The following is a 137,534-nucleotide window of genomic DNA, read 5'->3' on the forward strand; positions in this document are numbered from 1 at the left end:
ATTGTAAATGGAATCGTTTCTCTAATTTCTCTTTCTACAGTTGCGTTGTTAGTGTATAAGAAAGCAACTGATTTCTGTGCATTGATTTTGTATCCTGCCACATTACTGAATTGCTGGATGAGTTCTAGTAATTTGGGGGTGGAGTCTTTTGGGTTTTCCACATAAAGTATCATGCCGTCTGCGAAAAGAAAGAGTTTGACTCCTTCTTTGCTAATTTGAATACTTTTATTTCTTTTTGTTGTCTGATTGCTGTTGCTAGGACTTCTAGTACTATGTTGAACAATAGTGGCGAGAGTGGGCATCCTTGATGTGTTCCTGATCTTAAGGGAAAGGCTTTCAGGTTTTCCCCATTGAGGATGATATTCGCTGTCGGTTTTTCATAGATGGATTTTATGAACTTGAGGAATGTTCCCTCTATCCTTATGCTCTGGAGAGTTTTAATCAGGAAAGGATGTTGTATTTTGTCAAATGCTTTTTCTGCATCAATTGAGAGGACCATATGGTTCTTCTCCCTCCTCGATTGATTTGTGAATGTTGAACCACCCTTGCATCCCGGGGATAAATCCCACTTGGTCGTGGTGGATGATCCTTTTAATGTATTGTTGGATCCTATTGGCTAGGATTTTGTTGAGGATTTTGGAATCCATATTCATCAGGGATATCAGTCTGAAATTCTCCTTTTTGATGGGGTCTTTGTCTGGTTTGGGGATTAAGGTAATGCTGGCCTCATAGAATGAGTTTGGAAGTTTTCCTTCTGTTTCTATTTTTTGAAACAGCTTCAGTAGAATAGGTATTATTTCTTCTTTGAATGTTTGGTAGAATTCTCCAAGGAATCCATCAGGCCCTGGACTCTTGTTTTTTGGGAGGTTTTTGATCACTGCTTCAATCTCGTTACTGGTTATTGGCCTATTCACGTTGTCAGTTTCTTCCTGTTTCAGTCTTGGCAGCTTATAGGTTTCCAGGAAGGCCTCCATTTCATCCAGATTGCTCAGTTTATTGGCATATAGTTGTTGATAATAATTTCTAATAATTGTTTCTATTTCCTTGGTGTTAGTCGTGATCTCTCCCCTTTCATTCATAATTTTATTAATTTGGGTCCTTTCTCTTTTCTTTTGGATAAGTCTGGCCAGTGGTTTATCGATCTTATTAATTCTTTCAAAGAACCAACTTCTAGTTTCGTTGATCTGATCTACTGTGTTTCTGGTTTCTAATTCATTGATTTCTGCTCTAATTTTAATTATTTCTCTTCTAATGTGTGGCTTAGGCATCGTTTGTTGCTTTTTCTCTAGTTCTATAAGGTGTGGAGTTAGTTGGTGAATTCGGGATTTTTCTATTTTTTTGAGTGAGGCTTGGATGGCTATGTATTTCCCCCTTAGGACCGCCTTTGCAGTATCCCATAGGTTTTGGACTGATGTGTTTTCATTCTCATTGATTTCCATGAATTGTTTAAGTTCTTCTTTGATTTCCTGGTTGACCCAAACATTCTTGAGCAGAGTGGTCTTTAGCTTCCAAGTGTTTGAATGTCTGCCAATTTTTTTCTTGTGATTGAGTTCCAGTTTTAAAGCGTTGTGGTCTGAGAATATGCAGGAAATAATCTCAATCTTTTGGTATCGGTTGAGACCTGATTTGTGACCCAGTATGTGGTCTATTCTGGAGAAAGTTCCATGTGCACTCGAGAAGAATGAGTATTCTGTTGTTTTAGGGTGGAATGTTCTGTATATATCTATGAAGTCCATCTGGTCCAGTGTATCATTCAAAGCTCTTGTTTCCTTGTTGATTTTCTGCTTAGATGATCTGTCCATTGCAGAGAGTGGAGTATTGAGGTCTCCTACAATTAACGTATTGTTATCAATATGACTCTTTATTTTGGTTAACAGTTGGCTCATGCAGATGGCTGCTCCCATGTTGGGGGCATAGATATTTACAATTGTTAGATCTTCTTGTTGGATAGACCCTTTAAGAATGATATAATGTCCTTCTGTGTCTCTAATTACAGACTTTAGTTTAAAATCTAATTTGTCTGATATAAGAATTGCTACCCTAGCTTTCTTTTGAGGTCCGCTGGCATGGAAGATGGATCTCCCTCTCTTCACTTTCAGTCTGGACGTATCTTTAGGTTCAAAATGAATCTCTTGTAGGCAGCATATGGATGGGTCCTGTCTTTTTATCCAATCTGCAACCCTGTGCCGTTTTATGGGAGCATTTAGGCCGTTCACGTTGAGAGTGATTATTGAAAGATATGAATTGTCATCATGTTGCCTGTGAAGACATTGTTTTTATAGATTGTCCCTGTAAATTTCTGTTGTATATGACTCTTGGGGTCTTTTTCCTTTTATAGAACCCCCCTTAATATTTCTTGCAGGGCCGGCTTAGTGGTCACATATTCTGGCTGCATGTTCTTCTCATTTAGTACCCTGAATATGTCTTGCCAGGCCTTTCTGGCTTGCCAGGTCTCTGTGGATATGTCTGACGTTATTCTGATGTTCCTCTCTCTGTACGTGAGGAATCTCTTCCCCCTAACTGCCCTTAAGAGGGTTTCCTTGGTTCTAAGATTTGCAAGTTTTACTATTACATGCCAGGGTGTTGGCCTGTTTTCCTTGATTTTGGGAGGGGTCCTCTCTGCCTCTAGGATGTGAATGTTTGTTTCATTCCCCAGATTAGGGAAGTTCTCAGCTACAATTTGCTCAAATACATCTTCTAGTCCTCTCTCTCTCTCCACTCTCTCCAGACATTGGAATGCTTCATGGTGTCACTTATTTCTCTGATTCTATTTTCATGGATTCTGAGTTGTTTTTCCCTGGCCTCCTCTTTTCCCTTTTTATCTATTATATTGTCTTCCAGGTCACTTATTCATTCTTCTGCCTCACTTACCCTAGCTGTTAGATTATCTAGATTGGATTGGATCTCATTGATAGCATTTTTAAGTTCTGCCAATTCAGCTTTCATTTCTGCCCTTAGAGACTCTATGTTGCCATTAATTGATTTCTCCATTCTAGCCATTGTCTTCACAATTGCTACCCTGTATTCCATCTCCGACATCCTGGTTATATCTGCATCCATATGTAAATCTGCAGCATAAGTCATAATCTCTGAGTCTTTTCTATTTTGGGGGTTCCTCCTCCTAGTCATTCTGTTGATGTGTGGTTGAGGGAGTGTATAGAGTCCAAATTATTGACCAGAACCCAAGCAAGATGCACCTGTTTTCTAGGGACCTTAGGGTTGCTGGCCTCTTGTTTTCCCAGCCTGTCTTCTGGGGGAGGGGCCTGCTGTGCTGTTACTAGGGCAACCCTATTTGGGCACAGTTGTCCTGCCCCCAGTGGCAGGTGATGGGCTCAGTAGGAATCAGTTTTGGGGGCTTTTGTTCTCTGGCAGCTTTCCCTAGTGGCTTTCCACATCTCTTCTGCGAGTCAGGGCAGAAGAGACCATTTCCAACCCTCTGCCTCAGAGCAGAGAGATCGCAGTCTGTTCTTCGGTGAGCTCTCCAGGCCACACTGTCTCCATTTCTCTCCGTGCTGTTATAAACTGCAGCGGCCTCGGTTGTGCGCCCCTCCGCAGTGCTCCCAGTCCTGCCTCCAGGTCGGAGCACGTCTCTGTCCTTTGTGCTTCTAAAACCACCAGCCACTCCCAGTTCGAGCAGGCGCAACCCCGCTGCTCTGGGTTTCTGCCCTGGGTGCTGCAGTTCACAGGTGCGATCCCGCCACTCCAGGTTTCCGCCCCGGGGGCTGCCCTAAAGTCCTTTCTCAGCTGCTACCAGTCTGCGAATCTGTGCCCGTCCCCAGTGCATCAGGCTGCCACTCACCGGAGGTGTAGGATCCCCACGGCCAGGCACCCTCCCGCTGCCGTTTATCCTCCGATATCTGCCCACAGAATCATGGCTCCCCACTTTGAACCTCGACACCAACTGCCTGCGATATTCTGTTTGTAGAGATCCAGATCTTACATCTCAGGCTGATTTTGTGGGTGCTCAGAGTGGTCTGGTAGATATCCAGCTCAATTCTGGGGACCAGGTGAAATAGGGTCCCCTACTCCTCTGCCATCTTTCCTTTCCCCTGTCTCTAATCTGTTTTTGAGGCCAGCATTACCCCAATACCAAAACCAAATGAAGACATCACAAGACAAAATAGTCACAAATTAATGTATCTTAGTAATCCCCCTTATTATTATTGTACCATTTAATGATATGGAAAGTATGGCTTAGAGTAACTTGTCCAGGATCATACAGCTTGTAAGTGACAGACTTGGGGCTAGAACTCAGGCAGCCGATTCTTTTAATTACTAAAAAAAAATTCTACCTGAAGCTGAGATTTCTACTTCTTATTAGATTCCAGATCTAACACCCTATAAAATTAGTATCTCTACAAATATCTGGTACCTGATACACTTTGCAGAATAATTGTCTCAATTGGGTAGAGAAGTACATAGGATTCCCTAAAAACCAGAAGTCTTGCCATAAATATATGTATAATTTCCACTATAAATACTAGCATTCTTTATTTTGGTTACTAGTTTTTAGGCAAGGGAAACAAAAGCAAAAATAAACTATTGGGACTTCATCAAAGTAAAAAGCTTCTGCATAGTGAAGGAAACAATCAACAAAACTAAAAGGCAACCTATAGAATGGGAGAAGATATTCACAAATGATATATCTGATAAAGGGTTAGCATCCAAAATATATAAAGAACTTATAAAACTCAACACCCAGGGCACTGGGTGGCTCATTTGGTTATACATCTGCCTTCAGCTCAGGTCATGATCTCAGGGTCCTGGGATCTGGCCCCAAGTCCGGCTCCTTACTGGGAGCCTGCTTCTCCCTCTACCTCTCCCCCTCACTTGTGTGCTCTCTCTGTCTCTCTCAAATAAATAAATAAAATCTTAAAAAAAAAAAAAACCTCAACACCCAAAAAATGAATAATCCAATTTAAAAATGGGCAGAAGACATGAATAGACATTCTTCCAAAAAGACATCCAATGGTCAACAGATACATGAAAAGAAGCTCAAGATCACTCATCATCAGGGAATCAAGGAAATATAAATCAAAACTACAATGAGATATTACCTCACACTTGTCAGAATGGCTAAAGTCAGCAACACAAGAAACAGCAGGTATTGGTGAGGATGAAGAGAAAGGGGAACCTTCTTGAACTGTTGGTGGGAATGCAAACTGGTGCAGCCACTCTGGAAAACAGTATGAAGTTTCTTCAAAAAGTTAAAAATGGAACTATCCTATGATCCAGCAATTACACTACAAGGTTTTTAAATAAAAAATAAAAAAAAATACTAATTCAGAGGGATACATGCACCCTGATGTTTAGAGGAGCATTACCTATAATAGCCAAATTATGGAAACGCCCAATTATCCATAGACTGAAGAATGGATAAAGAAGATGTGGTGTATATATGCAATGGAATATTACTCAGCCATAAGAAAAGAAAAATCTTGCCATTTACAATGACATGGATAGAGCTAGAGAGTATCATGCTAAGTGAAATATGTCAGAGAAAGACAAATATGATATAATTTCACTCATATGTGGAACTTAAGAAACAAAACAAATGAACAAAGGGAGAAAAGAGAGAGAGGGAGGCAAACCAAGAAACAGACTGTTAACTATAGAGAACAAACTGATGGTTACCAGAGGGGAGGTGAGTGGCGGGATGGGTGAAATAGGTGATGGGGATGAAGGAGTGCACTTGTTGTGATGAGCACTGGTGATGTATGGAAGTGCTGAATCACTATACTGTATACCTGAAGCTAATATTACACTGTATGTTAACTAATTGGAATTTAAATAAAAACTTAAAAAAAAACAAAGGAATTGAAAAATCATGACGTTTTAAATGCAAAAACTTTGCCCATTTCTGTAAACCTTTAACAATACTTGGCAAGAACAATAGAAATCAGAGTTGGAAAAAAATTTAAAGAGCAATTAGCTCATCTACTCCATTCAATAAACCCTTCAGCCAATTCTATAACATCATTACAACTGATATTCTTTATAATCCAGGATATACTTATAGCTGTGGCAAACACCTAAGTATTCAGTGAAGGGGTAAATTTCTAGTCACTGCTCTTATATTTAGAAAAAGTCTCATCTAAAATAATGCCTGCTCTCCTGCTGCACTTCTGATTTTTAGGGCTAGGAGCAAATTTTTCAGTTTGAGTTATGAGTAGCAGGTAGGTACTTTCTAAATGCCATGAACACTGAAGGTACAGACGTCTACTTTCGTTGTGTTTGTAAAGACATACGCTAGGTGCATACATGCTGGCAAAGAATTCTCTACTATGTAAGAAGGGTTATAAAATAGAAATAGCTCTGAAATATCCAGGTGCATGCGCAGAATATATTATTTCTATCTTCTACTTGAATTTAAAGCTTCTGACTAGATTACAGAACATTATTTTAAAAAGATAATTTAACAAAAGCTCGCTAGCTGAACTTAGTTTTTTTGATACCCAGTCAAGGGGTTTTTGTTTTTGTTGTTGTTGTTGTTGTTTGTTGTTTTTCCCTAATATCAGTGGAAGCAAGCTAGGAGAACCTACCTAGTTGCAGCTGAATTTGTGAGCATACTCCCTCATAGATAACCAGTCAAGGAAATGGAGTCTTTTTTTGCAAATACAACCTATGCTGTAATGAATATTGACATATGAAACATTGACCACTGTTTTTGCATTCAAATTAGTAATTTGAAAACTATAAAGGTTTATTCAATAACTTGATCTAATTTTTCATTATTTAATTATTAAAACAATAAAGGTATATTCATTTACATAACAAATATATATTCTTATTATTTATTTATTTGACAGAGAGAGCAAGTGAGCACAAGCAGAGGGCAGGCTTTGTAGAGGGAGGGAGTAGCAGGCTCCCCGCTGAGCAGGGAGCCCAGTGAGGGGCTCAATCCCAGGACCCTGAGATCATGACCTGAGCTGAAGGCAGACGCTTAACTATCTGAGCCACCCAGGTGCCCCTGTAATAAATATTTTTGAGGACAGTTATATAGAAGGCCCTGTAAAAGAATCAAAGATGTATAGCACATTTATTCTGGCCCCAAAAGAGTGTATAGAGTAAGAGAGTTGTCAATATATGTCAATTACCATAACCTAAGACAGGATATGATTAGAATCCATGTGCAACAGGGGGAGGGGTTATGACCAATGATGAGCAGGGAGGCTTTGCTGGGAGAAGTGACATTTATGCTGGGTCTTGTAGAATAAGCAGATTTCATTAGGCAACAATCAAAGAGAATCCAGCAAATGGCATTAAAAAAAAAAAAAAAGGATAGAGAGCCTGAAAAAGGTGGACAGCATAAGGTATTTTGGAAGAATGGTTAGCATAATAATGCCTGGACTGATCTTTCTGAGGTAATAAATATACTTGATAATATATGATATAAAATTATATAATGATTTTTTAAATGTATGACATACCTTAAAATGTAATAATATTTTGGCGGGTTTTACTTATTTAAACTAATATGCTGACCCAACATTTTTATGAGCAGGACAATTAAATCTGTACCTGAAAAATATAATTTTAATTACAAAGTTTTACTAAAATATTGTGTAGATCACCATGGAGGCTGTGTGTATAAGCAGTCAGATACATCAAATCACTCTCTTTCTACCAGTGCTGCATTCCTGACAGACATAAAAAGTCATTGCCTATGAAAACTCCCGATTTCTTTATAAATGCACTCAAATTAGAAGTATTTCCAAGAAAGCATCAATTTTATCAAGGATAAATGAATATGAATCAAGGTACATTTTATTTTTAAACTCCACAGAGCAAATATGTATCTTGATTACCAAGAACCAAACTTTGCAGCCATCGTTTATGATGAAAACAAATACTCATATTACACTTTGATATTAAAGGAAAATAAAAAATTATGAGGAACCATGTCTAGGTATTCAAGGGAACGAAAGCAAGTTTAGATGTGAACCCTCTGTGCCATTCCTTTGGTACCTCCTGACCGAGGGCAGCTCTCCGTGTTCAGCAGCACCATGTAGCAGGGGATCCCATCCAGGGCCCCCCTGACTCTAAGACCCTTTTCTTAACATCAAGTTTATGAATCTGGGCTTCCTACCTCAAGATTCAATATCAAAAACCAACAATGTACTATACCTTGGCTAACTGAATTTAAAAAAATAATAAAATAAAATATTCAATATTCCCCCATTCTCTCCTCCCTCCCTTTCCCTACTAGAAGAAAACAGTAATGAGGGTTACTATAGGGCCCTCACTCTCCTGATTTTCTCTATCTAAAAATGCATCAGCCCTCAAGTTCAACTCCTGGACATAGACAAGGGGTCTACCAGGATTTCTCGAATCTCGTTACATGGTCTGATGTAGACCACAACTTTTAGAATTATGCCAGTTATAGTCTAAAGAACATTACTTTTTTTTAATGTTTCCCTAAAATATAGAACCTTATTTATCTCTTGCCTTTGGCAGGAGAGACATAAGACTTATGTATGTATTAAGAGGTCAACTTATCCTTTAAAATGTAAAGCTGCTGTGTTTGTCATTCCACATTCAGTGCATAGTCTAATACCACCACTGTGAAAACGTCTGTGTATTTACCTATGGCAGATTCTCTCATAGGTACTTCTGCCCAGTCTCTGTTTTGGTGAACTTTCAGCACCATGTGTGCATCTCATCCTCTTTCCCTCTTTTCAGTGCTGACCCAGATAGAAAACTTGGTCACTTTTCCATGATCCCTCTCTTTGCTTACCCTCCTCAAAAAAGAGAATCAACAATGTACATATATTTTGTGGGCAGACTTGACTGTGGCTTTACAGCAATGGAAGGCTCCAGATCTGCATGTTGCTTAGCCACCTCCCCTCAGTCCTCTCCTTGCAGCCCTGTTTTGCCAGACACCCTCGGGCTCTGCTAGGAAATTCATTCACTTTCCTGTTATTGGGCTCAGTAATTTAGCTCTTCACCGCCTCTTGTGGGCAGAGTTTACTTTTGTAGATCCAAAGACTCATCAATGTCTCCTTTAACAGCAAAGGAGAACTGTCAGGGGAATTGCTGGTCCCCTTCCTCCACCAGTCTCTGCAGAGGAAAGAGAGCAACAGGAAGATTTATTTTCTCATGGATGCAAATGTTGCCCCCCATCTTAGAAGGTAGTGAGAGGTAGAGTAAGTTTGGGTTTTAAATAACATTCCTCCTTTGCACTTGTATGCTAGTTATTTGGTGGACTGTCCTTTTTTCTCACGGCAGTCCTAGCTCCTTGAAGAGAGAGTGAGGGAATTTGCAACATGCAAGCACTTCACTGCATAACGAGATCCTTTGTATATAGTATTTCTTGAGGGGAAAATGAATGAATGGGTAAATGGATGAATAAGGATAGAGTATATGCAATACTGCATATACTGTGCATATACTTAATGTTTGATTAATGGTCTGTGTGAGCAGTAGTTTGTGGGGTGGACAATGTCCAAGTATGCCAGTAATATGGTCTTATATGAGCTACTCAGTCTCAGTGAGATCACCTCTTAAATTAATATATTTAAATACTAAATATTCATAGAGAGCCATTAGGAGAAATAATGAAGACATAAAATTATACCAAACCCTCATAATACCAAGGATCTAACTAGAGTTCCTTACTTTCTGATGTAGTATAAGAAAGTGACTAAGTATATGGGATTGAGAATAAAGGAAGCCCAGGTGCAAGTCCTGGCCTGTCACATGCAAGCCATATTAATTCTGACAAGTTACTTGACCCCATTTTTCTTACCAGTAAAATAGTTATAATTAAAGAAGAGGTGTCGAGAGAATTAAAAGAGAAATAATAAATAAAAAGCCCCACCTCATTTAATGTAGTGTTTCCTACATGACCAGCAAATATACTAAGTCACTTATAATTGTCATGTCTCTCATTATTTAAAAAGACCAACAATAAATAATCCAACTGACAATAAAGAATATGCTATGCACCCATCTGAGATTTTTTTTCAGCTTCAACTTGCAAATTTATTAATTCTTTGGTAATCTGGGAAGTCAAATGAAATTTTTTAATTGTCCCTCATTCCAATTGTTTTCAGCTGTGTTCAAGAGGTACAAGCTAAGCTCTATGAACATCTGTGGTTCAATGAGATCAAAACAGAAAAAATCAAAATATTCCATTATGTTATTAGCAAAAAAGAAAGTTGTCAGATGAGTCCAAGTGTAATCTAGTCCATGACACACTTATACATATTTTATTCTAAATTGTGAAGAGGAGCTGGTTGTACAGTTCATTGTAACTTGTATTGCCTACCATTGGGAAAATGGGTAGACAAATTATTTCAATGATTCATTTAACTGTCTTAAAATTATATCAAAAAAAGTGGGAACTTTGTGAAGACTATTATATGAAAAAAGACTCAATTCATTGAGTAGTTCGTACTTTGATAATGTGCGGTCCAAAAACTATCACTGGTTTTCAACATTGCTGTGTGAATTTTAACCAGGACTCAGCCATCTTTTCCCTTTCCATGTTTATGGTTGCTAAAGCCATGGTGATTAGTATTTGTGGGCCTGATTGAGGTTTCTCTGGTCCGCAGGGTGCTAACTGCCTCCACTTTGTCCCTTTGTATTGAAGTCTTTATCAACAACTGTGTGGACCTTTTAGCTCCATATAAATCCTAAGTCCTGTAAGAAATACAACTTCATCAAAGGGCAAACAGGATCCCATGCTGTTCTCTCTCCTCACATTTATGGGTAATCAATGTCCATTTAGTTGTGTTCTCTAAGGCATGGGGTCTGCCCCATTACATAAAATGAAGACTGCTTTGTATGAATGTTAATAGTATTTACTAAACTGTTTCTGGTTTCATATAGCTAGAAAGGCAATCTTTAAACACAGAAAGAGAAGAAATAGGTAATTGCCAATACATACAACTCCTTCCATATCACAAATCTATAAAAAGTCTATATTCCTAAATAAATGCAGTCTTAAATGTGTCAAATCCCCAGGAAATCTCTATCAGAGTTGAAGTGTAGAGATGAAAGATAGGAAAGAAGCCTTATTTGGAAGGCAGATGAAAACGTCTCTAAGCAGCCAGCTGCTACCTATTAACAGCGTATCTGCGGAAAGACTTCTATTTTTCTTTTCCTTGTAGAAACAACATTGAATTTGATTCTTTTCTAACCTAATCTATGTCCCTACATCCCATAAACACTTGGTGAAAGAGGAAAAACTTAAGAATAGAGAGATTCAGAACAGGATTTGAAGAAGGGACTATAAAGAATGCAGAAAGAAATCCTCCTAACAACTAAAAGTAGAAGACACTGATCTTCCATCATGGCACATGGACAGATGAGAAAGAAGAGAGTGAGAAGTAATGTGAGTTCACACATCCCTCTACATGCTTTTCCATTAAGTATTCATGTTTCATGTGAATAAGTGAGAGATGGCAAGTGGGAATAGGTGAAACTATGTAGCCTATACATTAACATAGGTTAACTCAGTAGCCAATAGATTTATATTTGATCCTATATTACATATTCATATACATCACAGTGCCATAGTTTGTCGATAGGTATAACTTTTTTTTGAGAGAGAGAGAGAGAAGAGAGAGTGAGCACAAGCATAGGGAGGGGCAGAGGGAGAGGAAGAGAGAGAATCTTCTTTGTAAGTTGGGGACTGAGGTGGGGCTCAATCACAGGACCCTGAGATGGTGACCCTAGCTGAAATCAAGTCAGACTCTCAACCAACTGAGCCACACACGTGCCCCAGTATAAATATTTTTTATAAGAAATTTCAGATCAATTTCACCTGGGTCATGGATGTTTGCTAAAATTAAATCTCCATGGTTGTTGACAGAATTCCTTTCCACCCCATCGCCATACTGCCTGTCTAAAAAATAATGTATTTAAATATTCAAATGAAGTCCTTAGTGGCCAGGGAGTGAGGAGAATTAATGCATTGTAGGGAATAGACTCAAATTTGTTTGAAATAGGCTCAATTTCAAATATTTAATCCTGTATTTGCCCCATGAATTTAAGTTTTATTTGGCAAAATATACAGATAATTCCCAACTTACAAAGTTGTTTTCACTTTACAATGGTGCTAAAGAGATACCTATTCAGTAGAAATGGTACTTCAAATTTTGATCTTTTCCCAGGTGAGAGATAAGAAGTACAATACTCTCATGACGCTGGCCAGTGGCAGCTCCCAGTCATCCATGCAATCACGAAGGTAAACAACGGATACACTTCCAAGCATTCTGCCCCCACACAACCATTCTGTTTTTCAAATTCAGTATAGTATTCAATAAAGTATATGAGATATTTAGCACTTTATTATAAAACAGTCTTTGTGTCAGACCATTTTGCCCAACTATAAGCTAATCTAAGTCTTCTGAGAACACTTAAGCTATGTTCTGTAAGTTCAGTGCATTAAATGTATTTTTGGCTGATGATATTTTCAACTTACAATGGGTTTATTGGGATATAACCCTATCATAAATTGAGGAAGATCTGTAGTATGAGTCAAAATGAATCAAAGACAGAAATGAGCAGAGGTGGGAGTGGATAGAGGCAAGAATAGTCAAACAGCTAACCACTTTTCTTTTCACTTTTCTCTTTGCCACATTCCTCATTTGCTACTCCCACCTCCATCCCCTTCTCAATCTGAGGAACTCCCACTTTATTATCAATGCTCCATGTACATGTTTCCTCCATAGTGAGTCTGACCTGAAAAAACTTACCCTGAAGAGTAATCTGTATTTTTTTCCTTTGTGAGCTCTAATAATTTTTTATATACTATGCACACTTATTATTTGGATAAAATTATTCATTTTTATGACCATCTTCACCTTTACTGGGTCTTTTCATATCTGGTACTTAGCATTGAGTAGTCACTCAATAAACATTTCTTGAATAAAATGGGAAAAAGCAGTGTAAGGAATTGCAGCTAAGCAGCAGAAAATCTGAGACATTCCCCATTTCTTTTCTTCTACTTACCATATTTCTTTTCCATTCCACCCTCCCTTGCCTCCCTTGCCTTCACTTTTCTTCCTTTCTTCTGGTATTTTTTTTCCTTTTTTATCTCCTATCATTTTCTTCTTTTGTCTTTTTCTCTGTTGTTATTAGAGTTTTTCATTTTTATGAGACCTATGAAACCTAAGTTTTAAATTTACTATGGACAAAATTTAACTGGGGTACCTTAGTGGTGCAGTCGGTTAAGTGTCCGACTCTTGGTTTGGGCTCAGGTCATGATCTCAGGGTCGTGAGATCAAGCCCCATGACAAGCTCTGCACTCAGGGCAGAGTCTGCTTAAGATTCTCTCTCCCTCTCTCCCTGCCCCTCCTCCTGCTCACACTCTCTAAAATAAATAAATAAATCTTAAAAAATTTAACTTTCAATTTTTAATTTATGTAGTAGAATTTCTCCTTGATCTTAAAATTTTAAGAAATATAGAGGAATTAATGCTTTATCTTTTTCTCTTTTTAATTACTCCTACTTTCTCTGATCCACCCCATATTCCCAAGATTTACTCACAATAAAGTCTAACTAAAGTTATTTCTATTTTCTTTAAAACATAACCTTTTTTTTTTTTTTTTTTTTTCTTGATTCATGGAAGAGGAATTGCCCATCAAAAGAAAACAGATTTCTTCTGCTTGGTGCTCAAGATTGCTTATTGTTGAAATCTGTATATGCTTTCAATTAATCTGGGGAATCTTCATTTCTCGTAGATTCATGGTATCCCTAAACAGAAGAAGTTACCCGGAGCCAAGAATAATCCTGAATTTTTTTTTTTATCTTTATGGCAGAAGAATAAATCAACACATGAAAGATTATTGATTGCAGTTTAGATTTTTTAGTTCCAGACCTCAAATATGAAATCAGATAGGAGTATTTAAAGAACCCCCCAGTTTTTTTAATCATAGTGTAATTAATTTTGCTCTAATCAGTTCTTACATTCAAGCACATTTCAAAATAATTTCTTTTTTTCTATTTGAAATAGAACATATTCCTTGCCTTCATATAAGTTATTTAATTCTCAAAACACAATATAGAATATCTGCCTGCAGTTTTCTATTATGACAATCCCTTTCCCTGTTTATTTTTTCTTTGAGAAATAGACTTTTGTTTTATGGAGGATGCATTGTTCAAACAAAAGGTAATTTTCATTACTTTTTGACACCATGTACTCTGAAACCCACTTGTCACCACAGTGTCCCAATATGATAGGAAAACTACGTTATTTTCCTTATTTTATAGAAGAGCACACTAACCTTCAGGAAGGTTAAGTGATTTGTCAAAAGGCATGTAGCAGTGAGGAGAATATCGAAATTTATTATTCCTAAACAAGTATTTTATGAAATCTCATTTCCTCTTAACTCTTAAAGGCAATATTAAACTTACAACACTATCATTTTCGGTCCTTTTGTTCCTTCTGGCATGGTTCTTTTTGATCCATACCTATGATAAACATTTAAGGATATCATATTACACCAGTCCAATAGAAGAGGCAACATTAATATACAATACATCTCCTTGGTAGAGGAGAGGGGAATTCCTTGTAGTAGGATACACTGGAAGACATACAAATCCCCTTGGTATCCCTGTTAATGTCTAGCTTGTAAAAACAATATAATTAATTAAAACATGCACTTACAGAGTATTGGAAGAAGTAAAAATTAATGATCATATTACAATATAGTCAAACATGCAAACATCTTTAAAAATGCCTTACTTCTTTGTATTGCTATGTTCTTCGTTTCTGGCAATGGAATCCACCGTAGCTGGTTTAAGCAATGAGGTATTAATGGAGCCATACTGAAAGCTCAAAGAATCATTAGGAATATCAACATCTACTACAGAACTGGCCTGATTGAAGCAGATTGCTTCAGACCCTAATGACACCACAACAACTTTGACTCTGCTATAATTGAAATTTTTAATTTGAGTGCTGTCACATTACCCACTGCCAGCCCCAAAAATACCATGCTGAATTGGCTCAATTAGGAACTTGTCACCACTGTCAACCCCAGAAACAATAATCTGATTCTACTACCAAACCAGCAAAGCACATTTTCCATGTTGAGCCTGTTTGTTCACCTAGCTCAATTACAAACCAAAGTTCAGGGAGGTTTTCTCTCATTGGGGGAACCTAGATCATCTGTCTCACCCTAGTGGGAAGGGAAGCTGAGGAATACAATTTTGTGCATTCTATCTTTGGAAGGTGGCATTCAATAAGACTATCAAAATGTGAAGGGAATGTTTAAAAGACTTTTGACAAATGGTTCTTTACAACTGTACAAAAATATTGCTCTCATTTGTAGATGTATATAGAACAGAAAGAAAAAATTAAATACTAACCATCTACTAAGTTTTTTTCATGTAGATTACCCATAGTTCATTGGCTCTCAGGTATTTCCTTGGCAAGAAGTTCTGAAGCAAGCTTTATTTTAAAATTGTAAAAGGTGTTCACACATTTTAGTTGTAGTTATTTCAAAGACTAATCAAAGGAGACTTCTAAAATTATGTTCTTCAAAGTGTTAAAGTATCTCTGGAATTAGTCGACACAAAACTGTTTAACAGGGATGTGTTTAATGAGGCATATTGCTTTCTATGCTTTTAGAGTTGCACTTCTGTTAGACTCAAGGTACAGTGCTGAACTTTATTTGCTTTCCTTTAATATAGACTTCCAAACTTGCACATTTTTTTGGTAAAACCTTAACAAACACTGTTATTTCCAGGTAGTTTTAGAAGATACTCTTCATCAGTGAAGAGATGCTATTTTGCATTGCTAATTAATCTAATCTGTGATCTATTCTCTTTTCTCTCTCTCCTGCATATTGGTTTGAGCACATAAAGTTAAATAATCAGGTGAAGGGGACAACATTATCATCCAGATAATGTCAACCACGGGATCATACCAGCAAAATCTTGTTTTGCTAGGAGATCTGCCACATCTAACTAGTAGAATATGTTTCTTGACTTGCTCATTTGTACATTTGGAGTCTAGTTTCATTGCATTATTTTGTGAATAACCTTGAACAAATCATTTAAATTTTATATGTTACATTTTTCCAGGGCAGTAAAAGCTAAAGCTGATATATATGACTTTTGCTTCCAAAGAATGTTGGTAAGATGAAATTGATAGCATCTGTACATATTCTGTGTTTCTTTCAAGGAGTTTATGAAGTAAATACTGAACTGTGGTCACCTTTCAGTTGGAGAAGCAGCTCCATTCTTCTGGGTTTCTGTCAACTTGAATCCTCTCTCTTTCCCTGGGTAACAGCATTCTCCTTGTCTTTAAGGATATCATCTTTCACTGCTTCACAGATTTCTGAAAGGGCTACCAAATACAGAATCTCATTCCCCTGGCCAGGAGCGTGAATGCATACCTCAGGCCAACCTTATTAGAGTTTTCTACATCCATGCCTCTAGTCCATCCATCCAAAGGTTTGAGACATAACTAAAGCCAAGTCAATATGAGCCTCTCCCTGAGATTCGTGTATGCTCAAGAGACAGTCTCTTTATTTCAGGGCAATGGCTCTCTCCCAATTTTAGTATACTTCAGGATCACCTGGAGGGTATATTAAGATACAGTTTAAGGATGGGGAGCCCACGTCCAGAGTTTCTGAGTCAGTAGGTCTGTGATGTGACCCTGGCATTTGCATTTCTAACAAGTTCCTAAGTGTTGCTGATGCTGCTGGTCCAGGGGAAACACTTTAAGAACCACTCCTCTGGGATCACTAAGATGACGCAAGCCTAAAACCACCAGGGACCAATTTCCCTGCTATGTGGATAAAGTCTTTCACTTATTTAATGGCATGTGATGAGGCCAAAGCTCATAGAGGTGGAAAAAAAAGAGAGCAAGGAAGACATGAGATAGAGAGAATGGTAAGGTCACCACTTAGGCTCTGGATCCAGCTGACCCTATGCCTGGCTCCATCTGTTTGGTTTTTTTTTGTTGTTGTTGTTGTTGTTGTTTTAATTAACACATAATGTATTATTTATTTCAGGGGTACAGGTCTGTGATTCATCAGTCTTACACAATTCACAGCGCTCACCATAGCACATACCTTCCCCAGTGTCCATCACCCAGCCACACCAACCCTCCCACCCCCCTCCACTCCAGCAACATTCAGTTTGTTTCCTGAGATTAAGAGTCTCTTATGGTTTGTCTCCCTCTCTGGTTTCATTTTCATTTTCCCTCCCTTCTGTTTTTCCCAGTTATATGAATAAATAAATGTCCTGTCTAGCTTATTCTAATTTGAGTTGGCTTCCTAATTTTTTAAAACAAACAAAAATTCATCTTCACTCAGTTTCCAAAAAATAAAGGGAATTTTATTTTGATAGTGATCATTTAATGACCAAAGTTTTGTTTAAGGAAGGCTCCAGAAAAATGTATGGTACTGTGGCCACATTTGAGTATGTGGGAGAAAATGTTCAGGCATCTTTATACATAACAATATTTTGTACCAAAGTTTTTCAAATAGGTTTACCATTTTCATGCGTGATACACTGGAATATATTAGATAGTACAGAAGATCAGTGCATCTCTCATTGGTTTCTTAAGAAACAGATACACATAATTATTTTGAATTACCATTAAAGATGATATTTAATTTCAGCATAGCTTTTTCTCTGCTCATCATTCTCAGTTGGGTTTTGAAATAGTTCATTAACAGAGTTCAAATTATAATATAGGGGTAACATAATATTTTCCTTACTTACAAACATACTTCTAGTGCTCTAGCTTGGAAAATACCCAAAAGGAGGGGAGAATCTGTCATTTTTTGCATATTCGCCCTGTTTTACTAATTCTTTTTTTTTAATATTTTTTAAAAATTTTATTTATTTTTGAGAGAGAGAGAATGACAGAGAGAGAGAGAATGAGAGGGGTGAGGGTCAGAGGGAGAAGCAGACTCCCTGCTAAGCAGGGAGCCCGATGTGGGACTCGATCCCGGGACTCCAGGATCATGACCTGAGCCGAAGGCAGTCGCTTAACCAACTGAGCCACCCAGGCGCCCCTGTTTTACTAATTCTTGTGTGACTCCAATCACAGAATCTATTCAGAAGTTTAAATTCCTTTCCAAAAATAAAAGTAGAAGGGTGTAAGACAGTGGTGCAGGAAAGGTTCAGGAGAAGAATTCTGATGATCCCGCTAGGTAATTAACACAATAAGTAATGCCTTCTTTGCATGAGCTCTCAATCCCCCTACAGAGCCAAAATCTAAGTCTTTTCATCTTTTATTTCACCATTTCTAAGGATCTTTTCTTTACACTTCACTGAAAAGTCCTCCATTTCTCATTAATGCTTTAAGTACAAAGCCAGCTCTGGTGATGATATAATTTTTCCCAAGTCTAAATTAGGTTTCATACAGAGCATTACAAAGTCAAAAGGCAGAACTCATGCTGTTCTGCTATTTTACTTAGTGTTTATTTGAACCAAAAGCATGGAGTTTCAGAAGTTTGTTTTTTTATTTTCTTTTCCTTTTTAAAATCAAATTTTTGTAGTTGACTTAGCATTTATTAGAGTGAAAATAGCACAAGTGGTCAGTTTTAACTATTTCTATCATTAGACTTGTTTTTCCTGCACAGATTACGAAGTATACATAGAGTTTCATTCAATAGAGAATGTTTATGTAGCCAAGGAAAGCCATCTAAATTTTAGTGAAAACCTTCCTTGTATTTGCATCATATGAGACTCTATTAAATTCAACTTCCTGTTGCTATTAATACCCAGTTTTTATTGGTTTCTTGTTGTTCTGGGATTTTGATTAATCAGAACTCTCTCATTCTATAGACACTGTTGATACTAAACTTGGCCATACATCATGCATCAGTTCTTTTATATTGTGCTTTAAAACATTGGCCATTCATTAGTGAACATATATTAAATATATGCTTAAAACAAATATTATATGATAAAGAGTTGAGGGGCACCTGGGTGGCTCTGTCAGTTGAGAGACCGACTCTTAGTTTCAGCTCAGGTCACAATCTCAGTCAGGGTCAGGGGATCAAACCCTGTGTCCAGCTCCTCAACCAGTGGGGAGTCTGTTTGAGATTCCCTCTCTCCCTCCCCCCAACTCTTTCTCTCCTCTCTTTCTCTCAAATAAATAAAAAAAATATTTTTTTAAAATAAAAGAATAAAAGCAGTTGAGGATATAAAAGTTTTCTCTCTCAAGAAAATTCCAATCAACAATGAAAACAATTACATTATACATTCAAACACACACACATGCAACACACATACACATAGAAACATAAAGCACATTTTTAGTACTTTTATGATACTGTTTAATTTCTATTTAATTGCTCATCCAATATTATGGACAAATAATGTAATATTAATCAATTCTTTTCTATTTCAGTCATTTCTATTCAAAATTAATTAACTAAGGATTTTTCTCTTTCCTGATTGCTTTCTGGAAGTATCTAATTCCTAGGACTTACTTGGCTTTAATTAGAGCATTGTGTGGTAAAGGAGTGGGAAGAAAGGTATTTAGACCTCATCATCTGCATCTGTCCATACTGGCATATGCTGACATGATGCTCATGTACTTGTCTGGTCTTGGGCAGGATCATCCCTCAATCCACTGATATGTTCATCTCATTGTCACTCTCCAGTCTATTCTCATTTTGTCCAATTCATCCAAACTTATAGGCCACTCTTGCTATTTCTCTGTCCATGTAAGTGGGACAGAGAATCTTTCATCTCTTCTATGTCACTCCAGGACTGTGGAAGGCTTGTGGTCGTACCAGTGTAACATAATCGAATGTGAATTCTTGGCTTTACGTCATTACCTTCTTTCCCTCACTCTTCCACATCTTTGTGAATGCCACCACTATCAATCCAACTGGTTAAGGAAAAAACCTAGAAGTCTTTCCTAATTACACATCTAAGTCTCTTTCTTTCTACTTCTCCTTATTTACCAGTCCTTAGTTACTGCGCTGATCTGAGCCTTTATTACCTCTCACCTGGACTACTGCAATAGCTTGCTTACTGGTTCTCTTTCCTTGTCTTTAGCTCTCTCCAATCCATTTTCCACAGAGAAGCTAAAGTGGTAATAGTTGCTTCCCACTGCACTGAAAATAACATCCAACCTCCTTACCATGGCCTCCACAGTCACATGAATCGGTCCTCTGTCACTTCTTCAAAATTACATTGGTCCATCCCCATTACATCCCACCCCACTCCACACTCCACACTTCACTTCCCCCAAAAATCTTTCCATACATATGTACACTGTCTGGGTGAATCCTCCTTCCTCTACCTCTGTAACTGTTCCTTATTGAATCCTGTTTTCTTTATGGCCCTTAACTGCTAAGTGTATGTGTTTTTGTTCCTTTGTTTATGTTTTCTCACTAGATGATAGAAACCGTATCCATTTTTTTTTTTTTTTTTTTTTTTTTTTGGTCTCTATGTGACTAGGACCGTTCTCGCTGTAATACAAAGTAGGCACTCAAAAGTATCTGTTGAAGTAGGTAGCAGATGGGCTGATGCAGAAGAATCACACTCAGCAAATTAACATTCTTCTGTCAAAGCAGTATTTCAAGGACAAATTCAAGAAATCCTGGAGCTTCACTCTGAAAATTCCCAAGGTTTAATTTTGTTTAATAACCCAAAACTCTGGAGTCATTCTAGAATCTCCTCTCTCCCTCACTTACCACATTGGTCCTAAATCAAGAACCTTGAACACTTTGTAGACCTGGACATTTCTCTTCTCCACTTCCCTCGTCTATACCATTGTCAACTTAAACCCCAAGCTTCACAAGCTGCTGACCAGTATCCTTGTCTCTAGTCTTGCCCTCCTCAAATCTGCCCTCCAAACAGCAGTCAGAGTGACTTTTCTAATCCTTTAACATCCCCACCCCACATTGCTTTGGGATTAAAGACAAAACTCCTTAACGTAATTTCTACAGCCTTTACAATCTGTTTGTTGTCTACATTTCTGGCATCTTCTCTGCCAATCTCTCTCATTCACTTACAAAGAAACTTTACTTGGCTTCTTTGAGATAACTCCTCCCTCCAGACCTCCCTAAAACATAATTATTTGCCATTTAGGCCTACTTTCTCTGGCCAACTCCTACTTTTCCTTCAGGTATCAACCTAAACATTCCTCTTGAAGACACCTTCACCAACACTCTAAACTATACCAGTTTCTCCAGCTATAGCTCCTAGTCATGTGGAATTTTCCATCAAAATATCCCTCAGAATTTATTGTAATTATTTGTTTAATGTCTATTTCTTTCATGCCAGACTGAAATCTACGTGAAATTATGGCCTAAGTCTGACTTTTTGCCCCAAATATCCCCAGTATCTAGCAGAGAGTCTAACACAGAGCAGGCCCTCGATAAATTTCTATCTAAATAATAAACTTCCAAACTTGGACATGAAAGAGACTCCTACTACCAAAGTTCCAAAAAGACTGTGTATGCGCATGTGTATATGTGTGGGAACATGTGTGTGCCCTCACCATAGAAGACATCACAATATTAAAACCACTGGCAACAAATGAATGCTGAGGCCATCCTCCCTACAGCAAGGAGCCCTCAGAATCCTGGAAAATGGATATTTACATTTCCATCTCCTGAAATAAGACTATATGTATTTACTTCCAGACCCTATCTGGCAATTGGAAAGCCTCCTCTCCTCACCATACACACACATCTTCCACCTCTCAACCCTCCCCCTCCCCCTGGCAGTCCTTGAAGTGTCTCTAGTAGAATCTCTAGTAGAGATTCGATTCTGTCTTTTTAGAGGCTTACATACAGAGTACCCATGGGTCCTAGATTTTCTGGAGCAGTCATAAGATCTAATAGACTATTTCACTACCTCCCTAAGTGCACTTGTAGATACTTGATTGGGCATCCTGATGATTGGTTTAGAAAATATGGACACTGGACTTACAAAGAACTACTCTGAGGTCAAGCTGCCTACTCTTAGCCAGGACTTGATCTTCAGGAGTAAGAAAATAGCTTCAACGATTTGGAAAGATCTGTGTTTTCTTCCCTCTGCCTTCCCTGCACCTGGCAACATGTTAGGATAGAAAGACAGACACTCTGTCTTCAAAGGAGCTGTTGCCTATGCCCCCCTTTAAATTATATTTTCTTGAGCTGCATGGACCACCTACTCAATTAAGTGAGAGAAGGTATGAACAGCACTTATTATATCACTCAGCCCATAGCAAAAGCTCAAATGAATGTTAGTAGGATTCATGTTAATTTGGTTGAACATGAACAAATAAAACAATAGAGGTTTGTAACTTCCCAAAGGCCTTAAAGCTACTTTATCTGATAATATTGAAAAAGAGGACTGAGGCCAAGTTTTACTGTATTTCTCAGGTGCCTTTCAACACTATATTAAGATAGGAAAAATGCTATTCTTATTACTTCAACTATGTCATCATCTTAATCATTGCATAATCCTTTTAAGTACTGTTCATATGCATGTCAATATGTAAAATACTCTGACAAGGGCGCCTGGGTGGCTCAGACGGTTAAGCGCCTGCCTTCGGCTCAGGTCATGATCCCAGGGTCCTGGGATCGAGTCCCGCATCGGGCTCTCTGCTCCTTGGGAGACTGCTTCTCCCTCTGCCTCTCTCTCTTTCTGTCTCTCATGAATAAATAAATAAAATCTTAAAAAAAATAAATAAATAAATAAAATAATACTCTGACAAATAATCAAAATGGATTTTTTTTGACTATGGAGTGATTTCAATTTTAAATTAATATTTATTTCCAAGGAAAGATATCTCATGCCATATTAATTCATGAATCAAAAGCATAATTTAGAGTTGGTTAAATGCTAAAGAGATTATAAATGGCAACTATCAAAGGTAATTTCATTGATAAGAATAAAGTTTACTTCCTTTGAGCAAATACCTCTTTTCTTTACTATGAACTTACCTGGGAATTCAACATACCAAATAAAAAAAAATAAAATACCTTAAAGAGAGATATAACACACTACAAAATCTGAAACATTTTTTACAGCCAAAGTCATTTACATCTTGGCTGGCTTTCTTGCTACCTTATTTTCTTTGTTGTTGGAAAATAGTGGGCTAAGGAAGGAATGATCTACAGCTTGTACTTCTTGAAAAAGAGAAAGTTATCACCCTGAAATTAGAGAACTAACATATAACAGCCTGGCTGGCCAAAGATAGTGGTTCTCCCTTGGAACATGGCTTTCATGGGTAAATGCATCTGTGAACTAGCCTGTTGTGAATTTTCTAGTTTCAAATATATATTAGAACCTAAATGACTAAAACATGTTTCTTGAAACACAAAGTACAGTGCAGCTAGTTATCAAATCGTGGTGTTCATATTATGCTATTCAATTACTCCTGTATTGTATTTATAAACTCATTGAGTAGAGATGATCTAAGATGGTACATGAGAAATAAAAAAATAACTGGCATTGATGCAATTTTTCTCTAGGTTTGACTATTTAGAAAATGTGTTTTCTTTAAAACAAGTAATTACAAAGAGCTAAAGGAAGCAATGATTATACTGAGAGGCATCATTTAGAAAGCACTGTACATAAATGCTTAAATTAGAACACAAGAAAAGCTCAAAATTAATAAGCTAAGAATCCAATTTAAGAAGATAGAAAAAATATGTTTTATAAAAAACTTATAAATGCAAATAAATTAGGAAGAAGATAATAAAGATGAGATAAAAAAATAAAAAATAAAAAATAAAAAAATAAAGATGAGATCAGTCATTAATTAAACAGAAAACAAAGATACAGAAGAGAGTACAATTAAACCAAAATTTGTTCCTTTGAAAAAGAAAATGAAATAGACAAATCTCTGACAAACTTGTTTAAGAAAGTAAGAAAAAGAATGCATAAATTAAAGAATGAATAATACTAGGAAGGAATAGTAAGAAATAAATGCATATTCAGAAAGATTTAAATGATATTAATAATATGAATAATATAAACTTATATATTCCAATAATACAAAACATATGAAAGGGATATATATATTTATTGTTTATGTTTGCTACAAATATTTTTTTCTCATTTGTCTTGTCTAAATATATTTCTTTTTGAGTCACTTTGTTATAATATTAGACCTATTTTCATATAGTCATATTTATATTCATATTATATTTATCATATATAATATATAAATGTTATTTATACAAATATGTCATATAATTATATAAATTACATGATATATAATTACATATAAATATATTGTATATAAATATATATAAACAGTGACTCAAGAAAATATAGATAGTAAGACATAGAAAGCATTAACCATGAAATGAATAATTTTGCTACATGAAATTTAGAACATTGCTCACCAAAAGGCAGGATAAGGAAAGTGACCAGACAAGGCGAATAATTCAGTAAACTGAGTACATAAGGAACTAAATTTCACTGAATTCAGAAAGTTTTCTATATTTAATGAGTCTAGTAAATCATTTACAGTTTACCAAAAGAAAGCTATATACTTTCTAATGAGAAAAATTTTAATAATTTTTGTAATTAAAAACAAAGCTTCCTCAAAGTTTGTCAATAGAAATTATTTATGTCAGATCCCATGCTAGGACTGGTCATTACGTAAGCACGCTCCATGCTCTCTAGGAAATGATATTGTAGTGGGGGAGACAAGGAAGTAAAGTAGTAATGACACACTAGTATGACAAGTCAAAAGCAGATTTGCCCCAGAATGATGTTTTTGATGTTCATTCACTTAATAATTCATTTAGCAAATATTTATTGTACATAAACTGTGTTTGCTACTGCTCATAGGAACACCGAAAAATAAGAAATAGTCTTTACCTTAGAGCAGCTTACAGTTTCCTGGATATCATCTTACCAAGCCCTTATGATTATCAACTTAGAATATAGAAAATATGCTCTAGAAATTGGAAGATTTAACACTTAAGGTTTTGTTATTCAAAAGAAAATTGTAGGTCAAGGACTTGCACAGACTTAATATCTCTGATGCAAGGATTTAAGCACTGTAAACTATGGCCCAGTTGTGAGGGTAATTGTAACATATAATGAAAGAAAGCCACCTACTAATGCTGACCTATAAAATGGGGGTGACCAAGGGAGGGAATCTAGCTTTGTGAGATTTGACTGACCTGAAGAAAAAGTGAGCAGTCTAGAAAGATAAATTCTATGTAACTAGACACTTGTTCCCCTTATAATCTCAGAAGAAAGATAGAAAGTCTTAGTCATTAATCAGAAGTCATCTATAACTTACACAGCAGAGGGCTGGAATTATTGGTAGCCTAGACCCATGGGAAGATTCCTTCCACCATAACGATCATAAAAGTAATGATGGTGATTGGTGATGATAATAGCTGATATCTATTAACAACTTACTCCATGACAAGAATCATGCAAAATATTTAGCATATACTTTCAATTACTACTCATCATAGCAAGGGTTATAACTATTTATTACTCCACTTATCAGATTCAGAAACTGAGTCTCAATAACTATAATTTGCTGACATGGGGCTTCCAGCAACTAGCTTGCTGCCCTGCAGAGAAAATTTACCTAGGAAGAAGCCTTATGGAGTCAAAGCTGAGACCTAGAGAGAAAGGCAGAGTATGAATGGAATCATTTAAACACCTGGAACCAACCATGTGTAAAGCTAGATCCCCCTCTTAATCATCCCTATTTTATAATAGGTCAATGTCATTCCTTTCTGGCTTAAGCTAGTTTGACTCAGTGTTCTGCACCCGATTATCAAATGAGGTCTAGTACAAATGGTTGGACATTCACAACCTCCTTGTGGTGCATCCCATACAGATGATAATTTTTGTCCTTCACCGGTTAAGTTTAGGAAATCTTTGATATAAGGATCACTGGAATCTTGGGCTGTCCTTAAAACATAATTCAATGAAGCACAGTTCTCTCACATACTTTAATGGTACTAATAACCCACAATCTTTGATTCTGTATACCAGTGCACTATCATAAGACACTTCAGACTAGCTCAGACCTAAGGTACATCCAGCCCAAGGCTGCATTCTGAGAGTGGCACCAAAGCTGATTTGTAGGCAAAGGTAAATGTTCCCACTATATTAATACTCAGAGGTTAGGGTATACCAACTTCTCACTAAAAGCTGATTATGGAACTTACTATTCAAAACTGTATCTAGGCCAGTGTCTGTCAAAATTCATTTTATAAAAGAGTAATTTGTGAGATAAGACAGGGCAGGGACTGTCTATCTTGTGAGTCTTCCTGTATCTACTTAGTCCCTAGCGTAGTAGCCAGCACCTTGCAGGCATATAATAAATACTGAATGGACAATGTGTGATTTCACAGGGATTTTTAGGAGAAAAGAGTCTGTGGTCATATATGGAACCACTGTAAATACTTGTTGGTCACCCCAGAAGAGTGCCTGGCCAAGGTGAGTGAGGACTGAATCTGAGTAGTGCTTTGTCAGTGGCCTGACTATGAACTGTGAATCTCTAAAATGATTGATATAATACAAGATATATCTTAAATTCTATGCAACTAGACACTTGTTCCCCTTATAATCTCAGAAGAAACATAGAATCAAACAGCTTGTTTATAAGGGGTGACAGTTACAGAGAGGAGACAGATAATAGAGGGAAGAGTATTGCCAGCCACTCTTTTTCTAAATAATGAGACTCTTACTGGAGGTATCTAAGGAGAGATTCCACTCCATTGGATTTACCTGTCAATGACTTTTTAATTATTTCTATAAGATATGGTAGCAAAATGACATACAATACTGTTCATGGCTGAAGATGGAGAATATTTTCCCCTTCATTCAATTACCCATTCTTGACAGTGTTAGATGGATTTTCTTTTCTTCCTTCATTGACTTTTCTAGGGCAGGGATGTCTGTGAGTCCTGTAGAAGTCCCATTTCTCATACAGTGGCACCTGACAGATTGATGCCTTTCTCTCTTGAAACATTTCATAAAACAGCAGTTTGGGAGATAATATTCACTTTTCCCTCCTTTTTTTTCTTTTGAAAATGGGATCAACTTCTACCCAAAGAAAAATAAATGTCTTGAGATCAGATTATCATAATCCTTTTGATAGGCAATGATGTTAAAACAACATACAAAGTCCCCAGAAACTACTGTGAAGAAAATGGGAAAAGATTTTTCCCTACATAGACTAGAATATATTCCCTAGATGTCCCCTGAGTTTAACAACAAGACATGTAACAAGACATGTTTACAAGACATGTAACAACAAGCATTGTAGTACTTAAGACCCATGCATTAACCAAGGAATTGAGTTCATGAGCTAATCAATCACTGAGAAATTGTTCCTTTACATAATCTTAATTCCCAGTATCTATATGGGATGAACCAAAAATGCATGTTCCATATTTATCTTCTTATTTATCCCCTGCCCTTACTCTATTCTCCTCTGCATCTGGTAAAGGGTGAGCACTCACCCTGACAGCTTAATGTCATAACCTCCCATATCAGTCATCTTTCATCAGGGTCAGTCAGTGAGAGGCCCTGATGACAGTTTGGAAGGCATGAGGGAGGGATACACCTTAGTGTTCATGTCCCTTTCTTTCTGCCTCAAGTGGTAAACTGGCAACACCATGTTTTTTCATGACCCCCCCTTCCATCATACAGGCTAGTCATGGTCCTAGGTACCCCCAGGAAAATACCAGCCCCTAGATTCCAGTAGTGCACCTCTTCACTTTGTTCCTTCAGGGGATGATGGCAACTTCCTACTGTTGCTCATCCTGGACTGCTTCACCATCCTGTTGCCTTCTCTGCTCCTCCATCACCCATGTAACCAATTCCTTTCACTATATTCTTTCTGTTGGAGATGCTTAAAGAGGTTTCCTTTCTTTTCAGTTGAATACCAACTAACAAATTTAATTCCATTTTATGCATTTTTAAGACAATTTGTGAATATCCATTTTAGAAACCTAGGGAAGCCTTTTCATTGTTTACAACAGAATGAGATAAAACTCAAACACTGTAAAGCAGGATAAGGCATGAGATCTATCTTCAAAGTCTTTCCCACTTCTTTCTGAAGTACATTTCCTAATGACACATCAAGAAAAAAGAATTATTCAACTGAGTAGAGTGGGAAAACTTTAATTCAATGTGCTACATTGGGACTATCTCCTCTTCTTCCAAGGAAAAACTATACACAGTAAACAGTTTAGACTGGAACCCATGAAAAGTATGTAAATGGCACAAACTTCTGATTGGACAGTAAGAAAACCAGGTTGTGGTGCTCACAGTATTATCCAATCTGAGATACATTGTCCTGGATGCATTATGAACAATGTTTTTCTCATAGCTCTGGTATACTCTTTTTTTTTTTTTAAGATTTATTTTATTTATTTTAGAGAGAAAGAGAGAGAAGAGAGGGGCAAAGGGAGGGGGAGAGAACCTCAAGCAGACTCCACCTGAGCATGGAGCCCAACATGGGGCTCGATCTCATGACCCTGAGATCATGAACTGACCCGAAAACACAAGTCAGACACTTGACCAACTGAGCCATCCAGGTGCTCCTTCCCTTGTATATTCTTAACACAAAGTTATAAGACCCTATATATGCAAATAGAGACTAGAACTCTAAAGACATATGCACCAAATGTGCGGTCTTTCTCATTGCTTAGTCCTAGCTGAGGTGAGTAGGGCATACCTGCAGGCCAAGAAAGCCACAGTGCAGGAGGAACCATCCAGTCATCAATCCAATCAATTCTACAAATATTCCCTAGAGTTGGTGAAATGATATGCCAATCACTATTTTCTAAACGTTGATTCAGGACCTTTGGATAATAAAGAGAGCCAAACATGCTCTTTAAAGTTGTAAAAATGAGAAGCAACATCAAAGAAAGACACTGACTCAACAAACCTCAGGAATAGTATTTTCCTTGTCTCATTAGTATACTTCTGTCCCAACTAGCCTTGGTCTCTTCTTTAGGTCTTAGTCTTACTACTGGACAAATATATCTCATGTCTTCCCATGGGGCTTACGAATGTGATATTTTCCTTCTTTTTTTCTTCAAATCTCTGCGGTTAGGTTCCTTACCAGTTCGGATCCTTAGAAAGGTAGTAAATTTTAAAACAACATAATCTAGGCCCACATTCTAGACTCACAGACCACAATGTAAAAATCAATTCCACCAAGTTTTATCCATTTACATAACAAGGACAAGAGGGTATCAACTCAATTCCATATGTGTTTTTCTTTTTTTCTTTTTTTTTTTCTGTTTTATTTAAATTCAATTTAGCTAACATATGCTATAATATTAGTTTCAGGAGTAGAATTTAGTGATTCATCAGGTGCATATACACCCAGTGCTCATTACTTCAAGTGCCCTCCTTAATGCACATCACCCAATTACCCCATCCCCCCCTTACCTCCCCTCCAGCAACCCTCAGTTTGTTTCCTAGAGTTAAGAGTCTCTTATGGTTTGCCTCCCTCTCTGTTTTTATTTAATTTTTCTTCCCTTCCCCTATGTTCATCTGTTTTGTTTCTTAAATTCCACATAGGAGTGAAATCATATATTTGTCTTTCTCTGACTGACTTATTTCACTTAGCTTAATACCTTCTAGTTCCATCCACATTGTTGCAAATGGCAAGATTTCATTTTTTTTTTTTTTTTTGATGGCGGCTGAGTAATATTCATACATACACACACACACACACACACACACCCCACATCTTCTTTATCCATTCATCTGTCAATGGACATCTATACTCTTTCCATATTTTGGCTATTGTGGATGTTGTTGCTATAAACATTGGGGTGCATGTGCCCCTTTGAACCACTTGAACATGGATGCAAAAGTCTCACCAAGATACTAGCTAATAGGATCCAACAGTACATTAGAAAGTACATTATTCACCTGGGCTGCAGGGGTAGTTCAAAATCCAGAAACCAATCAATGTGATACACCACACTAATAGAAGAAAGGACAAGAACCATATGATCCTCTCAACAGATGCAGAAAAAGCATTTGACAAAACATAGCATCCTGTCTTGATAAAAACTCTCAACAAAGTAGGGATAGATGGAACATACTTCAACATCATAAAGGCTATATATGAAAGATCCACACTGAATATCATCCTCAGTGGGGAAAAACTGAGAGCTTTTCCTCTACAGTGAGGAACATGACAGGGATGTCTACTCTCACCGCTATTGTCCAACGTAGTACTGGAAGACCTAGCCTCAGCAATCAGACAACAACAACAAAAAAATAAGAGGCATCCAAATTGGCAAAGAAGAAGTCAAACTTTTACTCTTCACAGAGTCCATGATACTCTATGTAGAAAACCCAAGAGACTCCACCAAAAAATTGCTAGAACTAATACAGGAACTCAGTAAAATGGGAGGATATAAAAATCAATGCACAGAAGTCAGTTGCATTTCTATACACTAACATTGAAGCAGAAGAAAGAGAAATCAAGGAATTTATCCCATTTACAACTGCACCAAAAACCATAAGCTACCTAGGAATAAACCTAACCACAGAGGTTAAGGATCTGTACTCTGAAAACTAAAGAACGCTTAAGAAAGAAATTGAGGAAGACACAAAGAAATGGAAAAACATCCCATGCTCATGGACTGGAAGAATAAATATTGTTAAAATGTCTATTCTACCCAAAGCAATCTACACATTCAATGCAATCCCTATCAAAATATCATCAGCATTTTTCACAGAGCTGGAACAAACAATCCTAAAATTTCTATAGAACCAGAAAAGACCCAAATAGCCAAAACAATGTCGAAAAATAAAACTAAAGCTGGAGGCATTATAATTCCAGACTTCAAGCTGTTTTACAAAGCTGTAATCATCAAGATCATATGGTACTAGCACAAAAACAGACACACAGATCAACAGAACAGAATAGAGAGCCCAGAAATGGACCCTCAACTCTGATCAACTAATCTTTGACAAAGGAGGAAAGACTATCCAATGGGAAAAAGACCATTTCCTCAACAAAGGTGTTGGGAAAATTAGACAGCAACATGCAGAAGAATGAAACTGGACCACTTTCTTACACCTACACAAAAATAAACTAAAAATGAATGAAAGACCTAAATGTGAGACAGGAATCCATCAAAATTATAGCAGATAACATAGACAGCAATTATGTGTTTTTAAAAGTGAGGTTAATCATCTGTCATTTTAGTGCATTATCATTTATTATTTCCTCAGCTTTTAGCATCTAAGGAATGTTTTAAAAATATTTTAACACCTATGACAGAGACACATCACCTCACCTGTGCCATTTCAGTGGACATCAGCCTGATATCCAACTCCCAGAACCTGCTTTTCTTTGCCTGTGGGCTTTTTTCTTGACACTACAACCTGCCAGACCAGACCAACCAAGAAATTCATGGCCCTCTGGAGCAGTCCTGAACCAACACACATCCTTCATGGGTGACATTTATCTGAGGAATATATGAACTGCCCCTAGTGGGATAAGAATGCATTGCCTGTGGTACCACTTTGCTTGGTAACGCAGCCTTTGTTGTCTGCCTTCAATGACCCTACATCCTACTCATGCTCTTCAGTGTTCTCGTCACTGCTCAAACTATGTGCACGCAAACCTTTGTTTCAGGGGCTGTTTGTGGGCAATCCAAATTGGAACAAAACTAAATTATTTCTCAGTCCACTGGGGGAACTTTGGCCAAGGTGAATCAGCCTTGTGGGCATAATCTAGGGCAGAACCAAGTCAGTAGATGCTGCTTCTGATGAAGCTGCAGTGATTAATGGAGAAAGTAACTGCAGCTACACTCACTTTCTGTGCTCAATTTCCTTACATTTTCAGCTTGTCTGGCTTATCTAATCAGGGCACAAAAGCATAGAAAAGTTCCAAAATGAAAATTCCGATCACAGAGTGCCCAGAAATTGGAGGCCACGGATATTCCACCATTGTAATTATAATTGGCCATGCTCACTTACTGATCAGCTTTGCTTTTTCATTTGTTAGTTTGCCATTTAAGATGCCAGTGAATTATTAAAAGATTATATCCTTTCCCAACCATTATGATGATGCTATTTTTGTTTCTCTGACTATAGAGAACTAAAATAAAAATTAGATGCAAACTAATGCCAATTTAGCTTACTTTTTAGAATCTCAAGTACTAAACTGTGACATGGTTGTGATAAAAGTCTATTTATTCTTTCTGACTCATGGTATCAGGTTGCTGTTTTCAGGAGTAAATATGTTATCTTTCCAAATACAGCTTTGCACCTGGTTTTAATAGACTTTACACAAAGTGTACTGGATTCCAAAAAATAGGGGTATGTGTACGTGTGTGTAAAGACTGTACTTCTATTGTTAGCCTCTAAGCTTTTCCATTACTTACCAGTGATGGGGTTCAGGGCAGCCTGCCCCAGAATATGCCACTTTGACATATTGACTACTTTGAATTAAAGTTACTCGAGAATAGCCAGTACAATGATTCTCTGACACTCTTCTCTGTCCCCCTGAAAAAAGGAAATTTCCTGTGTGAAATGTACCCCCCCAGAACCAGAAGAAAGAGAGACATCCTTAGCACCAGAGATAGGGTATTCAGGGCTGAGAAAGCTATGTAAGCAAACTCTGCTTAGTTTCTTCACCTATTAGTACCCAAACCTGGGTTTCTTTGTCTTGTCATTTCTTCACAAATCTATTGTTTCTTTGTCTAGGAGGTATAAAATATGCCTGCTTCGGTCCCTTGTTTGAGACTCATATTTTTATGGGGCACCTGTACATACAATAATTAAATATTTGTTTTTATCCTGTGAATCTGTTAATATAGTTATTAGACTGGGCAAAAGAACCAAGAGAGGTGGTGAGAAATTTTCCCTCCCAGACACCATCTTCTTTACAGCACAGGCCATTACACAGTATAAAGAGTAAACTACCATAACGAATAGTTATTTCCTGTGGAGAGTTACTTTCCTTTTGAGCTCAGATTGCAAGTTAGGTTAAGACAATGAAAAGAAACAAATGTTAGCTTATTGAGAGAAACAATTAATAATCTATTTCCATTGTTTTTGGAAAATCATAAGCAAGACATGAATTAAGACAACATTGAAAAAAAACCATGAAGATAGTAAATTGGTGTTTTCATTGTTCTGGGTTTTTGTTGTTGTTGTTGCTTGCTTGCTTTTGTTTTTCATCTGAAATCCTCACTGGTTAAAGACAGAAACTACTCCATTTCTACAAAGGAATGCCATGAACTTTTATGACAAGTACTGTCACACTTTTGTGAACTATCAAAGTCAAAAAGGACATTATTATGAGAGAAAAAGAAAGACAACCAGAGAACTTTAAAGGCACTTAGCTACTCTGCTGTCCTCTATTAGTGTTTTTATATGTCCAGTGATATAAAGGAAGCAGAAGCATGGAGCCTGGGGTGAAACAGGAAAACAAGCACATTATAATAACAAGGTGAAGAGACAAAGAGTCCACTGTCACAGAGAACCTCACATTGCTTAATTTCAATTTACGGGGTTACTTAAATGCATGGCCTTATGAAAATTTAATGATATGTTATGGTTCATCTGAACTTGTCAGATGGCCCCAAGCTGCAATAATCAACTTTTCAATGTCAGATTCATTTACTCCTCGAAGAATCCTGAAATAGCCATTCTCTCCCCATAACTTTCCCCAGGAATTGGCAGCAATCTGTAGAAAAAAAAAAAATTTGAAAAGCTGAGTATCATAGTTGGATATTTAATCCTGACTGTAAAAACACAAGGAACTCATACGTAGCTTGAAATGCTTTTAACTTATTAAAGATCATAAATATTAAGAGCCTAAATATTTTCTAAATAAGAATAAAACAGTTATATTATTTATCAATTACAATAAAATGCATGCATACTCAAGTTCACAATAACCAGAACTGGTATATATAAAACCTTTCAGTTCCCAAGCATACCATGGTAATATATGTATGAGAGTTTGAAATACCACATCAAAAGATGATACACAAGCTGCAATTATAGTGTCTCCTACATGACTGGCTCTGTGCTAGGCACCAGAGGAACACAGATAAATAATATATTATCCACTGTTCAGGGAGTTAACGGTCTAATGAAGGACAACAAACATAAGCCAAGGACTAAGGTAAAACTATGCACAGGGAGCTACTGAAGACAGCTGAGGGGCATCTCATGGTTCAGGAAAGTTGTCATGGAAGAGGTGCCACGTGGGGTGCATATTAAAGCCTGGGAATAAATTAACCAGATAAAAACAGGAAGAAAGGAAGTCAGGTAAAGGAAAACAGTAAAAGCATAAACAGTGTGAAACACTGAAATGAAGCAATGAAATTATTATAATTAGATCATAGAACAGAGGCAGGTTGGTAGGTTATGAGGCTGAAAGGAAGTTAAGGAAATACATACTGAGAAAATAATGGTGAAAATGATGACAAGTTGTTGAGTTTCTTCCAGCAGGAGAGCAGGGTGGACAAATTTATATTTTGATTACATTACTCTGTGTGAAACAAGAAGGATGGATTTAAGAGGGTAAACACAAGAGGCAGGGAGACTAGCTAGTAAACTTGTAATAATCAAGTCAGATGTCTTAACCGGTGCAGGGAAACTAGGAAGAGAAATAGGAAAAGTATTTGAGAAATATTCAGCATAAATTCAGTAAGAATGAAACATTTTCTTTCTACTTTTATTTTTAATTTTAAAATATGAGTATGATTAGAAAGTTAGACTAGGTTCAAAATGTCCCCTGAGGTTTAGAACTTGAGTGAATAAGTCTTTGGGGGGGGGGGGGGGGCAAAAACATTAATGGAGTACATAAGAATATCATGAAGGCCAGAAGGGAGCTATTTGACCACAACTAAACATAACAGAAACAGCCCTGAAGAATATATACCCAGAAATGGAATTGTTGAATCAATGGTAGTTCTATTTTTAATTTTCTGAGGAATCCCCATACTGTTTTCCACAGTGAGTGCACCAGTTTGTATTCCCACCAGCAGTGCACTAGGCTTCCCTTTTCTCTACATCCATGTCAATACTTGTTTTCTCCTGTCTTTTTGATACTAGCCATTCTAACAGGCATGAAGTAATATTTCACTGTGGTTTTGATTTACATTTCCCTGATGGTTAATAATATTGAGTACATTTTCATGTAACTATTGGCCATTTGTATTATTTTCAGGGGGAGGGGAAATGTCTATTCATGGCGTTTGCCCATTTTTTAATTGGATTATGTGTGGTTTTTGCTATTGAGCTACATGAGTTCCTTATATATTTTGCACATTAAACCCTTATCTGATAGATTGTAAATATTTTCTCCCACGCTGGTGGTTGCCTTTTTATTTTGCTGATTGTTTTGCTAGGCAGAAGCCTTTTAGTGTGGTGTAGTTCCACTTGTTGATTTTTGCTTTTGTCTTTGCATCTTTGGTGTCATACCCAAACAATATTTGCAAAGATCAATATCAGAGAGATTTTGCCCAGTGTTTTCTTCCTGTATCTTAGCAATTTCTGGGCTTATATTTAAGTCTTTAATCCATTTTGAGTTAATTTTTTGTGAATGGTGTAAGATAGGATACCAATTCCATTCTGCATGTGGTTGAACAGTTTTCTCAACAACAGTTATTGAAAAGACTATCCTTTCTCCATTGCTTCTTCTTGGCTCCTTTGTCAAATATTAGTTGATTATATATATGTGGGTTTACTTCAGGGCTCTCAATCCTGTTCTATTGGTCTGTGTGTCTATCTTTATGCCAGTTACACTGTTCTATTATAACTTTGTAATAAAATTTGAAATCAGGAATTGTGATGCCTCCAGCTTTGTTCTTTCTCAGGATTACTTTGGCTGTTCAGGGTCTCTTGTGTTTCTATACAAATTCTACGATATTTTTCACTTTTGTGAAAATTGTCATTGGAATTTTGATAGGAATTTTATTGAATTTATAGATGGTTTTGGGTAGTATGGACATTTTAACAATATTAATTTTTCTGATCCATGAACATGGGATATCACTCCATTTATTTGTATCTTCTTCAATTTATCAATTTCTTATAATTTTTATTATACAGATCTTTCATATCCTTGGTTAAATTTATGCTAAGTATACATTTTTTATTGTATTATAAATGAATTATTTTTTTTTTCAAATGGTTTACTGTTCGTGTATAGAAATGCAACTGATCAGGACACCTGGGTGGCTCAGTCCGTTAAGTGTCTGACTCTTGATTTCAGTTCAGGTCATGATCTCAGCTCAGTTCAGGTTGTGAGATCAAGCTCCACACTGGGCATGGAGCCTGCTTAGAATTCTCTCTCTCTCCCTCTCCCTCTGCCCCTCCTCTCCCCCTCCCCCTGCTCATGCACACACTCTCTCTCAAGAAAGAAAGAGAGAGAGAGAGAGAGAAAGAAAGAAAGAAAGAGATACAACTGATTTTTGTTTGTTGATTTTGTATCTTGCCACTTTGTTATTAGTTCTAATAGATTTTTGGTGGAGTGTTAAGGTTTATATATATATAATCACATAATCTGCAGAGACAATTTACTTCTTCCATTCTGATTTGGATGCCTTTTATGTATTTCTCTTGTCTAATTGCTCTTTCTAGGACTTCCAGTACTATGAGGAGGCACTCTTATTTTATTCCTGATCTTAGAGGGAAATCTTTTAATCTTTCACTATTGAATATGATGTTTACTCTGTTTGTCATATAAGGCCTTTATTATGCTAAGGTATACTCCTTCTAAACTCAATTTTTGAGAGTTTTTAACCACTAAAAGATGATGAATTTTGTCAAATGCTTTGTCTATATCTAGTGATATGATCATATAATTTTTATATTTCATTGTATCACACTTGATTTGCTTATGTTGCCAAGCATAAATCCCTTTGATCATGATTATGATCATTTTAATGTACTGTTGAATTCAGTTTGCTAGTATTTTTTGGAAATTTTTGAATATTTATTCATTAGGGATTATCTTCTTTTCTCCTAGTGTCCTTTTCTGGTTTTGATATCAGGGTAATGCCAGCCTTGTGAAATGCATTTGGGAGTGTTCCCTCCTCTTCAAATTTTTGGAAAAGTTTCAGAAGGATTTCGTGTTAATTTTTTAATGTTTTTATTTAAATTCCAGTTATTTAACATACAGTGTAATATTAGCTTCAGGTACAAAATATCATGATTCAACAATTCCATAAAACACCTGGTGCTCATCACAACAGGTGCACTCCTTCATCCCCATCAACTATTTCATCCATCCTCCCACCCACATCCCTTCTGGTAACATAGTTAAGAGTCTGTTTCTTGGTTTGCCTCACTCTTTTTATTTCCTCTTTGCTCATTTGTTTTGTTTCTTAAATTTCAGACATGAATGAAATGGTATTTGTCTTTTTCTGACTGACTTATTTCACTTAGCATAATACTCTCTAGCTCCATCCATATCATTGCAAATGGCAAGATTTTCTTTTTTATGGCTGAGTAATAATCTATCGTATACATATACACCATGTCTTCTTTATCCACCCATCAGTCTATGGACACTTGGGCTGTTTCCATAATTTTGCAATTGTAGGTAATGCTGCTATAAACACTGAGCTGCATGTATCCCTCTGAATTAGTATTTTTTGTATTCTTTGGGTAAATACTTAGTAGTCCAATTGCTGAATCATAGGGTAGTTCTATTTTAACTTTTTGAGGAACCTCCATACTGTTTTCCAGAGTGGCAGGACAAGTTTGCATTTCCACCAACAGTGCAAGAGGGTTCCCCTTTCTCCACAATCTCACCAACACCTGTTGTTTCTTGTGTTGCTGATTTTAGCCATTCTGACAAGTGTGAGGTGATATCTCATTGTAGTTTTGATTTGTATTTCCCTGATGATGAGTGAGGTTCAGCATCTTTTCATGTATCTGTTGGCCATCTGCATGTCTTCTTTGGAAGAATGTCTATTCACATCTTCTGCCCATTTTTAATAGGATTATTATTCATTTTTGGGGTGTTGAGTTTTCAAGTTCTTTATATATTTTGGACACTAACCCTTTATCAGATATGTCATTTGCAAATATCTTCTCCCATTCCATAGGTTGTCTTTTAGATTTGATGATTGGTTTCCTTTGTTATGCAGAAGCTTTTTTATTTTGATGAAGTCCCAATAGTTTATTTTTACTTTTGTTTCCTTTGCCTTCCCTTCCCTTCTAACCCATATCTAGAAAGAATTTGCTACAGTTGATGTAGAGATTACTGCCTGTGTTCTCCTCTAGGTGTTTTATGGTTTCAATCTCACATTTAGGTCTTTCATCCATTTTGAATTTATTTTTGTGTATGGTGTAAGAAACTGGTCCAGTTTCATTCTTCTGCATGTTGCTGTGCAGTTTTAGCAACACCATTTGTTGAAGAGACTGTCTTTTTCCCATTGGATATTCTTTCCTCCTTTGTTGAAGATTAGTTTACCACACAGTTGTGGGTTCATTTCTGGGTTTTCTATTCTGTTCCATTTATCTATGTGTCTATTTTTGTGCCAGTGCCATACTGTTTTGATCCCTATCACTTAGTAGTATAACTTGAAGTTCAGAATTGTTATATCTCCAGCTTTGCTTTTCTTTTTCAAGGTTGCTGTGGCTATTCAGGGTCTTTTGTGGTTCCATACAAATTTGGAAATTGTTTATTCTAGCTCTGTGAAAAATGCGGGTGGTATTTTGATAGGGATTGCATTAAATGTGTAGATTGTTTCGGGTAGTATAAACATTTTAACAATATTTACTCTTGTAACCCATGAGCAGGGAATATTTTTCCATTTCTTTGTGTGATCTTCAATTACTTTCATCAGTGTTTTATAGTTTTCAGAGTACAGGTCTTTCACCTCTTTGGATAGTTTTATTCCTAGGTATCTTATTATTTTTAGTGCAATTGTAAATTGATTCCTTAATTTATCTTTCTGCTGCTTCACTATTGGTGTATAGAAATACAACAGATTTGCATACATTGATTTCGTATCCTGAAACTTACTGAATTTGTTTATCAGTTCTAGCAGTTTTTTGGTGAGTCTTTCATATAAACTACCAAAACTGAAATCAGAAGAAATAGAAAATTTGAACAGACCAATAACAAGCAAAGAAATTGAAGCAGTAATCAAATAACTCTCAACAAATAAAGTCCAGGGCCAGATGGCTTCAAAGGCAAATTCTACCAAACATTTAAAGAAGCGTTAATACCTATTCTTCTCAAACTATTCCAAGAAGAAAAAAAAAAATAGAAAAGGAGGAAAACTTCCCAATTCATTCTATGAAGCCAACATTACCCTGATACCAAAACCAGATAAAGATTCTACTAAAAAAGAACTATAGGCCAATATCCCTGTTGAACATGGATGCAAAAATTCTCAATAAAATACTGGCAAACTGTATCCAACAACACATTAAAAAAAAAAATCATTCAACATGATAAGTGAGATTTATTCCTATGTTGCAAGGGTGGTTCAATATTTGCAAATCAATGTGATATACTACATTAATAAAGAAAGGATAAGAACCATATCATCCTCTCAATAGTTGCAGAAAAAGCATTTGACAAAGTACAATAATATTTATTCTTGATAACAACCCTCAACAAAACAGGAATAGAGAGAATATAACTCAACATCAAAAGGCCATATATGAAAAACCCACAGCTAATATCATCCCTAATGGGGAAAAATTGAGAGCTTTTCCTCTACAATCAGGAACAAGACAGGAATGTCCACTCTTACCCCTGTCATGTAACATAGTACTGGAAGTCCTGGCTTCAGCAATCAGACTACAAAAAGAAATAAAAGGCATCCAAATAAGCAAGGAAAAAGTAACACTTTTACTATTTGCAGATGACATGGTACTCTATACAGAGAACCCAAAAGATTCCACCGAAAAACTGCTAGAACTGATGTTAATTTTATTTAAGTATTAGGTAGAATTCACCAGTAAAACCATCTGGTCCTGTGCTTCTCTTTGTTGGAAGGTTTTTAATTACTGATACAATCTTTTTACTCCTTATTGGTCTGTTCCCTATTTCTTAATAATTCAGTTTTAGTAGGTTGTATGCTTCCAAGAATTTACCCATTTTTTCTAGGTTACCCAGTTTGTTGGTATACAGGTGTTCATAGCAGTCTATTATGATCCTTTATATTCGTTGTGATGTCTCCTCTTCTATTTTTGATTTTTACTTATTTCAGTCTTATCTCCTGTTTCTTAGCCTACCTAAGGATTTGTCAATTCTGCTTGTTTCAAAAAAAAAAAAACAGCTCTTAGTTTTGTTGATATTTTATATTGACTTTCTGGCCTCTTTTTCATTTACTATTACTCTGATGTATATTATTTTCTTCCTTCTACTAACTTTAGGTTTAGTCTGTTCTTTTGCTAGTTAATTGAGGTATAAAATTATTTATTTGTGATCACTCCTCTTTCTTAATGTAGGCATTTAATGCTGTAATGTTTCTTCTTATAACTGTTTTTGCTGCATTCTATAGGTTTTAATATGTTGTTTTTCCATTTTTGTTTATTTCAAGATCCTTATTAATTTCTCTTTTGAGTGCTTCTTTGATCCATTGATTTTTCACAAACATGTTTTTTTCAGGAATAATTTCCACACATCTCTGAATTTTCCAATTTTTTTCTTGTTATTGATTTCTAGTTCCATATAATTGTGGTCAGAAAAAAATACTTGGTATGATTTCAATCTTTCATTTGCTAGGACTTGTTTTGTGACTTAATATATGAACCACCCTAGAAAATGTTCTGTGTGGGCTTGAGAAGAACGTGTTTTATGCTGCTCTGGGGTGGAATGTTCAGTATATGTTAGGTCCATTGGTCTAATGTATAGTTAAAATCCAGGGTTTCCTTATTGAATTTCTGTCTGAGTAATCTGTCCATTGTTCATAGTGGAGTATTGAAGTCTTCTACTGTTACTGTATTGTCTATTTCTCTCTTCAGATCTGTAAATATTTGCTTAATTTATTTGGGTGTTCCAATGTTGGGTGCATAGCTTATATACACTTGATGAATTGATCCCCTTTTCATTATAAAAACCTACTTTTCTCTACAATTTTTTACTTAAAATGTTTTGTCTGATATAAGTATAGCTACCCCGGCTCTCCTATGTTTTCCATTTGTATGCAATATCTCTCTCCTCCTTTCACTTTGAGCCTATGTGTTTCCTTAAAGCTGAAATGAGTCTCTTGTAGGCAGCATACAGCTGGGTCTTGTTTTTTAATCCATTCACGCACTCTATGCCTTTTGATTAGAGAATTTAGTCATTTACATTTAAATTATTGATAAGTAAAAACTTAATGCTATCTTAGTATTTTCTGGCTGTTTTGTAGTTCCCTGTTTCTTTGTCATCTTTTGCTATCTTTCTTATGGGTGATGATTTTCCATAGTGGTATGCTTTAATTCCTTTCCTTTTAACCTCTGTGAATCTACTGAAGGTTTTCGTTTTGTGGTTACCACAACACTTATATAAAATATCTCATACATATAACAGTCTATTTTATATTGATAACAACTTAACTTTGATCACATGCAAAACTCTATGCTTTTACTCCATACATAATTTATGTATTTGATGTCATAATTTACTTCTTTTTATATTGACTCTTTGCCTTCTTAATCAGTCCTGACATCATAAAGGAGCACTTTCAAAACTGTGTCTAAAATTATGACTTCAATTTACCACTTCAAGGATGGAATGGCCTTAAATTAGCTAGAAATGAGACAGCAACAAAATGTGTGGGAGTTTTAGCAACAATGAACTAAACTGAATTCTGATTTCTAAACTTTTTATTCAGTTCCAATATGTATACTTCCAAAGATAAGAAGTTAAATAATATTAGTCATAACTTAAGGTGAACTGTCAAAGATAATATTTTTAAATTCTTGTAACTATGATATGTAGCACTGTACCTATTCTCATTTAGATGTCTGAAAATTATTACTACCCACATTTCATCATTAGATCTTTGGTAAAGTCAGAAGATTATGTGATGTTTTTATAAGCAAATGCAAATTTATGTACTAATGAGAGCTAACCCTATAGGTTTGCAAAAAAATACATTATAAATTATAAAGAGCAGTACTTAGTAAATCAGCACTAATAAAAGGCACCTCAGAATATGTGTTTTGTTTATTAATCTTATTCTTCCTACTGTTATTTCTTCCATTCCCTCACCAATTTTTTGTTGTTTCTTCCAAATGCCTGAATTTTTAAAAATCTAATTATAAAGGAATGGGTAAAAATGTAGGGAAGAAATTTTCTAATGATTTAAATTTCTGAAGATTTTTAAATCTTTTTTTGAGATATATAGTACAGTCACATGTATAAACTATATTAATAATAAGTGCACAGTTTAGTGAGTTTATACACGTTTATGAGGTTCATGCCTATGTAACCTCCATGTAGATCAAGATAAAAACCATTTCTAGAATTCCAGAAGGTCTACCATGTTCCCTCCCTGTCAATATGTACTTTCCTACCATCAGTTCTTCCTGGAATTGATGCTTTTAATAATACAGTAATGCATTCTTTTATTCAATAAATAAATATATGTGTTATAGCATATATAACTAATTTATTATGTTTAATTGCTGTGTATTTTTTATTATATATCTGTACCACAATTTTTTTATCCATTCTCCTGTGGATAAACACAATGAACATAAGTAGTTGTACCATCTACACATTTAACAGTAGAATGAAAGTTCTGTTACTCCATGTTCTTACCCATACTTGGTAATATCAATCCTTTTAATTCAAGCCAATCTACTGAATGTGTGATATCTCACTGTGGTTTTAATTGGCATTTGCTGGACAGCTAATCATGTTGAACACCTTTTCATATATTGGCTTGCCATTTGGATTTCTTCATTTGTGAAGTTCAAATCTGTTGTCCAGTATTGTTACTGAGCTATTGTTATTTATTTTTTCTTTCTTCCGGTATATCTGTAAGAATTTTATATATTCTACATGTGAGTCCTTGCCACGTAGATAGATGATAGGTAGATAGATAGATGATAGATAGCTAGAGAGATGATAGATGATAGATAGATAGATAGATAGATGATAGACAGATGATAGATAATCTTCTCTCAGTTTGTTTTATCTTTTCTATCACATAATGCTGTCTTCTGATAGTTTTTATTTTAATGTAGTCTGATCATTTTTTCTTACAAAATTTATCCATTTTCTGTGCAGTTTAAGAAAGCTTTCCCTAATTGATATTAACATATTTGTCTAAGTTTTCTTCTACAGGTTTTATTATTTTGCAATCACACTTCAGTCTGCTCCACTTCAAATTAGTTTTGCATGTATTTTGTGAGTTAGGTGTCAAGGTTCAGTTTTTTTTTCCATACGAAAAGAAAGTTGCTGTAGCTAAGGCATTGATAAACTATGGATCATGGACAAATCTGGTCAGTAACATTTGGTACAGATCATGAGTTGAGTGTTTTGTTTTGATTTTTTTCCCTTAAAGAGTTGTAAAACAACTAAAATAGAATATATAACAGAGACTTGTTGTGACCCCAAAAATGTAAAATATTTGCTACCTGGCCATTTATAGAAAAAAAACAAAACAAAATAAAACAAAAAACCCTGCTAACCTTGGTCTAGAAGTGTTTATTATAGTCTCCTTTCTCAATTGAAATTCAGTGGTTTCTTTATTGTAAAACAAGTGACCATATCCTGTGCTTTAAATCCAGATTATTTGTTTTCTGCTATCAGCCCATTCTTCTATTCTTTTGTTAATAAAATTTATTTTCCAGTTGTATTGATATATAACTGACATGCATCAGTGTATATAAGTTTAAGGTGTAATAATGGTTTGACTTACATATATTTTGAAATGATTACTACAATAAGTTTAGTTAACATCTATCACCTTATATAGGTGAAATAAAGAGAAAAAGCAAAAAAAAAGACAAAAAATTTCCTGATGAGAATGCTTAGGATTTACTGTCTTAACAACTTTCACACATATCATACAGCATTATTAATTACAGTTATTATGCTATATATTATATCCTTAGTACTTATTTATCTTATAACTGGGAGTTTGTACCTTTGACCACCTTTCTCCTACTCTTACTGCCCTCAACCCCTACCTCTATTAATCACAAATCTGATCTCTTTTTCTATGATTTTGAGGGTTGGTTTGTTTTAGTTAATACATATAAGTGAGATCCTATAATATCTGTCTTTGTCTGACTTTATTTCACTTAGCATAATGCCCTCAAGTTTCATCCATGTTGTTGCAAATGGCAAGATTTCCTCCTTTCTGGCTGAATAGTATCCCATTGCACATATATACCACCATTTTTTTTTTAATCCATTGATTGGTTTATAGACACTTAGTTCCATATCTTAGCTATTATAAATAATGCTGCTATGAACATGAGGGTGCAAATATGTTTTCAAGTTAGTGGTTTCATTTCCTTCGAATATATTCCCAGAAATGGAATTGCTGGCTCACACGGTAGTTCTATTTTTAATGTTTTGAGGATCCTTCATAACGTCTTCTATAGTGGCTGTACCACTATATAATTCTGCCAGCAATGCACCAGGGTTTCCTTTCCTCCATATCCGTCCCAGCATTTATTATCTTTTGTCTTTTTGATGATGACCATTCTAACAGGCGTGGGGTGATACCTCCTGGTGGCTTTGACTTACATTTCCCTAACGACTAGTGCTGCTGAGCATCTTTTCATGTACCTGTTGGCCATTTTTATGTCTTCCTTGGAGCTAAGTCTATTCAGATTCTTTGCTCATTTGTTATTCTCATTATTTGTTTCCTTGCTACTGAATTGTAGGAGTTCCTTAAATATTTTGGATATTAAACCCTATTCAGAAATATGACTTACAAATATTTTCTCCATTCCATAGGTTGACTTTCATTTGTTGCTTTTGTTTTTATTTTTGCTTTGTTATGTGGAAGCTTTTTAGTTTGATGTAGTCCCACTTGTTTATTTTTTTGTCACTTGTGCCTTTGGTGACATATCCCAGAAGTGATTGCAAAGATCAATATTAGGGAGTGTTTTCCCTGTTTTCTTCTAGGCGCTTTATAGTTTCAGGTCTTACATTTAAATCTGTAATCCATTTTGAGTTAATTTTTGCAAGTGGTGTGAAATAGAGGTCCAATTTTATCCTTTTGCATGTGAATATCCAGTATTCTCAACATCATTTATTAAAGACTACCTTTCCCTAGCCAGCCATTAGTTAATGCTACTTTTTTCTGAGAGAAACTTACCCTTTTAAAAACTCTGGCTGCTTTAAAATTTCTTTCTTTATCTTTTATATTAAACTATTTAATTATGAAATTCCTGGGTGTGGTTTTCTTGATTTCTCTTTCATGGAGTTTATTGAGCTTTCTGAATCTTTGGGTTGATGTCCTTCAGTTTTGGAAAACTATTGGCCATCATGTTTTTAAATATTGATTCTGGCTCATTTTCTCTCTCTCTCTCTTCCTCCCTTAATCCTTCTGAGAATACAATTACATATATGTTAAATCATTTGATTGTGTTCTACCATTTGATTGTATTTACACTGTTCTGTATTTGCTTTTGTTTTTTCATTATGTTTTTCTCTGTGTACTACAAGTTGGATATATTTTATTGAATTTTATTTAAGACCACTAATTCTGTTTGCTATTTAACACATACAGTGAGTTCTTAATTTCAAATGTTGCACTCACAAATTCAATGATTCATATTTTAAATATATTTAAGTCCTTTGTTAAAATTCTCCATCTTTCATGCTTTTTAAAATGTTTTTTACGATGATTATTTTAAAGCCTACATCTGCAGTATTATCTATTGCTTCTATTGACAGTTTTTCCCCTTAGTTATTGGTCACATTTTTCTGCTTCACATGTCTCATAATTTTTAAATGTATGCTGGATATGTTGCCCTAATAAATAGAGATTGACCTTGGTATTATTTTCCTAAGAAGGTTAGCCCTTTCTTCTGCTAAAGAAATATGGTAAGGGACTAATCACCTCAATTTGTGCAGAAACTAAGTTGGGTCAGGGCTGGAGATAAGGTTTTGTTAAGCTCAGTACACACCTGATTTAAAATGGGCGGGGTGGGCCTATGCCTATTATGTTTGTGTTTCAGGCTCTCTTCCAATGGAACTTCTCCTGTAGGTTCTTCAAGACTGCAGACTTCACTGCCTTTCATCGCTCTCCTCAGCTACTCACCCCTGTTTAAGCACTCAGTAAATATTCCATAGGAAGAAATGGCTGTGTGTTTCAGGTTCCTCTAAATTCGAATCCAGCTGGATTCTCTTTCTCTTAGAGGTCTCTCTCTCTCTGCATATTTCAAATGTAATCAGCTTGTGCCCAGCCCTACCGAATGCTCACAGACAGAAGATCTTCTCCAGATTCAGGTTTCTCATTTCTTTAAAAATATGAGTTTGGAAAATTAATTCTGATGTTATTTTCAACTTATTTAGTGGAATATATGGCTTATTTTTATGTATTACATTTTACTTAGTAATGGAAGTCATCCATTTTTATTATAATTTACTATATTGTAGGCCTACTTGCAAATATTTTAAAACATTCATATATAATTGTGAGCAGATAAAACTTCTCTGAACTTTTCAGTGCTCTTGCAAAAAAAATTTAATCCCCTGACACACAAAAAGTGTATATGATATAGAGATAGAGAATATTTGCTTTCACATCTGCCAGAAATATTTTATCTTCACATTCAATGAGAATTAGATCTGTAGCCATTTGTCTAGTTAATTGATTTGATCCAAAAGGATAATAAAACTTCTCTTATCTCCCCAAGAGGGCCAAAGAGTCAGAGACCAGACAAGGTCTAAATTAAGCCCATGGTGCCAGGAGTACTAGAACATTATCTCCCTTGGTATTTATATGTTAAAAAGGATGAAGTTCGGCATTTACAGACATTATCTGTGTTTATCTGGCCCTCAGAAAGACATACTTATATTCCCAAGGGTAAGGGTAAGAACACAAGACCCTTTCTATCCCATCTTAATGGATTTTTTTTCTCTCCTTGCAAGAAAGGAGGAGGCTGCCTGTCTCTTATATAGATAGATGGAGAAAATCCCCTGTTCTCTGTCCCTCATTTATGAGGTTTCAGGTGCTACCTGTATGGAAAAACGTTGTTGCCTCTTATCACTGCCAGACTAAAGTGTGAGGACCCATGTGGTGACATGTGGCTGTTGATCTGGATGTGAGCATCAGTTAAGTACTCTTTTCTTCTGACCCAAGTTCTTTAATTCAAATAGGATAACATCTCAGACCCTTCATACTTCTTGGCAAAACAGTAGTACTAGTTAAGGATTTCATATTTTAATTAAACCAAACATTAATTTTTATGTAAAATGAAAACTATTTTAGTTACTTGACTAAATTTTTCCTGAATGCACACATTAATGTTATTCATTCACTCATTCAACAAGTATTGTGCATATTCCCAATATGTACCAGGCACTTTGCTTTGTCCTTTGGACAGAGTGGTAAATAAGGCCGATATGATACTGGCCCAAGATGATGATACAGTTAAGTGGAGAAAAAGATCAACCAAAATGTGCAACTTAATAAAATATGGTAATTTTTAGTCTGATTCTCATCCTTACCACTGACATTAAACAATTATCTAAAAGAGTCACAACAGAAAGAAATCCTGCCTGTATGCCCATGAAATATAGTTTTCTTTGAAATTTTTTGACAAGTAGTAAGTTCAGAATTGATAGTAATTGCAACAAAAATAATTTAAAAGGATAGTATAGTATACATATATGTGTTGGATATATAAGAGTGAGTAAGTTAGTGTATGTGCCTGTGTGTATATGTCTGTGTGTACACTACCCATGAGGCTCCAGGGGGGAAATGATGAGGTTGAAGGTGAGAGGGTCACAGAAAGTTCTCTTGTACACTTTCATTCATGGTTACTCCACAAACAGCTATGAGGTGTTATATGCTACAAACTGTTGTGAATTCAGCATCTTAATCAAAGAATTTGTTTTTGCCTCTAAATATTATATTATGAAATTGAATAACTGTTTAAACTCATTTAGTAGAAATCCCATACAGAAACTTAACTGTAGGCATTCAAAAAACATATCCCCTCCATAAATTATGAATTTTAACTATTGAGCTTTAATGTTAATTACTGGCTACTGCAAGCTTCATCCTTATGAAGATAATGATATTTAAGAAAGCTCAGTTCAAATACAAAGAAGCATCCTTCTATTTAAAAGCAAAATACCTCCATGTATCAACAAGATAGATATGAGGGGTAACCGCATATTTGGGTGATTGATTTTTGTGAGTGCCTTGTGAAGAAATCTAATTATCATGAGTCACCCTGATGAGTTTCACTCCTAATAGTTAATGTTTTATAAGTTATAATATGCTCTCTACTGCATATATTCAAATTCAAATTTCATAATGAATATCATTACCTATTCATTCTATTTCTGCTTTTTTGCAGAAATTAAAACTAAAATTAAAATATACATAATATAAGGACCTGGGACAATTCACCGAAGTTCATTGTAATTAATGAATATTTGAGGTAATATGTTCCAGTCTTCTTTAAACTTTTTCTTACATTTAACTTTCTATAATTTTTTAGACTAGACATTGTTTCTTTCTCAGTGAAGAATCATGTATGTCATAATTGGCAAAAACAAAAATAAAACACTTTACCAGTAGGAAATATTATGTATACATATATAATATCAATATGTATAATTGATTATAACATTACAAAGCCATCATCCATAGCAAAAAAAAAAAAAATGGAAGAACACAAAACTGACATATGAGAGAAGTCTAACCATTAATACAGCTGATAACAAAACGTTTTCCTGGTGATTCTCACTTTGAAAAAAAATACTGATTCTTCATTTATAATTTGAAATAAGAGGAGTAGAGAAAAACTATTACTATAATATAAATGATATAAAAATATAATGATTTTTCTGCTGGAGGAAATACCATTATTACAAACAATATTACAGTAACTTAGGAAAGGACTAACACAAATCAGGAAGTAGAGGCTCAAATGATTCTAAAATACTCACTTCACAGTAGAAAGTCAGTTGGAAAGAGTTACATACCCAGAATTTTTCTTTCTGCCCTTGTGCTCCTTTCAGTGTTCCCCATCTACAAATAATAATAAAAAACATTGGCATGGTTAAAAATGATTGATTTGAATCTTGATAAAATGTAAATTATTGCCAGAATTTTATCTTTTCTATTTTCCTTATGGCCTCATCCTGGTTTACTATGGAATTGTCATCATAGCCCTACAAAAATGTGCCTGTGCAGTTTTCTTTTTGACCATAATGTTATTTACTTGCTCAGAATATACTCATTTATGTCCAAATTGATTAAAGTCAAATTCATTTATCAAAGAAGATAAATTCTAGGACAACTGAGGTATGGAGGTTTTAAAGTACTTAAAGATGCCTCCCCTCTTTACATCTAGCCCTCTGAAACTCTACCCTACATGGTGTAAACTAAAAATCTCCAAGACTACTGATAACCATAATATAAATACAGATAACAGTTGTAGATAAAAGAATTTATGTGAAAATATGTATATGTGTATATTATTTCAAAAAATAGCTATGTGCCTAATGTGAGATTTCTGTTTACACATGTATGGAAATCAAATCTTTTACTCCTATAACTGGTCCATTTTCAATGTAGCATATAACAATCCAAAAAGAATCCAAACTTACAATAGCTCATGTTTTCTCTTGACTAAACCCAGCGAGGGAGATGTTAGTAACATATTCTATTTACTAATAAAATAACAAGACTTGTCTAAGAACATAGAGTGGGAGATGTTGGGCCCGGACTCCAAATCCTATATTCTTCTTCATCTTATATTTCTCTCTTGTAAATATCCAGTCCCCAATTGCAGTGTGTCCTGAACAGCAACAGTTTTATGTGGCGAAAGCATACGGACTACCACTTTCATGTGCTGTGATGGATTGTGAGAATACAATTCTGCCCACATATCGCCCCACCAATCCCAGTATCCCTCTCTATAACAAACATTCCTTGGAGCGGGGCGGGGGAAATTCTTGAAAGAAATGCAAATTCACTCAAATATTTTCAACATGACCATTTGGTAGAAAGCTGTTCTTAGTAGGTACAGAATAAAATGATAGCACCATAGCACAGAGATATTGTCTAAAGAAGGCGGGTTTGTGGTAGAGATCTTGGGGGCACTCAAGAAAATATTTTAATGCATATAGATCCTTTGGCACAAAGGGAGGGAAGAAAAAAATGATGTGGAAAATGGGATAATCCTGAAAAAAACAACTTTTCTTTCTCTTATTCCCGGTAGAGGCTAGGAGTGGTGATTGCAAGGCTTCCCATCTCTCTCTTGGTTTTCTGCTACACACAGGAATAGGAGACTGGAATACTTTAAGGTTTCAAATATTCTGGGCAGCTTAATGTGTAAGTTCAAGCAAGTTTAATTTTGAAAACCATTCTGCAGTTTTATAATTATATTCACATCCTTGTAACTTTTCTACAAAAAGCTATTATCACCATTGACAAAAATTACCATTCACAATAAGTGCTCCCAAATCTTCAAAGGTCATTATGTACTTCAGGTAGTAGGTCATATCTGAAACTTTGAGTTGCTCATTTTCTACTCATTTATCATGACTCTCATAACAATTTCAAAAAGCCTTTCCCGCAATCAAATTTCCTTTTAGTTGGTCCAGCTACTAGTTACTTTAGCTATTTACATAAAATACAAGAGTAAATCAGAAGTATCTAAGGAAACATTCAACTCCAAAATAAAGCAGGCAGGAGAGGAATCCCATATCTGAGATTCCACCAAATACATGAGAAGTTCAGGGCAGTTTTGCTTGAGGCACTAATGAACCTCCTAAGAAAGAATGCCTAATCAAAAAAGAATTATCCAACAGGACAAGCTTGATCCAGCAACTAAGCCGAGATCAAAAGACAGGAGGAGCAACTGAGAGGATAATTCTCTCATTCACATCTATCCACACTGGACTTAACTAAGTTTAGAGCTGGGGGGAAGGGCCAGACTTGTTATAAAAACCTGATAGAGCTATTTCACTAAGAACTATATATTGTATAAAACCCACTAATGACACTCAAATAGAGAGCAATACCAAGTTTCTTTCCCCTTCTGTAAGATCTTTCTGACTTCCTGGGCTCCAATGCACTGAGGATGGTGCATGGGAAGACAAAGGAGTATTCAACAGAGGGAATGGAAAAGACATACAAGAAAAATGCACCAGGAGTTGAGTACTGCATTTACTGTTAAGTCCTTTTCAGATACCCCTAGGCACTCTCAAAAATATTGAGACACTGGGGGCATGAAGATCCACAATCGCATATGGGGTCCAGATTTAGCAAAACAATGACTATACATAATTCCATTACTAACAGATCAGAGACTAAATTTAAGGAAACAGAACATTTTCTCACAAAGGAGAAGAGACTTCAGAATGTAGTCATTTGTCTTATTCCCGTATTAACAAATAAATTAAAAGTGAAATAAACTATTTAATTTAAAGACATCTAAAAAATACGAACTATCATTTTTACCACTGTTCAATCACCTATTTTTTCATATGTTCCTGTACATTTTGTTAAGATTACTTAAGTAATATTTTCAATGATATAATAGACAGCAATAATTCTTATTCTGCAAGTCAACTTTTTGGAGTCGCTATAAGTTTCAGGAAACACTACTGTTCATTATAACTTTAACCTTTATGGAAACACATTTCTAACCTAGACAGAATGCCAGCATTCAGATTATTACAAACATTCTCAAAATGGACAGAAAAACAAATCAAGTCTTTAAATAGAGGTGAGAGAGGAAGAAGAAAAGAAGTCCACTGAGGTTGAGAGTTTCAGAGACTAGAATGCTTGTGAAAGAGAATTATAAACAAAGGATACTAACCTTGACACAAAACTCAGATAAAAAGGAGATAGCACACCTCACCAACGAAGCTATTGTGCCGTTCCCTATGTTATACAGCCTCTATGTCAAATGACAGGCAAGGTCCATCCATCACAGGATCTAATGTTTGCACTGCAAATTTCCGTTATCTTTTCTCACCTGTATCATTTTAGACAGTTGCTAAGATGGTAATCAGCCCATAAAGTCACAGTGGGGTATTGCAGAGAAATAAACCTGTGGGTTGTTTTCTAAATATCCCATGCTTTATGAAAGACGGGGAAAAATCACTTTGCCCTAGGTGATTTCCCACTGGTATCATTGCAAATTCATGTAACTAAAACCTTTAACTGGTACAAAAAAGGAAGACTACCTATATCGCTTGCTTATGGGAGAGAGTTCTTCTTTTCTTGATCTATGAAGGGCATTTTCATATATATAGGTATATATATATATATATATATATATATATATATATATATTCCTGAATTATGGTACTAGACTTTGACTTGCCTTTATACCAGTAGGCTGAATATTCTAGAAACAGGTATATATTTTCACAAATATCCTCTTGTAAGTCAATGGCTGTCTTTGGGGACATAAGGAACTTCATTACATTCATATATATTCTAAACGTAACTATTTACACTCTTTCTTCCTCCACTTATACATCTTCATTTTAAGGACTATTCATAAACATTTCTTTAGAAAGACCAGGACCATAACCTTACTCTGCTGAGATTGTTTCCTTAACCCTGCTAATTTGAAACCAATTATACAATAGGATCACAAGTTTGAAAGACCTTGATAGTGGCTATCTTGCTTCAAGAAATTCTACTTCATATGAACTTTATACTGTTCTTTTGAATTTTTTTCTAACTCATTAAGTTAAATTGTTTCAATTATTTAAGACCTATTAATACTTATTTTAATCTCAAAATTTCATGACACCTGGGAAAATGCTGGTATTGAAAAAATCTGGGCAGCTCTCATACCACATTCCCTGAGGATGCCTGAGAACTGAGGGTTCCCGATGCTGAGTCTATGTTTACAGCTCTCACTTCAAACGTGATCATTTAAGCTCTTCCTTCTGGATGGGCCTCATATGCCTACTTTTAGGTAGTTCTGGAAATACTACTCTTTTGCAGAACATCAAGAGTCTTTCCGGAGAGACCATCAATTCTGCAGGGTAAAGCATCAAAACCCATTCAAGGATGTTGTAAGGTTTTGTATTACTAAGGTTATGAATATCTTTATGCATGTCCTTTTTTTTTTTTTTTTAGATTTTTATTTATTTATTTGACAGAAATCCCAGGACCCTGGGATCATGACCCGGGCCGAAGGCAGATGCTTAACAACTGAGCCACCCAGGCGCCCCATGCATGTGCTCTTTAAAAAGGATGCTGTTCTTTTCAGATAACAGTGCTAATCAATACTAGAATTATGAAAAGCATACCTTAATCTATTTCTAGATACCAAAATTAATTGGAACTGAGTAACTACTTTGCACAGGATCATAAGTGCTGTTGTTTCTTCCTTGGTTTTGGTTGATTTTGTGCTTCAGGTGTGTATATTCAGTAGTGGTCACATTAGATATGGTAAATAAGAGAGAACTGAAGATATGACTTTCTTAAGGTAATATTTATATTCCCATAAATATCTCTTTCAAAAGAAAAAAAAAAAGCACAGAATCTCTGTGTACTTCATCCACTTATTTCAGCCTTTATCCAGAAAACTTGTTTAGTACAAAAAAGATATATCTTTTGCCTTCAAGAAGCCGACAATTTAATGAGAGTGATTAAATTGTTTAAATTATTTAATTTAATTACTTAATTTAGTCTTAAATTATTTAAGAATCATTAATACTTCTTTCCTCTCAAAATTCAGTGACACCTGAGAAAATGCTGTATTGGAAAATTTGGGAAGCCACTGTACCACATTCCCTGAGGATGCCTGAGAATGGATGGTTCCCTATAGTGAGTGACAAATATATCTAATGGGAGTGAAATGAAAAACAAACAGGTATAAAAATAATTTGAAGCTGCCCAAGAAATAATTTGAATCCATAATTGCTACTTTTGTAAAAGCATGTTTTAAAATTTTCTATGGGTTACAGACAAAGAAATTAACTATCTGTAGAGGGCAAAGGTGACTGACTCCCTTCCCAGAATTGAGTAGAAATTCTTCAGGTACAAATGAAAGCATAGAATTTTAGGCACAATAAGTGCAAAGTCACAAGAGAGCTGGTAAATCTTCATCTTATGGGCGCCTGGGTGGTTCAGTTGGTTAAGCGACTGCCTTCGGCTCAGGTCATGATCCTGGAGTCCCGGGATCGAGTCCCACATCGGGCTCCCTGCTCAGCGGGGAGTCTGCTTCTCCCTCTGACCCTCCTCCCTCTCATGCTCTCTGTCTCTCATTCTCTCCCTCACAAATAAATAAAATCTTAAAAAAAAAAAAAAATTAAAAAAAAAAAAAACTTCATCTTATTCTAAGCCTATTCTAAGAGCAGCACCTGGTCTTGTGGGACTGGAGAAGAGTGAAGGGAGTAGCAGGAAAAAAAAAAAAAGAAAGAAAGAAAGAAAAGAAAAGCAGATTGGGCTCAGGCCATAAAGAGCATCCATAGCCACCAACCTTGGCACTTAGAAAGTTGGTGATAAAGAGTCATTCAAATATGGTAATGCCGTGATCCAGACAGTCTTTCAGAGAGACAACTCTGGTGTTTGCGTGAGGGAGAGATTCCAGGGGAAGGAGACTGAAAGCATGAGATAAATGTAGGTCATTAAAGCAAGAAATAATGAAATTCTGAAGAAGAATGTAAGACCCAAAAAAGAAATCTTGTTTATTCTTTTAATGCCTGTATCTCCAACACCTAGAATAGTGACTAAGACATTCATAGTCAACCCTAAATATATATTTGTTGAGCAAGTGAATTGAACTATACTGGCAGCAAGTGAATTAAATGAACAGGAGGACACAGATTTGAGAGCTATTTTGGAGGTAAAAATGATGGAGGGTATTATGCTAAGCGAATAAGTCAGTCAGAGAAAGACAAATACCATATGATTTCACTCATATGTGGAATTTAAGAATCAAAACAAATGACCATAGGGGAAAAAAGAGACAGGAAAACCAAGAAACAGACTCTTAACCATGGAGAACAAACTGAGGGTTACCAGAAGGGAGGTGTGTGGGGGGATGGGTGAAACAGATGATGGGGATGAAAGAGTACACTTGTCATGATGAGCACCAGGTGATGTATGAAGTGTTGAATCTCTAAATTGTACACCTGAAAATATTACACCATATGTTAACCAACTGGAATTTTAATAAAAACTTTTTTTTTAAAAAAGTGATGGAATTTGTTGGCCAAGTAGAAAGGGAGAAGAAAGAGTCAAGGTTAACTCTAGGATTTTTTGAATGAATAGGTGCCTCCAAAGTGGTGGTATTTGTAGTGCACTTCACATTACATAGCGATATGTTCCCGACGATCAGGTTGATGTGTTATTGCCTAAGACTGTAATTACAGAGTGGCTTCATCTACTTTTGAGTTCTCTCTACTGATAATGGTTCTGCGTATTAACCTTTAAATTCATTACTTTTCAGGGTTTCTAACAGGTAAAATACTGTAAGAACCAAGAAAAGCTGATTATTAAAAGAAATTGTGAAAGAGCCTTTCTACAGATTGAGGAATTGCTCTGTGATGAGAATAATTATCTCCTAACTCACATGTCAAGATCACATTTGCTTAAGAATCAAGTTCTTTAAAGCAGATCTCACATTATCTAAGAATCTGGAGTTACAAGGAGAAAAAAAAAAAAGTTTTATTTTATATTGATGGTAGGTGTAATACACTAGCAGAATCATCTAGACCACAATGTTTCAGTGGGCCTGACAATTTACCACTTCTGGGATCCCAGCGTGTGCCCAATAGACTAACAATAGGAATTCAAACCCATGTTTTCTGGGCAGACCAATTCTGTATTAGTGAATATAGATCCACACAGATAAAAAATAAAGTTTCTCAACAGTGGACATGTAAAGAAATCTTACAGCCTAATAGAACAGGAAATTTAGGAGGAAAACAAAGAACAAATATATAAGAGAGCCTGATATGGAACTCCAACTCTTATTAAAGAAATGAAAGTCAGATAGGATACAGGTATAAAGAAACCACCAGATGAGCCTCAAGCCAATAACAATGATATGACTACTCTGGATATACGATTTTGCTTTTAAAGGTGAGATTGCAGATAGACTCTCAGCTCCCCTTACACAAAATTTGAAAGATTAGTGCAGCAAGAATGAGGCAAAGATAAGCAGGGTCTTGTTGCCTTATGAATGTTCTCCCAGAGACAGTAACTTCATTCAAAAAATGCTCAGGCCTAGTGAGTGTGGCAGTGTTGAATAGGATAGAGAGCTCTAGAAGGTGCTAATTAATGCTAGATCAAAGATGAAAGAAAATAGACTGGGGGGAAGTAAAATAAAATGAGGGCATTCCCCATCTCCCTTCATTTTCCACTGAAGCAAAATGTAAATCAAGTCAGGGTTTACTCAACTTAAGATCAGGTATTTTTATTGATATGTTCTGCCAAGGGGTTACCAATTTTGTCATAGTTTGGAGAAGCATATGGTGATTTGTGAAAGATCAATTTTTTTGTGTATGAAAATGTCAAGAGATGAGTGTGTCCTCCTAATATTAATTACGCATCCAATCAACACTATTTACTGAGCTGCTGATATATTCCTTATCCTACCCCACCCTAATATTTCAGGAAACAAAAATATTATAACTATAATATCACATATAATTTGACCTATAAAAAGGAGTATGGAAGAAAATGACAAGACAGTTGTGCCCAGGTATGCTCTGGTCAGAATGATCTGCTGTGGAACTGAGAAAATGAACCCTCTGCATTTGCTATATTGACAGAATATATGTTAAAATATTCACAATCATGTGAAATGTACTTGGCAGAGGGAGTACAAGATCAAAAATTTCCATCATCATCACCAATGGCAATTAACTAGGGTAGTATCTTATGAAGACATACTGTGAGGGAAAACTTCAGTCCTTTGATGTTAGGAATAGAAATGGCTTACCTTCTCATAAAATCTCAGCACTCAAAGGAGACTCAAAGATTACAGTATACTCCAGGTTATGGCTCACGGACTAAATCTGGCCCACTGTCTGTTTTTATAAATAAACTTTTATGGAAAAATTAAGCTCACTTGTTTACATATTATCTGTGACAGCTAATGGCAGAGTTGAGTTTTCAAGACCATTGGCACTAAGTGTTAATCTGACTCTACTCCAATTTCCTTGCTTCATAGATAAAGTAACTAAGGCCCAAAGAGGTTAAGTAATGTTTCAAAATTGTATGGTAAGTGGCTAAGCTGGTACTAGTGTCTAAGGCACAATTAATAACACAAGCAATAAAAAATAGGACTAGCAGAAGACAGAAAGGTGTGGGATCATTTATAGTTGAGATGGAGAAGGCATTATGGGCCCCCAGTAATTTGTAGCAGATGCCAAGAGGAAATGAGGGCATACCTGAGAGAAGAGCATTTAATGCCAAGAATGACTCTGTGTGCATTCCTAGAGACACCATGAAAGGTTTGGAAGGAGGATTGTAGACAGCCATAAAAAGATAAAGCTGGTGATGGTGAGCAAAGACTAAAAGGGAAAAGAACAGGGTTGGAGGCAGGAAGAACAGTTTGATCATTATAACAATATTCCAATCAAGGATGCATTCATCACACCCAACAATCTCACTTGTATCCAGAAATTTAATGAATATAATCATTACAATGATGGGAATGGAAAAGAATAATATTTAATACATTTATTTGAGGATCAAAATAAATCAAAGTTGTCAGTATCACATATTCACATTAATATCACTTAATATCAATTCATCACCTGTAAAATTTATATTTCTGCAATCTTTCCCTTTTTATTGTAATGTAGACTCGGTCTGGCCTTCTCTTTCGTCTTACTAAAGTAGTCAGTAAAATCCTCCATGTTTCTGCTTAGAGAAGACATTGGAAATTGCCATAGCAACCCATGCACTTTAACAAAATCTCCCAGTTCGTTCATTCATCAGGATTGTCATATATATCATATTCCTGGAACACAGGATAGAATCCTGATCTTAGATTCTGAAAAGGTAAGCTTGTGAAATACGCCTTCTAAAAATGTATAGTGATTACCCTGAAAGTGCTCTATCTTTTAAGAAATAGCCAATACATACTCCAGCTGACAGAAAGAAGTCAGAAGCCACTGTACTTCCTACTCCTGATGTCCCCTTGCCCCACCGCACATCTCTGGAAATTCACATTTACTTTTCTTTACCTCATGTAAATTCTATAACTCTTGGAATTTTGAGGGCAACACCTACCTCAGAAGATACGAATTTATAGGACAAAATCACAAAAAGAATTTAAGCTAAATCTGGAAGGTGGCACTCACCAGGGACTAATAAAATCCCATCACACAGGCCCCCCAAATCTGAAGTATCCACAGACATTAACACTCATTCAACAAGAAGGTAAAGTGTATTTTCCCAATTACTGAAAGGCATTTTCAGCCTTGGCATAACCCATTGCCCCCGTTCTTAATGAATCTAAGAAATTGCCTATAATCATCTTTTTCAACTGACCATTTGTTCATGTACCATGTCTTTCCCTGATGTCTACCACCTAGAAAATTGTTATTTCCAACCATGCTGATTTTACACGATCCAGTAGAATTAAAGTGTCTGTGACCAAACTCTTACTATTTACATGGCTTTCTTGGTACAAATAGAATCATATTATCTAAGGCCATGAAACTTTTATCACATTTACCAAAGAAGTTATTCATTTATTCCTACAGTCACATGTGTAAAGATGTATATCATAGATAAGTACTCATTAATGCCATAATTAGAATCAGCTCCAAATTATAATCTCTAAAAATAATTCTGAAAATAGGTTCAGAGGAATAAAGAAAAAGTTAAGGGAAGTATGAACTTTTACAAAATTAAATGAACTATAAAGTGAGTAGCCTATTAGGTGGCAGACACACTGTCTCATTTTATCCTCACAACAAGATGGTGAGCATTAAATTATTATCCAATGTAATAGATGAGAAAATGGAGATACACAGATTAAATTCCCTGCCTGAGATCACCTAAGGAGAAGGTCAGAACTAGCATTTGAATCTAAACTTGACTCCAAAACCCAGTTCTTTATGGTTACAGCATTGCTTCCACAATCTGTCCTGAAGCAAAAAAGACCTTAGAGACCTGTGTGTGTGTGTGTGTGTGTGTGTGTACACAAATACATTGTTTTATATGTGTTTTATAAGCCACATTCTTATGAATGTCAAGAGAGCTTTCTAAGAATTCTTTTTAAAACAATGCTCCTACCATGCCTGCACCTAAATAAAAAAACGAAGCTTTTTTTTTTTTTGGCTATTGTTTTGTTTTGTAAAAGGTCAGTTCATAGTAACAGCAGTTATAGAGTAGAATGGACCTGGTCAGGGTTTGAGATGACAAATCAATGAGACACCAGTGTCAAACAAGAGAAAACAAATGGAGCACAAACTGCTCTGTCAATTTGATTCAGTGCTGGCAAAGGCAACACGATTCAATCAGCACTGAAAATAGAAGAAAAATAAACCTCATTTATCAGTTGCACCGTCGCCAGAGTTCCTCTCCACTGCCACTCTTCTGTTTGTTTGTGAGTTCAACTCAAAGAATCTCGAGTCTGCAGAACCTCCCAGTGGCTTCCTTGAACAATTGAGTGATAACTTTCCATAGCTGAATCAAATGAGTAGGTATTATTTTATTTTACTTATTAAGGTTCTTCACATTATTCCTCTTATTATCCTCAGCATCTAGCAAGGTGTCTAGTACATAATCATTGCACAATAAAATTTGTTTAAATTTTCGGTTGAGAATCAATGTGGGAGGTATCTACATGGACTAAATTACTGCACTTTTTTTCAAAGAAGTTAAAATACTTTTGGAAGTCATTCAATATAATAGCCAAAGGATTCTTTTAGCCATTGCATAGTCTTAATTAGGTTTGTTTTCATCAAGTTTAATACACACACAATAGAAAAATATATGAATGCTAAGGAAACTCACATAGACAAAGTCAAATCTGGCAGGACTTAAGATGGAGATAAAAACTATTTTAATGTAATTTGCACCTATCATTATAACTACAGATAAAAATGCAAAGCTTTAGCAAGAAGAACCAACTGCTATTTATTCTTTCTTTTTCTGCAGACTCTGATAGCACCAAGCCCAAAGGGCATTTTTCAGTAACTGTTTTCGGAGACCTGTCAGCAACATTTCACACTGTTAGCTATTCCTGCCTGCTTGGAACACTTTCTCCCCCAAGTCTGTGTGATACCTAGCCTGGTCCTCCCTCTCTGACCTTAGTCTCCTTTACTAGCCCCTCCTTCTCTATTTGACCTTTAAATATTAGGGTTCTTCGGGTTTGGGTCTGCAACACTCCTTTCCATTCCCATGGTTTCAGCTACCATCTAAATGCTGATCACTTTCAATGGTTTCTCTTTGGGCTCATAAAAGCCTATAGTTTCACTCCAGAAATATATATAATTGCTTATTTGACCTTTCCATTTGAATGTCTCCAGAAATCTCAAATTCAGTATGTCTACATTGAACTCCTGATTCTTCCATTTCCACCTGCTCTTCTTCTACTGTTCTCTGTATCAGTAAATGGAACACCTGTGCAATCTCTTCCTCACAAAGGATAACTGGGCTGTATTCATGATACCTACCTCTCCAATCACCACCCCTTCGGACAAATTACCAAGTCTTGTCAATTGTACCAAAAAAGATATAACCTCACACTCATTTACTCATATTTAGAACTACCAACCTAGTCCAAGCTACCATTATTTCTTGATCAGAGCTTCTGACATTAATTTCCTAATTGTTCTTCCAGTTCCACCTTTCCAGCCCCATAATTTCATTCTCTAAGCATCACGTAGAGTGACCTTTTTAAAAAAAAAAAAATGCAAATTATGCAATTTTCCTGTTGAGAGCCCTTGAAAATAACTTCACTAAAGCTTGGGATGAGGTTCAAAACTCTAACCATAAATAACAAGGCTCTGCAAGCTTTGTCCAATACCTACTTCATCTCTTGTCTTTCGACCCCATTGTCCATACTTGTGTTTATCCTAAGTCATTCCTAGTAATTCCCAAAAGACATCAGGACAGTGACTAAGAGGAGATAGTGAAGCAGAATATTTTAGGCAACATACTCCTTATAAAGAAAGTGTAATAATTGGCTGTAGAGCAGGAAGATTTATCCAGTAGTGCTGAATACTGATTGGCACTTAGTGTCATGTGCCCTGTTGGGGCAGTAAGGGCTTGAGCAGAAGCATCAAAACAGCGGAGCACTGGAGCTAGTTGCTGCACACACCAACGGGAACTTCAATTCAGAACGTAGACTGGGGATTGTACCAGTGACCAACGCGACGGTGAGTGAGGCGAAGAACAATCTACCCTGTCTGTCGGCAACCACAGAGTCTGGATAGATTTCTTTTATTTATGGAGAGGGTGAAAGAGGGAAAAACCATTTGACAGCAAACATATATTCATGGGATAGAAAACATTGTCCTGTGCTCTTGGAAAAAGATAATGCCTCAGAAAAATTATCAACGATAAGAGAACTTTCTATGAGATTAATTTGCATCCTCAGGGGACTGAAAGAAGGTTTGGCTTTAATGCACTGATGACATTAGCAGAGAGCAGGTTGAGACATATGGGTAACAAGATAAATAAAGAGCAAGTATTATAAACAAATTGAAAGGAAATCAGGTAAGGTAAGGAAACTACAGTTTCAATAGCAGATTTTTACAGGTGAGTCTAAGGTTATTTTGAATCAGAATTAATTCTTTGGGAAACTAAAATAAAGATATAAAGGGGGAGGCACCTGGACGGCTCAGTTGGTTAAGCCACTGCCTTTGGCTCAGGTCATGATCCTGGAGTCCCCGGATGGGGTTCCGCAATGGGCTCCCCACTCAGCAGGGAGTCTTCTTCTCCCTCTGACCCTTCCCCCTCTCGTGCTCTCTCTCTCTCTCTCATTCTCTATCTACCAAATAAATAAATAAAATCTTAAAAAAAAATAAAGATATAAAGGGCTCATTTGATAAAACTCCACACAATGCTCCATGGTATCTTGAAACGGGGCATCAGAAGTTCAGCAAATTATGTTGTCTTCTTCAGCAAGTATTTTATGACAGCTTTCCTGATATTTATTATGCTTTTTACTTTATATAAATTTGAGAGTAGAGGACTGTATTTTTGTAAGATTAATATCTTGTTCTGTTAATTAAAAAATTTTGTTGGTTTTGAGTTCATGCTTTCTGAAATTGGGTAACTTCTACTTTATTATCTTTTTCTTCACACTTGGGCAATTCAACTTTGTGTGTAATTTTATTTTAATATTTCTACATTATGACTTTTTAAAAAATAGCACAAACATACTTATATATAGTAATCTCTATATGTATATTATACAAGGAAATAGAAACATAAATATAATCCAGTGTTTTTGAGCCAAAATATCAGAATCTTGTTATTAAGATGCTTTTTTAGTTATACATCTTTTGAGAATATGTTTAACTCTATCAGGAGCAGGATTATGGTGTTGAGTTCATGTATGTGAAGCATTTAGAACAGCGCCAAGAATTTAAATGCTACACAAAGGAGTTCGCAACAACTGCTACTATGTTGTCAGCACATTATTATATCCAACTCACCAAACTTGATGAGTTAATTTTCTGGAAAAATATCAATTTAATCAAAGAGTTGAAAGCCAAATTAAGTAAATGAACATAAGGTATGCTAGTAAAGATATAAAATAATTATTACTCCAAAATAGCTTTAGAGTCAGCAAGTTTAATATGAGTTTTAAGGAAAAGTTACCTTAGATATAGCTCCAGAAATTTGAAAATTACCAAATTTATTTTATGAGACTATCATAATGTTGCCAAAATCTGAAGAGGTAATAACATAAACAGACTTTATTTTAGTTTCCTTAATAAGTAAAATTATAAAACTTGAAATAAAATGCTAATAAATCATGCACATTGGTGTATATAGCCTATGAGCCTTTACCTCATAATAAATTCCAGAAATATAACTAGTTAACTACAGAAATTCACTGATAGAATATAACATTAGATCTATTGAAAAACATTCACTCATCTCAACATATATTAAAAATTTCTATTACATTTTTAAAACTCACTGTGATCAAAACCCCTTCTTTATTTTTTTAAGTACATGGGGCTTAAACTCAAAACCCCAAGATCAAGAGTTGCATGCTTTACCAGCCAAGCCAGCCAGGCACCCTTGACCAAAATTCTTTAAAAAAACAGGAGAAAAAGGTACTTCCTGACTTTAAAAAAAGAAAATTGATCTTGAGTCAAGAACCAACACATAGTTAAAGATTCAACCTCAGAGGAATTTAATTTAAAGGAACAAAATTATTGTGAGTCCTCTTTCCAAGCTAGAGAGTTCTTGAAGCCCTGGACAATTTAATATACATGAAATAAGCTTTTGTTTTGCTCTGGAGTTATTGTGATGTGTACAATAGAATATTTTCTCTACCTATCAATACACCAAAGCTAATTTCCTTTTCAAATTTCACTAATTACCTCTATTACCTAATGTCATCTTTTTTCACACAAAAATTAAGGGTTTTTTTAAAATTTTATTCAAAAAATTTAAATCCATAATCTGTCCAGATTTCCTCCAAGAAAATCAAGGAATAGTATTTCATTAGATTTCTTCCCTAGCAACCCAAGAAATTCCCAATTACACATATAACACACAAAATATATTTTATTTTCTTAATTTTTCCTAAATTCTGTACTAAATAGTGTTTTTTCCCACCTTTATATGTTTTAGGAAAGCATCAGTACTTAAAGAACCCAAATAGTGCCACTGAAGCTAATATTTTCAATTAAATTCATCCAAATTTTGGAAAATATCAAATTACACAATGTAATGCTGCATTCTGTTCCCTAGCAAAATTCATTCTGAAGTCAATTACCAAATAGCAATTGTGGCTTTGCTTGAGAAATCTTGAAATAAAATTGCACAATTATAACTATATTATAACGCATAAATTTAAAATTTTTGAACGTATTAGAAAAGGAAGATTGAGTCAATTTTTAAAGAATTTTTTAGATGATATCACTTGTTTATTATACACATGATGGTTTCACTTTCCAAATAATCAGTTCAGATTTCTCAAATCAGAAGTTCAGCTTTCATTCACAAGGAAGGAATCTGAAGAACATAATTTGAGAATGTCATTTAAAAATTTTAACCTATTTAAAATGTTATAGATTTGGGGCAAAGTATAGCATGTTTAAAAAGTCGTTACTATATATTAATTACAAATATAGTCTTATCAATTTCCACTTTTGATATTAACTAATAGTAGTCAATAGCAATAGCTGTTGTAGTAATATTATAGTAATAGTTAATAGCATTTATTGAACGCTTTCATATATTAAGCATACAAATATTGTGTCTGTATCTCATTTATCCATCACAAACACCCTTTTATCCTTACAAAAGGCTAAATACAGCTAAACAAATGGCAGCCAGATGATTTAGATGTGCCTGACTTCAACACACATACTCTTAACACTGTATTGTGTCCCAGTGGTTTATCAAACAAGATTAGTATTGAAGTGGCTTGAACTGAGTATTGGTTCTGAAGCTAACCAGCTTGTAATATCTGGAAAAATCTATATTACAATGTCTTCTTCTTTTACATTAAGCTACTTGATATATAAAATCCATGATCTTTTACAGATCTTAGATGGACAAAATGTTTTAAGTTTGAAAATTAGTAAATTCTTTAGTCAGTTTAATCAAACTATCATTTTAGTATTTCTTTTGTTTTTAATATTATTTACTATTGAAATACTTCAACTTGGTAACATAAGTGAAATAAAATAACAGCTTAGCAGCCAGTTAGTTCCATTTTTGAAAGTTGCCTTTAAGAACGATATAAAGATCTCAGGGTATAGAGAAAAAAAATATTACAAAAACAAAATCCTTGAAGAATAGCATTTCTCTAAAGAAAAATAAATTCAGTGTTCTTAATAATAGTCTTTAGAAAGTAAAGAAAAATCTATGCTGTCTTCTTCATAAATAAAACAAGTTCTAATTTAAGTTGCTCGGAGTTTTTTTAATCTCATTGGAAAAAATAAACAGGAAAAATAACTGCATAAATATTGAAAAAAATGAGAGCAATGAAGCAATGCAAACACCATCTGGTATTAAAATGGTAGCAGTTGAATAATAGAGTATTTTGAACAGGACAACTGTTCAAAATCAAACGTTAATAAATTTATATAAGAATTTAGTAAGCAATAAAAATACATTGTAAAGAGTAAGGAAGAAGTGAGTTATTCATTTTATGGCCTTGATGCTCTTAGCTCAGAGTTTGGAGGGGAAAAAATTAAATCGTCACCACACATCATTTACCCAAATATCTTCCAGGTACATTTTTACTCAATTAATTTAAAAATAAAACTTTAAAAAGGTAGGATAAAAGTTCAAGTATTGTCCAGGTCAAAACCATTAAAAATAAGTTTCTAAAAGCCAACAATAAACCAGAGTTTAGTCAATAATGTAAAAGGATTAATGCTTTCAATGCATTATGAGCTCATACACATCTAGATTTTAAAAATTAAGACTCCATTAGAAAAATAAGTAAAGGGCAAGGATAAATTAGAGTTAACAGTAGAGGAATAATTAATATATTTACCTTTATTCTAGGATCATTTCCTACTTTACTCCTCACTTGTGCTATCTCCAATGAACCTGCACACTCTTGTGAGGTTCCCTCCTGTGTGTTTCCATTCATTTTTTTTTAATTTTATTTTGTTATGTTATGTCAATCACCATACATTACATCATTAGTTTTTTTTTGTTTTTTTTTTTTAATATTTTGTTTATTTATTTATTTGACAGAGAGAGAGAAACAGCATGAGAGGGGATAGGGTCAGAGGGAGAAGTAGGCTCCCCACTGAGCCGGTAGCCCGATGTGGGACTCGATCCCGGGACTCCGGGATCATGACCTGAGCCGAAGGCAGTCGCTTAACCAACTGAGCCACCCAGGCGCCCCACATCATTAGTTTTTGACGTAGTGTTCCATGATTCATTGTTTGCGTATAACACCCAGTGCTCCATGCAGAACGTGCCCTCTTTAATACCCATCACCAGGCTAACCCATCCCCCCACACCCCTCCCCTCTAGAACCCTCAGTTTGTTTCTCAGAGTCCATAGTCTCTCACGGTTTGTCTCCCCCTCTGATTTCCCCCTCTTCATTTTTCCCTTCCTACTATCTTCTTTTTTTTTTTTTTTTAACATATAATGTATTATTTGTTTCAGAGGTACAGGTCTGTGATTCAACAGTCTTACACAATTCACAGCGCTCACCATCAAAATCGAGGAGGCACAGAGAACCCCCCTCAAAATCAGTAAAAATAGGTCAACACCCCAACATCTAATAGTAAAACTTACTCCATTCATTTCAGAACCAATGCACTTACATTGTACGGTTGGTTCTGGGGCTGTCTCCACTGCTTGACTGTAAACATCTGAAAACCAGCCAAGTGGATGTATGTATGTATGTATTTCCCAGAGCTCAGCTCTGCCATAAAGCGTCAGGAAAAGAAAGATTCCTTTTCCTTTTTAAACCCTGTTTGAAATCCCATTTAAATCCCATTTCTTTTCTTTGGTAACAGTTGCTACTCTGAGATATATCTCATCTCAAAGTAGAATGACTCAGCACTAGGATGCTGAACTGTACTGCTCGTAAATGTGAAAGACTTATCTTGGTCTCTATAGGGAACAACACTTCACAGGATATATGGGGAGAGATGTCACATGGACACTTTTTGGAACTTTTACCATAAACCAAACAATGCTCCTGAAAAGACACGTAAGTTAATATAGAGATAATGGAGGAATATGAAGCAAACTCAGAGTGAAGCCATCAGAGCCAGGTTAGGCTTTGCAGGATAAGTAAGATAATTATGATTAAATTGAATGCCCCTCTACTTGGTTACCCCTTAGTCTTATTTTTTACTAGATTCCTCCTCTCTTTATACTCAACCCATATTAAATTCCTTCCAATTCTGTAAATACGTCATATTCTCTCTTACTGCAAAAGTATGCATTTGCTGCTCACTTTTCCTGAAATATGGTCTTCTCTTCCCATATACCTTTAGTCACTCCCACATGCTCTACAGCAGGAGCCACCTCTTCCCCAGAGTCTTCTCTGGCCCATGAAATGGGAGTTATGAGCCTTCCTAATAGATGCACATCCTCACTAATCAATATAAATCCCTATTCTATTTCCATCTCTACTCTTTTTTTTATTATTATGTTATGTTAATCACCATACATTACATCATTAGTTTTTGACGTAGTGTTCCATGATTCATTGTTTGCGTATAACACCCAGTGCTCCATGCAGAACGTGCCCTCTTTAATACCCATCACCAGGCTAACCCATCCTCCCACCCCCCTCCCCTCTAGAATGCTCAGTTTGTTTTTCAGAGTCCATCATCTCTCATGGTTCATCTCCCCCTCCGATTCCCCCCCCTTCATTCTTCCCCTCCTGCTATCTTCTTTTTTTCCATCTCTACTCTTAAGACATTGTGTGTTAGTACCTGCTTCCTCATTTCCCCCTCTCTCTCTCCCTCTCTCCCTCTCCACTCCAACCCCCTTTCTCTCTCTCAACTTACTTGAGGACAGAGGTAGTATATTATTGGTGTTTGTATTCCTAATGCCTATCACAGTACTTGACACATATTATGGACTTTAAAAAAGTTTCTTGTTGAAAAATGGAGCAAAAGTCTTTATGTACAGATGAAAGATGGTGGTCAAAGTAAGTGAGATTAGAATTTTAGATAGGAAAAAGAGATACATTTATTTTTACCCTAAGAAAATTTTTAGTAAAAGAGAAAGTACAGCAATTGCTTCAGAAAACCCAGGCAGTAAACAGACATTGAATGAATCTTGGCACTGGACTTTCCTTACAGTATTGGTAGGATATACTCATCAAAACCAAAAGGACCTGAAAAGTTTGGTTTTTTTAAACTTTCTCAGTCTTTGATTTCTGGTAAAATGGAATAATAATTCTCATTTCATAAAGATTTTTAAGTATGAGGGTTGTACAACACTACTACATCAATGAATATGGATAAAGTTGGCACAAAATACTTTAATTAATTTATTCAATTTTGTGAAGCAGTGATTCTCAAAATTTTTCAATGAATATTTTCTAAAAACAGAACAAATAATCAAAGAGGGCCTGGGAGATGTAGACCAAGTCAGCACTCGAAGTCAGCACTCCACAAACTGAAAATTTGTGTCTTTGTTTTTTTCCTTTAAAATTATGAAAATTTGGAATTCTACTCCAAAATATAACTCTATTTGTTCTGATATTAAAATATGCCTGCCAACTGTCTTACATTTTTCAGCCACCTTTGCAGTTGGGTGGAGCCATGTGAATGAGTTCTAGCTAAAGGGAATGTGAATAGCGTGATAAGAGTCATGACTGAGTCAAGACTTTACATAAGTGAATTTAAGAAGCCCTCCTCGTGCTCTTCTTCATTTTCCATGAGCTGACTGAAATCACATGTGACCCTAAGAGGTGGCAGAGCAACAGCGTGTAAAGAGCTTGGGCCCTGAAACCATATGGAAGAGAGCCACCCAAAAAACTAGGATCACCCATCTTGAACTATTATGTGAACAAGAAATACAATTCTAGTAACATATTTGAACTATTAGGTATTTTTAGTGTATTTGTTGCAGCCACTACTGTTATTCAAACCAGTACACCCCCCTCAAATAAACAAGAAAGAACTAAGCATTTTGCAGTTCAAAAATATCCTAACACCCAAATTGAATGTTTTTGTATTGTCTATACCAATTATCACATATTTATTTGCATTTTTGAAATAAGTGTAGTTGAAAAGTTCATTCAACTGTCTTAGACTTTGCCATGCATTAAAAACCTTTAATTAAAACATCTGCTCAGAATTTATCAATTTGCCATGGGTTAAACATAATCTAGCATGAAAATTCAGGCTTAATATTTAGTTGTTATTCAGAAAGGAAGAAGAAAAAAAAAAGATGAATGGGGAAAAACAAGTGGTGGCCACACAAAGCTATGTCAAATAATTTGTAATGGCACTAAATAATAATAATGTTCCTGGAATCCTTGTTATTTATGATATGTATAGAAAATATGGAAAAAATATGTTAAAAACTTAACTCTGAGATATTTTTATACTTTCTTAGACAGCAAGTATCTTCGATTGGATGGATGGATCAGTGGATGGATAGATACATAGATAGATGGACAGATATCAGAGGTTTATGGCTACAAAGTAAACAATCAGTATTACAACATAATCAGGCACTAACAAAAAATGATGGCCTTTAGTCACCCTTTAACATTGCATTCATAATCTGTAAAGTATTACTTCCTTAATATTACATGATTACATTTTTTCTCATAATGATTAAAAAATCTAAAAGGTAAGAAATATAAATTAGAGAATCAGAAAATCACTGAAATTAAAATCATCATGACCTCTAATCTAATGATTTTTCTATTTTCTCCAAATCCATCAATTCTCTCTTTTCATTGGTGTTATTAAGCTTTCTGTCATTTTAGCAATACTTAGGTCAACACTCATAACCTAAACCCCTTGTTTTTCTGACTCTTCATTGTATTCATCTAGAAAATAGAAAACTGCCCATCTTGAATGAATTCAACTACCCATTTTTGCTGCAAACACCCAAGCAGCTGCAGAAAGCACACACAAGAGGGCTGAAGGGTACCATCAGCAATGTGTAGCAATCCCTTCAGGTTCCTCTGGGCAACTCCTTCTCCAAAACATCTAGATGATCATTGCAAACTATCACTGTTCTACACATCAAATTTCTGATAATGCATCTCTCTCACTACCTCTTTCCTTTATAGATAACCTTACCTTCTACATTCTGAAGATTTTTTTTTTAAAGGACAATTTGATGGGAATTTTCCTCAATTTATATCTACCTTAAATGCTAAAACATTTCATCTAACCTCATTCTCTTTGCCTTCTCTCTGATACAAGAAATTTGCCACTCCATCTCACTCTAAGACCAATCTCTTAACTTACTCTGGATTACCATTCTTATAGCTTTATAGCTTTCTCAGAAATCTTTAAAACAAACAAACAAAAAACTTGCTAGCCTCCTTTCTCTTTCTTTGTAGACTCGTCATTTTCTAGCCAGTCATTAAATATTGGATTTTCCCATGGTGTAGTCTCAATCAATCTTCCTTTTTTTCTTATTCTGTTTAGTCCCATCCATCTTCAAACCTTATCTCTCCTATGACCTTGAGATCAGTATATCGGTCTTCTCTGATGCTAGTCTGCATATTTATGTCTTAGAGACATCTCAAAATCATCACGCCCAATGGTGAACTCCTTCCCCATCTCACTGTCCATGCTCTATTCCAAAACCATTCCACATCTGCCAGCTTTTCTCCTTAAATATTTTTTGATCCATTCATATTTCTCCAACTCCTCCACCAACTTATCAAGTCCAGATTGTTATCTTTTACCTGGTTTACTACAATTTGTTTTTTTGTATCACATTCTTTATAGTCAAAGCAATCTTTAAAAGAAATATGAAGAAAGATCATGCCACCTTCCTCCTGAAAACACCAGTGACTTCCCATTGCTCAAGATCCTTAACCAAATACTTAACATACTTGACTACATGCTGTAAAATGGTCTACAAGTCCCTGCCTTCTGAGAGGCAGCAAACACAACCTTCTTTGTGTTTATGTAATGTTTTGTATCCTTCTGACTATATGGCCCTTTATACAAGTTGCCCCTTAGTCTGTGTCTACACAACCCAAAAATCTCAGCTTAGACATTTCTGCCTCAGGGACATTTCTCAGATCTTCAATTCTATTTCAAGCATTTTAAACTCTCTTACCACTTTCTACCATGTCTTTGTAAAATCTATCATAACTTTACATTTTTATGGATTTTGTTTAATATCTCGTTGTAGTGTGAAGGTAAGGAGTGTTTTTTATTTGTCTCATCATGCCTACTACTCAGCACAGTATCAGGAACAACATGAATTCTCTTTTAATATTTGTTGAATATATAGAAAAGAGAAATTTAAAAGCATTCTATTTGTACCCAATTTAAGTCCTATAATGGATTTGCATCAAAGTTTACAGAAATTTTGGACTTGACTTTTTTGGTGATTCACTCAAACCAGATTATCTTCACAGTTACGTATAGGAAAATGCCCAATTTCAATCACTTTGCAGCATTTTTAATATATTTTGGGGTGTTCAATTTAATTAAAAAAATTGAAATTATCATTGATAATCTACTTGCAAAACATCTTTGTTATTCTTCCATCTATTCTTCTTGAACTATTTTAATTTTTGCTTTTTTTCCAGCTTCCATTTCACAATAGTTTGTCTCTGGGTCACTATGCAATATTTATAAGTAAAAAAGTTGATAAGGCTTTTTTTAATCAAAGTATAATTAACAGTGTATATTGATTCAACAATTCTATAATTGATTCAACAATTCTATATATTACTCAGTGCTCATCACCATAAGTGTATTCTTAATCCTTTTATCTATTTCTCCCATCCCCCATGAACCTTTCCTCTGGTAATCACTAGTTTGCTCTCTGTATTTCAGAGTCTGGTTTTTGTTTGCTTGTCTCTTTTTCCTTTGTTTGTTTTGTTTCTTAAATTCCACATATAAATGAAATCATATGGTATTTCTCTTTCTCTGCCTGACTTATTGTATTTAGTGCTATACCCTCTAGATCCATCCAAGTTGTTGCAAATGAGAAGACCTCAAAAAAAAAAAAAAAAAAGTTGATACTGTTGACCCCAGACATGCACTGAAACACAATTTTATATGCTTAATAGCTATATGTCAATTAGTAAACAAAAATTTAATGAGGATCAGAATCTGTGTCTACTGATATATCCCTGGCATCTAAACCAATTTCTAGCACATTTAGGTACTCAATAAATATTTTTTGAAGAAATGAACTTTCACATAAAACATTATTGAACAATGGCAAAAATATGTCCTAAAATTATTATACCAATCTTTTTTGGTGATATTTAGACTATGTTCAATAAAACTCTGCCTCACAAGCAGAACAACAATACAAGGAAACATCAATGTTTATCTCAATTATTGCCCTTAATTTTCTAAAATTTATACCTGCTAGATTTTTTTAAAATTTGAGTGGTAGTGGTGATTCCTGAGATCATATATAAAAGTAAATGTATTAACTACATTACTTTATCAACTTCTGATTTAGGGATTAAAGAAAGCTCAGAACCTTTGATGGACAGAGACATGAAATACCATGATGGATATGTAGAGGTGGAATAGGACCATAATACAGAGAACATTACCCAGTATTAAAAAAATCTCAAATGACATATATATATATATATGTGTGTGTGTGTGAGTGTGTGTGTATTTTGCAAGACACACTTTCCCCCACATTTTAACATCTCTAAAATTGAAATATATCTAACAATCACTGGAGTTTCTTAAGTGGTAATATTTTCATCTTTTTATTGGTATATAAATAATGTCTTATCTCAAAATAAACAGCATTTTTTATTCAATTAAATCCTTTTACAACATAGTATCCATAATGGGGATAGACAAGGTTTTGGAAAGAGAAGAGAAAGGAGTAAAATAAGATTATTAGGAGCAAAGAAAGTCATTACAAGTGTTTCTCTACCTACTGCAATTCTGTGTGTATACCTATGGAAATATATAGCTTTTATTATCTTATGCTAGAGTCAATTGTGAATGTGTCAGCTTCATTCCCTAAACTCCTTGAGAGCAGGATTATGTGTTAATCTTCCTTGTATTCCCCACTCCTGGGCTCTTGCTAGAAGTTTAAATTCATTTGTTCAAGTAAGTTAAATCTAATAGCTTGGTCTTCTACAGAAAGGGCAGCAAATAGAATTTGTTGTGATAAATTTGTAAGGTACTTCATAGGAGAATATTAAGCTTTCTGATAAGGAACATTAACTTGCTCAGGCTATTTGATTACTCTCTAATTCACTGATGGATTAATTTTCTGAATGCAGTAATTACCATCAGGAATTACTTACTAATGGAGAAATGAATTAAAACCTACTGCTTCAGGACACCTAACAATGCCCAGATGACATAAAATATTTCTGAAAAATAAACATATTCTCCAAAAGTAATTTGCCTACTAGCAGAATGAACCATGCTAATTGCCACACATGAGGTAAATTTATAAAAATCTCAATTTCCTAGGATTTTATAAAAGTGAACACATTACTGCAACTGACATACTGAACATGAGAGATATACAAAGAGTGTCTGTGTAATTAAATATAAACACATATATATCTTGTTCAGCCCCAGCATGCACGAATTTAGGAGTAGAGTGAAGAAAACATGACCAGCATGGCTAAATACGTGGTAGCAATGATAAATGATCAGTTCTAATAAATCAAGAAAGACTCCACCTCAATGTTGGCATTTTCATAGTTCTCTAAATGAGAAGAAACATCATTTCAATCAACAGGTATGTGATAGGAAAATTTTTCTAAATCAAGAACATCATTAGATAAGACAAAAATTAATACTGAAACATATATAGGAAGGCGAGGTTTAGAAAGAATATGACTTACAAACTGAAGGAAAATGGAACTAAAGCAGAGCTGAATTTCTAGTTTTAGTGGAGGTACAAAGGTATTTGTATACCATTTGCCTTCCTGAAAAGTCACTCAACAATTAGGAATGAAAAAACAAAATAAACAAAACAGATTTTAAAATCTCAGTACTTCTTTCTATCTTTAGTGAACCAAGCAAACAGCTATAATGCCAAATAACAACTGTGAGTAATAATGAAAAAACACATTTTGTTCTGTACCAAAATAAGAGTGAAAGCTGAGCAACAACACAGACCACAACCCTCCTCCTTCATCTCCAGACCTTAACAGATACATTTTCCCCTTAAAAATATGCAAGACAGTCCAGAAATACCTCTCAAGATCTTTATAACAGGCATGAACAGGCCATGGCAGTCAGATTATGTCAATCCTTCCCACTACACCCAAGGGAGTTCAGCTGAAGAAGAAACTACACTGGAAGCCCACTGGGCTGCCAAAGTCCTGGCTAAACTGTCAGACACAATGGTTGAAAGATAGAGCAAGGGGAAGCAAAAATAAAGGCAAAGAGTAGCATACGACAGCAAAGATACTTGCAAGATATTCTGAGAACCACCAAATTCTCTGGGCTGTGAACTAAGGGGGCAGAGTTGATCTGATGAGCATGGGCCCAAGAATTACAAATTTCAGTTAAAGTTGAGTGCCTGAGCTCTCTCCTCCAACTGCCCCTCACTCTATTTCTCAACAAAGAGCTGCTCCATTTAAAGATGAGGATTACATAAGAACTAGCAATGAGCATAAGGTTAAAAAAAAATTCTTTTTTTGAATAGCGAAACCATTAAATGCCTTATGGGTCAGCACTATATTAGGTGGTTTGGCAATATTAATGAATAATATAGACACCTGTCCTCATGTAGCTTCATTCTACTAGGGACACAGAAATCACAATCAACATAAAAAGCTAATTAAATTAAATTGTATGTTAGAAAGTGATCATTATTATGAAAAAAAATTGAATAGATCAGGTAAGGGGGCACAGAAGTGCTGGGGCAGAGGGCAGGGAGCAGCATTAAATAGGACAGTCAGGAATTCACACTGAGAAGATGAGATCTAAGCAAGGAGTAGTTGGAGACACAGAAGCTAAGGAACTGGATGTCTGATAAAAAGCATTTTAGGCAGAGGGAGAGAATTGTTATGTGGGTTCCTGGAACATTAAAGGATACCAAAGCAGGAAGAACAAGGTACAGATTAACAGAAATTGAGATCAGAAGTTGAGGGGGTGTTGGCAGGCAGATGGGAGAGTCCTCAGATCATGTAGGCCTTTGTAAAGACCTTGGCTTTTACTCTGTGGGAAATGGAAAAATATTGTAGAGTTCTGAGCAAAGGAGTGACAAGATCTGTTCTAAAGGGAATATTTCTCTATTGAGACTAGACTGTTGAAGGCAAAGGTAAATGCAGGAAGACCCATGTACAAAATAATGGGTAATGTTGGTTCAAGCAAGGGTGGTAGTAGTTCAGACAATGAAAAGTGGTTGGATTCCAGATATAAGCTGAAAGAGCCAACAGAGTTTCTGACATTGGAAATGAGTTCAAAGGAAAGGAATAAAAGTTAATTCTAAGGACTCCAACATTTCCAGTTAGAGCATATGGAAAATGTCACTGTCATCAACTAATACAGAAAAGGTAGAAGCTGTTCAGCAAGTAGAAAGGGGAAGATCAGGAGGTCAGTTTTGGAATGTTGAATTTGAGTCATCTATTAGGTATCCAGGTGGGGATGTCAAATAGCCCATGGAATATAGGAGTCTGGAGTTCAGGAGAGAGATCTGGGCTATAGATACCAATTCAGTTGATGACCTACTTAGATGGTACTCAAAGCCAGGATGAGCTCAGAGACTGATAAGAGAATGATTGAGAATAGAAGGGAGAAAAGGACCAAGAATGGAATCTGGAACATTCCAACAGTAAGAAGTATAGAAATACAGAGGGAAAAAAACTAGCTGAAACTGAATGAAAAGTCACAGCCAGTAAAGAAAAATCAGAAGGAGGGGATGGGCAAGTCTGGATTCTGACTAATTGATATAGCAATGAGAAAGCCATTGATAAACTTAAAATGAGTATTTTTGTGAATATGAGAGAGGAAATGAAAAAAATGATGAAGAGGTTTAAGAAAACATGGGCAGAGAAGAATTGAAGAAAATGAGTCCAGACAATCTTGAAAGTAATTTTTTCATAATATCTGAGAAATAATGGCATGCTTGTATGGTGGCAGAAATAATATTTTTGATTACAGAGAGAAAAACAGAAAATTGCTTCTGCATATTCTTGAATAGTGGAGAGGGTTTGGGGTCTACACTATAGCAAGAGGGATTTAAATAGGAGCATAGATGTTTTATCTATGTAAGAAGTGGGAAGAAAGAGTATGAGGGAAGGCATGTGGGTAAGTGGTATCTGTGATACTGGGGGTTGTTCTCGGAGTGCTTTAATCTTTTTGGTGAAATAGAATTCAGGGTTATGAGCTAAGAACACAAGGATGTAGGGATTGGGAATTCAGGAAAAAGAAAAAGTTTTGAGATATTCAACTGAAGGGAGGAGCAGGAAGCAAAACAGGAATCCAGAATATGATTGCCTGGCAGTATTAAATAACTGCTTGAAATTTGTAGTTATAAATTAAAGTGAAACCATCTGAAAAAGACATACAGATGGCTAACAGACAGATGAAAAGATGCTCAACATCACACATCATCAGGGAAATACAAATCAAATCCACAAAGAGATATTCTTCACACCTGTCAGAATGGTTAAAACCAAAATCACAAGGAACAAAGAAGACACACACACATAAACATACACACACACACAATGGGATATTACTCAGCTATAAAAAAAGAATGAAATCTTGTCATTTGTAATGACATGGATGGAACTAGAGAGTATAATGCTAAATGAAATAAGTCAGAGAAAGACAAATACTGTATGATTTCATCCATATGTGTAATTTAAAAAACAAGACAAATAAATAAAGAGACGAACAAAATTCTTAAATATAGACCCAAATTCTTAAATATAGAGAATTGCTGGTTACCAGAGGGTAGGTGGGTGGGGGAATGGATGAAATAGGTCAAGGGGATTAAGAATACACTTATCTTCATGAGCACTAACTAATGTATAGAACTGGTGAATCAGGGGGGAGGAGCAAGATGGCAGAGGAGTAGGAGACCTAAATTTCATCTGGTCTCAGAAATTCAGCTGGATAGGGATCAAACCATTCTGAACACCTACAAACTCAACAGGAGTTGAAGAAAAGAATAGCAACAACTCTCTGAACAGAAAAGCGACCACTTTCTGGAAGGTAGGACATGCGGAGAAGTGAATCCAAGGCGATATTCAGGAGGATAGATGGCGGGGGAGGGAGCCTCCCTCGGGGGCTTCTGGCAAGTGATAGAGCCGCAGAGCACAAAATCGGAACTTTTAGAAGTCGGCTCCACTGAGGGACGTTGCTCCAGTGAATAAGCGGGGGGTGGAACCCTCGCAGGACAGTGTGGTCTCAGGACCCTCAGGGTCACAGAAAGACCGGGGGTGCCTGAGTGCGGCAGAGCTCCCAGGTATCAGAGCAGGGAAGCCGGCTGCAGAGACGGAGCCCAGGCGCGGGCTCTCAGCTCGGGGTTGCTATAAACCGTGATCCGCGGCACAGTCGGGCCACTGCTCCTCCAGCAGGGACCCAACAAGCGGCAGATCCGGGGAGACTCACCTTCTTCCCCGGGGAGGAGCGGCGCGGGAGCGCACCGCGGGGATCTGCTGGGTTTGGAGACTCCACCCGGGGTCGGGTGCCAGAGATAGAAACGCTCGGTCACAGGCCGGGTGAGCACGGAGTGAGGCCGGAGACCGGGGAGACGGGAGTGACTGACGGCTTTTCTCTGGGGGCGCCCTGAGGAGGGGGCCCCAAGTTCTCGGCTCCTCCAGGGTGGAGATTGGGAGGCCGCCATTTTCACTCTCGGCCTCCAAAGCTGTACGGAAAGCTTGCAGGGAACAAAAGCTCCGGAGAGCAAACCCGAGCAGATTACTTAGCCCGGACCAGGCAAGGGCGGGGCAATTCCGCCTCCGGTAAAGACATTTGGGAACCACGGCAACAGGCCCCTCCCCTAGATCAGCAAGAACAGCCAGCCAAGACCAAGTTTACCGATCAATGAGAACGGCAGAACTCCAGCGCTAGGGGAATACTGCACATAGAATCCATGGCTTTTTTCCCATGATTCTTTAGTCTTTCAAAGTTAATTTTTTTTTTACTTTCTTTTTTTTTTTTTGAATTTTTCTTTTTCCCTTTTTCAACCAACATCTTATAAATCCCTTTTTTAAAAAATCTTTTTTATTTTTCATTTTTAGAGTCATATTCTGTCCCTTCATAGTAGTTAACCTTATTTTTGGTAGTTACATATAAGTTGTTCTCTCTTTAAAATTTTGGGATACAGTTTCTTCTAACAGACCAAAATATACCCTAAATCTCTAGTGTATGGCTTTGTTCTAGTCTCCTGCCTGATCACATTCCCTTCCTTATTTTTTTTTTAAATCCTCTTTCTTTTTTCAACCAACTTCTTATCTTATAAATTCCTTTTATATTTATAATTTTCATCTTTACAGTCATATCCCATCCCTTCATCATACTAACCCTTATTTTTGTACATATATAAGTTTTCCTTTCTTTAAAATTTTGGGAGGCACTTTCTTCTAACAGACCAAAATACGCCCAAAATCTAGTATGTGGCACTGATCTATGCACCAGCCTGATCATATTTGATCATATTCTGTCTTTTTTGTTTGTTTGTTTTTATTTTTTTTTCTTTTTTCTTTCTTTCCCTTTCTTTTCCCCCATTTCAGGGCTCTTCTGATTTGTTTAGTGTATATTTTCCTGGGGACATTGTTACCCTGTTAGCATTTTGTTCTCTCATTCATCTATTCTCCTCTGGACAAAATGACAAGATGGACAAAATCACCTCAACAAAAAGAACAAGAGGCAGTACTGACTGCCAGGGACCTAATCAATATGGACATTAGTAAGATGTCGGAACTAGAGTTCAGAATGATGATTTTAAAGATACTAGCTGGGCTTGAAGAAAGCATGGAAGATATTAGAGAAACCCTTTCTGGAGAAGTAAAAGAACTAAAATCTAACCAAGTCAAAATCAAAAAGGCTATTAAGGAGGTGCAATCAAAAATGGAGGCTCTACCTGCTAGGATAAATGAGGCAGAAGAGAGAATCAGTGATATAGAACACCAAATGATGGAAAATAAAGAAGCTGCGAAAAAGAGAGATAAACAACTACTGAATCACAGGGCAGAATTCGAGAGATAAGTGATACCACAAGATGAAACAATATTAGAATAATTGAGATCCCAGAAGAAGAAGAAAGAGAGAGAGGGGCAGAAGGTATATTGGAGCAAATTATAGCAGAGAACTTCCCCAGTTTGGGGAAGGAAACAGGCAGCAAAATCCAGGAGGCACAGAGAACCCCCCTCAAAATCAATAAAACTAGGTCAACACCCCAACATCTAATAGTAAAACTTACGAGTCTCACAGACAGAGAAAATCCTGAAAGCAGCTCAGGAGAAGAGATCTGTAACCTACAATGGTAGAAACATTAGATTGGCAACAGACCTATCCACAGAGACCTGGCAGGCCAGAAAGGACTGGCAGGATATATTCAGAGCACTAAACGAGAAAAATATGTAGCCAAGAATACTATATCCAGCTAGGATGTCACTGAAAATAGAAGGAGAGATAAAAAGCTTCCAGGACAAACAAAAACCAAAGGAATTGGCAAACATGAAACCAGCCCTACAAGAAATCTTGAAAGGGGTCATCTAAGCAAAGAGAGAGCCTAAAAGTAACAAAGACCAGAAAGGAACACAAACAATATACAGTAACAGTCACATTACAGGCAATACAATGGCACTAAATTCATATCTTTCAATAGTTACCCTGAATGTAAATGGGCTAAATGCCCCAATTACAAGACACAGGCTATCAGATTGGATAAAAAAACAAGACCCATCGATATGCTATCTGCAAGAGACTTATTTTAGACCCAAAGACACCCCCAGATTGAAAGTGAGGGGGTGGAAAACCATTTACCATGCTAATGGACACCAAAAGAAAGCTGGGGTGGCAATCCTTATATCAGACAAATTAGATTTTAAACCAAAGACTATAATAAGAGACAAGGAAGGACACTATATCCTACTTAAAGGGTCTATCCAACAAGAAGATCTAACAATTATAAATATCTATGCCCCTAACATGGGAGCAGCCAATTATATAAGCCAATTAATAACAAAAGCAAAGAAACACATCGACAACAATACAATAATAGTAGGGAACTTTAACATCCCCCTCACTGAAATGGACAGATCATCTAAGCAAAAGATCAACAAGAAAATAAAGGCTTTAAATGACACATTGGACCAAATGGACTTCACAAATATATTCAGAACATTCCATCCCAAAGCAACAGAATACATATTCTTCTCTAGTGCCCATGGAACATTCTCCAGAATAGATCACATCCTGGGTCACCAATCAGGTCTCAACCAGTAACAAAAGATTGGGACCATTCCCTGCATATTTTCAGACCACAATGCTTTGAAACTAGAACTCAATCACAAGAGGAAAGTCGGGAAGGACTCAAATACATGGAGGCTAAACAGCATCCTACTAAAGAATGAATGGGTCGCCCAGGAAATTAAAGAAGAATTAAAAAAATTCATGGAAACAAATGAAAATGACAACACAACTGTTCAAAATCTTTGGGATGCAGCAAAGGCAGTCCTAAGAGGAAAGTTTGTAACAATACAAGCCTTTCTCAAGAAACAAGAAAGATCTCAAATATACAACCTAACCCTACACCTAAAGGAGCTAGAGAAAAAACAGCAAATAAAGCCTAAACCCAGCAGGAGAAGAGAAATAATAAAGATTAGAGCAGAAATCAATGAAATAGAAACCAAAAGAACAGTAGAACAGATCAATGAAACTAGGAGCTGGTTCTTTGAAAGAATTAACAAGATTGATAAACCCCTGGCCAGACTTATCAAAAAGAAGAGAGAAAGGACCCAATAAATAAAATCATGAATGAAAGAGGAGAGATCACAACCAACACCAAAGAAATACAAACAATTATAAGAACATATTATGAGCAACTCTATGCCAGCAAATTAGATAATCTGGAAGAAATGGATGCATTCCTAGAGATGTATCAACTACCAAAACTCAACCAGGAAGAAATAGAAAACCTGAACAGACCCATAACCACTAAGGAAATTGAAGCAGTCATCAAAAATCTCCCAACAAACAAAAGCCCAGGGCCAGATGGCTTCCCAGGGGAATTCTACCAAACATTTCAAGAAGAATTAATACCTATTCTTCTGAAACTGTTCCAAAAAATAGAAATGGAAGGAAAACTTCCAAACTCATTTTATGAGGCCAGCATTACCTTGATCCCAAAACCAGACAAAGACCCCATCAAAAAGGAGAATTACAGACCAATATCCCTGATGAACATGGATGCAAAAATTCTCACCAAAATACTAGCCAATAGGATCCAACAGTACATTAAAAGGATTATTCACCACGACCAAGTCGGATTTATCCCTGGGCTGCAAGGTTGGTTCAACATCTGCAAATCAATCAACGTGATACAATACATTAACAAAAGAAAGAACAAGAACCATATGATCCTCTCAATAGATGCAGAAAAAGCATTTGACAAAGTACAGCATCCTTTCTTGATCAAAACTCTTCAGAGTATAGGGATAGAGGGTACATACCTCAATATCATAAAAGCCATCTATGAAAAACCTACAGCGAATATCATTCTCAATGGGGAAAAACTGAGAGCTTTCCCCCTAAGGTCAGGAATGCAGCAGGGATGTCCACTATCACCACTGCTATTCAACATAGTATTAGAAGTCCTAGCCACAGCAATCAGACAACAAAAAGAAATAAAAGGCATCCAAATTGGCAAAGAAATCAAACTCTCACTCTTTGTAGATGATATGATACTTTATGTGGAAAACCCAAAAGACTCCACCCCAAACCTACTAGAACTCATACAGGAATTCGGTGAAGTGGCAGGATATAAAATCAATGCACAGAAATCAGTGGCATTCCTATACACCAACAACAAGACAGAAGAAAGAGAAATTAAGGAGTCGATCCCATTTACAATTGCACCCAAAACCATAAGATACCTAGGAATAAATCTAACCAAAGAGGCTAAGGATCTATACTCAGAGAACTATAAAATACTCATGAAAGAAATTGAGGAAGACACAAAGAAATGGAAAAACGTTCCATGCTCATGGACTGGAAGAACAAATATTGTGAAGATGTCAATGCTACCTAGAGCAATCTACACATTCAGTGCAATCCCTATCAAAATACCATCCACTTTTTTCAAAGAAATGGAACAAATAATCCTAAAATTTGTATGGAACCAGAAAGACCCCGAATAGCCAGAGGAATGTTGAAAAAGAAAAGCAAAGCTGGTGGCATCACAATTCCGGACTTCCAGCTCTATTACAAAGCTGTCATCATCAAGACAGTCTGGTACTGGCACAAAAACAGACACATAGATCAATGGAACAGAATAGAGAGCCCAGAAATGGACCCTCAACTGTATGGTCAACTAATCTTTGACAAAGCAGGAAAGAATGTCCAATGGAAAAAAGACAGTCTCTTCAACAAATGGTGTTGGGAAAATTGGACAGCCACATGCAGAAGAATGAAACTGGGCCATTTCCTTACACCACATACAAAAATAGACTCCAAATGGTTGAAAGACCTCAATGTGAGACAGGAGTCCATCAAAATCCTAAAGGAGAACACAGGCAGCAACCTCTTCGACCTCAGCTGCAGTAACTTCTTCCTTGAAACATCATCAAAGGCAAGGGAAGCAAGGGCAAAAATGAACTATTGGGACTTCATCAAGGTAAAAAGCTTTTGCACAGCAAAAGAAACAGTCAACAAAACCAAAAGACAACCGACAGAATGGGAGAAGATATTTGCAAATGACATATCAGATAAAGGGCTAGTATCCAAAATCTATAAAGAACTTCTTAAACTCAACACCCAAAGAACAAATAATCCAATCAAGAAATGGGCCGAAGACATGAACAGACATTTTTCCAAAGAAGACATCCACATGGCCAACAGACACATGAAAAGTGCTCAACATCGCTTGGCATCAGGGAAATCCAAATCAAAACCTCAATGAGATACCACCTCACACCAGTCAGAATGGCTAAAATTAACGAGTCAGGAAACGACAGATGTTGGCGGGGATGCAGAGAAAGGGGATCCCTCCTACACTGTTGGTAGGAATGCAAGCTGGTGCAGCCACTCTGGAAAACAGTATGGAGGTTCCTCAGAAAGTTGAAAATAGAGCTACCATATGATCCAGCAATTGCACTACTGGGTATTTACCCCAAAGATACAAATGTAGTGATCTGAAGAGGTACATGCACCCAGATGTTTATAGCAGCAATGTCCACAATAGCCAAACTATGGAAAGAGCCAAGATATCCATCAACAAATGAATGGATAAAGAAGATGTGGTATATATATACAACGGAATATTATGCAGCCATCAAAAGGAATGAGATCTTGCCATTTGCAACAACGTGGATGGAACTGGAGGGTATTATGCTGAGCGAAATAAATAAATCAGAGAAAGACAAGTATCATATGACCTCACTGATATGAGGAATTCTTTATCTCAGGAAACAAACTGAGGGTTGCTGGAGCGGTGGGGGGTGGGAGGGATGGGGTAGCTGGGTGATAGACACTGGGGAGGGTATGTGCTATGGTGAGCGCTGTGAATTGCATAAGACTGTTGAATCACAGACCTGTACCTCTGAAACAAATAATACATAATATGTTAAAAAAAAATAGAAGAAGAAGATAGCAGGAAGGGAAGAATGAAGGGGGTAAAATTGGAGGGGGAGAAAAACCATGAGAGACTACGGACTCTGAGAAATAAACTGAGGGTTCTAGAGGGGAGGGGTTTGGGGGGATCGGTTAGCCTGGTGATGGGTATTAAAGAGGGCACATACTGCATGGAGCACTGGGTGTTATACGCAAACAATGAATCATGGAACACTACATAAAAAACTAATGATGTAATATATGGTGATTAACATAACATAAAAAAAAGAACTGGTGAATCACTATATTGTACACCTGAAACTAATATAACACTGTATGCTAAGAATACTGGAATTTAAAAATAAATAAATAAACACAATACTTTAAAAAAAAAAATAGGCCAATTAGAATTTAACCAAAGTTGAGATTTTGCTAAGCAAGTATATTGAATGAAGCAGGGGCAGAGTCCAGGGTGTGTGATTGAGTATAATGATTCGTCATGGCATTTTAATTAAATAAGGAAGGAAGTGTAGCATCAAGAAGAAGGATGGTTAAATAGTGACCAGACTGATTGCCATAATTCACTGATAGCATGTACGGGGCTGAGGAATTTTTGAGGTCAGAGTAGAGAAAGTGGACTAGAGAGGGAGGACATGATAGAGAGTAAAATGTGTAAATTTAAGATCAAATTTTGAAACAGAAGGCAGGGAAAGACCATGAAGAATGTATAGCTCAAAAAGAATTATTCAAAAAAAACTAGAGAAGTCAGACATACACTCAAAGAAATTACAGACATGAACTCTCTAACCCATAGCTAAAATAGCTTGAAGGACAGTCAAAAGAAAAAAAAAAAATTAAAAAAACATTTCAGAGGCAAGAGCCATTTGGAGAATGAACACCAAATATAATAAATGTTCAAGGATAGATGGGAAAATGTAGAAAGAAATCATACACAACAAAACACAAAGAAATTTACAAAATAAATGTTATTAAAAAGATAATAGGAGATATAGAATATCCAACATATGTATAATATGTACTTTAATAAGTGAATATATTTAATTCAAGGATGAAAGAAACAAGGTTAGTATGAGTGTTCTAACAGAAAAAGTCATGTCACTTCTAAGGAGACAAAAACACCTGGTTAGTCAGAGATTTTTCTGTGGAAAAACTCAATGCCAGAAACCCTGGAACAACATCTGCAAAGTTCTGAAGTTACTGTAGTCCCAGAATTTTATACCGAATATTATTCTTAAATCAAAGGAAAACAAACACTTTCTCAAACATGTAAGAAATTAGGGACCACAGCATTAAGAGTCCCTCTTGATAAAAAATAAATTTTAAAAAATCATAAATTAAAAAAAAGAATTGCTGGAAAATAATTCAAAATTATTCAACAAAATAACTGATAAAAATTAAACTCAAGGACAGAAAAGCCATCATAAAAAATATTTGCTTATCATTGACTCTATTAATACACAATAAAGTTTAAACAACTTAGTATTATAGTTTCAGAGCAGAATGTAAATTCAATAATTGTGTAATATATTAAAATCATAATATTACTAATAAATATAAGATGTATGAGAGGAGGAGAGGTGGGGAGAAGTATAAGAATGATAAATTTCTTCATTTTTTTAAGAAATCAATAGATATAGGGGCACCTGGGTGGCTCAGTCAATTGGGTGTCTGCCTTCAGCTCAGGTCATGATCTCAGGTCCTGGGTTGAGGCCCCATGTTGGACTCCCTGCTCAGTGGGGAGTCTGCTTCTCCCTTTCCCTCTTTCCCTTAGCCCTTCCCCCACTTGTGCTCTCTCTCTCTCTGTCAAATAAATAAAATCTTTAAAAAAATTAAAATAAAAAAATAAAATAAAGATGGGATGATGATTAAAGAGACATCACAGAAGATAACTTGTCTACATACCTTAGAACTGACTCAGAACGTTTCAAAGATCAGTGAAAAGAAGGCAGCAATTTGGTTGGAGTTGAGGTTGCTTTTGTGCAGGCTCAATCAAATTTAGACAGGAAGGATATTTTCAATAGGAACAAAGTCATTTACCAAGATGGCAAAGTAAGAAAAGTGAGGGTTTGGATGGAAATGAAAGAAAAAGACCCAGAAACCTTTCCTGTAGCATTTAGTTTGAGTTGGACTGAGATATTAAGAGAAAGAGCTTAAAGACAGGGCAAAGTCAAAATGAGCTGGAGAAGGCACTGGGGAAAGTGGTCTAGTTGACCACAGTCTCTTCTTGAGTACAGTCTGTGAAACTACTTACTCTTGAAATGCAATCCAATTTTGAAGCTATTTCTTGCCCTGGTAGAGATGAATGTATTTTACTCACAATTTGATAAGTGTAATTTCTAAAATGCTTACAGAAATACAAAAAATAATCTTGTACTGAAATAAAAGTGACCCTATTCTTTCTTCCTGCTAATCGCTACCATTCGTAATTCCATCTAAAACCTTCTCGCCAAATCCTAATATACTTTGGATTTGTACCCTTCCCCTGCTTATGCCATATGTAGAATTTATTCCAATAATATATTTCCCTGTCCTTAAAACAGATTTTTAGAACACACTCACAACTGAGAGATAGGAAATGATCATCTTTTCCAGAATATTGAGTTACCCTTTAACCAGACTTTAAAATAATGACTAAATAGTGCCAAGGTTTGGATACTTTTTAATTTGTATGGAACTCTCTCATACCAAGGAAAATTCTGGTACCTGTATGCACTTTATACACGTATGTTTTGTTTCATTTTCCAAAAGCATTAAATGAAGATTTTTAAGAAATTGCCTTACCCAGTGAGTTTGACAGCGTGTGTCTGGAGCTTTTGATATTTGCTTGACTCTTCATTTGTTCTGGTAACATGTCTATATATCCCTGTCTTATAATGGAAGAAATCCTCATGGACTTGCATTATGGCTAAAATAAAACCCAACAGAATGAAACAGTTTGAAACAAATCTCTTTAAAAATCTCTAGAAATTCTCACAGAACAATCAATGGTTAAATTGCCAGGAGGAGAATCTAAGAAGGGACTTTGCAATTCAGCCTAATTCTCTTTCCTACTTGATTTAATTGCTGCAATTTTTGTTGTTGTTGTTCTCTTATAAAAACAGCTTTTAGCTATTTAGAATATTACTTAAGTACACATTATATCTTTAAAACACCATCTATTCTTAATTGACAGAGACACTATTACCAGGAATTGAAACCCTTGCAGAGAAGCCCCACTGCACTTGGCTAGTGATTGCTGTTTCTCCATTAACCTTGAACTTCACCATGAGCCTCTTAAAACTCCAATTAAGCTAGCAGTGAAGGGTGAACCTAGCAAACAGGGCTTAAAGTAATTGTCCTTAATCCTTGGAAGTAAATACAAACCTTTCCTTGGCGAGTTTGAATAAAAAGTAAACCTTTGGCAAAAGAATACTCTGACAAGATTTCAACCTCCCAGCTCCGCAGAGCTAAGCCACTGCTGTATTCTTTAGAAAGTAAGAGCTTATATTTGATAAAGCTCTCCTTCATTCCCTCACCTAGATTACTTTTCTGTATCGTGTGCTGCTTTGTTGAAGGGCTTGGACAATTCAGGGTGAAGACTTTAAACTTCTAGAAGACATGAATTAAAAATATTTTTAGTTGGGACTAGATAAGTATACCTTGGTAAGTGCACAATGCTTGTCTATAATTAGTTTGACATGTTTTTTAAATAAAATAAAAACTAAGGTCACAAGCATTTGATAGATCCTAAAATGAAGCTTCTATTCCGAAGTCATATATAACTTTTTAATGTTCCACCTTTTATTTCCTTTTTTAATGTTTCATGCCTTTTCTGATGCTCTTTAAATATTCTCAAAAGAGGTTAAGTCTTCTTTATCTACTTTAAAATACATGTCCTCAAAAATAAATAAATAAAATACATTCCCATAGGATTTTAAGAATTTATATAACTGTACTTTACACAGACCTTGTTTTGTTCTCTTTTCAGCACCTAAACTTATTTCTAATTCTACAGATTTTAGAAGAATGCACACCATGTTATTTATCCAGCATCCCATTGCCTTTTACATTCTTTTGTACTGAGAGAGGAGAAAATGCCGTATGTTAGCCCAGGCAACGCTGTGCAGACAAACAAGTTGCATCTACAGCAAGACGAGTCAACCAGCACTTGTATAAATGTGAAGATACTGCTAGGGGTTTTTCTCCTCTATAGAACCATTGACCCCTTAAGCTCTTCTCAACTCTCCCTAAGCATCAGGAATAAAATATACACTTCATTGCTGAGAAACAGTACCAACTGAAGAACTGTGGGAGAGAGACCATCACAATTAACTTGAAGGTGGCTCCTTGCTTCAGTTTCTGACACCAAAACAGACTTGATGAACCCATAAAGATTAACTACATAAGTTACTGTAGTGCCATTTTACTTTTGGAAAGCTTCAGCAAACATATTACACAGCATTATAACAAGGCTACGGGCAAGATGGAGCCCACCTTGATTGCAGTTCTGTCTCCCGCTCCTGGCTCAGGCTGGCAGGAGGTACGTTCTTGACAGATGTGTTGAATAATTTGGATTTCAACTTTACTATTTTAAAATGTTTATCTTTGATTCTTACGGTGATTCTTACTTTTTATTATTTTTTATTTATTATGTGAAATTCATGAATATTTAAGTACTTGACCATAAAATAAACCTCCCGCGCTCTCAATTTTAAAGAATTATGATCCAAATTTCTTCTGACTGATTAAAAGACAGAGAGAAACTTGAAACAGTACTACAATGACTTGAAGATTCAGAGAGCTTAAATAACTTGCCCAAAGTCATTTAAGTAGCAAATGCCAAAGGTGGAATTTTGAATTCAGCCTTGACTTACAACACTTTTGCTCCTTTAAAATCGTCACACGAACTTAACTTATTGAAGCATGCATGTAAATTACATGATTCCCCCAGTCTTATAACAGCCAGTAAAAATTACATAATTACAAGGAAAAAATTCTCTTCATTTGTTTGTGTTTTGTTTAAGGTCCCAGGATTTTTAGAATTCAATTCAGGACATGTTTAGTGTAAGCTCTAGTTTCTCAATAAATGTTAAGTGGCAATAATGATCAATAAAAATATTCCAACACAACTTGAAAATCCATGGTTTCTGCTAGAGGTTGAACCAGAACTAATTAGGTCAGTGTTCAGAAAAGCAAAAGTAGATGCTGGCCAATAATTCCTTAGGTATATATCAAATGTTTTACATTTAATTTTGGTTAATTTAAGTTGATTTGGTTCATTCCACTGCACTGATAATACATTTTGGGCCTTCACATGTTCACAACCTGAATTTCCATTTTAGGCCTCGCTGGGTCTGTTCTTCCATGCTCTTCAAGGCAATGTTTAGTATAGGAAATATACTCTATGAACTTATCTTCTTCATCCATTGCAGTGGTGCAAAATAAAATTCAATAGGGAAGCAGAGGAACTACATATCGGAGATGATATCTTAAAAATGAAAGTCAATGTAAACTCGGTCTATTATTTTCTTATTTACTGCTAATTTACTATCCATAACACATCTACAAAATTGATCAAAATAAAAGGCATTTTATAAAACACAAAAATCACACTGACTTATTTAATTTATTTTGAGTTTATGGAAAAAAGAAAATATTTAGATTTTTTCCACTGCTAAAGCTTGATTTGTTTTCAATCCATTACCTAATCCCTTTAAAATGAAGGTGAGGAAATTTCTAATACTATGTGTGGCCCTTAAGTATAGACTGGATAATTAAATGAGCTCCACTACTTAGCATTCCATGTTTGACTGTCGGCTTGGCCCATGATCACTTTTGGAAAAACTTAGCAGACTTTCATCAAATGTGTTATTAATATTTAGGAATTCGATTTATGAATGTGTCTATCTTCTTAAAATAAAATGGCAGATAATGAAGGTATTAGGTAAACATATATCCTATAATTGTACTGATCTTAGAACTGTTGAACCTTTATGAACACTCTAAAAGTAAAAATTTTCTTTCATTCAGCTCCTTTTGCATGAATTAAAAGATAATATTGTTTATTAAAGAAATAAATAAGACACAACCATATTTCACTCAAGCTTACCTTGTACTGGTCCATTTTGCATGATTTCTTTCATGATCTCAGTTTCCTAGAAGGAAAAGTATCAATGAACATTGTTATCAGACCTATTTTCTATTGGTATCTATATCAGATCTGTTATCTACCTATACTTATTATCAGGCCAAACCTATTGTTTGGTGTATAATGTTAGGTGCCGTATCATCAATTTAAGAATTATACAATCCAATGTGCCTTGACCACTTATAATTTACTTTTAATCATGCCTTGAAATACTCACATGAAACACCACATTGATCAAGTTGCTAAAAACAAGATGCTCCCATTTGTTTCACTGACTTTTACCACTGGTAATAATTTTGGAATGAAGAGGAAATAAAATAATAGCTTTTTCTAGTCACAAAAAAAAATAATTAACTATGTTTTATCAATGGAGACTTTGTCATCTCCATTCTTTTGACTATGAGAACCCCAGATGATTGTTTAGTGAGGTTCCTCAGTGTGGCTATAGTATATAAATATCTCTATGTTGTCACCCACTGTGTGATCAGCCCTTATTTAAAAGGCAGGTCATTCGTTTTTTCATTTGTTCATATATGTGCATTGATCATAGAGTATATACCAAAAACTAGAACAGAAACAAATATTGACCCTGTACCTATCCTCAAGGAATTTACATTTTGGTAGAGTAGAAAGACAGTAGCACAACTAATTGCATTATGATGTAATAAGTTCTATTACAGAGGTAAGCACAAAGTTCCCAGGGATGCAAATGAAAAAGGAAAGTAATCCCATGTAGGAGTCAAGAAAAGGTCACAGAGAAGATGAGGTTTTGACCTGGGCCTTCACCCATGTGTTGGATTCTACCAGATGGAAATAGGTGGGATAACCACATGGGTCAGAGGAATCATCACCTGGCTAAGTAGAGAAGCATGAGAGAGAATGATGTATCTAGGGAGCAGACAGTAGTCCTGTTTATCAGGAGCATTTGGAGCAGGTGGAGGGGCATATGCCGGCAGGACAAAAGTCTGTAAAGGCAGTAGATCAGAGCCAAATCACAGAAGACCTATATGCCATGGTAAGAATACTAAACCGTATTCTGTAGGTAATTGAAAGCCACTCAAGGTTCAGATATTCACTGAAAGTGAGGTCTGGGTAACACTGATATGATGGAGTAAAATTTGTCCAGGCTTTCAACATGAAAAACTAGACTCTAAGGGAGTCATTTTCCTTTTATGGCTATGTCTACTTCAATTATTTTGTGGACTAAGGCAAAGGATTGACACAATGAGCTACTACCACCAAAAAGTCAGTGAAAAAACGTCTGATTTAGCTTTTATTTGTCAAGTATGTAAATATATATCATATAATCATTCATGCTGCTAATATTACAAAGCTCAGAAATCTTTAATGGACACTTTAAGAATATAAACAATTATATCTGAAAACTAGCATTATTTTAGAATATAATAGCTTTTAAATAGTTTTAAATAGTTTAAATAATAGTAGAGCTCTATCTTTCTGAGAAAGTTAACCATTGTTAATTCTTTCCATTTAGACTTACGTTGGAGGAGACTCTGTATGGAGGAGAACATTGGTAGATCCTGTTCGATTTCTCGATGTTGTTGGGACATGGCTTTGTGGCATGCCGTTTTCCCCGCCCATCAGACCTACTTGCCATGGCGCAGCCATAATTGGTAGCATTTTGGTCCTTGAAAAGTGGATAGCATGCATGGGATACCAGTCTATGAGGAATAAGTAAAGAAGTAATATTTAGGAAAATGCCATAATATCCTATCTATGTGCAATTTTACTGAAAATTTATAAATTTTCCTGACTGCTTACATGTGTAACTTTCAAAATGTGAATTAATTCCAACATACCAGTTCAATATATTATACTCTTCCCTGCCCCTTCATTTTTATTATAATTTTAAAAGTCTCATTTCAATTCATTTTAATAAATAATTTATCTACAGTACAGAATTTCCTAAAGATGAAAAGTGACTGTCAATAAAATCTGTGGTAATATTAATAGGGGAAGTACTTCATCCTGCATCTATAATTATAATGTAGAAAAGCCAAGCTTAATGTGAAAAAGACAACAATTTTATTATGTTGAGATGGGGTATTTGATCAATGAAGTAAGTTTTGTAATTAAGGCTGTTTTGTTCTGGTTTTACTTTTACATTTTTATTGAGTTAATAAATATCTCCTCATAAGATTTCAATTATTATGTTTCTATGGTTCATGATATTTTGGGAGAAATACTATACAATAAGATAGTGTTAAAAGTTAATAGAGTAGAAAGTTATCAGACACATACAATGTACAAAAGATAAACAAAATAATTTTGATTTCTGATTTTGAAACTGAACATAGAAAAGTACAAATTATTTGGTACCAAAACTAATGTAATTTATTGAACATAGAAGAAGATCATAAGGAAAATAAACCATAAAATTGACTTTATATATATTCAATTTGAACTGGCCATGGAAGTACCCAATAAGATTGCTTCAGAAAAATTCAATAGTGTTCAACAGAGTAAGAGAATCTGAGCAAGGAGTGTGATGGAAGAAAAGCCATTAAAGACTATAAACACTTCAAAAAATTCTTGCATTAAACATACTGCTTTGGGGTAATGAGTGCCATTGATTGAATTGTGTCACCCAAAATTCATGTGTTGAACCCCCCAACGCCAAATGTGATGGTGTTTGGAGGGGCGTTTGAGAGATAATTCACTTTAAATGAGGTGATGAAGGTGCGGTCCTCGCACTGGCACTAGTGTTCTTATAAGAAGGGGAAGAGATACAAGTACTCTCTTTCCGCCACGTGAGGACACAACAAGAAGGCAAATGAGAAGAGGGCTCTCACAAGGACTAAATCAGCTAATATCTTGATCTTGGACTTCTCAGCCTTCAGACCTGTGGGATATAAAGTCCTATTGTTTAAGCTCCCCAGTCTATGGTATTTTGTTACAGTAACCTAAGCAGACCAACACAGTAAGATTTAGTTGGGTCTCAATGTTAATTTATATTTCTAAGCTTCTAAAGGGTATTAATTTTTGTCATAGTACAAAACAGAAGCCAACCAAGCACTACTATATCAGGAAGGTATCAGCCCAAGTTGTTCATTTTAAGCACTACATTATTAAGCAAAATGTATGACATTTTTTTAAAGAAATTTGTTGCCACCCATCAATATCTGACATCCATGCTTTCATAGCACCTGACTGTTCTATAGCAAACCAAGAGGACTCAGTGGATGATAAAAGGACAGGGGAGCAGTACATACGCATACTACTAGTTATCAGCTGCAGTTTCCTTACCCAAATAACTTAGCTTTTAAGTAGATTAGCTCTTACAGTAGATATGAGGATGCAGTAGGTATTACTACATGAGAGTAAGGAAATACAGCCTGCCTTTTCCCATCAAATGGGGCAGTGACACTTAATGATGTTGATAAGTTGAGGCAACCATAAATTCTTTATTTTATTCATCTCATTCTTAATCTAATTTTTACCTGGCATTATCCATCTACCTGAGTAACTGAAAGACTCAGCAAAGGTATCAGCAATATCAACTACTCTATTCCCATTGAGACTCAGTAGAGCCATTTAGCTCAGAGCAACAAGAAGACAATGCTTACTTGAGTCTTTCCATTAATTTAGTGAGGAATGTATACATTCTTCAAATAATTGCTTCCAATAGCGTATAATCTTAGTAGATACCAAATATAGTGTATATTTAAATGTAATGCACACATTTATCTAGATGTAGCATATATATATTTTCAGTAAAAATCTTGCAATTTATTTTTTTCCTTATTGACCCCAAACAGAACTTACAAGAATCCTAGAAACATATGTTGGGCAGCTATTTACCCACGTTTTCTCAGGAACCACCAAGCCCTATCGATGCTTCCACTGTTGCATCCATGTCGGTTCTTGGCACAGCAGGAGATCAAATTTTGAGGGGATAGATTGGCTGTGTATCGACCTTTGGACTGAATTGCTATTCGGTCAGCTGCCACACCTGTTCCAAATAGAATACTCATTAATATTCAAGTGGCACACGACATTTTTAATAATTTACATAGCCCTTTTTTTGAATCCTAGTCTTCAGAACTTAATGTAATTTAAAATTAAAAATGAATGTCATTAATATATCTCTGTATTCCAGCAAAGTCAACTGGGTCATAATTTCAGTCATAATTTTTATCCGATTTTGGTATTGCTCAATTGTCTTATCGACTTCAAAGACTTTTCTAGTCTCTTGTTCCTTCCATGTTCTATACACTTAGGAATTTTTCATTAAGAAATCTGTCAAGTGAAACTCCTCGAGGGCAAGAATCATATCTCATTTACATTTGTAACTACTCCTGAACCTCACATATAGTCATGGATAAATATATAACTTTTGAAATGAGTACAAGTAAATGGAGGAAATCAGAAAAAACTTATCATAGAAATACCAACTGGAAATTCATCCATGTTAATCTGATATATTGGAATAAACTGAATCCTTGGTTTTTAAACCAGTATCGAGGTTAACCACTCTGAAAACCATTCATAAGCTAATCTATACTACTATGAATCTTATAAAATATCTAAAAACAACATAGCACATATTTATTCTCATAATATTTTGAAAATTATGATCCTAATCTTATTACATAGACATGGAATTCACCTTGTTTATACTTGATATAAATTTATAACAATATAAAATTCCCATGGTTGTTGTTAATCAGTTCATTCCTTTTCCCAGCACATATTTATTGGCTGCCTACGAGGTGAGAGGCACTGTACTAAGCACTAAAAATTACAATAATGAACAAGAGTCACAATGCTACCATCACAGAATAATAAACTAGGGAAATTAATCCACCAGTAGCAGAAAACTATTTATGCTATCTTTTTGATATGAATGATGAGATCATGGGAAAATTTTGGTACAAATTTTTGTTGTTGTTGGATGGCTGGTATAGTTTGTTCTTGATATTTCAACTTAGTTACTTTTCATTAAAGGCAACAAAGTTGTAAACTTTCTTTTATTCATCCAATTTTCTCAGAAGAAGTTATAGCTTTTGCCCATCAAAATTGTCTGTATACTGGAACTTCTCAAGGTGCTAATTTAGAATTATTCTAAAATAATTCATTTTTAAATAATTCATTACATATATATTTCTGTATGTACAGGGTTTTTATGTAACTACAGCATATGTACAATTCTGTAGTGCAATTTTGGCACATTTTAAATGCTCAATATCTGTTCAATCTATAACCTCCTACTTCCTTCTCGATTCCCACCTCTTACTGCGTGGGGATATATTTTGTAAGAGCAGATGACATTCTACTATGACCTCTGCTAGTCTCAAGAAATTAACTCCCTCTTTCGTAGAAGAAAATAGAAAATTTTTGATGTTTTGACTTTCAGTACAATGGTTCAGAATCCAATGTAAATTTGAAAATGTTAGTGTAACTATTCTCTAGTTCAAAAACCACTTGGGACAGCAGCAGTCAAGGAATCAGTAACCTGGCTTCCAGGATCATTTCTGAGATAGGATAAGTCATTTTATCTACTGTAACTCTTCTATAAAACCAAAGGCTTGAAAAATTTGACTTCTAAGATCCCTCCCAGCCCCATGAATCCGTAGATTTCAACTTAAGGATAAATATTTTAAATTCCAACGGGACACATGTTGTTCTTCTCAGACATTTCTGAATCTCAGTGAGTGTTTAATCCAAATTCACTTGAAATACTTAAGAATGACTCAGCTCAGCGAATTGTTTCCCACCCTCCTTTTGAAAACTGTTATTGGCCTTTACCTCTGAGACACACTCTACCATTTCCCCTGCTTATTTATTCTATCTCTACATTTGCCTCTGACATGCATCACCCGCCCCCCATTTCAAACTCTTTCACCTCTTCAGCTTCTGACATCGTCCTTGAATTGTATTTGGCTGCATACCTATTGTTTTATATATGTATATTTTTAAATGTCTTCTTTATTCCATTTAATAGCTTTTAGCTTCTTTGAAAAACATTTTTTTTCTTATTTTAACTATTACTTTCTGATGTAATTATCTGGATCTTTAAAAGAACCTAGTTTATTCTTTTCTTTGCTTAACACACTCAGAAAAAAATAGCTTAAGCCTGAATATAAAACCATGTCATCTGAAACCTCAGAAGTGTTGAAAACCCTCTTTCTGGTGTTTTGGTGAATTAGGTAGGTGGACAAATCCAGACATAGCCCTGGGCTGAGGCCATCAGTGGGACTGTGTCCTGGGGATACCAAAGTACACCACCCAAATCAGGCTAGCAAGTTACTCTCACTATTTAACCAGCAACATCTTTCCTAAGACATCTTCAGAATACTGGTGTAACTTCAATTTAAAGCAAAATTCTTATATATCACCTAAGAGGTGTAATACATTAACCACATGAACATAAAATGACAAATGTTTTATCTGATTAAATATCTCCCTACCCATGTGAAACAAGGCTCAAACAGGTCCCCCGTGTGGATTGCTAGTAAGTGAGGACAAATATCAGAAATCCAGAAAACATTTGTTTTAGAGTGGGAAGTAGCATAGGCTTAATAGATAAAGCCATTCCAGAGGTAAGCTTAGCCAAAGGTACCATTTCTAGAACAAACTAGCTGACATATGAAGCAATGATATTTGGACAATTATATCAGTAATTTTCTGTCCAAAATAGTATCACGCTTCAGAGCTGGCTTCTCTGCGAATCTATGTCCCTATTTTACAATGCTTTCTGTGCTAAGACTTTAGAATTCTGAGCACTCTTGGAATTACCTTCAGAGCCTAGAACATAGTTTTATGAAGATTTTTGATAGTAGTCAATCAACATCATGTTAGGTTATTTGCTGGAATATAATTTAATTTAGAGACCAAATCTTAAGATTAACCTGAGTATTGATTTATTGGACCTGTGAACTTATATGAAAGTAATTATAAAAAGTAATATTCCTCACACTTTTGAAGTAACAGCAATACTAATTTGGAAGCTACTCATAACTTTGGAGTCAAAAGCTACAAATTTGCTTTCACTTAAAATGATAAAACCCATTTAATCCATTATTATTTTGTTCTGAAGTGTTTCTTTACATCAAAGTAGTTTAATAGTAAGGTTTATTTTTGAAAATTTATAAAGAGAAAAGAATATAAGAATCATATAAGTATGTGTAAGTTCATATTAGTATTACAGATAATATTATGAATAAAGACATACGTTATACTCTTCTTATCATCTGGCCTTAACTCTCAAAGGACAAACAAATTTTGGCAACTTTTCTTTGTTGCTCTTTTGATTTATTCTCCATTTAAAATTACACCCTAAAAATCAAGACCAATTTTCAGAGTGAATATGGATTTTTATATAATGTTCAGGCTGCTTTCTCTGCTCTGAATACAATTTTATTTTAATTGGCCAAATGTTAATATTTCAAAATTCTGAATTTCAAAATCTTTTAATTACTGTCCCAGAATCTTGACTTAAAGGGAGAATCATAAGGAAGTAACTAAAATGACTTTATTACTTGCAGTAGAAAATGCCCATGATGCAGCACAATTTTTTTGATCCAATGGGCCATGAGTCCATCCAGGCCATTTATAAGAAGCAATAAAAAACTCTGGAAGATCAGTTGTTTCAGGTAAAGAAGCCTAAGGAAGAGAGGCAGACGTCAGATGTCTTCAAAGGTATCCCAGTAACCATTATAAGAAAATGCCATGATCTTTTATAATATTTATCATTATTTTTTTAATTTCATACATTCATGTTTTCTGAATGACATCCCTGAAAGGTATTAGTAGTGTAGGATTTCTATTTCATATATGTTTAAAAATAATTCAATGCAGGGAATCTTAACACAGAGCAAAATCATAAGAACAAGATGTAGAATTTTTTCTGAGTTACCATACAGTGTAATAATTTTAGCCAATGTTTCTATCATCTTGAATGAGAGTTGGGGTCACCCATATGTAAGAAGACATGGTGTTATTTAAATTTGGCCTCAGAAATAACATTTACTTTTATGTCCCTTCTTATGTTAGAGAGTGTGATTCTGTATGAAGTTAATGAAGTTTCAGCTGCTGTCTTTCCAAGAAGGTAAATTAAATGTTATGGACCTTGCTCCGTTCAAGTCACTCAAAGAAAATCTCAAACACAATACCCTATTTTTTTCCCAAACTTTTCTACAGAGTGATAACCTTCACTTCCATAAATAATAAGGACTCAACCCAAATAAGGATTTTGTTTATTAATTTTTATCACTTATACACACACATTCACATACATCATTTTTGAGAGTGTTTTAAAGTTTTCAATTTTTTTCTCAATATTTTATCTTCTCAATAGCTCTATGTTGTGTAATCATGGCAAATATTATTTACTCTATTTTATGAATGAGGAGACAAACTTCTAAAAGTTAAATGACATGCTAAGGTTAAATAAGAAATACCCCTGAAACCAGATCCAGGTTTTAGAATTCTTTTTTTTTTTTTTTTAAAGATTTTATTTATTTATTTGACAGAGAGAGACACAAGCAGGGGGAGGGGAGAGGGAGAAGCAGGCTTCCCGCGGAGCAGGGAGCCCGGTGTGGGGCTCGATCCCAGGACCCTGAGATCATGACCTGAGCCAAAGGCAGACGCTTAACGACTGAGCCACCCAGGCGCCCCAGGTTTTAGAATTCTTAACACTAAGCTCCATCTATCATTTCCTTACTTTATCAGAAATACATCGATATTTTGCAACAAAAGTAAAATGTCTATAAAAGCTAAAATTTTATCTATTTAAAAATATTATGATTATGCTTTCCATTAAACAAGTTGGGCTACTGATCCAGTATCTTGCAAACAAAATTACTTCTGACAAGTATATAATTGCTTCAGAGACTAAAGGAAGATTTGGAATTTACATGTCAGCTTGAAAAGGTATCCCTCCAAAATATTTATAAATTTGAATTTTAATGAGAGAGTTCAGTTTTGATTTAAAGAAACTACTATCACTCAATAAGAAAGTTATTAAATCCTGAGTTCCATTACTAAAAACACTGCTATTTAGGTGATGGAAGAAAAGTACAGAAAATGTCAAGCAGATCACAGTAGAGTGCCTGCATGATACTTTAAGAGCAGTATCGTGGAAATCCAGGTGATGTTAGATCTTTATGCCATTAGACTGACCACACTGCAGAAACCTAGAGTTGGAGCAGAATAAATTGACTGCTCTGAATAGATAGTTCCAGAGAGATAGATTCACTCTCCAAAGGAATCTTTCTAACTGCGATGGAAATACACCTATCTTATTAATTACTGATACCTTCCAACTTTATTGTCATTGCCTTATCAGTGTGCTTTTAAACATTTATAGTACTAAGTGGTCTCAAGTTTCCAGAAAAACAGGTGCAGTGCTGGTTGTTACTTTATCACTTTATAATTTAATAAAATAGATAGGATATTTTCCTTCTACTCTATTGAAGCAATAAAGATATAACTATTACATCAAACACATTTCAGCCTAGTTGAGTTATTTAAAATTTGACTTTCATATGCCCAAACCTACCAGGATGCTTTGCACATAGGAGGTATTCAATAAATATCTCATAATGATGAGGAAATATAGATCTAATTGGTGGGTTTCATCTCTTTAAAAAAATGTTTTTCTCCCTTAGGCACATTAAATTAAATTATAAATATCAGTCTGCTTTTGTTTTTATGATTTATTGCTTAAAAAAATACTAACGGTTCATCCTTCTCAATAAGATAAGACAATAGAGAAATAACAAGCAAAATGGCATTTTTATTGAAAACATACTTACCAACCCATTAAGCCAGATCCAATTCAAAAAGATCACCTATTGGATCTTTCAGAATTTTTATCATTTATTTAATATTGCTTTTCCTAAAAATAAACCCATAGGATTTGAAGATCAACAGGCACATACTATGTTGCAATTTTATTCTTCTTATGATATCAGATAATCTGATGTAATAAACAAAGAGCAAATCTTATATCCCATTATTCCATAATTACTGCATGCCCCTGTAAAGTAAGAGTGTTTTTAAGGGCTTATAAATAAAGGTAAGCATCACAGAATAATAGCTTTTAGGAATTGGTAACACAAGTTTGGCTTCAACGCATACTTTTTGTGTGTGTATGTCAAAAGATACCTTAATAAAGCAAAAGAATCAAGAGTATCAGCTGAGAGTGACAGAAATTTCAAAGTGTCAGTGGCTTTTATTTTTAAAAGGATTTACACAGTGGTATATGGGCATTTTTAATTCTTTGAACTGTAACGCTAAAAAAGTTTCAGTCATAATCTAGTCATATTTCCAAATTAACATTAGTCAAATTTGAGGTTAAATTTGAATAGTCTCCCTGCTTCAATATTTCTATTTAAAATTAGAGATTAAAAATATTGTGAATATAAAAATTAAAGGCAATGGTGAACACTGGAGAATTTTTTACAGTACTTCCTGCATTTAATTGAATGAAAATCTCTGAAAGAGTAATGCAAACATAATCACAGAGCAGCTTGAGAACACTCTAGTCAAATTCTGGACATTCTGGACATTCTTACTCTGAGCCCATATCTCCACAATATCCACCATGTGAGTGACCGCCCCTATCTCTGGCTGCACTTTCCTCCACTTAAATTTGGATAACCAGAGTGACCTGAGAATCAAAAGAAGGCAACAGAGAATATCATTCTGTTCTGCCCTTCACAATCCAAGGCCATGAATACCAAGAAATTTCTTCTAAACTATTTGATATTAGAGAGGATAGGGCTAATTTACTGGTTGCAAATGGCAAAATGAATTTTTCACCTTCAACGATATTTGTCTTCATGTTATTAACTCTGGAAGGATTAGCTTGGTTTATAGGGTAATTTACCTAATTATCTATAAATATCAATATTTCATGATCATACTATGGCAGGTAGTGCTAATTCTTTTTTAATCCTTCCCTTTTCATAGGATTTCCCCTTATTCATAGAAATAACAATTTTAGCTCATCACATGCAGCTCAGAAAAGATGACCGCATTCCCTAGTCCCCCTTGACTACTATGTGTGGCCACCTTACTAAGTACTGGCCTCTGGGATATAAGCCAAAGTGTTATTGGCAGTTTCTGAGAACTTTCTTTAAGAGACAAATGGCACTTCACTTTTATTCCTGTTTATTGATTTTCTTTTATTTTCCTGCTAGCAGAAATTATTTTCCTGCTACAGATAGACATGGAGCAGCCTTTTTGAACCACAATAGGACTTTGGATATAAAGACTGGAAAACAGAACAACAAGAAGGAAGAAGTCTGGGTCTCCAACACCATGGAGTGTAATTCTAATGGAGGACCACCCATCTCCAGATTTGTTGGTGGTAGCCCAATTCTTATGTTATTTAAGCCACTGTCATTTTGAATTTTTGTCTCTCTCAGATGAGCCTAATCATAATTAAAATAGCACACATATCTGATATTAAATTTGCTAGGGAAATACCATATTTCACTGAAGCCAGGACATCATTAACTATAAGAAGCATCCCAATTCTAGAGGCATAAAGAAGTGAAGACAATAAGCATCTAGAAATTGATGAACTATGATATATCCTCAAATGAGTTTCTTAGAACACTAGTTCTGGGGGAATTGTAATAGATAATTACAAAAGAAGGAGTTGATTAATCTAACAGTTCTGAAAAACACTGGTTTTGAAAATTAAATAGATTTTTGTCCTCACTGCAATACTTTTTTACAAGCTACCTAAGTGTTGTGAGACTCCAGGAAGTGGAAATCATATTCATGGTTTTAAATGTTCATGACCCAATGCCAAGTATTTTATTTCATCTTATTTCATTTCATTTCACATCCTTTTGATTGTGAAGCAGATCAAGGGACTACTGTTTCCTGGAACATGCTCTGGGAAGAACCATAGTCTAGACTAGATAACCCAGGTTTGGGAATAACCCAGAGAACAGGTGCTTGTTCTATCAACACACAAACCACCTCAGGAATCCACTTTTCACAGCCCCAAATATTTATTCACAGAGAGGGAAAAAAATAAATTTTCACATTTCTTTTTGGAGATTTGCCTTGTGGTGATCAATTCAGCCCCACGATGTTGTTCAAGTCATGTTCAATTATATCACAGTGTTATGCACCAGATTGCAACTGGTACAGAAAAATAAAACTGAGAACTAAAAACTCAAAAACTGACGTGAGAGATAAGACACTGCCATGAGCTCATTCTGCCACAAGTTAAGCTGAATAAGGAGTGAGGCAGGTTATGTATTTTCTAAGGTTTCTCAAAGGGTGTGGGGTTCCATTCTGGGAAGAAGGGAATGGAGGCATAAGCACGTGCTTTAATGCTCTTTGAATTTTAAAAATCTTAATTCAGAGACAGTAAGAACTGGCATCGTAATCTGTCCCTCACTCTTTATCTACATAGATGAGAAGTTTCTGAGATGAAGGGAGGAAAATATATGCTTAAACAGACTCCACCATGACATCTGGCTGTGCCCCTCTTGTGCAGCATCATTGGCACCTGCATTTTATAAAGTTATTCAAGCCTGATGCCATTTGCCTATGTTCACATATGTGGGAGCTAAACATCACTTTTATGGGGAAAATGGTCATTTTTGTTTCACATTATATAAAGAACCAAACCATATAACTGTGCCCTTCACTTTTCTAGTTAGTGTTTCATTTTTTACAGAGGCTTCTTTTTACAAAGGTGACAAACATATTTGGAGTCAAGTAGATTACTTTTAATCAAATAAAAAATTTCAATAGCCTATGGAGGGTTACAAACTACACTTGGTAATATTCCCTTTGATTTTTTCCAAGGGTACTTCTCATCCCTCAGTACTTGCTATCATTGAAATATACTTCAGAAAGGAAAAAAACAAATTCCTCCTATTATAACTAATGACAATAGAAATAAATCCAGGGGTACTGGATCTGCCTTCAGCTCAGGTCATGATCCCAGGATCCCGGGATTGAGCCCCACATCATTGGGCTCCCTGCTTAGTAGGGAATCTGCTTCTCCCTCTCCCCCTCCCTGCCACTTGTGCTCTCTCTCAAATAAATAAATAAATAAATAAGTTTTTTTAAAAAAGAAAGAAATCCAGTCTGTCAATACTGAATATTATCTAGACAATGATCAAGTATTCAGACAATTAAATTTTCATTTCTCATCTCAATGATTGGTGGCTTTAAGAGTTATTATATAATACATAAAATATTTTACTTTAACTTCCAACAAACCATAAACACATTATTTTTCCTATGTTAGTAATTCCAACTAAAACACACCAAAATCACTCATATTGGGTGACTGGGAAAAGATGTTATACTAGTAAGCTATTAAGATTGATGAAGAAATTTTTAAAACATCTGTAACAACTTTGTTCACTTCATTGTTCTCCCTGGGGAATCAACAACAACGAAAGTATCTTAAAAAATTTTTTTAGCTGAGACAAGTATAGAAGTGAGCTCTTAATTTCCCCATTTCTGTTTGAAAATAGTATTTTTCATTCAAAATATTTGCAATATTTATAATAGGATAGAACACAGTGAAGCTTCTTAAAGTTATCTCCCAAATTCAAAAGCACTTGAACATTATGTCTGGAAAAACATTCAGGTACAAAGCTGTTGATTTGATTAGATTAGATTTGGATATGATATGACTTGATCTGATTTGATTTGATTTAGGAGCATAGTAGAAGAGCTTTCAGGTTCACCAGAAATACGTAAACTCCATCAGGGCCAATAAATCCAGAGCTATACCTTTCTTTATGAAATAAAAATCTCCAAGTGATGAAGCTTTTGATAATTTAGTTCTTACTAAATTAGTAATAAGGAATAGTAGGGAATTGACCCTACTATTCTCCCAAGATTAATCCAAGGGAGAAAAAACAACTTTATATGGTATATGATAACATTTCTGTTATATATGTATATAATATGGTATATAATAAGCACTTCTCTTTCAGCATTTCATGGACTTCTAACAACCCAACAAGCAAGGTATTACTGCCATCACCATTGCACAGAGGACGAAATGGAGGCAATAAGTGAAAGAGCCAGACTGAGCTCCAAGTGCACTGGCTCCAGAGCTCATGTTCATCATGGTAAATGGAATGGTGCCCACATGGGTAAACACACTAGCTCACACATGCCTATTAACAGACTTCAACTGTGATGTTTCTGCTGGCTCAAAAGGACCTGAGTCAATGCCAGGTTTGTTTGCATGCTGTCATAATAATTGGTTGTCTCCATTGTTTTCTTTCTGAGACACTGAGAAAGTTCTGATTTATCCCTAAATATACTTCTGCTCTAGTGTGAATTTTCAGTAGGAAGATATAATGCACCATTACACAAATTTATTTGACCACAGATAGGACACCTTTATTCCTAAGCTTGCAAGATTGCTGGTCCATGGAACACATGTTGAGAAATATTGAAATAAGGGTCAAACCATGTCATAGCCTATTTTGTGGTTTAAGGAGACAAAATTCTCAATAGGCAGAATTTGAATTTCTTGTGGGGAGCTGTAGTCCTTCTGATGGCCAGCTCCCAATCAATCCCATTGTGAATCTATCCATACAACATACAAAGTTTCAATGGAGTGCCAGAGAATGGTTAATTCATCCAATAGTTCTTAACACTTTTAGTGTAGAACCATTTAGAACAGAACTGTCCAATCAAGTCATCACTTTGAACAATCTCAAACTAAGAAAACCTTCCAAAAAAGGGGAAAGGAGCAGGGAAGGAGAAGGAGGCAAACCATAAGAGACTCTTAATTATAGAGAACAAAGTGAGGGTTGATGGAGGGGAGGTGGGCAGGGGATGGGTTAAGTGGGTGATGGGCATTAAGGAGGGCACTTGTTGTAATGAGAACTGGGTGTTATATGTAAGTGATGAATCACTAAATTTTACTCTTGAAACCACTATTACACTCTATGTTGTTAACTAACTAGAATTTAAATAAAAACTTGAAACAAACAAACAAAAGAGAAAACCTTCAAGGAAAAAAAAAATAGGCATGCATTCACCAACTAGCCAGCTTTTGTTGACCTGACACCAGACATAATCATTCCAGTGTGGATGAAGTGAGTCTTCATACACAACAAGGAGTTGCATGGTCTGAACAATGTCCCTCTCAGCCTTCTTTTCTTCCCTTTTTTTCACTTCCTCTCATGCACTCTACTTGTACGCAGGGAAAATAGTAAGTTTATGCTTCCTTTTTGTCAGTCCTCACTTAGGATTGTCATCCAGGAAGGGCTCCCCAAAACCCTAGAGTTAACTTTTTTTCATCCTCCACTATCAACATCTTTCTACTCTCCACTGTTACTAACCACACTCTACAAATATTCATTTGGATTGAATGAATTCATATAGATTCAACAAATCCATTTAGGTCATATCTATATGATCGTAGAACTCTTTGTATAATGCCTACTGATATTTCTCTAACTCATGCTCAGCAGATACATTATGGGAATAGTGACTTAACCCAAGGAATGAAATCAGGAATCCAGACAGGGAAGGGAAGAGCTTTCCCAGAAACCAGGAAGGACTCATGGCTCATCTTTCCCACCCCAGATAAAGAATTATATGAACCCCAACTCTCATCCAGGTAACATGGTCAAGGAAAGGAAGATGTTTTGGGGGTGGGAATGCAGTGGAGTTCCTCAACAAAATCATTACCAGTCTTGGCAACTGCCTACCTACCGTAGTTCTACACATAGACCAACCTATGTTGAAAATCATATTAAAAAAAAAAAGTTGGAAAAAAGTGAGGAGAAAAAAGTTATCCAGAAACATATCCACAAAAAAAAAAAACTCATTTTCACTGTACTTTGAGGCAAGTTGATGTATTAAGGTATTTTCTATGTAGTCACCAGGCTAAAAATTAACATGTTTTTTACCTCTTTCTGTAGTAACTAGTTCAACTCGGTTCACTTCCTGCAAGTATGTCTTATATTTCTGATTTTCTTATATCTCCAGATATTAGGACAACTCTAATACTCAGAAACTTTTTGAAAGACCCTCAGTCCTCAAGCTACTATGCCCTAGAAATAAGAAGCTATTTCCTTGCCTTACATCATAAGTGGGTAATGGAACTCTTACAGATCAGCCAAATTTTCCTTATTGCTTTCCTGGAATAAGCTGACAACTATATTACACTAATTCATAGCACTCAGCAATTTTAATTCTCCCAAAGTACTACTAATCATTAGGATTTTTCATTTAAATATCACCACAAAGACTTTCATGCAAACAAATCTCTAGCAGCCAATAAATGACGAATTAGAATTTGACTTCCTTTTCTATACTGAGGTGAGTGACAACCTCATATTCTCTAGAATATAAAATATTCCAGGTTGCAAAAATTAAAGCTTAAAAAGGAAAGGTTAGAAATAATCCAGAGAAAATGTATATAGACACCCAAATGAGTATTTGGCTGACTGGGCCCTTAATAAAAGGGAAAGAGCAATCCTTATAAAGGGAGTGAATTTATTCTTTTCTTAAATAATTCTTCCTCTTTTTTTTTCCCCAGTTGGGGATAAAGATGAAAAAGAAAGCATCCAAAAAATAATAATAATAATTCTTCCAATTGATCCTATAATTAGGTCACTAAAAACCATGAATCCAAGCCACATCTCTAAAGATTTTTATATCTTACTGGTTCTAGGAAAGATCCAAAAGTATATCTAAGCTGATTATTTCATAAAATTAGCTCTGCTTTTTGCTATTTTGAACCTGCGTTGACCAAAGCTAACTGATTCTACTGGAACTCTAGGGACTATTTTTGGGAGATGTTCTAAGATGTCCTGGCTCTGCACTTTAAGTAATTCTGTGGTGGCTTTTCACTTTTCCCAATATCAGTGTGACTTAACCTCTCTCAATCTCAATTTTCTTGTCTTTAAAATGTGGATAATTAGAGTACCCACTACATCAAGCTGCTGTGGGAATTAGATGAGATAAGGTATGAAAGTGCTTATAAGAGCACTTAACCACACATCTCCTCAATACGTGGCAGCTATTATGATCTTTTCTGATACTGGTTATAATTTAGCAAGCTCTTCTACTGCAATTTGAATTGGTATAATAACTCAGGGGATTACATCTCTGGAAAGCAAAGTACATTAAGTGCTTCACGAGAAACCTGTGGATTTACAACTCATCCAAAGGCGAACAACAACCCTGCTGGCTCCCAAGCCACCGGGAGCTTCCAGGCAGCCAGGATGCAAAGCCTGCCTTGCAAAGAGAAAAGGCTGCACTCCCACCACCTGTGAGCACCGCTCAGCTTTGGGCATTTGAACTAGGCCTTGAATACAGTCAACATCTCAACTGGGAAGTCTGTGTGCCTGTGACACTGCACATCTGGTGGTTAAACTGCAGTTCTATGAGTTAGAGGTCTGTGATCCTGGAGAGATAAAAGCCTCTTTATACAAGACACCCATTATGGGATGATACCATCTCCTAAAAATGAAAGGGAAAGCCAATACAATGGCATGAAGCTTAAGAGTGTAGGAAATGCAGCAATTTCACGAAGGAGTTTGCGAGGTCACCTGGCAAAATTTGAAGGTATTCCTGTAGTGGAAATTTTGAGGAAATTTATGAATCACCAGAGTGCGCACATCTGCAGTCACTGGCATTTCTCTTAGCCTCGTATGATAATGGGTAGCCCAAAGGCAGCACAACTCTGTTTGGATGAATTCAAAAAATAACTGTGTTTACTTAAAAAAGAAAAGCAAGGACAACTAATGATTTGCTTGAGCATTGGGTCACTGAACAACCAATAATCAGAAATAGGAATTTCTATGAAATCATGATCAGTGTAAAGGAACACAACCATTTGTGAAGACAGGACACTTTATCGAATGGACAATGGTGAACTTCAAAGTTCACGTGAAACGTTTACGGAAGGTAACAAGCATTTTGCTAAAGGTTTTTTATTTATATATAACATAATTACAACTCTGAAAGCTCAAAACCCACTATTTTAGTTATTCAAAATTTCTTTAAACGCACATACAAACATACCTGTACAAACACACACACACTTGAGTCAGACAGAGAGAACACTTACTGTCATTTCATTCATGCTGAGAAGCATGGGGTTAGGTGGCAGGGTGCCAAGACGGTGCCTGAAACCTTCTGCCAGAGTCATCCCCCAGAACTGGCTATAGTTCTGGGCTGTCCATCTGCCTTACAAATGAAAGAGAAAAACTGGTACAGGTTATGTAATATCACTTTTATAAATAATGTTTGTTTATATTTCTGAAATTATACAAAGTTGGAACTATTCCTGTAAGCTAGATATTCTTTATATAAAGAATGCATGATTGCTTACTCTAACGGGAAAACTTATGAGACACTCTCCCTAAATTAGGTCTCTTTCAATTATTTTAATGACTTATATGAGGAACCTAAGGCAATGTCAGTGTAGACTAAATAGAAGAATATAAAATCTTTACATATTATAAGGGATTAATTGGCAAAAGGCCAATATATGTAGTTTCTTTTAAATGTCATTAAATGCATTTTAGAAAGAAGCTTGAATGTATAGAAATGCACTTGTAAATAGGGTAATTGTTTTATATATAATTTAGATTTGAAAAGAATTTGACCATGTAAAAGGAAGTATCCATGGAAAACTGAGGATAAAATAGTTATACTTTAAAAAATTACATCAGTGCTAATTAATTATACTGAAATATTTTATTTAAATACTGGAATATTCTACCATATATTAAAGAGTTAATTTGTGTTAAGTGCTCAATAATCTTAGTTATTATTAATGATGATACAAATTCAATTGATGTGAAATTAGATGGTAAAATGTACATATTTTTTAGAGACAGGGTTTGTGTCCTTACATAGGAAAAGAAGCTTTGTTTTCAAAATCTAACATTGACATTTAAATCCAACGAAAAATTTCTGAAGAGATGAGAGTAGATGAGAAAGACGAAAGTGATTTAATCATCGCTTGTTTGAATTATTTACAACTTGAGGACAATATGTCTTCAGTACTTAACTCAAATCTAAACTTAATCCTGTTGTGTTAATGACCAAAACTGCTTATAATGTGATAGACTCTCATGAATGATGGAAGATACAGCTTGATTTTCAATAATATGCCTAGCAAGTTCATGTTTTCTTTTATAAGAATCTGTTAGGTCATAAAACCTTAAGCAACTTGGAGCCACAATTTTAGGAATACAATCTCCATCACCCAAGGAAACCTCTGACGATATTAGATATTGCAGCATATGTAAGAGACCATTAGGACCAGCCTTAGGCAAAACCATGACATCAGTGAAGTATGTTTTTGGTGCCCTACACTAGTAGTTTTCAAACATTCAGATACATTTGTCGTCATTTAATTAATCTCTCAATTTAGTGAGCAGGGATCAATATTTTAAGAAATAAATAGAATACAGGAGAAATAATGGGAAATATTAGAACTTATTGCATGTAGTGAGAGTGAGTACTGTTTTTATATACGTAGGTGTGTGTGTGTAGCATGTATTTGTACAGATATTCATGTGCACATATGTGTGTGTACTAAGTCACAAAGTTAAATGTATGTTTTACTATGACTTATGCTCAAAAAAGTATGAAAGGACTACCACTCTAAACCATCCTCTTTGATCTAGACTCATAACTTTCCCTTTAATCCAATTTAGCACTTACTGAACAGTCTTCATTTATCATATTCTCTCTTAAAACATGGTAATAAGTAAATTTCTCTACCCTCACAGGGTTCATACCCTAAAAAGACGGCAAAGATTATTAGCAGTAGGTCAGGGTATGATCAGAGTAGAGAACTCAAATATAACTCTGCCCAAAGGAGTTGGCATAATTTCGTTACAGAAAGTGACTTTAGTGCTCAGTCTGGAAGGATGAGAATAAGTTTGGTGGACAGATGTGAAAGAAAAGGACAATTATTCTTTTTCTTTCTTTTTTTTTTAAAGGCAACTCAGGAGCAGGTTTGAAACTGGGTAGCACATTTAAGGAAGAGCAGGTAAGTTCCATGCTGAACCCATGAGAGGGCCAAGGGAGACAGAAGCTGGAAAGAGCATAAGAGATGAGGTAGTAAAGAAGCATTTGGGCCACTGTTATGTATGCTAAGGAGTATAAAGATATTCTACAAGCAATGGAGTATCACTGAGGATTTTTAAGAACATGAACAGCAGAGTCAGAGCCTTGATTTAGAGGGATAACCATGAAAGTATAAAGAATTGGATGCAGTTTGGTCAGACTGGAAACAGAGAGAAAAATCAGGTTATCTCAAATGAGGCTTGATAAAGAAATACACTAGAATATAGCAGAGATGTAGAAAAAATAAATATCTGAAGAAACTATGAATGTGTAAATTATAAGAGACTAGTGACTGAGAGAGAAGAGGAGATAAGAATCAAAACCAATTTCCAATTTTCTGGCTTGGCTAACAAAGCAGAGGGAAAGGCCATTCACCAAGGGCAGGTTGAAGAGGTTAACCTGTCTGGTTTGGGGTATGTTGATTTGAGAAACCGGTAAAAAAAAAAACCAAGGCCAACTTATCCAATAGACTAGGTTTTGAGTTCATTAAAAAAAAAAAAAAAAATCAAGTTTAGAGATGTGACAGATTAAAAATGGCCACAAATTATTTGTGACTCTTGGTACCAAGAGGTGGAATCTATTTCCCCAACCTTTGAATGTGGGCAGGGCTAGTGACTTGCTTCACCCAATAAAAGCCAGGAGAATTGATGCTGTGTGTCTTTCAAGCTTAGGCCTACAGGGATGCCCTTTACAACTCTCCCTCATGCCCTCTTAGAACACTCACACTATATGAAGAGGCTAAGGCTAGCCTGCTGGAGACGCGTGGGCCCACCAAAAACCAGCACCAACCACCAGGCATGGGAATGATGCCACCTTAGACAATTCAGCTCCAGTTGAGTCTCCAGATATCTATAGACATCTGAGTAACCCCAAGAGAGATCAGGAAAAGAGCTTCAGCTAAGTCTATCCCAAGTTACTGAAGTAAACCAATGAAAAGCTTATGGTTTTAAGCTATTAAATTCTGGAGTGGTTTGCTGCCCCACAGCAGAAAACTGAAACAGTTATCTATCTCTCTTTGTTCCACTAACATTATTACTTGCTACCAATTTGGCACTTACATACTGCCCTATCATCAGAAATCCTTTCACAAAGGGATGACATGTTGACTCCTCAGCTAGATTGTAAATTCCTGTAAGACAGAAACTATTTATTTCTATCCTCAGCCGTGCCATAAGAGAAACACGTTTCGTTAATATTAATTGGTTGTGTTGAACAATAACACAGGGAATAAATATGCACTGAAGTAGCTTATGTAGAATGAAGAAAGACTTGGATCTAAAACACCATCAAGATGAGAAAAATAAATGTCTTAAAGCAAAGATTGTATATATTTGCGTGTAGGCTATTTTAAAAAGCACTTAGTAAGTATTGAAGGATATGCTTCTATTTTCACACATGAAAACAATTTGAACATCAGGACCAGAATATATCTGAGAGTCAGAACTGTCTTTTAAATTCAAGGCCTCCCCTTGCCTTTTTGTCATCTGGTAAATAATTTTAGTTTCACTCTGTTTCTTCATAAGCTTGTCTCTTTTACTTAACTTTTTTTCCTTTGGGCAAAGGATGTTCCCTTTTGCTCCAAATATCCCTCACTTTTTGTCCTTTTAAGGTCATCGATGTTAGAGGCAAAAGGCAAAATCTGTGCCTCTTAACTTGTCCAGGAGTCATCTCACAGTGAACAAACGATGGCAAGAAAATTCTTCCTTCCAAGAAAGACAACATGCCTACCAGCTTCCGTATTCTTCCGCCTTCAACTATGGTTTCCCGTGGGTTCTGGGACAGTGGAAAAGCAGGCTGCTGAGGGCTTCTTGGACGTATGTGCTCCGTAGGTCAAGCATTTGAATTATTTTAAGAACCTGATTCAGATAATTTCTTATGATGACACATACTCTGATGTTCTTTTAATGATTTAATTATCACTTAGCCACAGAAAATTATAACATATTTTCCCTAGAAATACTTAAAATATCATATTATCACCTAAAATATTGGCTAAACATGTATACACACACAGGAATTGAGCATGGCTTAAGAGTATTAATGTGAAAAATATATAACCTTCTCAATTTCATGTCTTCCTAGAAAATACTTTGGGGACATTGAGTGTCCCCACGGTGTTGTAAAATATCTGTCTTATGGTCTTCTATGTGGAAGCAAGTGATACTTTTAATTTTTTAAAATGCATTTCAACATTACATCACTTTTATAGTTACTTGATAATAGATCTTCTTATGTGAAATCTTTTCCAGAATGTGGAAAATGTTACCGAGGTTATACAGAGATTCGATCAATGGCAATGGAGAAATCCTGAGGCAGATAACCAGGCGGGCTATCCCTCTTCCTTTCAGTTCAGTAAAGAAAACCCGTGTTAGCAATGACATCATAATTCCCTCTATGTGATTGGAGAAGCCATCTAATTTATTAATCTGTCAGAGAGCATCAAACCATTATTTCCCATGTTTAAGTGTCAATCAGCTCTATATTTAGTTTATTAGCAAAGTAATGTGCCTCAGCCTGTCTTTTGATTCAACTGTAAATGAAATTGGCTACATAAGTCCTGTCAGTGAAATTGTCTAGATGGACTGGCTATTTGGGGAATCATCAAGATTAAATACTAACCTGTTAGGGTCTGATTCTCCCATGATAGCTGATTGGCTGGGTCAGGGCAGCAGCAGAGGGAGAAAGATGGTTCATATGAAAAAAATCAATTTTGCCTACTTCCTAATTTTGCCTAAATCTTTATGCAAACTAAAGCTCCCTCCCCTGACTCACACCATAACACTGCTCCTTCTGAGACGGTTTAAGACCCTGTTCTATATTTCTTTGTGCATTTTAATTTTTAATTATTTAATATTTACCTCAATGCATTCCTATTTTTAGGAATTTTCTTTCTACTTCTCTTCCCATTTCTCTCCCACTCTTTCTTTTGAAATAATGGCCATTTTTAGAAGTAAATGATAGGAAATACATTGTTTGAAGCCTGAAAACTAACTGGGACTGCCAAAAATGTCTATAAAGCAAGATTTTTCTCACCCATAGTCTCCTTTATTGACATGTTCAATTAGTTCTGGTTGAACAAGGCAGACAAGCTGGGAACATTTCCATTGCTGTCCTGAGCATGTGCTGCAAAGACGTAAAAATTACAAAAGTGGCCTAGCTTTACGAAGTACATTTACAAAATTAGCAACCAGAATTTCACACTGTTAAGGCATAAAACATATTTTTGATTCATGATAGCCATATACCTATTGGATTCTTGGCAAAATAATAACATATGCATTAGCTACCACTCAATATACTCTTAACTTCTCCTCTAGGCAGTTAATAAATGAAATGACCACACAGTCATTGAAGTTTGAAAACATGAGAAAATTTAGACAGTAGATTCAGTGTATTTGTATTTGGAAACTTTCTGCAGGATAACCATTTGAAGGCAGCCTGTTTTTATATATAGCTACTGTGATCAAAGAAACACAATTTGCCTGTAGTATATCTTGCCTGTTGAATGCTTATAATTAAGAGGTATATTTCATGCAGGCCTGCTGTATGATGAAGGCCACTGTCATGAATAACACGCTATAGCATTAAAAGATATATCCAGGATTAGATTTGTCAACATTCATCAAATATGCTTATATAAAGCTACAGCTATGCGATATCCTATGACTTATGATTCTATCTGTATTTATATATATATGTTTTATTTCACAATACTACTTTTATTTGAAGAAAACATAGACAGTAGAATTCAGTTGTGTGCCACTTAAATTCATTACCAGGAGTTGCAGTTTTCTTTAATTACTGATCCTTCTTCATAAGGTTGACCATCTCTGAGGCAACCTGTCAACATAACATGTAAACAAATGAAAATTCTAAATTGAATAATAAAGTGCATTAACATCACAAGTAACCCAAAATTCTGTTTAGTTTCTCAAATATGCAAAAATATTTGGTGTCACTGTGATGAAAATCCACATCTGGTTTGTGTCAAAGTTTACGTACGGAATTTTTCTAAGCTTATTCCATGAGCTTTTATCTTTAAAACTGCATATTATGTCCCAACAGAGGATTTGTAAAGCATGAAAACTTGATTACCACAGAATTAATCACTAACCACACTGAAAAAATAATGTATGTGTTTAAATGGGTGAGCAATAAGACGGTGTTTGGATAAATTTATGGCTTTTCTTGTTTAAAAAATCTAATCAAGTCTCAGAAGTGAATATGACTAATTGTATATGATAGGAGTAAGGAGCTCAAAGTTTTGGACCAAAATGTGAAGCTATCTCATTGAATTCACCTTTTAAAGACAAATTCTATTTTTTTCTTCAGAATTTGGATCAGGAGAAAAATTCATAAAGATTATAGCCATTTGTGTTCCAAATCCAAATGTTTCTCAATTAACTGAAACTAGCTGTTAACTAGTTTACCGGATTATATAAACTACTTAAAAGAGACCAATGGTGTATTATCATTATATGAAAACCATCAATAAGATATGGTGAAAATAGCACCCTGTTTACAAAAGAAATCCATTTCAAAAATATAATTCACACAAATTTAAAATTCACTCTGACTTGGCAAAGGTAGTAAAATTTACTACCTTTACTATTGACTTTGTCATGTGAAAACTTTGATAGAAACATGTAATTGATAGATCACATCAATGGTCTCTATTCAAACAAAATGAATCCTAACTTTTTATTCATACAATCATAGGGAAAAATGTACATGTTTAGAAATCATTCCAAGGGACTTGGTTTAACTCCTAACCACAACGTCACAAAAGCCACTTAGGGAATTTGCTCTCCTCTGATTCTTCAAATAATGGTTTCATAGAAAACTTCACAGCTGCCACTCTTCATCATGTACTGTTTTTAGAGTTCAATATGTTGCTTAATGAATCTAAAATCTCTATGCATTTGCATCTATTTATCTCTTTCCCAGGACTTTTAACATCCCACAATCATAGGAAGAGAAGCAAAAACCACCTTTCTCCTGGACCACAGGCTTCTAGACATAGCAAATTCAGGGAGGGGAAAGATTTAACTTTAAAACAAGTCCAGAGTTTTAATCACTACTCAGTATTAGAGACTTGAAATAAATGAACTTCCACTATAGAACTTAAAGAAACCCTCAAACTTTTATGACCTAGGGGTGACAGAAAATTCATGCAATAACTCAAGTTTTCATAATCAAGGAAAGTACTTTTCTGACTAGTTTTAAAGGACAAGGGAGAAGTCAAAACCAAAGCTGATTTTTAATCATACCTCATAAATATTCCTTGTCCAACATACCAGTTACATAGATAAAGGAAACAGAAATCACAAAAGTCTTAAGGGGAAAAAAAAAAAAGTCCCTTCTCTGACCTGTACTCTAGCTAATAATTTTGAAGTCAAGAGAATGTTATCACCAGGCCTACCCCAAATCACCAGTACTAAATCTAGTGTTAGCAAAAGTTCCCTTTCTTGGTCATCCTTCCTTAATACCAAATCAGAGTTTACTATGAGAAACTATGTTTATTGTAATCTCACTTGAAAGTTGGCCTCTTTTTTTTTTATTTAAATTCAATTATCCAATATATAGTACATCATTAGTTTTTGATACAATGTTCAACGATTCATTAGTTGTGTATAATACCCAGTGCACATCATATCACATGCCCTCTTTAATGAAAGCCATAATCAGTTCATCTGAGCCTTGTCAAGGGGCTGAAAAAGTAGAGTGTCAACTTCTACATTATATAGAGATAGTCCAATCCTTTTCTATACTCCTGCCTGGTTCCAATGTATCCCTCATTTCCCTAGCCAGCATTTAGAGAGGACTTTTAAAATCTCTATTGGGTCACTTCCTGCTTAAAATCCTCGTTATTTCCCATCAAATTTAGAATAAAACCCAACTTCTTCTTATTATGTTAGTCACCATACAGTACTTCATTAGTTTTTGATGTAGTGTTCCATGATTCATTATTTGCGTATAACACCCAGTGTTCATTGCAATACATGCCCTCCTTAATACCCATCACCAGGCTAACCCATCCCCCCCTCCGAAACCCTCAGTTTGTTTCTCAGAGTCCATAATCTCATGGTTCGTCTCCCCCTCTGATTGCCCCCCCTTCATTTTTCCCTTCCTTCTCCTAATGTCCTCCATGATATTCCTTATGTTCCACAAATAAGTGAAACCATATGATAATTGACTTTCTCTGCTTGACTTATTTTACTTAGCATAATCCCCTCCAGTTCCATCCATGTCAGTGCAAATGGTGGGTATTCATCCTTTCTGATGGCTGAGTAATATTCCTTTGTATATATGGACCACATCTTCTTTATCCATACATTTGTTGAAGGGCATTTCGGCTCCTTCCACAGTTTGGCTATTGTGGACATTGGTGCTATGAACATTGGAGTGCATGTGCCCCTTCTTAAACCCAACTTCTCATGGTAACCTATGAGGCCTTACTGAAAATGTCTCTGCCCTCATCACTCACCCAGCGTTGAATGGGGTGGGGCTGCCAGAGGAATGAAGGATTTGCATAATAACAGTGAGGAGGGAGAGCAGTGGTTGGATGTAATTTGGAGTTTAAGCAATGAACTTGTTCTCGGACTGAATTTGGGGAATAAGGAGAAAGAGGAATTAAGCATGTCTCACTGGGATTTTGGCTTGAGCCATAGAGGGGCAGCAAATCTATCACTGAAATAAGGAACAGGCTTGTTGGCAAGAAATCAAGAGTTCTGCTCTCATATTTTAGATTTAGATTAAATCTAGGTGAGACATCCTAGTGGATAATGTCAAGTAGAGTAGTTTCTGGAAGTCCAGAGTTAAGTCAAGGCTGGAGAACAAATTTGAGAGACAGTAACATACAATTAAAAGAAAAGCCTTGAGACTAAATAACAGTCCATTTGAGAGACTGTATATAGGTGAGAGAAAGAGGGCCAAGATTGAGCTTAAAACACTCCAGCCAGTAGACATTCAGAAGAGGAAAGGGAAAGAGTTGCCTGTGAGGAAGTAGGGAATTCAGGAGAGAGTAGAGCATTCGAAGCAAGAGAAGAAAGTATTTCATAAACAGAGATGGTCAACTGTGTAGAGTACAAATGAGAGGTCAAGAAAAGGAGAACAGACATCTGACTGTTGCATTTGGTGATAGGAAAGTCACCGACCCTGCCAAGAGGGATTTTGGCGAAGTAGCAAGGAATGACATCCTGTAGGAATGGGTTGATGAAAGACTTGGAAGTCAGGAAGCAAATGTTTCTTTTAGTTATTTTACCAAAGGAAAAAAAAAAAAGGAAATGAGACACATGCTGGTTAAGGCCAAGGGAGGGCTTTTTCAAACTTGGGAGCTAGAAAAAACACATTTTGTAAATTGATCACTGATCCAGGAAAGAAGGGGGAGAAATGATGCTTTAGGAAAGAAAGAGAGGGAAAGAGGGAGAGGAGGAGGGAGAAGAGAGAAAAAAGAGAGAGACAGTTATAATGGTGAAGATTAAAAAGACAAGAGAGGACAGGATTCAGAGCTCCAAGAGTGTAAGAATAACCCAGAGGGAGGGAGGTTGAAAATTATGATGATGGAGATGAGAGAATCCCTGGTGGCTTTATTATCTCAATCAAATGTGTATGAAGCACCTCAGAGTGAGTTAATCAAAATGGTTACCCACATAGCATCTCGACAAAAGAAAAAAAAAAGATATTGGCTGTTGAAATTAATAGGATTTTACAACTTAACAGCCATTAATACAAGATAAGGCAAATCAGGTATTTGGAGAGTGAAATAGTTGGCCCATTGATTTTTTTAAAAAGATAGTAATATGATGTCTGTAATTTATTTTAATACTTCATCATAATGCTTTATAATATCTGTGTTGGTCTAAACTTCACTTTAGGAAGACAGTTACTTGCTCAGATCAGGAATCCACATCCCAGAGGTGGTCAGTAGCAATCATTCTGAAACGCCAGACTCCGGGGTAGTTGCTGTAAATGCTTCCATTATCCATCTTTGGATGAACACTAGACTACCAGTATAATGAACGTCAGAAATGGGCTTTAATTGGTAAAGTTAGTGGCTTGTTAATAAACATAATGGATATAAGTAATCAGCTCTTATTGGTTAAATTAATGGTATTCAATTTATATATATTAGCTAAACTATTTAAAAGTCATGCCCCATACTCCCACTCTTACAGCCAAGAGGTTATGTTTCTTTTAAGGTCAAAAGCCTTTCTTCATAGACCTGATGCCCTAGGATTGATCTCTAGAAAGTTCTGTGTCCCAGCCACTGGGTAGTAGGCATTCTCATTCCCTGATGCCCACTGCACAGGTAACAAAATTCTACCTTTGTGTTATTATCACATGTGCCCCCAATAAATTACTCAAGCAAGGTAGATGTGGGAACCTCTAAAGGACAGGGACTTGAGACTTCATGACGCTTACACAGGTTATTGAATTGGTGTATGTCTCCTTACCAATATATATTTTTGTAACTATCAGTGTGTATGGCAGAATTTGGACTGTGACTTATCTTCATTATAATGTGGTTAAGGAGGTTGTGAAGGAGTGAATAACCCTTACCCAATTCAAATGTGTCAGTGGTTTACACACATTTTTTACCAATGTGAACATAAAAGTTCTGCATAATTAAATTAACTGAGGTCTGTTCACAACATATGATATACTAGACTATTCCCTTAAAATCTGCTACACCAAAAGATTTGTCTGGAAAATCCATTCTGGTTCTCTTTTGAACTCTATTACTTGCTTTCAGTATCTGACATTGAAATCCTCCAATTACTAGAAGTTACCATCAGAGATGGAGAGGAAAAAAAACACACAGAAGGAAGTTATTTACCAGTTATGTCCTACTTCCAGTTTATATAAAAGGTACATTTTATTTTTATAACCTTTAAGATGGTGTACATAGTGTTAAGTCCCTGGTTTAAAAAGATCTCGGGACAGTTGCAGTATAAAGAACTAGATAATACCATATAATTAGATAACTGAAAAATAATGTTTAGTAGATCAGTGAATGAACAACTTAGCATCTCAGAAGAAAGTCAGATTATACATGCAAAAATTGGTATAAATAATAACCATTGTGTTTTTAATTTTGTACGATTTTTAATATTGTGTAGTGCTATTTTCTTTCGACCAGCTACTTTCACAAGATAAAACAAAAGAAAACAAATTACCTTCATAAGAGCAATTATAGTCTAATGTGAACTTTTTGCTACTAAATAAAATGATTAATTGCTTCCCTTCATAATGAATGGAATAAAAACTATACCTGGAACATAAGTTCTACCTAAAACATGACCCTAAATTAAAGTCACAGCAAAATTCTAGCTCTCAAGCAAAAATGGACATTGAAGAAGTAGCAATTACTTTTCTAAATGAACTATGTCTCAAATAAGAAAAGCTCAAATGCATTGTAGTGCATCAAAAGCACTACAGCTTATATGTAATATTGAGACTCAACACTCATGAAGCCAACACTATTCCTACTTAACATCTTTCAATAAGTCCTTGTAACAGAATAAAATCTCAAATCCTTAATATAGCCTATACATCCTGGCATAATCTGACCTCTCCTTACCCGTCAAACCTCATTTCATGCACCCCTCCAAGCCCTCCGCTAAACATTACTCTCCAGAAATGTCGGCCACATTCCAGTTCCTGAACCAGGCCAAGCTCCTCTCTCTCTCAGATCTACACATGTCAATTCTCCTTCAGGTCAGCTCACTTCTCCTCACTCCCAGAGTCTCCTTGCTGACACTCCCTTCAGGCTGATGTTCTATTTTACATATTAATGTCACGTTCTGATATTCTCTTACAGCACCCTAAGTGTTTCCTTCCTAGAATTTATCACAATTTGCAACAGCACAATGACTTTGTTAAATATCTTACCTTCTCCCTGGCAACTTGACTGTCACTTCAAAGAGAGTAAGATCTTGTCTTTTTCTTCCCCATTGGTGCCCCAGCACTAAGTACAATGCCTGGCATAGCGAAGATATTCAATGAAAAATTTTTGATGAATGACTAGATTCTCCATTCTTAGTAAAGGATGTGCCACTTTTTAGGATAAAATAAATGTTTGATGTTTCCTGAGCTGTATATTGGTAGAGGCAAAGGTCTGGGATAAATGACAGTTCTGTGGAAATTTTAACCCAATACATACATCTTTTAAGGGGCATTCCCTCAATTTTACAAGCAACGTAACATTATTGAGAATGAAGGCAACAGCATCTGGATTTTGAAATGAGATCTGGATTTTGAAATAAGGACACCAAATCTTAGTTGATCCTAAATTGTCTTCAACTGAAATTTCTAGTCATCATCACTCATTTACAGTAGTGTTACAGAGCTCTGATTAAACCTGCATTTCTGCTGAGGAGATCTGATGTGATGGGCAATAAAAAAAAATAGGGCTTTATTTAAGTACAGCAAAAGAGTGTTGCTTTGCGTTTTGTTGCAAATCTTAGATGTATTGATTGCTCAGAATCTAGAACCATTCTCCTATAATTAGACCAATGTAGTAAATACCATCATTCTCCTTTTGAATTATTTGTACTTATCCACTCAATCTTTGACTTTTACAATTACTCCATAGGAAGCTTTCCTTTGTTTCAAAGGTTTAAAAAATCCCAGATTAGAAAAATGAAACAAAACAAAAATGCATATGAAAAATCTATTTGGTATTACTTAGGCAGGTAGCTAGCTGACTTAATTTTGCTTTTGCACTGGTTTTAATGGCATTGCTATACCACAAGTTCTAATGCCAGGAGGTCCCTTAGTCATATGACATAATAAGCAAAATGTTAGACAAGTCTGCCAATGATCAGGCCTGTGACTGATGAGATGCCCTAAGAGGTTACACTCAAAAGAGCTTAAGAGTCCTGTTGTCAAAACATTTTACAAAGAAAGAGTTTTAAGGAACCCTTATATACACTGGGTCAGTATTCACAACAGGATCCAGACCGGCATTCATGGCCATCACCCCGGAACTTTTTTGAAGGTTCTAGTATAATACAGGTATCTTGCATCTAAAGCAAAGCACTTTAACAATCCAAGGAAATTTATTCAATCATAATATTCATTTTTCACCTCCTCTTAAGAAAGGAAGGAAGGAAGGTAAGAAGGGAGGAGAGGAAAAGAAAGTTTGACAGATCTTGCAATGAACCAGGCACTCACTTAAACACACTCCCAAAGCCTACCTTCTGGATCCCAAGGCTTTGTGTGAGGAGGCCATTCTTTCTCTTCACGGCAAAATGACTTGTAATCAGGACAGCAATCAGAATTTTCCCTTTCACAGAATTTATCACAGTAACATGATGCATTTGCCTCATAAAAGTGAGTGGCACAGTCATCATCTCTGTCTTCACAACAACCAAAACTTCTACAGTATTGCCCTTTGAAAATGGCTCTCTTGAATCGAGGACCTTCCCAAATTGTGTGATTCCTAGTGAAAGCAGGTCCTGAGTTCACTTCTCTTTGAGAAAAATACTGTTTCTCCATCCAAATTTCTGTAGTAAGATAGGAAAAGATTAAGATCTTATATCCAGTCCACATTTTCTAGACGTCAGAGGGGGCTACCACTTTCTGTTATAGCCAATACCCTTGGCTTTGGGGCTTCTCCTTGGAGCCGGAATTCTAATTATCAAGACAACTCAGCCTGAATCCTTTAACAGATTCTTTACTTGACCTGAGCATACTTCTTGTAGTTAAACATTAATCAAGAATTTCAATGTTTGCCCAAGATAATGTAAGTGTTAAAAATAGACCCTTGTCATTCCTTCAAAGTTAAAAATGTATAATATTTTATATCATGCAAAAAATATCCATCACCATAAAATAAATACATAAAATCTTAGGCATAGATGAACTACATTGAATATTGCTTACCTCCAAAAAAAATCTAGATTCTTAAATCAGAAACCTCTCTGGATTACACATGGCCCAAATTATGGCTGCAATAACCACTGGCAAGATGTAGGAAATTGGAAAGTCAAAAACACAATTACTCATTTCACCTACTTGCACTGCAACTAAAATCCAAGCTTTCATGAGGTTGCCTGCTAGGATCTGTCATATCAATAACAGTTGCTCTAAATCATGCCCAGTCACACACCAGTTTGATTTCCCATCTGTACCCCATTTACCTACCAGAAGCATTCTGATTTCAAGGTTTAGGGGAGCCTAATTCATCTAGAAATTCCCTGAGAGTGACTTTAGTTCCTTCCACCTGAGTCCCTAGTTGTCACCAGTGTAGGAATCTGCAGTATCTGAAAGGCATTTTGTAGTCAAGAAAAGTCCATCTCTGTGCTAAAAAACTGCAGGAGGAGGGAGTCATGAAGGAAACCCAAAGGTCAAGATGTCTTTAGTAGAACTGTACATTTACAGTGGATTTTGCTATACTGTGTTTATTCATTAACTACAATAACTCCCTTTGGATTGGGGAGAGGTAACCAGTGAATGATGAATCAGCAAGAGTGGCTGGGTGGCCTAATAGAAAGGATTTGTCTTGACAGTCAGGAAAGCTGGACTCTGGTCCCTGGCTACTATTTAATTGGCTTTATGACTTTGGGTTCACAATTTGCTTCTCTGGTCCTCAGTTATCTTTTCCTATAAAACAAGGGTCTTCTCTAAGGCTGATTCATAATTCCAACTCCCCATAAGTTATCTGATTCACACATCATTGTTTCACTTTCTTGCCCCTTCCTCACTAGCTATAAACCAGCCTAAGTCCCTTTATCTTTTCTGTTTCAAGTTTACACATCTTGGCATCACTCTCCAAAATCATCCTGACTCTCCAATCCCAAAATGGCAAGTAGAGACTTCCTTGCCATTCACTCCCTAAACTACAGCAAAGTGCAGTCAACATTCTCACCACCTATGACCAATGACCCCCTAACATCCAATTCCCGTACACCTGTGTCCATCATTCTCAGACATGAATCTTCTGCAGCATTTAACACTATATTACAAACTGGAGCCTAAGAGACTAATAGAGCTCAAAATCTTATTTCACCATTGACTAAGAACATGTCTTTGGCTTAATCTCTCAATTTCTTCATCTGTAAAATTTGGATAATAATATTGATTACCACACCAGGTGGGTGGCAAATTTAAATGAGATAATACCCAAAGTACCTGGCACATCGCACGTGCTAAGTAAATGTTACCTATCATTAATAAGTGTATTGTCCCCCTAGGAACCCTTTTCTCCTTTAACTTCATTCTTTCCTGATTCTCTTCCCATTCTTTATAAGGCTTTATATCTGCTTAGACTCCCTTTTGTTTTCAGTGATGATTTAAAGTATGTTTTTACCAATATTCTCAATTCTTTTCTTCCCTAGTCCTCATCCCTCATCTTCTCTCAAAAAATCCCAGCACTCAATCAGCCTAAAGGCCATGAGCTATAAGACCTCATGGAAGGTGGACCTCCAAATCCATTATCTCTCTGACCTCAATTTAAACGATTCTACTACTCATCCTGGTCCAGTCATCACAGTAACCTTGCCATTCCTCAACATACTCCTATCTTAGAATGTTTGCACTTGCTCTTCACTCTACCTGAAGCATGCTTTGCAGATACCCATATGGCTCAATTGCTCACCTCTTTCAAGTACTTTTTTCAAATGACACCTTCTCAGAGAGGCCTTGCCCACACTGTCTATCTAAAATGACACTTTCTCTCCAGCCCTATCACTCAATATCACCCTTCTGTGTGATTACCACTAGCATACTATAATTTTATTCATTGATCTTATTTATTTTCTGTATTTTCTCTCCAGAATGTAAACTCTACAAAATCACAGAATTTTGTTTATTTATAACTTGTCTGTTATCTGTTTTATCTCTAACAATTAGTGCTTGATACATATTAGGCACTCAGTAAATATTTATTCAATAAATGAATGAATCCTACAATTTACATTTTCTGCCCTTGTATCACATCTACTGAGTACTGTTGGAGATGATCCAAGGGCCCATAGCATTGGTACCACTACAGATTTTTGGATTTTTTTCTCAGCTAAGCTCTTGAATGCTGCTCATATTTCTTTAACTCATCTCCATTTCCCCTAGTGGACATTACAAACCTTGCTTTCCTAACTTACTGGAGATCAACACTTTCTAGGGATGACTTTCTCTCAAAGGCTACCAAGAAAACAGAGAGCAAATGCTAATCCTACACCTTTCTATCATCAAACCCAAAAACCTATCTATATTTTCAGTCATCTTTCCCATCTTCCTTTCAGACTCATAACATAAAGTGTCATCCTGTTCTCAGGCAATTCTTTCGCCTATGATTTTTAGTCGGCTGCCATTTATCTTATTCCTTCACTTATCTGTTGGTCCCTATACATCAACCTCTCTCTCATCCAATTCCTTCAGTCTGTTAGTAGGATTGTAGTAGATTGTAGATTGTAGTAGACACTGTTTTCACTCTGCCCATATTCCCACCATCCTTGCCATTTTAGGACAAGTTAGCTGAAATTCCCACTATATGAATTAATGGCTAGATCCCACTCCTCCCCCCACCCCCATCCCACTGTATAAGGAGCCAGAAGTTAACACCCTCCCTGTGACCCAGAAGCAACCTTTAAACAATTTAAACAATTTAACCTTTAAACAATTCCTAGAGTTGGTGTGTAAGCACCTTACTCTCCGATGAACTATCTCTGATATCTCTGTATACATAGCCCTCTTCCTAAGGTAAGAGGAGGGGTTCCATAGTCAGAAGAGATTGACAGTGGTTCCTTAACTTTTTCTTGACAGCATAAGGTTAAATACTGCAGTTTCCACAGTCTGGTGAGTGTACGTACCAGAATTACAGTGTTTTTACCAATCTAACTTCTCTAAATTGATAAAAGCTTTCAAATTTCTCTGCAAAGAAACTTCACATTGAAAGAACATATTTCACACAAATTCCACTACTAATGAATTCCTTCAGACCAGTGGTTTCAACAGGGGTGACTTTGCCTCCCAGGAGAAGTTTAACAATCTGAAGATAGTTTTTACTGACCTAACTGGGGAGGTGCCACAAGCATCCAGTGGATAGAAGCTAGGGATGCTGCTAAACATCCCAGAATGCACAGGACAGAACCCACAACAAAGAATTATCTGACCAAAAGTGTCAACAATGACACCACGGATAAACACTGATTTACACACATCACACAAATTAAAAAAAAAAAAAAGAAATCTGAAAAAAATAATCATGCTTACTTGCAATTTGGATTTATATAAATGTCAATCATATGGACCTCCAATAAATGGTTGCTTTGAGATAATAGCTAATGACAGTAATACATATATGCTAGAGGTGTCATTTTGAAAATTTGGGGTTCAGTATATGCCACATTCTTTTCCAACTTGACCATTCTCCTTGGATGAGCTACATTTTAGGTAAGAAAAGTGTCACATTCCTTCTTGTGATTTTTACAACCTCCATTTCACAAAGAACAATGGAGGGGATCAGCACGTTCTGATTTTGCCTTGGGAGGAATGAAATCAACCAAATAACTTTCTTGACACAAGATCTTAGATGCTGTGAAAATGGACTGGACACTGGAAATTTTAGTGATTTTTATAATTGGAAGTTTGCAGGTATATTTAAACAGGTGAAATATAAATTTGAATGGGAGAGGGGAAGAAGGGAAAGGAGAGAGAGAGAACAGAGAGGGGGGGCTTCCTGAAAACACTTTATTTTATTGTTTTAAATTCTGTCATTAGAGATTTATCTCTTTGAATTATGGAGGCTGCAAAAATGTCCTGTGGTAATAAGTGCTCTTTGGTGAAGTAACTTAAATAACATCAACTCACCTTTGAGGGTTTGGGGCTTGATCCCTTCACCTGAATAAGATCTAGGATGGGGACACCTGGGTGGCTCAGTCAGTTAAGGATCTGACTCTTGATTTCAGCTCAGGTCATGATCTCAGAGTCATGGGATTGAGCTCCCCATCAGGCTCTGTGCTCAGCAGGGAGTCTGCTTCTCTTTCTCTCTCTCTCTCTCCTTCTCCCTCTGCCCCTCCCCCTGCTCATGCTCTCTCTCTCTCTCTCTCTAAAATAAATAATCTTTTTTTTTTTTTTTAAAGAGAGATCTAGGATGGTCTCATGAGGGACTAGTGAGGATGATATATAGACCAGATGGAGCTGAGTCATTCAGATACTGACACTCCCCCCCAAACTGCCCATGACTTACTAACCAAGATCCCGATCAGTTTTTCCTTAATTTCTATGAATATCAATATCCTTCAAAAATCCTTTTTGGAGGACTTTAAACTAATCTGAGTCAGTGTCTGTCATTTGTAACTAAAGAATCATTGAGACAGGATGTTATGTCAGGTTCATAACAAGACAAGGTTATGGACAGGATAGCATTTTCGGTAGATAATTATGCTAGAATAGAGGATGGATTGGATGAGGGGGGGATTGAAGACTGGGAGATCAGTCTGGAAACTATTATAGTAGTCTAAATAGAAGATGGGAACTTGCCCTTGAGAATTCTGAAATAGAAGGTAAATAAGAGACATAGAAAGGAGTTAATACTTGTAAATTATCTAATTGGATGTGAGGACAAAGTAATAGGGGTTGCTTAGCATGAGTTCCAGATTTCTGGTGTAAATGACTAAATAGTAGCATTAGCTATAGAAGAAGCAGTTTAGGGCAAAGTTCAGCTCAGTTTGCAGTTTATTGTTTGATTTTCTGGTGGATTATCCAGATGAAGATGTCTAAGGAGGAACTGGCTTCCATATCTGCTAAACATAGATTTAGAAGTCATCAAAATACAGTTGATGGTAAAAGCCGTGAGAGTGAATGACACTGCCCATCATCAGGCAGGGCTGAAACATGACTCTGTAAGATATCTGAATAGTCTAAATGTGGTTGTAAAGAATTTTATTTTAGAACCTCATGGGTCCTACTAAAGTTTTTTAATCGCTTTTTTTTCATGACCTATAAGAAATTCCTGATGTATTTTTATGAGAGACATCATAGTATATCAGAATGTTTCTTAGCTTTGGATTCAAATCAAAATCAAACTGAAATTCCTTACCAGCCATTGGTCAAGTTAATTATCTTCTTATAAATTTGTTAACTCAAATATCAAAATAGGAATCTTACAGACTTGCTTTGAAGATTACATAAAATGATCTGTAAGAGAGTTCTGGAACCATGCAGAAGCTCCTTTACTTGCAAAGAATTAGTTTGCATAAGCCTGATCTTAAGTCAATGTGTTTAAAATCCAAGGAAACACCAAGGTTTAGTTTGTGGTCCTAGACACATTTCTCTAAAATAACTTAAAACTAAACATAGTTTTATCTTCTGCTGATAAATATATTCAAATAGGAATCTTTTTCAAAATATGACTGTTGCATCTATATGAAAATATCTGAATAAGATCAGCCACTTTCATGATGATCTGTACACAGGTGAAAGGAAACTTGTTAGCATTGGTAATAGTACTTACGGCCTCATCACTGATTTTTTTTTTTTCAAAGATTTTATTTATTTATTTGACAGAGAGAGACACAGCGAGGGGGGAACACAAGCAGGGGGAGGGGGAGAGTGAGAAGCAGGCTTCCTGTGGAGCAGGGAGCCCGATGCGGGGCTCAATCCCAGGACCCTAAGATCATGACCTGAGCCAAAGGCAGACGCTTAACGACTGAGCCACCCAGGCATCCCTCATCACTGATTTTAATGTGTGAAATTTGAAGGAGCTCTGAGCCCATGGAAACTCCACCAGCTTGGGGCAATCATCCTAACTTTATGACAGAGCACACTCAATGCTTCCAAGCTCCTTCATTTACAAACCCACAGCCTCACTTCTGAATGCGTAACCCAGTAGTTGGCACACTGGCTGCAGATTAAAATCACCTGGGAAGTAAAAATTATGAAGAATAAAAGCAAGCCAGTCTCCAGGTCTTATCCTGAAATTATGATTTCACTAGTGTGTTAGGAGATAGGGTCAGGCTGAAATCCCACTGCCAGAGCCACTCGCTTGAACACCGTTCTATTTTTTTTTTTTTTTTAATCACTTTTCTTCATCTCTTGCTATTAATTTTAATGGTACAGACACAGGGCCTTCAAGTATTTTATGATTTGTGATACGTCCTTTGGATTCATTCTTCCTGAAAAATGAGTCATTTCATACCCTTGTGCTATACTCATCCATTTCTTTATCACTTTTAATTTATAAAAATTGCCTCTACTTTCCATCTCATCATGTATTTTCTTTTTGGCACTTATTTTGCACTTATCTGCTATGATGGGGTTAATCATGATCATAAATTACCTCAAAGCTAATACATGCATGGCAGACTTCCTGTCTAGGACTCAAGAAATACAATGACTAACACGACCTAACATTACTACCTACCCCATCTATTGGTGGTGGGTGCTTTTAATTGCATAATTTCATTCACATAGTGAAAGCCAACAGATTGAAAATTTATAGGTGGCAAAGCTTCTGTGCCAGATATAAATAGGCACTCAATATATGTTAGTTTCCTCTCTAAATTATGTGCTTGCTCTGCCCCTGCCTATCCTATCATCCACATTTGAATAATAAATGCATTAGGCAGATCTTGTCTAATTCTGAATTCTAATCTCTGGTGAGCTATTAATATTCAACGATTGTGTTTCTTCCCTTTGTAGAATGGAAGAGAGTTTGCATTCATGAGTGGGGATCCTCAGGGTATTCACATCCCATTTACTCACAGAGACAGTGATAATGACCCATTCAAAAAGGATGATGTTTAATCAGAACAGAATGAGGAAAAAGAGATGAAACACTGGGTGAGATAGGTGTGTGGGGATTGAGAAAGGGATGATGGTTCCAGACAAGGACAGGGCTCCTTTTCTCTCATCAGAAAGAGGCAACTTTTGGTGATTACAGGGATGGGCTCTTTCCTCCACACCATGAGGCAGGCACCACATCTGACTGGAAAAGCTGACTCATTCTGAGCAGCTGCTCTAGTGAACACCAGAAGAGAGCTAAGGGAAGTGTTTCCATGATCACAAACAAACAAAAGGGAGCATGGAAACTAATATCTCTTTCTAAAATGTTTCAAAGCTCCAGGGACAGGGGGGAAGGAAGGAAGGAAGGAGAGAAGGAAGGAAAGAAGGAAGGAAGGAACACATCCCTTCAACAATATAGAAGCATATAAATAACACATCCGAAATAACTTCATTTACAACAGTGTTGTCAAGAAAAGAAAGTATGGGATTTGGAATCAAAGAGAACCAAACTTGGACTCGAGCTCTGGCCCTTATATTTTGCTGAATTCTTTTAGGAGGTCCCTTAATCTTTCTGAGACTCCATTTATGAGTGAAATGATAATATAAAATATTAATATAAAAAATGTAGGTTATCTGTGTGAAGGACATCAACAGTTTAGTCCAGAGTTAGGGTGAGTCAAGGAGAAACAACTTTGTTCCCCACTCACAACATGGCACAAATCTCACACCCATTTTTGCTGCAGAACTGAGTTGGGTTAGACATCTGACTAATGTTAAGCAGGAACAAAAACACGTATCTGAACAATAGTAGGCAAGAGTTCAAGAGCAGTGCAGGCTGAATTTATAGCAGATCCTGTCTTACATTTCTATCCCCCAAAAGCAACAAAATCTGTAGCATTATGAAGCCTATTTCAACCATCTAAAATTTACATTATCAAATAGCTCTCATGGCTTCTGTGTCTAAAATAGCAACATTCAGATTATTTTAAAGTTGTCAACAGCAATGTATTGGTACTTATTTTACATTTGTGTAACCAAAGGATCCCTTTCGATACTTTTTCAAAACAACTTCTAATTTGAGTTTGAGACATCAAGGAAGCTGGAAACTGGTGGCAGGTTGTTCAGGATACTCATTTGGCTTGCCTGCTCTGCTACGAAGTTGCAGTTGGCTCTTCTCCTTACTGACATTCAAGCAGAGCACCCCGATGCCTACAGTATTATCAAGTAGAAAATAAAAAGGAAAAAAGAAAATAGCTTTATAATGTCTGATGAGATTGACTTATATAGTAAATGCAATTTTAAAAGTAAAGGGTAGGGCGCCTGGGTGGCTCAGTTGGTTAAGCCACTGCCTTCGGCTCAGGTCATGATCCTGGAGTCCCTGGATCGAGTCCCGCATCGGGCTCCCTGCTCGGCAGGGAGTCTGCTTCTCCCTCTGACCCTCCCCCCTCTCATGTGCTCTCTCTCATTCTCTCTCTCTCAAATAAAAATAAATTTAAAAATCTTTAAAAAAATTAAAAATTAAAAAAAAATAAAAGTAAAGGGTAAAGTTTTCTCGACTTACCGTTGCTTTCTAAAAGGGATTAGAAAAGACCATGAGCAGGAAAATAATAGGCTCAGATCATTTTAGATCGGAGGGCAGGACTATTATGCCTTTCAAAATCTGTATCTCCAGCCTAGATTTTCCTTCAAATGCCTTGCCCACATTTTAACTGCATATTGGACGTGTCCACTTAAATATTTCTCAGTATCTTGAACTCTGTGTTCCAGTATTTGTCAGGAGAGGCTAGCCTTATTCTGTGAGCACAAACAGCTCCCAACTCTCAAAAGCATAACTATTCTATCTCCAGCTCACACAAGGTCCTACTCTCTTGACTGGGCAAAAATCCGAAGCAGCTCTCCTCCATGGTGTGACTCAGGAGTCTCAGCTGCTTTGATTTTGTGGCTCAACCACGTCAACATATGGCCCTCCTGCTTCTCACCAAAGAGGAATTAAAAGACTAGAGAATGGCCCAGGGGTTTCCATGGCTTCGTCCCAAAAATAGCATACATTGCTTCCATCCACACTTCATTAGCCAGAGATAGTTACATGGTCCCTCCTAACTGCAAGGGTGCTGCCAAGTTTAGTTGGTGGTGCGTCAGAAAGAAGGAATACGAAATGGAAATGCACACCACATGGCACCGTCTTTGGCCAAATTTCCTAGTTCGGATTCCCAGGCCAGAAACCCTGGCTTCGTCCAATTTTTTTTCCATCATTCCCACATGCCATCAATCCATAAGGGGATACCATTAATTCTGCTTGCTCTATGTCTATCAAATCAGTTCACTTTTCTTTTTATATATACATATATATTACTTTTCTTTTTTCCCACCTCCACTCTATAAATTCAAACTCTCATCACACCTCTCTCTGATGGCTGCAACAACTTCCTCACAGGTCTCCCTGTCTTCAGGATTCTTTATCAAATCATTTCTCTACAGCAGCCATAGTGATCTTTCTAAAATGCAAACATGATTGTATTGACTTAAGCTCCTGCTAAAACCTTTCCTTAGAAGTCTGTTTCTTTAAAAAAAAAAAAAGAAAAGAAAAGCCCAAATCTGTAAACATGATTCATAAAGCCCTGCATTACCTGGTCAGTGCTTACTTTCTCTAAATTCCTCTTTTGCCAACATATACCTTGTAGTGGCTGCAGTGATGTGCTGCCCAGGTTCCCCTTCAACTCTGACTCGCTCATTTCACCAGCCACTGAAATGTTGCCAACTGATAGCTCACAGCTGAAGTCCTTTTCCAGAAATTGCCTTCAACCAAAGGAAGTTGCCTCACCCACGGTTACATCATCCTTGTGGCCGCCTTTATCCAAGGTCAATGGAGAACACAAAGGCCCTCTCCTTGCTTCAATCTGTGACAAATTTAAGGAGCCATCCCTGTTCCAGAACTCACTAAAGGACAGCCTGAGATCTCTGTCATAAGTCCTCAGGATTCAGCTTCTCCCACTTCTGCCCAGTTCTGCCCCACCCCTCACTCCCTGACAGGTGTCATCAATTGAGAGCATTCCTCCGATAAGCTCCTACACTGACATCTCTGTCCTAGAGTCTGTTTCCTGGGGAACCTAAAACGTGCCTCAAACTCTATGCTTCACCCATTTGAAATACAGCACCCAGAATATGTTCTTCTTTCTGGACCTTTGTTCATGTGGTGTCTGCGACCTGGAATGCCAATGCCACCTCCCTCATTTTGCGGGAGTCATCCCTATGTATCCTTAAGGACTTGAATGTCACATCATGTCAACAAAGAACATTACATCTACAAAGAAGCCCTCTCATGGAGTCCATGTTAGGTGCTGCATATACATCTTCCCTTCCTCAAAACCCTACTCTCAGATATGCAATGGCAATGCATTTTAGGTGACATGGTGGACTTACCATAAAAATCTGTGATCCCAGTTATTTGGCTCTGGAATTGAAGCCCAGAAAACATAGGCTGTTTATTTGTTTATTTTATTCTGAACATATCCCTTACTAGCTCCCTGGGCTCATTAGCACCTCCTGTTAATCTGGGAACCTCTGAATCCCCTGAACTCTGCAGCAGGGCCTTGGGGAGACTGAGTGCTACCCGGATTCCTTCTGCTGCCCCTTTTACCCAATCACTTACAGACCATTTGGATGTGGCAACAAGCTGAAGGCTAGGATTCCTTCAGGGATCTTCAGCTTTTCCTGTGTTACATCTTCCCCTTCACTTCTCTCACCAACCTCAAGGTCAGGGGCTGACTCTCTACATCCTCTTCCAACATCCTGAGACCTCTCTACTCCCGGCATAGAGAGTCTACCTCTTTGATCCAATCTTTCACTTATCTTTCAGTATCCTAAGGGATGATAAAGTAATTTAGAAAATTATTTCCTCTCTTACAGTCTGTTGCAGGGCTACTAACTTCCTGAAAGGGTCAAGAAAGTCAACTTTTTAAAATTTAAGACTGATCAGGGGGGGCGGAGCAAGATGGCGGAGGAGTAGGAGACCTGGATTTCGTCTCCTCTCAGGAATTCAGCTGGATAGGGATCAAACCATTCTGAACACCTACAAACTCAACAGGAGATCGAAGAAAAGAAGAGCAACAACTCTCTGAACAGAAAAGCGACCACTTTCTGGAAGGTAGGACGTGCGGAGAAGTGAATCCGAGGCGATATTCGGGAGGATAGACGGCGGGGGAGGGGCCTCCGTCGGCCGCTTCTGGCAAGTGACAGAGCCGCGGAGCACAAAATCGGAACTTTTAGAAGTCTGCTCCGCTGAGGGACGTCACTCTGGTGGCGAAGTGGGGGGTGGAACCCTCGCGGGACAGTGTGGTCTCAGGACCCTCGGGGTCACAGAAAGACCGGGGGTGCCTGAGTGCGGCAGAGCTCCCAGGTATCGGAGCAGGGAAGCCGGCTGCAGAGACGGAGCCCAGGCGCGGGCTCTCAGCTCGGGGTTGCTATAAACCGTGATCCGCGGCACAGTCGGGCCACTGCTCCTCCAGCAGGGACCCAACAAGCGGCAGATCCGGGGAGACTCACCTTCTTCCCCCGGGAGGAGAGGTGTGGGAGCGCACCGCAGGGATCTGCTGGGTTTGGAGACTCCACCCGGGGTCGGGTGCCAGAGATAGAAAGGCGCGGTCACAGGCCGGGTGAGCACAGAGTGCGGCCAGAGACCGGGGAGACGGGAGTGACTGACTGCTTTTCTCTGGGGGCTTGCTGAGGAGCGGGACCCCGAGTTCTCGGCTCCGCCGGGGCGGAGACTGGGAGGCCGCCATTTTCACTCTCTGCCTCCAAAGCTGTACGGAAAGCTTGCAGGGAACAAAAGCTCCGGAGAGCAAACCCGAGCAGATTACTCAGCCCGGACCGGCAAGGGCGGGGCAATTTTGCCTCCGGCAAAGACATTTGGGAACCACGGCAACAGGCCCCTCCCCCAGAAGATCAGCGAAAACAGCCAGCCAAGACCAAGTTTACCGATCAATGAGAACGGCAGAACTCCAGCGCTAGGGGAACACTGCACATAGAATTCATGGCTTTTTTACCATGATTCTTTAGTCTTTCAAAGTTAACTATTTTTTTTAACTGTCTTTTTTTCTTTTTTCCTTTTTTCTTTTTTTTTGAATTTTTCTTTTTCCCTTTTTCAACCAACATCTTATCAATCCCTTTTTTAAAAAAAAAACATTTTTATTTTTCATTTTTAAAGTCATATTCTATCCCTTCATAGTAGTTACCCGTATTTTTGGCATATATATATAAGTTGTTCTCTCTTTAAAATCTTGAGATAGTTTCTTCTAACAGATCAAAATATACTCTAAATCTCTAGTGTATGGTTTTTTTCTACTCCCCTGCCTGATCACATTCTCTCCCTTTTTTCTTTCTTTCTTTTTTTTTTTTTTTTTAATCCTCTTCTTTCTTTTTTCAAACAACTTATCAAATCCTTTTTTAAAATTTTTTATACTTTCCATCGTTACAGTCATATTCCATCCCTTCATCATATCAACCCTTATTTTTGTACATATATAAGTTTTTCTTTCTTTAAAATTTTGGGAGGGACTTTCTTTTAACAGACGAAAATACACCCAAAATCTAGTGTGTGGCACTGATCTATAATCCAGCCTGATCATATTTGATCACATTCTGTTTTTGTTTTGTTTTGTTTTGTTCTGCTTTTGTTTGTTTTTATCTTTATCTTTTTCTTTTTTCTTTTTTTCTTTCCTTTTCTTTTTTCTCTCTTTCCCTTTCTTTTCCCACTGCTTCAGGTCTTTTCTGATTTGTTTAGAGTATATTTTCTGGGGACATTGTTACCCTGCTAGCATTTTGTTCTCTCATTAATCTATTCTCCTCTGCACAAAATGACAAGACGGAAAAAATCACCTCAACAAAAAGAACAAGAGGTAGTACCGACTGCCAGGGACCTACTCAATACGGACATTAGTACGATGTCAGATCTAGAGTTCAGAATCATCACTTTAAAGATACTAGCTGGGCTTGAAAAAAACATGGAAGTTATTAGAGAAACCCTTTCTGGAGAAGTAAAAGAACTAAAATCGAACCAAGTAGAAATCAAAAAGGCTATCAATGAGGTGCAATCAAATATGGGGGCGCTAACCGCTAGGATAAATGAGGCAGAAGAAAGAATCAGTGAGATAGAAGACCAAATGATGGAAAATAAAGAAGCTGAGAAAAAGAGAGAAAAACAACTACTGGATCACGAGGGCAGAATTCGAGAGATAAACGATACCATAAGACGAAACAACATTAGAATAATTGGGATCCCAGAAGAAGCAGAAAGAGAGAGGGGGGCAGAAGGTATAATGGAGCAAATTATAGCAGAGAACTTCCCTAATTTGGGGAAGGAAACAGGCATCAAAATCCAGGAAGCACAGAGAACCCCTCTCAAAATCAATAAAAATAGGTCAACACCCCGACATCTAATAGTAAAACTTACGAGTCTCAGAGACAAAGAGAAAATCCTGAAAGCAGCTCGGGAGAAGAGATATGTAACCTACAAAGGTAAAAACATTAGATTGGCAACAGACTTATCCACAGAGACCTGGCAGGCCAGAAAGGACTGGCAGGACATATTCAGAGCACTAAATGAGAAAAATATGCAGCCAAGAATACTATATCCAGCTAGGCTGTCATTGAAAATTGAAGGAGAGATAAAAAGCTTCCAGGACAAACAAAAACTAAAGGAATTTGCAAACACGAAACCAGCCCTACAACAAATATTGAAAGGGGTCCTCTAAGAAAAGAGAGAGCCTAAAAGCAACATAGACCAGAAAGGAACACAAACAACATACAGTAACAGTCACTTTACAGGCAATACAATGGCACTGAATTCCTATCTTTCAATAGTTACCCTGAATGTAAATGGGCTAAATGCCCCAATCAAAAGACACAGGCTATCAGATTGGATTAAAAAACAAGACCCATCGATATGCTGTCTGCAAGAGACTCATTTTAGACCCAAAGACACCCCCAGATTGAAAGTGAGGGGGTGGAAAACCATTTACCATGCTAATGGACACCAAAAGAAAGCTGGGGTGGCAATCCTTATATCAGACAAATTAGATTTTAAACCAAAGACTGTAATAAGAGATGAGGAAGGACACTATATCATACTTAAAGGGTCTATCCAACAAGAAGATCTAACAATTGTAAATATCTATGCCCCTAACATGGGAGCAGCCAATTATATAAGGCAATTAATAACAAAAGCAAAGAAACACATTGACAACAATACAATAATAGTGGGGGACTTTAACACCCCCCTCACTGAAATGGACAGATCGTCTAAGCAAAAGATCAACAAGGAAATAAAGACTTTAAATGACACACTGGACCAAATGGACTTCACAGACATATTCAGAACATTCCATCCCAAAGCAACGGAATACACATTCTTCTCTAGTGCCCATGGAACATTCTCCAGAATAGATCACATCCTAGGTCATAAATCAGGTCTCAACCGGTACCAGAAGATTGGGATCATCCCCTGCATATTTTCAGACCACAATGCTTTGAAACTAGAACTCAATCACAAGAGGAAAGTCGGAAAGAACTCAAATACATGGAGGCTAAAGAGCATCCTACTGAAGAATGAATGGGTCAACCAGGAAATTAAAGAAGAATTAAAAAAATTCATGGAAACCAATGAAAATGAAAACACAACTATTCAAAATCTTTGGGATACAGCAAAGGCAGTCCTAAGAGGAAAGTATATAGCAATACAAGCCTTTCTCAAGAAACAAGAAAGGTCTCAAGTACACAACCTAACCCTACACCTAAAGGAGCTGGAGAAAGAACAGCAAATAAAGCCTAAACCCAGCAGGAGAAGAGAAATAATAAAGATCAGAGCAGAAATCAATGAAATAGAAACCAAAAGAACAGTAGAACAGATCAACTAGGAGCTGGTTCTTTGAAAGAATTAACAAGATTGATAAGCCCCTGGCCAGACTTATCAAAAAGAAAAGAGAAAGGACCCAAATCAACAAAATCATGAATGAAAGAGGAGAGATCACAACCAACACCAAAGAAATACAAACAATTATAAGAACATATTATGAGCAACTCTATGCCAGCAAATTAGATAACCTGGAAGTAATGGATGCATTCCTAGAGATGTATCAACTACCAAAACTGAACCAGGAAGAAATAGAAAACCTGAACAGACCTATAACCACTAAGGAAATTGAAGCAGTCATCAAAAATCTCCCAAAACACAAAAGCCCAGGGCCAGATGGCTTCCCAGGGGAATTCTACCAAACATTTCAAGAAGAATTAATACCTATCCTTCTGAAACTGTTCCAAAAAATAGAAATGGAAGGAAAACTTCCAAACTCATTTTATGAGGCCAGCATTACCTTGATCCCAAAACCAGACAAAGACCCCATCAAAAAGGAGAATTACAGACCAATATCCCTGATGAACATGGATGCAAAAATTCTCACCAAAATACTAGCCAATAGGATCCAACAGTACATTAAAAGGATTATTCACCACGACCAAGTGGGATTTATCCCTGGGCTACAAGGTTGGTTCAACATCCGCAAATCAATCAACGTGATACAATACATTAACAAAAGAAAGAACAAGAATCATATGATCCTCTCAATAGATGCAGAAAAAGCATTTGACAAAGTACAGCATCCTTTCTTGATCAAAACTCTTCAGAGTATAGGGATAGAGGGTACATACCTCAATATCATAAAAGCCATCTATGAAAAACCTACAGCGAATATCATTCTCAATGGGGAAAAACTGAGAGCTTTCCCCCTAAGGTCAGGAACGCGGCAGGGATGTCCACTATCACCACTGCTATTCAACATGGTATTGGAAGTCCTAGCCACAGCAATCAGACAACAAAAAGAAATCAAAGGCATCCAAATCGGCAAAGAAGAAGTCAAACTCTCACTCTTTGCAGATGATATGATACTTTATGTGGAAAATCCCAAAGACTCCACCCCAAAACTGCTAGAACTCATACAGGAATTCAGTAAAGTGGCAGGATATAAAATCAATGCACAGAAGTCAGTGGCATTCCTATACACCAACAACAAG

General features: G+C 36.2%; 1 protein-coding gene across 1 annotated transcript; it reads right to left on the reverse strand.

The window, feature by feature from the left end:
• Positions 1 to 33,451: 33,451 nt before the first annotated feature.
• On the reverse strand, positions 33,452 to 121,298 carry TINAG (tubulointerstitial nephritis antigen). Its single transcript, XM_032410185.1, has 11 exons — positions 120,944 to 121,298; positions 113,519 to 113,582; positions 112,776 to 112,865; positions 107,728 to 107,842; positions 97,175 to 97,298; positions 93,495 to 93,645; positions 91,174 to 91,354; positions 89,634 to 89,679; positions 86,327 to 86,450; positions 48,998 to 49,043; positions 33,452 to 33,586 (listed from the first exon to the last, which is right to left on the reverse strand). The coding sequence occupies exons 1-11, from the start codon at positions 121,296 to 121,298 to the stop codon at positions 33,452 to 33,454; spliced, it is 1,431 nt and encodes a 476-aa protein (XP_032266076.1).
• Positions 121,299 to 137,534: the final 16,236 nt, after the last annotated feature.

Source organism: Phoca vitulina, unplaced genomic scaffold (assembly GCF_004348235.1).
Source record: "Phoca vitulina isolate PV1807 unplaced genomic scaffold, GSC_HSeal_1.0 scaffold11, whole genome shotgun sequence".
In the NCBI taxonomy this organism is placed as follows: Eukaryota; Metazoa; Chordata; class Mammalia; order Carnivora; family Phocidae; genus Phoca; species Phoca vitulina.

What these genes read in the sequence shown, in the direction of transcription:
- TINAG (XM_032410185.1), bottom strand. Translation starts at nt 121,298, where the DNA reads ATGTGGACTGGATATAAGATCTTAATCTTTTCCTATCTTACTACAGAA. An exon ending in ATGGGCATTTTCTACTGCAA is followed by an intron (nt 93,646 to 97,174) that starts GTAATAAAGTCA and finishes TATTTGGAACAG; the next exon opens with GTGTGGCAGCTGACCGAATA. An exon ending in GGCAGAAAGAAAAATTCTGG is followed by an intron (nt 33,587 to 48,997) that starts GTATGTAACTCT and finishes TTTTTTCTACAG; the next exon opens with ATTGCTGCCAATTCCTGGGG.